The sequence below is a fragment of the Juglans microcarpa x Juglans regia genome, chromosome 8S (assembly GCF_004785595.1).
Source record: "Juglans microcarpa x Juglans regia isolate MS1-56 chromosome 8S, Jm3101_v1.0, whole genome shotgun sequence".
Lineage (NCBI taxonomy): Eukaryota > Viridiplantae > Streptophyta > Magnoliopsida > Fagales > Juglandaceae > Juglans > Juglans microcarpa x Juglans regia.
Window position 1 is genome coordinate 17,873,151 of NC_054609.1, and position 134,277 is coordinate 18,007,427.

General features: G+C 34.0%; 13 protein-coding genes and 1 pseudogene across 26 annotated transcripts; 8 read left to right on the plus strand and 6 right to left on the minus strand.

Annotated features, from left to right (window-relative positions):
- The first annotated feature begins 4,193 nt into the window (after positions 1–4,193).
- LOC121244025 (auxin-responsive protein SAUR20-like) lies at positions 4,194–5,032 on the plus strand. The gene has a single exon (XM_041142070.1). The coding sequence runs from the start codon at positions 4,255–4,257 to the stop codon at positions 4,723–4,725; it is 471 nt and encodes a 156-aa protein (XP_040998004.1). The 5' UTR covers positions 4,194–4,254; the 3' UTR covers positions 4,726–5,032.
- A 5,640-nt stretch (positions 5,033–10,672) lies between these two features.
- Positions 10,673–12,226, plus strand: LOC121244866. The gene is made up of 3 exons (XM_041143093.1): positions 10,673–10,925; positions 11,069–11,291; positions 11,564–12,226. Exons 1-3 carry the CDS (start codon positions 10,794–10,796, stop codon positions 11,920–11,922), a joined length of 714 nt encoding a protein of 237 aa, XP_040999027.1. The 5' UTR covers positions 10,673–10,793; the 3' UTR covers positions 11,923–12,226.
- A 4,420-nt stretch (positions 12,227–16,646) lies between these two features.
- On the minus strand, positions 16,647–18,700 carry LOC121244919. The gene is made up of 2 exons (XM_041143168.1): positions 18,373–18,700; positions 16,647–16,699 (listed from the first exon to the last, which is right to left on the minus strand). The coding sequence occupies exons 1-2, from the start codon at positions 18,538–18,540 to the stop codon at positions 16,652–16,654; spliced, it is 216 nt and encodes a 71-aa protein (XP_040999102.1). The 5' UTR covers positions 18,541–18,700; the 3' UTR covers positions 16,647–16,651.
- Positions 18,701–25,729: 7,029 nt separating this feature from the next.
- On the plus strand, positions 25,730–31,189 carry LOC121244958 (methyl-CpG-binding domain-containing protein 2-like). Of its 6 annotated transcripts, none has more exons than XM_041143213.1 (6): positions 25,730–25,891; positions 26,496–26,614; positions 27,971–28,593; positions 30,009–30,062; positions 30,221–30,375; positions 30,757–31,189. In XM_041143213.1, exons 3-6 carry the CDS (start codon positions 27,989–27,991, stop codon positions 30,939–30,941), a joined length of 999 nt encoding a protein of 332 aa, XP_040999147.1. In that variant the 5' UTR covers positions 25,730–25,891; positions 26,496–26,614; positions 27,971–27,988; the 3' UTR covers positions 30,942–31,189. The 6 variants fall into 6 exon arrangements, with proteins under 6 accessions (XP_040999147.1, XP_040999145.1, XP_040999148.1 ...); XM_041143211.1 differs by having other exon boundaries at positions 27,989–28,593; XM_041143214.1 differs by having other exon boundaries at positions 28,031–28,593.
- A 10,230-nt stretch (positions 31,190–41,419) lies between these two features.
- LOC121244371 (auxin response factor 19-like) lies at positions 41,420–51,422 on the plus strand. 4 transcript variants are annotated; one of them, XM_041142423.1, is made up of 14 exons: positions 41,420–41,989; positions 42,354–42,469; positions 43,440–43,538; positions 43,626–43,682; positions 43,883–44,038; positions 44,115–44,199; positions 44,472–44,562; positions 46,130–46,297; positions 46,463–46,585; positions 46,961–47,036; positions 47,132–47,270; positions 47,949–49,774; positions 49,876–50,066; positions 50,669–51,422. In XM_041142423.1, the coding sequence occupies exons 1-14, from the start codon at positions 41,929–41,931 to the stop codon at positions 50,802–50,804; spliced, it is 3,324 nt and encodes a 1,107-aa protein (XP_040998357.1). In that variant the 5' UTR covers positions 41,420–41,928; the 3' UTR covers positions 50,805–51,422. The 4 variants fall into 4 exon arrangements, with proteins under 4 accessions (XP_040998357.1, XP_040998358.1, XP_040998359.1 ...); XM_041142424.1 differs by having other exon boundaries at positions 46,133–46,297; XM_041142425.1 differs by lacking the exon at positions 41,420–41,989 and having other exon boundaries at positions 42,350–42,469; positions 43,420–43,538.
- Positions 51,423–52,066: 644 nt separating this feature from the next.
- LOC121244372 (cytochrome P450 CYP73A100-like) lies at positions 52,067–54,113 on the minus strand. The gene is made up of 2 exons (XM_041142427.1): positions 53,187–54,113; positions 52,067–53,089 (listed from the first exon to the last, which is right to left on the minus strand). Exons 1-2 carry the CDS (start codon positions 54,053–54,055, stop codon positions 52,354–52,356), a joined length of 1,605 nt encoding a protein of 534 aa, XP_040998361.1. The 5' UTR covers positions 54,056–54,113; the 3' UTR covers positions 52,067–52,353.
- A 1,871-nt stretch (positions 54,114–55,984) lies between these two features.
- LOC121245006 (50S ribosomal protein L16, chloroplastic-like) lies at positions 55,985–56,830 on the minus strand. The gene is made up of 2 exons (XM_041143274.1): positions 56,389–56,830; positions 55,985–56,270 (listed from the first exon to the last, which is right to left on the minus strand). The coding sequence occupies exons 1-2, from the start codon at positions 56,798–56,800 to the stop codon at positions 56,245–56,247; spliced, it is 438 nt and encodes a 145-aa protein (XP_040999208.1). The 5' UTR covers positions 56,801–56,830; the 3' UTR covers positions 55,985–56,244.
- Positions 56,831–58,717: 1,887 nt separating this feature from the next.
- LOC121244289 lies at positions 58,718–66,489 on the plus strand (annotated as a pseudogene).
- A 9,859-nt stretch (positions 66,490–76,348) lies between these two features.
- On the plus strand, positions 76,349–79,042 carry LOC121244576 (probable pectinesterase/pectinesterase inhibitor 46). Its single transcript, XM_041142709.1, has one exon. The coding sequence runs from the start codon at positions 76,397–76,399 to the stop codon at positions 78,134–78,136; it is 1,740 nt and encodes a 579-aa protein (XP_040998643.1). The 5' UTR covers positions 76,349–76,396; the 3' UTR covers positions 78,137–79,042.
- A 124-nt stretch (positions 79,043–79,166) lies between these two features.
- Positions 79,167–82,413, minus strand: LOC121244577 (FCS-Like Zinc finger 14-like). Its single transcript, XM_041142710.1, has 2 exons — positions 81,541–82,413; positions 79,167–79,571 (listed from the first exon to the last, which is right to left on the minus strand). Exons 1-2 carry the CDS (start codon positions 82,101–82,103, stop codon positions 79,412–79,414), a joined length of 723 nt encoding a protein of 240 aa, XP_040998644.1. The 5' UTR covers positions 82,104–82,413; the 3' UTR covers positions 79,167–79,411.
- A 9,042-nt stretch (positions 82,414–91,455) lies between these two features.
- LOC121244377 (pentatricopeptide repeat-containing protein At3g61360) lies at positions 91,456–97,011 on the plus strand. Of its 4 annotated transcripts, XM_041142430.1 has the most exons (4): positions 91,456–91,658; positions 92,042–92,163; positions 92,648–93,180; positions 95,174–97,011. In XM_041142430.1, exon 4 carries the CDS (start codon positions 95,265–95,267, stop codon positions 96,813–96,815), a length of 1,551 nt encoding a protein of 516 aa, XP_040998364.1. In that variant the 5' UTR covers positions 91,456–91,658; positions 92,042–92,163; positions 92,648–93,180; positions 95,174–95,264; the 3' UTR covers positions 96,816–97,011. The 4 variants fall into 4 exon arrangements, 3 of the variants coding, with proteins under 3 accessions (XP_040998364.1, XP_040998365.1, XP_040998366.1); XR_005936410.1 differs by lacking the exons at positions 92,648–93,180; positions 95,174–97,011 and adding an exon at positions 92,274–92,622; XM_041142431.1 differs by lacking the exon at positions 92,648–93,180.
- A 2,666-nt stretch (positions 97,012–99,677) lies between these two features.
- LOC121244378 (pentatricopeptide repeat-containing protein At3g42630-like) lies at positions 99,678–102,154 on the plus strand. The gene is given in 3 exon segments (XM_041142433.1): positions 99,678–99,833; positions 100,731–101,178; positions 101,181–102,154. Coding segments are annotated over 3 exon segments (1,287 nt in total). The 5' UTR covers positions 99,678–99,701; the 3' UTR covers positions 101,888–102,154.
- Positions 102,155–102,348: 194 nt separating this feature from the next.
- LOC121244513 (tRNA pseudouridine synthase A) lies at positions 102,349–109,548 on the minus strand. 3 transcript variants are annotated; one of them, XM_041142612.1, is made up of 9 exons: positions 109,268–109,548; positions 109,062–109,170; positions 108,679–108,860; positions 107,512–107,582; positions 105,799–105,890; positions 105,287–105,627; positions 104,444–104,507; positions 103,779–103,841; positions 102,349–103,018 (listed from the first exon to the last, which is right to left on the minus strand). In XM_041142612.1, the coding sequence occupies exons 1-9, from the start codon at positions 109,405–109,407 to the stop codon at positions 102,821–102,823; spliced, it is 1,260 nt and encodes a 419-aa protein (XP_040998546.1). In that variant the 5' UTR covers positions 109,408–109,548; the 3' UTR covers positions 102,349–102,820. The 3 variants fall into 3 exon arrangements, with proteins under 3 accessions (XP_040998546.1, XP_040998545.1, XP_040998547.1); XM_041142611.1 differs by lacking the exon at positions 107,512–107,582 and adding an exon at positions 108,066–108,211; XM_041142613.1 differs by lacking the exon at positions 107,512–107,582 and adding an exon at positions 108,066–108,211 and having other exon boundaries at positions 102,740–103,010.
- Positions 109,549–111,444: 1,896 nt separating this feature from the next.
- Positions 111,445–121,084, minus strand: LOC121244610 (protein APEM9). The gene is made up of 8 exons (XM_041142759.1): positions 120,795–121,084; positions 119,219–119,278; positions 118,871–119,044; positions 117,078–117,155; positions 115,441–115,726; positions 112,396–112,754; positions 111,739–111,909; positions 111,445–111,604 (listed from the first exon to the last, which is right to left on the minus strand). The coding sequence occupies exons 2-7, from the start codon at positions 119,272–119,274 to the stop codon at positions 111,780–111,782; spliced, it is 1,083 nt and encodes a 360-aa protein (XP_040998693.1). The 5' UTR covers positions 119,275–119,278; positions 120,795–121,084; the 3' UTR covers positions 111,445–111,604; positions 111,739–111,779.
- Between the last annotated feature and the right edge of the window lie 13,193 nt (positions 121,085–134,277).

Consider the following 134,277-nt stretch of genomic DNA (forward strand, 5'->3'; position numbering starts at 1 on the left):
AATTATCTAAAATTGAAAATATTTTTTAATGAAATGACACAATTACATTAGTTGATTTGAAGTGAGTAGCAAAATAGTTATAAAAGAGTCCTAATTTAATTTGTAAGATTTAAATTTAAAAAATTTATCTTTCAAATCATATTATGTTGCGTGGATAATGTGTGATATGAAAGCTTTCAAATAGAATTATTCTTATAAACTCATATAGGAATACATTATCCACAACAGTTATGTAAAAATATTTAATTTGTAAGAGATTTGATTATTAAACTTCTCTTACTAATCACATTAGGTCAAGTCAATAATAAAGAGATTGTATCATGCATACCAACTTGTAAATAAAATTTTTAACCCAAACACCACTCATAAATGACTTATTATTGTTAGTTGGGAAAAGAGGCCCCCTCTCTCTCTCTCTCTCTTACCTTATCAGTGCCAACAAAAGCAACAGACTTTAAAAATACAAAAAATTTTATTTGCAATCTTGAATAGATGATTGTGTGTACAGTCTCATTGATAAATAAAGATAAAATTAAAAAAAATTATTTAAAAAAAAATATTATTATAATTTTAAATTTTTTTTAAACATAATTATATAAATTTACATGACCAGTTTCTATTTCTGAATTGTATATAAACTAACTCTAAAGTTATTCCTTTTATTAATTGTGGTAGCTGCAACAGTCCCACCTGTAAACAGAGGCAAAATAAACACAGGTTTTGAAAGAAAGTTTAGACATTGAAGTCGGTCTGCCAAATGAAAAGCAACTCAAACAACGCCATATATAGTAAATATATAGCTTTTTTTTTAAGCCACTGAGATGAATTATTCATACCCCAAGCATAAATCATTAATAAGCCAAGAACAAAGAACAAAGGGAGATGGATGCTAGGAATGAACCCAAATGAAAAGCCGAAATAATCTCATCAAAATAGGAAAAAAAATCCGCTCAAGTTGGAACCTTGATCCTTTGAAATAGAATCCCATTGAAAATTTTCAATAGGGTCATGTTTGGCTCCAAGGCTTCGTTTGGTTCCTTAAGTATTCTCAACTCATCTCAACTCATTATTATAATTTTTTTAAATTTCAATACAAAATATAATAAACAATTCAACTTTTTCAAATTTTAAAATAATAATAATATTAAAAAATAATATTCGAATAATATTTTATCATCTCAACTCAACTCAACTCAACTCACTTTAACATCTAAATACACTCTTAGTTTGTAAGTGAGAAGTGTTACATATATATAAAAGGATTATATAAAAATAAATTCATAAAATTACGTAGCTTCATATAATTCTTTAAATTTATTTTATAATAAAAATAATTTTAAAATTTAATATATCGCTTTAAGAAATATTATTTTAAGAGTATACTTTTATGTAATTTTCAAGACCCAATGTAAACGTAATTATTGCATTCGTTATTGTTACAACTACACCATACAAACAGGAGGAAAAAGAGACGGGCGGTTAGTGTAGTACCAAAATCATTTAAACCCATCAATTGACTCTTTATTATTAAAGGAAATAATCAAGAAATATAATAAAAAAATATTTTTCACGAATGTCTATATTTATCTCTTTTTCACTTGAGTCAAAATTTTAGAGAGTAATTTTACATATAAACATAAAGTATATAAATATCACATAATCATTTTAAAAAGAGTGGAATATATTATTAAAATATTAATTTTTTTTATATAGGTCTTATATATATATATATATATTTTTAAATAATTACGTGACAATTACACAATTTATGATTATAAATATCTATTATCAATTTTAAATGACCTTAAGCAACACTGTTAGAGATGTAAAGTGGTAGATTTGAGTATCCGAATATATTCGAATCCACAGTCAGGTTTATCTTGTTATAAAAATCTGGGTATTCGGTTACCAGATTGTAGTCGGATATTCGATTTGTAAAAAAATTATTTTAAAGAAAAATAATATAATTTGTTTTAAAATATGAAATCCAATTATGAATACTACTCTATATCTATGTTATATAATCGTTACCTGCATGCACATAAGAATATGTACGAAATTCACCCATTCTTATGAATCCGATTTTTCAAATTTTGAACCGATCCAGAAAGAAAAAGAATTTTACTATATACAAGTAAGTTTACGTATCAATTTATATACCAATATTATTATTTTCATATTCTAAATTCAAATTAGTATTATTTTCAATAAAATCTATTTTCTGACTAATCATATCGAATGGATGTGCATATTAATGCGCAGAATCGTTTACAGTTAAATTTTTCATATAAAAATGACCAAATGCTATTTAAAAAATAAAAAAAAAATGGCCGAATGCATTGGCCCCGTAATTATACTCAAAACCCTCCAAAAGGTTTGGATATAAAAAATCTTTTAACTAATCTCATTTAATCATTATAATTTTTTTTAAATTTTTACATAAAATATAATAAATAATTTAATTTTTCAGGATAATGATACATACAGTCATGGAGTACGTAAACGCCACGTAATCGTTTTGAAAAAGAGTTTGATCCTTTATTTAGAAATTAATTTTTTTTATGTGGATCATGTATTACTCTTTTTTTCAAAGGGATAACATGACATTTGCGCACTTCACGATTAAAAATATCATTTCTTTTTTTTCAAATCTCAAAATAATAATAATAATAAAAAATAATATTTTAACAATATTTTATTCAATTTTCAACTTTTATTTCAATCTCATCTTATCTCAACTTACTATCCAAATCTCCCCTCAATTTCATGCTCACACTAAATCAGAAAATTTGTATTCCAATTTCCAAAGCTAGCTATTTAAAACATTTTTCAAATTTTATAAATCAAAACGACGTAGTTTAAATGTTAACGAGATAATGTTGATGAGAATACCATATTTCGGGTGGAAAGAACATAGTCCTAATTAATCACCGATTCACCGTGTCAATTATTCGTGCATGGCACACCAGACTATAATTATAGGATTCTGCTACGTACAAGCAAATTTGTGTATAAAATAAGGAAGAATGATAGTGTCATTTGTCACTTTTTGTGCAATTGCATATTAAAAAAACCCATAATTTCAGGGGATTAAAACCGAATATTTTGTGGATAAAGTATGATTTTTCAACGGAATAATTAACCTATGAGTTTTATTGTCATCGATTTGGTTAAAAATAAGATCTGACTTAGCAAAATATAAAGAGTAATGTTAGGTATAATCATAATGTAAGCAAGTTTCATGCACTAAGTAAAAAAAAAAAAATTGGGATTCATTATTAAAAAAATAAATTTTTCATGTCAATCTAAGATTTATCCTTTTTTTCAAAGAGTTCTTCTACTAAGTAGTAGGGGTGTAACCGGGTCGGTTTCGGAAGAAATTATAGAACTGAACCGGTATATACTGATTTTATAAATTTAAGAATTGATACGGACTGATTCATCACCAAAATTGAAATTTTTGATTTTTTCGATTTCTGTCCAGTTTTTCGGTTTATCATTTACACGTGTGATACTATATCTGTTTAATATTATAATTTTTTTAATACTAAACTTAATTGTGAGAATTTAATATTGATTATTAACAATTACTAATTCTTTAATATTCAATTATAGCAGTATAATATAAGTAGTGTCTAACTTATTAGTGAGATTAATAAACTTAAATAATAAAATTAAAATTTTATATTATATTAATTAAAAATATAGCATATAATATATATAATAATAATAATAATAATATAAAAATTATATATAATATAAAAAATTAAAAATATATATACCAATCTGTTTCGATTTAAATTAATTTTTAAAATATGAAAATGAATAACACACCGATTTCCGAACTAGAATGGAGAACACAACATCTATATATGATAAAGGGGTTGAAGGATTCGAACCTGATTATCCTATTTGAAAACCAAATCGTATGTAATCTGATCTAAAAATCCTTGACATTATTAACATGACACGAGTTTATTTGTAAAATTTAAATGAATAGAGTTTTCCTATTAATTAAATTCCGCCCCATCAAACATATGCATTGTATAAGACTTGTTAATAAAATTTTCAGATAGATTCGGTAAATATTTAAAAATAAATAAACCTATGTAATCAAATTAAAAGCCTCAGGGGTAGCTTAGTCTTTTTAGATTCTATAACTCCGAGTCCCACTGCCATACGTGCCCTCGTCCCCTCAGTTTTTAAAGGTCTCTCAGCTTCTGAACTCTCTCTCTCTCTCTCTCTGCGACTCTCATGGCGACCTCCACGAAACGGGCCGAGACGATCCGCCAAATCGTGCGGCTCAAACAAGTCATGCTCCGGTGGAAGTACGCGAATCTCCGGCGCCAAACAGTCTTGCCTACCTCCTCTGGCTCTGGTCGGCGCATCCCAGCCGGTTTTCTCGCGGTTTATGTAGGCCCGGAACGCAAGCGGTTTGTGATTCCCACCCGGTTCCTGAACCTACCCGTGTTCGTTGCTCTGCTCGATAAAGCCGAGGAAGAGTTCGGGTTCCAGAGAACCGGCGGTTTGGTTCTTCCCTGTGAAGTAGGGTTCTTCGGTGAAATGCTGAAGCTTTTGGAGAGAGATGAAGGCAGATTCGGGAGACTTGGTTTGGAGGAGTTGATGATGGTTACTGAAGTGAGTTCTGGATCTTGCAGGGAAGCAACGTCACGTGCTTACGGCCATTTGGTCACTCCTCTGATGCAGAAAGCTAGGGTCGCCTGAGTTCTCCCTTAGATTAGCTCAATCTTGAAGCCATGGAATTTTATCTGCGATTACTTCTATATTTAGTTATGGGGGTTTTTCGGTTCCAATCATCCTTGAAGCCGTCATTTTTTTTAGTTTTTAATGGTAATTTGATGGGATTCAATGAGATGAATGCATGTTTGAACTTTTCCTTTGGTATTTTTTTTTTTTTTTTTTTTTTTTTTTATGGATTTTCTTGGATCATCAAATCAATATTATGCTGATGCTGATAATTGTGATGTTGTTGAAGTTTTTGAGTTAATGAGAGTTTGGTGGCAGCCTGCAATATTGATTTTTGCTGAATCTCTGATTTTTTTTTTGGCAAAACAAACAAAAAGGAATTAAGGTTGATATTGTTATTTATCTTTAGTTTTTTATTTGTTAAAAATAAATATGAAAAATAATAATAATAAAATTAAAAGGTTGCACTTGCCGTATCTGGCTCCATGTTTTTCAATTTTCTAGCTGCTGTTGTGTTCTATGATCAGTTTCTTCTTGGGAGTTGCTGAGTGATCTTAATTTAATGTCATTTTTATTTGAGGAATACTACATATAGTCGTAGAATGTGTAAGTATCGTTCAGTCATTTTTTTATGAGTCAAATTCAATCAAGGCATCATTTTAAAAAAAAAAAATTCTGGATATTTTTCAACTACACCCATTATATATACTAAAAGTCCTGATAGGATAAGATAATCAAAATCTCTAATAGGTTTATTTAAAAAATAATAATTATAATAATCTACATGATTAATATATATTTGAAAAAAATAGGAAATCATAAAACTAGGTAGAGGCTACTTATTGAAATGTGGTGCACATATTTGGAAATAAAACTTGTAAATATAATTTTTCAAATCCAAATAGTTGAAAGTTACCATTATCTGAAAGTTTCTAAATTGAAAAGTTCTCCGCTGTAAATTTCTCTTATCTTTTTTTTTTTTTTTTTTTTTTTAATTTTTATTTAGTGTTCAGTTCCGATTTTGATGTTGGCATTTTAGATTTGCACTTGGCTATATTTTTGTAGGTGCTGATAAGGAAGAAGTTAGAAAATTATTCTTTTCTCAAACGATGTGCACATCTAGTAAAGTGCACACATAAATTTAAATTGTAGATGATGTAATCTGCACACAAACACACGTACAATAGAACCTTAAGATTTCGTTTTATTTATAAACTCATTTCAACTCATTATTATAATTTTTTTAAATTTTAATGTAAAATATAATAAATAATTTAATTTTTTTAAATTTTAAAATAATAATAATAATAATAAATAATATTCTAATAATATTTTATCATCTCAACTCAATTCAATTCAACTTAATTTAATATCCAAACATAACTTAAATTTCTAAGCAATTGTTTACACGTTTCATTATTGAATTAGAGTTATGTTAGATACAGTCATAGATTGTGCAAGCATCGTACACTCCTTTAGAAAAAGAATAGAATTCATTATTAAAAAATTAATTTTTTTATATGAGTCCTATTTTTACTAATTTTTTTTAAAAGAGTGCGCGGCACTTGCACATTCTATGACTACAAATATAATTTCTCTAAGAAAAAGTTAGTAAAAATAATACTCACATGAAAAAATTAATTTTTTAATAATGAATTCTATTTTTTTTCTAAAGGAGTGTACAGTATTTATACAATTCATAGCTGTATCTAACATTATTCTTTATTTATTAAATATAATGGCAAGGGTAGCGCATATATATATATATATATATATATATATTGATGATCATCACTTACACGAACGCATGCGTGCTTGATGATTCATGAGGTTTTGAAATTGAGTTAAATTAATTCACATCTGCTGAATCATGCAGCTGATCAAACAGTTCATGCCATGTATGTATATAGGAATTAATACGTAAGAGATTTATTATTTGTATTAACAAACAATACTTCTATATACCACCGGCTCGTAATCTCACCAAGTACGCATATATGATTCCTAACAACAATTATGCAGATAGCCCTAATTTTTAACACAAAAAACAAATAATAATTTTTACGTTTAATAATATTTGGCATGTTTAAATAAAACAAAATAAAAGAGTATTAATGTTAGATATATATCTTAAATAGACAAATCTCGCCTAAGCTCTTTATAAAAAAGTGAGTTCTATTAAAAATAATAGTTTTTTTAATACTTTTATAAAGTGAAATCTACTTTTTTACAAAAATTTATACTAGACTTATCTATTTGAGACTTATATAAATCATTTTTTAATTTAATAAAATATAAAGATATTATCTATTTGAGACTTATATAAATTATTTTTAATTTTATAAAATATAAAGATAATGAAATTTGAAGCCTTTAATTGAAAATAATAATTCATAGTGTTTATATCGGTTGTACGTACCTCTTTCAGCTTGAAAGAGCCATTGGCTTATTCGCCATGCTTTGTAGTTTTTGTTTTATTTTTTTTTATTTTGAGATTTAGGTCAGTTTGTTTGGTTACACACGTAAGATAAGAGTTAAATAAATATATTTAAAATATTATTTTTGTTTTAGAATTTGAAAAGTTAAATTATTTTTTTTTATTTTGTTTAAAAGTTTAAAAAAGTTGTAATGATTAGATGAGATTGTTTGTTTTCACAAAACCGGCCTTATATTTTTTTGCATGTTATTCTATTCTCAAGCTATTGATAAACCACATGCATCATCCACATCACTTGTAGTAAAATTTCATTTGTAAGATTCAGATTTTTAAATTTATTTTTCAGATCAAATTATATCATATAAACAATAATACTTTATTATGAATATTATTCATCATATCAACTTATAAACAGCAATTTTCTTTCTTCGTTAGACATGTCCTTTAGAATTTGGAGACCCTGCAAACGTGAACATGATGTGAAACTCATGATCTCCATCAAATGAATCAGATAAACATTAACTTTTTACAAAAGAATAGAAACCCTTAAAAATTATTTACACCCATTAAACCTAAGGCTTGAAAAAAATATACCATTACCAGGGACATACGACTTCAGCCCTTGTTGGAAATTACACAATGATACAATATACATGCATGCAAACTACATCGTGATCGTATTTTTAATTATTTGCTATGCTTTGTACGTAGCTTTTATAAGTGATTTGTTCATTATTTTTTTAGTACGAATCACATCCTTTTGTTTATTATTTGATGAGAAATGCAAAACATCCCAATTCGGGATTCAAAAGGTGTCTGGAATGAGTTTTTTTTTCTTAATAATTAAGAAAGTATTTTTTAATAATATTATGAATTTTTTTATTTTTTTAAAAATATTTATGATGATTAAAAAATATATGAAAAGAAAGAAAAGAAAAATAAAAAAATAAAATGTGTTGTTCGGGAAGTGTATTCGGAACCTTTTTTTGGGAAGTGTAGTGCTACTCTTATTTGATATGTTTCACAAAAGTCATATCGTAGAGTTCACAAAAGTCAAATCTTAGGTATTGTTTGTAAAGTGAGTTGAGATGAGATCAGATAAATTAAGATAATTTGTTAATAATAGTAAAATATTTAAGTTGAGATGAAATGAATTAGAAATGGTTTGAATTAAAATATTTTATGAAGCTTTGAAAAATGAGAGAGAAACAGTTGAATAAAAATATTATAAAATTAAAATATTATTATAATATAATTTTTTAAAATTATTTTTATTTTGAGATTTGAAAAAGTTGAATTATTTTTTATGTTTTATTTAAAAATTTGAGATAGTTGTAATAATTAGATAATGATTATATGAAAAAATTGAAGATTTGAAATTGATAAGTGTTTGTATTTATAGTGTTTAGATAAAAAAATTAGACGAAATAAGATGAGATAGAAACATCTCTCTATTCAAACCAGATTAATTGCTTTAATTTTTGGATGATGTTACATTGACAGAAGGGGGTAATGATGGATGGGGTGACCGATGTATGTATTTGGCTTTTTTTAATATTTGAATTAAAAAAAAAAAGCCAAATACATGCATGCACATTAGTCTCCCTATTGGATCACTACCTTCGGTCACCCAAGCATTTTGAAAAAAAAATTTCCATGCAACATAAAATCGTCATATATATGAGTGTGTGCAAAGTACCCACTCAAAATGAATTGGATCAAAGACGCAGAACTTTTGAAATTCGAAAAAAAAACAATCGTGTTTTCTTAATTCCATTTACTTGATTGAAGTTGGAAAGAAAGAACCTCAAAGTAATTGCTCCAAGTATTTTAATATAGAAAATAATATATATATATATATACACAACATTTTTTACAATAATTTATACAAGAGGAGTGATAAAATTACAAATAATTTATACAAAAATAATCTCACAAACTGATGTGATTTCTTGTGATCGGTTAGATCTACTTTACAATAAAAGTAACTTTACAATCTAACGAACCACATCAAGTTACACCAATTTATAAGATTACTTTTATATAATTCTTTTATGGCCAGAGTATTTTCTTATTTTAAAACATAGTCGTAACAAAAATTGTACATATATTATTATTCATTTAATATTGTTGATAAATATATAAAATTTGTTTCTTGTTGGTAGAACATGGGGATGGGTACCACACCATCACTTAATATGGGAGTTCAAATAAACTATTGAATCATTACTTGAGACAATACAAGGTGGAATTGAAAAGATCATGCACAAAGAGATCACTAGTGGACCTTTGTCAACCATTGGCTCTTGCTTCAATATTGAGGCATTGGAGCTAATTAAGAGGATGATATATAGCTAGAAATCTTGATTAACAAGGTTTTGAAAAAGATCAAACTTACTAGGCTATAAACAATATTCCAAGCAAAAGCATTACTATATGAATTAATAGATATTATAGAAAAATTATACTCATCACCTCCAAGTAAAAGTATGGTGTGTGGTGTGATGAGTAGTAAAATTTAATATTATAAATTTGATCATTTTTACTTTTACCTAATGCTAACAAATATGACTATGTAGTTCTCAAATATGTCGGGATCAGTTTATTATATATGTCAAACTTCAAATAAATTGTTGGTAATGATCCAAGGTTTTAGCTTTTTCATAAACTTATTTGTGTTTGTTATTGGAATTGAAATTTCTGATATCGATGGATACTATTTGATTTTATGGTTTGGTACTATTCGGTTCTCTATTTGTTTTGTTGTTTGTTCTTTCATATAAAGAAAAAAAAAAAAAAAAAAAAAAAAAAAAAAGAGAGATGTCACGGTTATAAAAATAAATTTATAGATTGTCTTGACTTTATGTAATATATTCTATCTATTTTATAATAAAAATAATTTTATAATTTGATGTAACAAATCAAAATATATCATTTTATCAATCTATTTTTATGAAATTCATTTATGATTAAAACACTCCTAAAAAAACTTAGGATAAATATAAGAATATATTGGAAATGAAAGTCATTACTCATTCATACAAGTTTCCTTTGTTTTTGTTTCTTTTGTTTTTACTCTTGCTCTTGTCATCTCTTTATAAAAATAAGTTTATAAATTAATATATTTTAATATGAATTTTACTACTCATCATTTTTATACACAGCACAACATATCATATTTATTTTTATTTTTCTAAATTTTTTTAAATTTTATTTTATTTTTTTGTTTTATTCTTTCTAAATTAATTGAGTTCTTTTATTTATTATTCATACACAACATATTTAATAAAAAAAAAATTATATATATTGTATGATACGAGAATAATAAATAAAATTTTTTATTAATACGTTAAACGAAATTTTTTTAATATAAATTATATTTAATGTATTATATAAAATTATATTATTAATAAATAATACTTTTATAAATGGATGCAACACAGTCTACGACTCTACATAAAATAAAAGACAAAAAAATAAAAAATAAAAAGTTTTAAGGCTTCTGGAAAGGTCTAGACTCTGGAGACAGACCTACCAAAAGAGAAATCCAGAACTCTCTTTCTCTCTCTCTCTCTCTCTCTCTCTATCTATTTTATTAGCTTTCTTGATTGTGCCTATTGGTTCCGTCAAAAGTATCAGAGGTAAGGAAATGGCTGCCTTCATGAGCATGAAAACAACGAAGACCAAGAAGATGAAAAGGAAGGACCTTGAGCTCGACTGCTTCCACGACGACTTCTCCGATCTCTCTCTTTCTTCCCCCGCTCGAAAGATTCGCCGCCTGGTACTTTTCCCCCTTTTTCCCTTCCCCTTATTGATGCATCTCTTGCTTCTTGTTGTGATTTTCCTCCTCTCTCTCTCTCTCTCTCCCTCTCTCTCTCTCTCTATGCGTTTATCTAATTACTGTAGTTCGATTTTCTGTCTTAGGATGCGGAGTTGCCGCCAATTATGGAGGAAGAGCCAGAGATTCCACGGGGAGTACGAGAAGGAGTTGGAGTTACTGACGCATTTGAATTGGAATCGGAATATCCGTTCAATGATGAGAAGGCCATTGTTCTCTTCAAGCCTTTAAATAGACCTCCTCTTCTACATTCTCCGGCTTCGAATCTCTCTTTCTCCGTTGATTCTCACATAATGTCTGGCTTTAAGAGTAAGCACCCATAGTCCATTCACCTTCCAAGTCCGCGTCTTTCGTTTGTTTGGCAATGATTGAATGATAAAATTGTCATAAACAATTCAAATGTTGCATCAGTATACTCTAATTCGGAATACTGCAGAAAATCTTATCCTAATATATCCTATGAGAGTTTTTTTATTTTTTTGAGTTACAAACTATTTGGAGGAGGAGTTGCGTGTTACAAACTGAATGAAGGAGGAGTTGCATGTTTTTGGTTTCTTAGAAATTTGTGTACTGTTTGGCAGATCAATTATTTGGGTCGAACCAGTATAGTCAAGTAAAATCAGCTGAAGAAGAGGAACCCATAAAAGACGAGAATAATAGTTGTTTGGCTGTTGTTCCTTGGGTTCCATCTCAGCGTTGTCCTGCTCCGGCCACCGAGGTTCCCCAGTTGATGGAGGAGGCTGAAGAAATGGTTGCAGCTATGGATATTGAAGAAGATAACAACAAAAGCAATGCGAGCATAGAGCAAAGCCACCCAAGTGTGCATAATATGTACGGTGGAATTGTGGGAAGCGATGGCTTATATCAGTGGCAGCAACAGCATTGCATGATACCACAGCTTTCCCAAAATACATACACTCCCATTTCATGGTTCCGGTAATAAAATATTTGTAGGGTGTCTAGTCTTCATTTTTGGTCTTTTATTTCTTTGGTTGTGATGGAGGGTAGAGCTGAATTAGAAAATATATACAGTATTTGGGATTGGGAGACTGAGTATTGAGAATGTTGCCCCTTTCCTGGTAAGCTAGCTTTTGCTTGGTGGGAAATTATCTTAAGATGTTGATTGGTTTCTTTCAACTGAAGTCAATTCGGATTTTGGAGAATTGAAAGAAAAGGCAAGTGTTGGTGTAGAAAAACTGTGCTGTAATATTCAACCAATGTATAAATTCATGTTCATTTCCTCATACTCAGTCTACACTATGCATTCTCTTTGAATTGATATGGACCTCTTTGATATGGATCTCTTTGACTCAATATAAGTAGTCTCTATGTTATCCTATAGAAACAAAGGACAATTGTCACTTTCTGAATAGGAACTCATTTTCTGGGTAAGTTCAGTAGAAATTAGCACTATTTCTTGAAAACAAGACAACCCTTTCAAAATGGGGTAATGCTAATGAATGTACTTTGATGCAACTACAAGCTTATAATAAAGTGTAGATGACGAGTGGAAGTCACTTCTAGCGGGAACGTTGCTTATCAAGTGTATATCACCTAGTTTCTTTAACATTATGTACGTACATTCTTAAAAGATTCAATGCTCAAAAGACATAAAGTTGAGACCAAATGATGGTGAAGATTCTGTGAGGATGATGACGGACGCGGCTAGGGAAGAAGATGAGATATTCTACGGGATTAGTTAGAATCAAACTTGGCATTAGTCGATTATATCTTCTCAAAAAATTTACATAATTTCTTACTATTCACACAATTTCTGCACATCATATTTTTTTAAATTTTTATTTATTTTTTTATTAAATATTTAATATATGAATAATAAATAGAAAAATGAAATTAATTTAAAAAGAATAAACTCAAAAAAAATTTAAAAAAAATATTGAAAAATTTTAAAATTTAAAAAAAATATAGTGTGTGAAGGATAGGAAGTTGTGTAGCATTGCTCGTACAAAAAAGTTCCAGACCTTAAATGCTTAAAATGTTGTTTTTATTGGCACCAGTTCGATATTGGATCAGTGTCCTGACTAATTTCGGAAGTGTTTCCTGTAAGTGAACTTGGTATAATTTAAGGTCCAAAAATTTTATAAATCTCATATATGAGGATGCAACTCCCACCCAAAAGGATTCTTCCTTTCCCATCACAAACTTGGGAGAGCATCTTCCCTGCAAAAACGAGACTAGTATCACAGACGGAGCTGGAAATGTCCCTCGTCGCTCGAACACTGAGCCAACCCGTAGAGTTTCTTCCTCTCATTCAGCTCTAAACTCCCGCTTGCAAACATCCTCTGCCTCTGCAGAGCTTTCATGGCCACTAGTCTCGACAACTTTGTCGTTCTTTCTCTGAACCATTCAGTCTCGCTTGCATTCATGTTATCGCTGCACAGCACCTTGCCATTGTACGTAGTCCAGCTGGCCTAGGAAATCATCGTTCATATACTTCGACAGGCAAAGCTCCGACCATATATGATTGCACCTTTGTTATGTGGGCATGCAAAGCTTGAGGGTTTCTATGCTTGCATTTCCGACAGTCTGAGCATGTCCACAAGTCCATGATATGCTTTGTTTTGGCTATGGCCCTTGGAACTGACCGAAAACTCCGAGAGGCGTTTCGTATTACAGATATCGTGTCAGCTCTTTTATGTTTGTTTCGTAAGGTGGCCTTTGGAGAACAACATCTTGGGACTTAAACAGACATGATAGAGAGGTCTGAAACCAGAAGCAGCTTTGAAACAAAGAACGACTCTGGCGATTATTAGCAGAAAAAGAGGAGGGGAATCTTTAGAAGAGGATTCTGAGACATGACTATTTGAACATTCGATCGAAAGTGTAATTTCTTGGTCAGTTTTCGTCGAGTACTGTTGCTTCTGCTGCTTGCAACATGGACTTCTATATAAAGATGTTTTAGCCCTAAAGAATTTTTATAAAAGTAAATTTACAAAACGACATAACTTGATGCATGCGATATATTAGATTATAAGGCTATTTTTATTGTAAAATAAATCTAATGCATTATATTAAAAAATGTCAGTTTGTAAGTTTGTTTCAGTTTGTAAATTCACATCTTTTTATAACTGTAGCACTTCTTATATGAAAAATATATTGTTGGATGAAGATTGTTTCATCAAATCACTAAAATTATTTTGCTGCAAAATATGTGAATTTTAATATGCAATGTGGATACTGTACAACCCAATTGAATTGACCCATTGTTGATGATCTTGTTTCAACATTAGTCAAACATATATATTGCCAGTACTAATCAAACAATGAAAAAAATAAGACACAAATACTGCAATTAACGTAAAGTAGTAGTTCTTCTACTTAATAGAAAACCAGCGACCATGAACATCGGACTGGTGTTCCCCGACAATGACTAGAACAACAAAACCTACACGCCGCACAGCGCAAGCACGATCATGTCCATGCGCCATTGGGTGGCTCTGTAGCGTCAACTGGTGGTCGACAGTGATGTCGAAAAGGCATTAATCCAACCATCGATATTGCATGAGATATATATCCCAACCAGAAGGATGGCAAAGGCTGCAAACCTAATCTTCCGTTTTGCAGTTGCGACAAAGTCATGATCGAAAGAGATCATGTTCCAATATGGCTTGGTTATTAGGATCAGCATGGCTGCCACGAGAAGGAGCACTGGTTTTGGCTGAGGATCTTGAGTAAGCCATTTTTGGATTAAACTGATCTTGTTGTAGTTGGCCATTGATCAGGACGTACGCTGTGATCTTGAAGAAAACAAGATTGATTGAATGATCTAAAACAATGTTAACTGGTTCGATGTGCATTATTGAAGATAGCTTACTATATGTTATTTATAATTTGTGTGTTTGTGTACACAGAAAATCATGATTCATTGTATAAATGGTAATATTCGGCATTAATTGGGCAATCTCTAACTATAAATCCCTTTACATGCATTAATTGCTATATATATATATATATATATATATATATATATATGGAAATCGTCATATATGAAAAGATTCGTAAGCCAAAATGTTATAGGTTTAAATATGGGAACGATGTCTTTGTTGATTGCTTACTCATTCAATTATATAGTACCGTCTCTCGTGTATTCTGTATTAGTTTTAGTCAAGGAAGAAGCGATATAACAAATAAGAGAAATAATATAGCCAGTGATTATATAAAAAAAATCTCACAAATTGATGTGATTTGTTATAGTTTGTCAGATTATAAAGTTACTTTTATTATAAAATAGATTTGACGGATCACATAAAGCTACGTCAGTTTGTGGAATTACTTTTATGTAATCTCTTTGTAATTGTAGCACTACTCAACAAATAAAATCGGTCTTTTATTTATTATAAATATTATAAGACTATATCTATCTCAATTACTCTAGGCTCTATAGTCAGTGTGAAGTTCTATTGCCTCAGTATTTTTTTAGTCTGGAGTTCCCGATCGAATTACCGTAGGAACCACTTTATGTGGTCATCTCTGGCTATACAGCCTGGATATAACTTGCAAGGGATCTTGGTCTGTTTTTGGTACAATACTGCAGCAGCTGCTATAAGACACTGGTCTCAGAATTTTACGACTGTTTTAAAATTTCGTGAATAGTAATAAAACGGTTTGAATTAAAATATTTTATTAAATTTTGGAATAGGGGATAGAAAAAGTTGAATGAAACTATTATAAAGTTCAAAATTTGTTTGAATATTATTTTTATTTTAAAATTCAAAAAAATTGAATTGATTTTTGGTGTTTTGTTTGAAAATTTGAAAAATTTGTATTATTTTTTGTGTTTGGATAATTAGGTAATGATTACACGAAAGAGTTGAAAATTTAAAATTGAAAAATATTGTCTTTGAGTAATGTTTGGAAAGAAAAATTTGAAAATTTCTCACCTCATCTCATTACCCAAACATGCTCTAAGGATGGCGATCTTATGCTTTTGTTGATTTATTTATGTAGGAAGGAGAATTATTTGGTCAATGGAGCAGAAAAATGTATTTCTAGTGAGGAGAAAAAGGAGAATCTGGAGAAGCATGGAGTCAAAGATATACAGATCAGCTGAAAATTTCATCCAAATAAGCTTTAGATTTCACATGCTTGAAGTTGTTAGTTGCATACTGATTCAGTATCACGTTGCATTTCCACTGCTCTGCAAATGCTTGAACCAGGCAATTGGCCTGCACAGTTATGACCTCAATTTCACATATGATAATATGATTCATCATGGGTCTTGCAAATCCCAGGTAACTAAAAGTAGATACTGCTGATGGTTATGAGACACAGATTTACTGTATAAAATTTTAAAATGATCTTGCTGTATAGAAAACCAAAAGCCACATATCACCATAAATTCACCTAGAATCTGAAATTTTAGAAATTAGACTCTCCTATCTCTCCATCACATAAATAAGCATGAGAGGCTCCAAGGGAAACATGATGAATATATCAGAAAAGACAGAGCTTGATCGATAAAGATTCAGTATTCTTGACAAGTGACAACAAAGGCGATACAAAGTCTAACAAGCACTGGCTGAAGAAAACATACTACAGATTTTCAAAGAAAATGCATACATTCTCTGTTATGAAAAGGATGATTGTGTGGTCCAATAGAGAACCTAGCTCTATTACTTCCACAATTATTATCAAGCATTTTTGAAGTCTCACAGAAACTTCCTGTACGGTCTGCCTGCATCCTCATCTTGCATATGCTGTAATCACAGTTCACACAAAAATAAAAAAGTGTTAGGATGCTCAATGAGTTTACTGGAAGTCTGGAATAACAGTTCCAAATATCCTTCATCCTATTAGAAGGGAGAAAAAGTGAGATATCGAAACAATACTGAAAAGTTGTATTTCAAATGGTTAGGAGAGAAGATTGAACAGGATGGCCTTTAATGCAATGAATTACAATTGAGTGATCAAACAAATATTAAATTCTGAAAGCGAAACTACCTTTGAATCAATTAAAATGTTCTACAAAGAAAGCTCGACCACATCACTTTAATAGTAGGGTACAAGTGTACAGGAAGCAATAGATTAAACACATTAGAGGGACGCGGTTTCATTCAACAAGGTTTTACTTGGAAAAAAGTGAACATAAGACCTCGGGCAAAAAGTAGGTCAAAACAAATGACATGAAATAATAACAGATAAAGAAAGTAATAACAGAGGCACACTGCTTATCGATTGGGAAAAAAAATTAAGTTCAGGAAACACAGCAAAGATAACTAGAAAGATAATCCAATGCCCTTAAAAGAGCAAACGAATGATTTTTCCCCATCACTACCAAGATTACAAAAATTTACAAAATAAAGCATCAGGTAGAAGGCATACCATATAACTCAAAATAACCACACCATATTCGAAGTGTATAGACTTTTCATGTCATTATTACAAAATGAAATAAAAATTAGATCTTGTACTCCACCTCTTCCCTTCTCTTCAATGCCTCCCACATTAAAGAGTAACTACCACTCCAGAAGGTGACTTTTTTTTTTTTCCTAGACTCCCCATTATCATGAAGTCAATGTGTAAGGTGGCTCTATTTTTTCTTCTAGATTTTACCTTTGTCATCAAGAATGAAACTGTCAATGGATGAATAAGGATGATTTTGATGCCATTCCAGATGTGTTCAAAAAAGTTGTAGTATATAGAATGTGTGACACGATAAACAAACTGACCCCACAAATAGGAATCTGTATCAATAGGGGAATTGGTGGGAAAAAAAAAACCCCTGCCATCGACAGTTGCCGGCCCAAGATTCTTAAATAACTACACCTACAAGAATCTAGAAACTAGAAGCTCAACTGCGGATCGTAAAGCTTTCCCTTTATTTGGAATCGACTCCCCGAGTAGCCTTATTGTAACACAAAGCCAGAGTAACATCGCTGAACAAAACTCAAATGCCCAAAATTTTAGTATTCCTCAGTCACAATTTTATCAGCACTATATACCCAACGACTGAGGATTGCAACACAGGCTGTCTAAACAAATTTGAACTCAAGTGCTAATTATAAGGCAATGCAAAAATCTCACTTTTAACAGAAATTGAAATCCAGAATCTTATAAATTATATCAGTAGAAAACACCCAAATGAATGTATTAGTTTCTAACCCCTAGATTTCAACAAATTACTACTTCAATGAAAATCAAATACCACGACATAAGCAACAAGGTCAACTCGTGCGATTTGAATCATCATCATCATCATCATCGATTTAAATGCAAGCAGATGATTAGATTCTCACACTCAGACTCAAGAAAATCACAACCGAAATCAAGGGAATAAGCGGCAGATCCACAGAAAGAAACGAAAATGAAAACGATCGCATGAAATGAATTCAGCTGGAAATATTTGAAGAAGGGGGCCGTAAGTAATTACGAATTCACGGACGATGCCCTTGTAGACGAGGATGGGGACGACGAGACCGAAGATGCCGACGAGGGCGAAGTTGCGGCGAGTCCAGCGGAAGTTGTGCTCGAGGTTCTCACGGGCACTGCCCCAGTCCTCTATAAACTTGTTCTTGTTCGCCTCCATTCCTCCCCCCATCTTCTTCTTCTTCTCCTCTCTCTCTTTTCCTTCTCTTTGGCTGCCCTCTCTCTCCACCGGCTTCTGCTCTCTCCACTCCCTAGTCCCTTACGCCCTCTATTCGCATGCATTAGCCATTACATTAGATTATACGTCGTCGTTTATTAAAAAGTTACTTTGTGAGAGAAAGATGTGTTAAATTTTGTGAAATTAATGTGAATAATTTCATCTCAACTGTATTTCGTGAGGGAATAATAAATTTCTAAATTTAAATTGTCTGGTAGCAAAGAATTAGGTTTTCTTTCCCCTTTTTAATAAGCAATTCATATTTATTAATTATAAAAATCCCACCATAATAAATGGAAATAATATAAAGGAATAAATAATAAATGAAACTTAATTAAATTTTTTTGTTTCTAGTTGAATACACTTTAAACTATAAGAGCATTCTTATTGGATTCGCCAAATGCCATTTAAGCTCTTAATTCAGCTAATGTTATCACAAATTGAACTACATTGGATTACCAAAGCCAAAGTCATCTAGCCCATGAGCTAAAGTAAAGCCAAAGCCAAAGACAAATATGACTTACTACTACAGCAAGATCATATAATTTTATATTAATTTTATATAATTGTATAGTTACAAAATCTTACTGCCATTGTATCTTCTTATATGATTTTAGAGAGTTGCAGAAAGTAGAAAGGGGTATCAATGTCGAGCACAAAAGAGAAAAGGAAAATAGAGAAATTTATTTATGTTTATTTCGCATATAAAAACAAATTATGAAGTATGTACAGATACAAGTATATATAGTTGAAAATGTATACATGACTTTATGCACAAGTAGCTTAGTTTGAAAGTATACTTTTTCTAATACTCTCCTCAAGATGTAGTGTACAAGTTGACTACACTCATTTTGTGTAAGAGAATGTGAAACTGAGCAGACCCAAGATGCTTGGTTAGAATGTCACTAAGTTGATTTGCACCTTGGACATGCAAAGTTTTAATAATGCCACCCTACAGCTTCTCACAAACTAAGTGACAATCTATTTCGATGTGCTTGGTTTGCTTATGAAAAACAGGATTTGCAACAATATAAAAAGTTGTTTGGTTATCACAAAACAAGAGAGCATGTTTGGAATGATAAACATGGAGATTAATGATCTTTGTGATGTGGAGTTTTTTTTTTTTTTGGTCTGGAAGCGGCTAGATCCTCTAAAGGCATTGTTTTGAATAAAATGAAGTATGCTCTTGACATTTAGAAGAATATGGTTTTTTTGGCTCCAAACCTTTGTCATTTCCTATGTAGCAAAATCTCAAACTCTCTAAAGATGATGGCCCTCCTTTACAATACCATTCTCTCTATGGAAGGCTTATTGGTGGCCTTATTTACTTGACCATAACCAGTTGCATACTCAGTCCAAGTTTTTAGTCAGTTCATGGATTAGCCACAACAATTCCATTTGGATGCCATCCATAGTCTTGTGTTGCCTCAAATATGCTTCGGGCAGACTTGCAGTTAGTGATTTCCATCTCAAGGCATTTACAGATTCAGATTGAGCTGCTTTCCTTGATTCCCATCAGTCAGTGACGGATTATTGTGTTTTCTTAGGCAATACACTCATTTCCTGTAAGTCTAAGAAACATTGACATGTGTCTAGTTACTCATTAGAAGTTGAGTATCGTGCTATGACTTTAGCCACTTGTGAGATCACTTGGCTTCTTTCCATAAATATGCCAAGGGATCGAGCTACATTGAGTAAATGTTGGTATTTTCTTTCAACTACTCCATTTTGGTGTGGAGTCTCGATACATGTCTTTTGGTGAATAGCTCCTTGGAAAGCATAGAAATTATGTATGTTGAACTCAATTCCATTATCAGATTGAATGGTTTTAATCTTGATATGAAATTGAGTCTCTATGAGAACAAAGAATAATTGAAATAATTGTCGAGTTTGGGCTTTGTTTTGCATGAGATAAACCCAAGTGCGCCGTGAAAAATCATCTATTATCTAAAAAATTATTTAGAGCCATTAAGAGAAGGAATAGAAAACGGACCCCAAATGTCAAAATGTATTATTATAAAAACAGATTGGGATACATGTTGACTCAAAGAAAAAGAAAACCTATGTTGTTTGGCTAGGGGACAAACTATACAAGGAAAAGTACTTGATACTTGAATATCAGGTACAATTTTATTGAGAACAATCATAGATAAGAAGTGTGGCCTAACTTATATAATGCCACAAATTAAAAGATGAACAATCATAAACAACATTTGAACTATTATAGGAAAGAGTTGTAGTAGTCTTTATGTTATCATGTGCTCCTATATCAGATAATACAAACCACCTCTCTACTCAACCATCCCAATCATCCTCTAAGAATGCAGGTTTTGGATAAGACAAAGATTGGCTAGGAATATTAAGCAACAAGATAAGTCTTTGGAATGTTTGCTTGTTGAAATAAGATTGAACGAAAAACTAGGAACATAGAGAAAATTATGCAAAATTAAGGAATTAGAAAATTGCACAGTACCTATATGAGTTAAATGTGCAAAGACCCCATTAGGTAGTTTAAACTATGTGGTTAACAATCGAAAAGATTGATTCAACGAGATATGGAAGATATTGAACTAAAATAGGAAATGGAACTGACCATATGATCAATAGCACCATTGTCTATAACCCACTCTTTATGGTTTAAGGAAGATTGGTGTGTGGAAGCGCTTAAGGTGGAGAAGAATGAACTTTACCTGACAGATATGCATATATATTGACATCTAAAATGGGTGTTGGCAATAAACCAGCTTGGTTGACTGTAGATTGCACCAACTCAGACCGAATCATTATAGGTTTTGTGTCTGTGGTAGATTGAAGCAAAGTAATCAACTGTTTACATTGCTCCTAAATAGCAAAAATCTATGAAGGCTCATCAACAATATTAACTTCATGTACAAAACCACATGATATATACTTTCCTTTAGTAGACTTCCAACCAAGCAGGTATCCATGTGTTTTGTAGCATTTATCAACAGTATGACCATTGTACCTGCAGTGACTCCAAATTACCTTCTCTTTTCTAGTGAACTGTTGTGGCCTAGGAGTCTTGGTTACTGAAGAGTTGGCATTATTCTTAGCTATCAACGCAGTGGATGTATCAACAATTTGTAAGTTTGATGTGACTCCTTTTTGTCTTTCCTCTTGTATTAGAAAAAGAACTTTGCTAATGGAAGAAAAATATTCCATTAACACAATTTGTCCTTCCATGTTGCAATGGTTGTATCTATGAACAAAATATAAGAAATTTCTTCAAAAATTGAATTGACAAGTCGAGAAGTTACCATATTGTTGCATCTTGTCCACACTGGAAATAGATGATGATTCTCTCTTGGTTTGCCAAGGCTTCCATTGATAAAAAGTTATTTTGTTCTTGGCACTTATTGCCATAGACATAGAAAGCTTCCATGTATGGAAGTTATCTGCAGTAAGCAATTGAGTCACTAAGATTGTTCTTGGATTTTCTCCACGATGGAAAAAGTATGGACTCGACGGATCTTCGCACACGTTTGTGATTGAAAGAGTATCCATCACTCTTAGGAGAAAAACTCAAAATTTTGGTAAATCACAGATAAAAAGGCTTGAATCTTTATAGAAATCTAAATTTCTATCTCAAAAATTCAGAAACGGAACAAACTTGGCTCTGATACTTTAAAAAATCTATACTACTATTGTATCTTCTTCTATGATTTTAAAGAGTTGCAGAAAATATAAAGGGGCAGAAATGCTGAGAGCAAAAGAGAAAAGGAAAATAGAGGAACTTAATTCTATATATTTCTCATATCAGAAAAAAATTATGAAGCCTGTACAAATACAAGTATATATAGTTGAAAATGTACACGAAACTTTATACATTCGTGGCTTAGTCTGAAAGTATACTTCTTCTAACATATAGATTGTTAGATTGTGAAAATGAAAATGAAAATGATTGTTGAAGGTTGTTGGAGATTATGAAAATATCGGATCTTCTGCTTCATCACAATGAAAGAAAGATATTATTATTTCTATCATAATATTTCTGTTTTGAGGGCAATCAGTTTATGAAAGTGCTCTGTTTCTTAGTTTTGGATATTGATATGTATAAATTGTTCTTCATATTGTTCTCATTTTTCCTTAAAGCATTTCATGTATATAATAATATTTCTTTGTTTATTAGATTGGCCAAGTCACTTTTAGCTAATCATTCAAAACTTAAAGTCTACATTGGATTGGCCATCACACTTTTTATAACAATAAAATATTATTATTTTTTATTTTTATATTTTTTTAATTAATTTTTTTTTCATAATCTCCAACAATTATATTCATTTTCATTTTCACAATCCAATAAACAAAGTTTCATCATACGATATCAATATCCAAAAACAATAAACAAATTTCTATCTAATAAACAATTTATACGATATCAATATCCAAATATAAAAGTTTCATCACTGCCCACAGTATAACATTCATATATAGTTGCTGCCTACATTCTCAAACACTCATATTTGTAATCCAAAATAACAAAAAAATCACAAAATAGCATAGGTTACAACCCCAAAACAAATACAACCACAATAGCTATGTTGTATATTCAAAACAACTATGTTGATACTTGGGTCTTATCTCAGAACAAGGACTAAGAATCCAGGCTCAGATGTTGATGGGGTTTATCAGTATAAAATACGTTATTACTAACATTTAGATAGATACTACATATTGATTCAATTCATACTGTCAAGTGAATGTCTGCATTTTTTACTAGTAGCAACACCATAAAATACATCTTTGACTAGTAGCAAATGCAAGTAATTGCAGTATTCAATCAGAGTGTTGAAACTCAAACCTAGCGGTCAACATAGCTAGCAATTTCAGTATTCAATCAGAGCTAATAATCTTGCTTTATTTATGATGAGGCCCCTGCCAGTTTAATGGAAATGATAGGTAGGGATGATGGTGCTAATTGTGAGGAAATTTATTTTTGTTTTTGTTTTTAGGGTGTACACTCAGAAAGCTGAAAACAATACACTCAAAAATACAAAGCCCTTTGAGGCATTTTTTCGAGCATCTGTTGTGCATTTCTTTTCTTCATTACCATGGGATATTGCTTTCTCGAAAACAACCTGCTTTCTTCATTACAAAGCCCTTTGAGGCATTTATCAAAAACAAATATTACAGCCACAAAACTAGAAAATAAAGCCAATCAACAAAATCAAAACTAGAAATTGAAAAAAAAAATGAAAACAAAATCAAACCCAAACAACATCAACAAAATCAAGGCTAGGGTTTTGGATTTTACGCTTGCCTTGTTAGAGAGAATAGTCGCAGGTGAGAAAGAGGCAAGCTTTTTAAGCCATGGTGTCGTGCTAGAAAAAAGGAAGTGAAAAGGGAAGAATAAAAGAAAGAGGGAAGAAGAAGAAGAGAAAAAAGGAAGAGACACGGGAGAGGGAAGAAGAGAAAAAAGAGAAAAAAAAATAAGAAGAAGAGAAAGAAGGAAGAGATGCGGGAGAGAGAAGAAGAAGAGAAAATAATAGAAAAAAATACTAGAAGAAGAGAAAGAAAGAAGAGATGTGGAAGAGAAAATGGAAGAAGAAGAGAAAGAAGAGTTGCAGGAAAGAAGAAGAAAAAGATTCGCGAGAGAGAGGATGAGCCGAAATATAATAAACAATGGGTTTAGACTTGCTACAGGACTTTTCATCTTTGGAAAGAAAAATGAGATTACTGTAGCTCATATTTGAGATGAAATGTCTTTAGCTAATTCAATGTGGGCCAGTTATTGTTAAAACAAAAAAGCTACTCGCACCCGGGATTTAGGAACCCAGCGTACACGTCCATCCATGTGTAAAAATAAAAAGGGGCGTTTCGTTTTTCGCTTGCTTACGCACGACGCTGGTTGGTTGATTTCATTTGAGAAACCAACCCAGGGCTTCGACTTGGTGGTGGCGGTGGGAATAGGAGAAGAAAGCCCAAAAAGAAACTCAAGGTGAAGGAAAAGTTGATGGATTTATGGCAGAAAATTATTTTCCCTGTCAGGCATGTTTGGATTGTTATTTCTGCTCGTGTTAAATCTCGCAAAAATGGCCAGTATGGTCTCTTCTCCTTTTTTACGATCTAATTTTATTTGCTTTTCATGTATATACTTATGTTGTATGTTAGCAATGACAGCAAAATCAATTAGTTATTTCCTTCCCTTTTCTGGTTGTAACCAAATTGTATCAAGAAAAATCATACCATCAATACCATGAAAATATTCCAAGTTTCTTCCCAATTCATCTGTTTTTCTCTTTATTAACTTGTTCTCAGAGTGTTATACAGTTCCTGAAGATTGATCTTTTTTTGCCACTGTTTCTGGTCTTGGAAAATAGAGCACCAATACACAAGCTTTTTGTCTTGATTTTTCTCCTTTTTCTGGGTGCTGAAAGTGTACGCTCCTCCTCTTTGTTAACATCCTTCCCCTTATTCTTCTTCTTTTTCTTCTTCTGATTTTGTTTAACAATAAGAAAAATAGAATTTATCATATGGCCATGAATTTTTTCTTCGATGAGAGTAACCTTTTGCTTTCTTTATAAGCTTATAATCAACGGTTTAAAAAGAAAACTCTCAAATGACGACATTCGCTCCATGTTGAAATCAATCTCACCTACACAAGTTGGACACGAGAAAGACAAGTAGGAGGAGACTTCTGGTGTTTGATTTTGGCATGGGATGCATTTGATTTCTTAAGCCTATTTTGGTGCTAGGTTTGATTTCCAACTGAGATCGATTTTGGCATTAGGGGATGGATTTGCAACCGCAAAAGATACCCAATGCCGGGTAATTGTAGCAAATCTCTTGTTAAAATTAGTTAAAAAAAAACTATTTAATGTATCCTACTTTTTTTAAAAAGAGTAAACATAATTTATACACTTAAATCGGTATCTAGTCTCGCTCCGTTTAGATGGTAAATGTATTTTATTTTATTTTATTTATTATTATTATAATTTTTTTAAATTTTTATACAAAATACAATAAATTATTTAATTTTTTTAATTCTCAAAATAGTAATAATATTTAAAATAATATTTTAATAATATTTTATTTAATTTTTAATTTTCATTTCATCTCAACTTACGTTACTTTTAAAATAGTAATAATAATAATAATAATAATCCATATTAGGCCTTCCCTGTCTCTTGTCTGTCTCTCTCTCACTGGCTCGCTCTCACGGAGGCAGAGGGGAAGATCGTGCTAAGAAGATTATTTTTTTCGCCAACTCGGTCGCAACAATCGTCGCATGATCTGCTCATTTCGTCGTCTTCTACGGCCCTGATTCTCTGATCCTGATCTCTCTGTAATACCTCTGTCTGTCAGGGCCTCTGTTTCCTCGTGCATTTGTTTTTTTGGTTCTGCGTTTGTTTTTTTGGAGTGGTAGATCGGGATTTATTCTTTCTGTTTGGTTTTATATACTTTGTCTCGTGGCCGTGCTTTATGTATGTTGATGATATCTTTGTTTTTTAAGGCATTTTGATCTGGAAGAGCGAGCTTTTGTTCTTCTGGGGATTTGGTAGGTTCTGTTTGCTTGTCTGAGATTCGTATTGCAAGTGAGGAAAATGCTGTTTGATGAGAAAGTTGATGGAGAGCTCGAGTCATTGCATGTTTTTGTTTCTCATGTGATATATATAGATGCTATTTCTGATTCTATTTTGATATATGTTTCTTCTTCTTTTTTCCTATGGCTCGAAGAAATTTTTTTGTTCTCTCTGTATTAAATATGGTATCTAGTTGTATGGTTAGTGGTTGGAAAATGAATAAAACATATTCAGATTCGGTGTTGTAGTGTGAAGTATCTCTATTCTAGGTTTGTTTTTCCTCGGAAGATCTTTTCGAAATATTATTTTCTATGTTGGTATTTTTATGATGCTTTAATTCATCTAATTATTGTCTTTTGTTTGCAGCACTTACTGTGGGATGATACTCGCTTTATCATGTAGTGTATTGCTCAAGGTAGTGAGAAGTCAGAATCTCTTGATTTATGAGAAGAGATAAACTTGATTGGTCTAATCTATTGCAACAGGTTAGTTTTGATTTTGGAGGTGAATCAGTAGTGGTGGCAATTCTTGCTACCCTGCAGCTTATGAGGTTGTAAGAATACAAACAAAGTAGCTTGTAAGACTACAAACAAAGTAGGTTGTAAGATTGTAAAGTTACTTTTATTGTAAAGTAGATCTAACGGACTACATGAAAGCACGTTAGTTTGTGGGATTACTTTTGTGTTTTTTTTTTTTTTTTTTTGTGTGGTTGTAGTAGTACTCTAATTAATTTGATGCCGGTAGAATGCAAACATAAATACAAGAGCATAAATACAAGAGTGCAGAAGTCCTAAATATTACATGATAAGAATGATAATGACTGAGAATGTTTACTCAGAAGGTTATCAAATTACTCAGCTTTTGACCAATATTTATTCTGATTCATCACTGACATTGGGTTTGGCGTTTCATCAGCTCTCCAACATTATTTGGACAGGCATAGGATCCTTTTTGTCCATATATCTCCAAATTCATCTTCTTAATGGGTTGCTTCCTTAAAAATTCTTTGATACATAATGGAAATGCTAGAGATATGTAGTAGGCAATGACATACTACACATTCACACGCACACATATGTATATAGTGCGTGTGTGTGTAGATCATGATAATTTGTCACTAAGTTGCTGACTTCTCCTGAGATCTATTATATGTGATATATGCATTACGTCCTGTCTCCCATCTAGTCATGTGGCATATGTAGATGTTATTTATTTTGTATAGTGTTGTTATGCCCTTATTGCATGGTTTTCATGTCCTAAGTCCTTGTTTCTGCTTCAGTATGATAGACGGCCTAAATCAGTTGATGGGAGAAAAAAAAAAAGCTTTAGTTTTGGCAAATCTCGGTTATGAAGTTGCAAATATTATGTTGTAGGATGGATATCTTTTATGTGATTCGATCACCTGGTTTCTACCATTGATTCATGCTGGTTTCTACCGTTGATTTATGCGCTAATAGAATTTGGTTTTTGAAGAGACTCATCACTGTCTTACACTGCTGAACTTTGTTTGAGGATGAATCCATTCACTTTTTTTATCTTTCAATTACTTAATTGCTTACTGAGTATATGTTCTTGTTCTGTTACAATCTGTAATTGTGTTTTGTTCATTTGGAATCTATCTGATTTTTTGATTTACTATGTTACAAGTTTGGGAACTCTGTTATTGAAAAAAGAAACGTGATTCATGTGTTGTTTTTTATGTTATGCCCGATGAGCACTGTAGAAACAGGTGCTTCTGTTTGGTAGCATCATATCTTGACAGCTGTAGAAATACTTTGATTTTTTATATGCTTTGCTCTATGGTGCTTCTATGACAGTTTTTTTTATCAATACTATGACAGGTTTTTGGGATTTTTTAGATGTGCTCATCCCCTGAAAAGTTTTCCCTTAATGTTGAAAAGGAAGAGAAAGATATTACTGGTTCAAGTTTCCTAGCTAACTATGAGAGCACCCTTCAGGAACTCGAAGACGTCTCTTCTTCATCCTCTTCTTCAGAGGATGAGTCTCTTGAGACAGAGGATGAAGATGAACAATCTAATGAGAATGCCTCAAAACAGTTGGTGCTCTATGACCCATTAACTAATGGTACAGGTGAAATCGAACCTGTTCCTGACCCCATTCAGTCCCAGACTCTATTCCGGAGATACTCAGCTCTGAATTCATCACCCAGAATTTTGCCATCTGTAGGGGCTTTCACTGTGCAGTGTGCTAGCTGTTTTAAATGGAGGCTCATCCCAACAAAGGAAAAGTATGAAGCAATACGTGAACATATTCTGGAGCAGCCTTTTTACTGTAAAACTGCTCGTGAGTGGCGGCCTGATATATCGTGTGATGATCCAACAGACATTTCTCAGGATGACAGTAGGCTCTGGGCAATTGATAAGCCTAATATTGCGCTGCCCCCTCCTGGGTGGCAAAGGCTGCTACGGATCAGAGGTGAAGGAAGCACCAAGTTTGCAGACATGTAGGTGTCAATTTGTATTTGACTACTTCTGTTATATAGAACCATTATATAGGTAATTTAATTTTTTCACCATTGCCAGCTATTATTTGCTCATCTAACCTTTCATTTGGAGTTATATTATTTTGACCAATCCAAAAAACTTCAATTTACCAAAATTGGAAGTTCACGGTATCTTTACAATAAGTTTCTTAAAACTAAGTTATAGCGATGCAACCCTTCAGACTGCCCAATTTTATTTGAATTACATGAACATGATTCAATTTTACCTTACTTTCCCCTTTTTTCCCAGGCTTTCCCTTCAGAATGTCTATAGACCTGATGGGTCAATATCAAGGCTTGAAGAAATTTGGATATTTTTTTATTAAGAGAAAAACCTTAATCGATTTTCTGCAATTGACTAAATATTTTGTTGATCCATGGAATAATCTTTGGGTTTTATGGAGATTCTCAATTTGGTATTTGTTATATATTGCCCCACTCTTGTCTTGTTTTATTTTTCATAGGCCACTCCTCGTCTTGTTTAGCCAACTTATAAGCAAATTTTCCCTGAACGATGCTTCTCACATTCAACTGTACTGTTCTAGGGTTAATAATTGTATAGCCTTTCTCTTTTTATTTTAGCCAAGGTTCATAAGACCAACCCTGTTCTAGAGTGGGGAAACCATTAAACTTTTGCTTCTGCATTAGAAGGATGACAATATTTTATGGAACACGAGATATCCAGTTGTTGTGGGATTGATTAGGCCGTGACATGTCAAGGGGTGCATTTCTTAACATGTTTGAAATGGCAGTTGGACAGACATGAGCGTGTTCTATTGTGGCAAAAGATTTCGGCTGCATTTTGGATGTTGAGATGAGTTGAGTTGAGTTGTGAATAATAGTATTTTGTGGGTCCCATTGAGATGGGTTTAACTTTTAAGGGTGAAATTTATGAAGTAGGTTGAGATGGATTTAACTTTTTTATGGGAAATTGAAAACTTAGTGGGTCTCATCAGTGATTGGTTTGAGATGAGTTGAGTTGGGTTCATCTTCAAAACACAGCCGCATCTTGTTTGATATGGTGTGTTTGGATTGAGAGGAATGGGTGTAGTTTTGTGAAGATTGTAATAAATGGTTGTGGATGTCAAAGATCTTCTTGCTAAACATCCTTTACTGTTGGATGTTGGCTCATAATTGTGTTTCTTTTTTCTATTTTTAATTTCCTGGACTTTCTTGATCTTTTTACTTTTTCATTCTAAGTGTATCTCTTGTATTCCTAGTTGTATCTCTTGTATACTTTTTGTGTACTTGGATAACGTCATTTTGTTCTTTATAAAATATACCTTCTAAAAGAATGGAGTTCTTAAGTTTTGAGGAAAACTTTTGGGCCATCAATCTTTGACTCCATTTTAACTTGCTATGTTCGGTATTTACAGATATTATCAGGCGCCATCAGGCAAGAAACTACGCTCAATGGTGGAGATCCAAAAGTATGTTAATGCCACCTACTCAACTATTTTCCTGTTGTGGCACTTTGTAAATCTACATGTAAATGTATAATGAAATAACCTGTGGATGGTTAAAGTCTCACAAGTACAATGTTTTTCCATATTTCCTTTACAGCCTTTTGGGGCTTTTGATTTTGCAGGTACTTGCTGGAACATCCGGAGTATATGAGCGATGATGTATCTCTCTCACAATTTTCATTTCAAATCCCAAAACCTTTGCAGGAAAATTATGTGAGAAAGCGTCCTCCTCAGCTGAAAGCTTCACATGTCACTAGACCTCTTGAACCTGGTGAAGGTATGCAGAAGAAGCTACAAATCTGAAAAAATAATCGAAAACCAACCCTTTAAATTAACTCTTCATTTAGCTCCATACAAAAAAGTCCTACCTGTTTTAAGTTCTTGCTTATTGCCATCCAATTTGGTGGGGGCAGTCTCTAGGATTTGGCAGATACAAATGATACATTAGAGAGCTGGATTTCCACTTGTTAAAGAGAAACTTTAGAGAGCCGGATTTTCAAAATGCAAGCAGAGGAAGAATTGGCTGTATGAGGTTTCTTAGAATGGAAAACCTTCGATCTTTGTCTGTTGCCTTGATGACATCTTTTGCTGCAAGGAGAAAACATAATAATGCCAGTCTAATAATAATTTCCCTTTCTGTGTTTTGTCTCTGCTGCAGCGAGTCCTCTGGCTTTGATGGGTCCGGACGACTGTCCAGACTCCCAGCTTATTCAACCGGGGCTGCCTCCTAACTTCGAGGACCCAGTTTTTGATCCTGTTGGTCGTCCTGCGAAGAAGCGATCTAGGGCCCCCAGAGAAGGAGATGTACATAGTAGTAATCAAAAGTATAATCAGTACGTGTAATCAGGGTTGAGTGCTTTTTCAATCTTGCAATACTACTTGACGATCCCGAGGGTTGGTCCAGATAGTTTTGTTTTCCCCCGCATCGGTGGATTCTATGTTTCCAGACAACAAAAGGAGGGATTTTTGAGTAAGATGAAGTAGAATAGGTCAGATAGGAGTTTAAGTGATGGTTTTGGAAGCTTGGTGTCTGGACTGTATGAACATGTATAAAAGTTTAGTTTACTGCATAATATTGGATCCAAGATCAACTGATTAGTGGTTTCACATTTCAAAGTACGTGCATTTGCATGCTGCTGGTGCATGAAAATTAAAAAAATTTGTCCTTTTTTTTTTTTTTTTTTGAAAAACAAAACATGAAACAAAATACTTCCATATAATTTTATTGGAAGAATCTTCGTCGTTTTAAATGATGTATGAGATGTGTGGTATTTCATTTTCTCCGTGGAGTCAAAGCCCAACTCTTCTCTTTTATATTCAAAGTTTTGCATTCTGATTGAGATTGCGGGGTTGGAATTTTATTTTATTTTTCGTTTAGAGTTGGGCTCTCATTCAATTTTTTTTGGGAAATGATTTGTATAATTTTATAGTATGCAAGAGCTCTTCGCATTCTCTTTCAAAATAGTGAGTAAATGTGGACAAAACCGCTTTGGAGCGGTCGGTTTGCTATTGACCCATAAACAGATCATAATTAAATTTTGACTCGTCACTTATTTCACATTAAGCCAATAGAGTGCATCACACTAGATTATTCATCTGTGTGACCCCAACCTCTTACGTTTCATGTTTTCAGGTATTTTGTCTTTTCCTGCCGCTATCTTCAAGCATCTCCGTTGTCCATCATCTCCGCCGTCGCCCATCTCTATCGCCGATCTCACCCATCTCCGTCAATCATTTCCATCTCCTCGCCATCTCCTCTCTAAAATCAACCCACAACCAAACCAAAATCAACCCATTCTTGCAATCCAAACAGTACATATTGCATTCACTCTTGTGGGAATTTGTGTGTAACTTGCATTGAACAAAAAAATTCTCACTAAGCAGAGGCTTCAGCCATGGCGGCCACCTGTTGTTGTTGTCATCAGGGCCTCCAGCACCCTATTCAAGAAAAACCAAGAATTAAACCCAGACTCAAATAGAAAATCATAGAAGAATCTCGAATAGAATCTGAAGTCCATCGGTGGCCACTTCAAGAAAAAAGAGAGCACATTGACTAGACCCAGAAGAAAAACCTAGAAACAAAATAAGAAAGCCAATCTTTCACCAACTTCAGTCTGTTGCTTCAGCCATCAAATATAATCAAAAGAAAATAATCAAAATTTTGAAGAGAAAAGAATATCAGTGAATTCGTGCTACCATAGACGAATTAGGGCATACCAGAGAGGGACCACGTCGGTGCTATCCCATCCTTTGAGTGTCAAGACTTCAACAAATACTCGGCGGCGGCGGCGGCGACGGCTTCAATCGAGTGAGGAGGGTTAGGTTTAGTCTCGAAGGAGGGTGGGTGGAAAGGGAGGTGGATTTTATGCGAGAGGATGGGAGATCGGGGAGAGTGGGGGAGAGGATTTCGATGGGTTCCATGGGTTTTGACATAGGGTCGGCGGTGGCGGCAGCAATTTTCATGCGAGAGGATGAGACGGGGGAGAGGGGGTGGGTTTTGCTGCAAGAGGATGAGACGGGGGGAAATGGGAGAGGATGGGTTCTGTGGGTACAAGTTTTCACGTGGTGTGCAAGCGCATCAAAATTAGAATGGAGAATACTTGTCAACAAGCTATTGGAGAGTTGTTATTTGAGATTATTAGACCAATCGGTCTAAAGTTATTCTCAAATGTAGAAGCTATGTGAAAAAAGAAAAAAAAATATTTGTTAATGTTGGGCTCTATTAATTTTTATAGAATGCACGAAGTTTTCGCAATTTCAAACTGTATCATATATGTAGTATGATTTTATATTTTTTTAAATGCAAAACGTATTTCATTAAGAAAAAATGGATAAGAAATACTTATTTATTCATTTTTAAGTATAGTTTGAATAGTGAGTTGAGATAAGATAAGTTAAAATGAAAGTTAAATAAAATATTGTTAGAATATTATTTTTTAATATTATTATTATTTTAAAATTTAAAAAAATTAAATTATTTATTATATTTTATGTAAAAATTTAAAAAAATTATAATAATAAAAAAAGTTAAAACACTTTTTATATGCAAATCCGACCTAAACCATTATTAAGAAGACTTCCATCCCTCTCAGGCACATGTGCGTCCTCTTCTTGGGCAAATCCTAATGATCTGGCTTTAATCCTTCGTGTAGGGTGGGCAGGGGGCATGGTGTTGACAATGGGTCCTACTATGTAGAACAAAGAAAGACAGTATGCTACCTTGTTATCTACCCACATCAGAACCCGAGAACCATAATACCTAGTTTTTACTAAAATAATGTAACTTCCTCTGAAATATTCTTCTTTAATCAACTTCATTTAAGGAAACATATTGGAACATTTTTTTTTCTTACTTTCATCACACTCCATCATCCCAACAAGTAGCTCAAATTAACAGGCATCATTACTTTGGTAATATTTGGCATACAATGTGTAAATTTTTTATTTTTTATTTTCTAAAAAAATAAAATTTGTCGTTAAAAAATAATTTTTTCTTATGAATCTAATGTTTGATTAAAATTCTCTTAACTCATCTCATCTTATCTTACTATCCAAACACTACAAACATACTTTTCAATTGCAAATTTTTAATTTTTTTTATCTAATCATTACAACTTTTCCAAATTTCCAAACAAAAAAATAATAATAATTCAACTTTTTCAAATATTAAAATAAAAATTCTATTAAAAAAATTCTATTTTAATAATATTTTAAATTTATAATATTTTTATTTAACTTTTTATTTCTAATTTCTCAAAACTCCATAAAACGTATTAACTCAAATTATTTCACTACTATTAACAAACCGTTTCACTACTATTTACAGATCATCTCATCTCAATTATTCTAAGACTAATTCACTACTATTAACAAATTATTTATTACTATTCATAAACTATTTTACTACTATTTACATATCGTTTAAAATATTTTTAATATCTAAATAGAGTCTTAAGTGCCGTTTGGATACTGAGTTGAGATGAAAATTAAAAATTAAACAAAATATTGTTATGATATTATTTTTTAATATTATTATTGTTTTGAAATTTAAAAAAAGTTAAATTGTTTATTATATTTTATAAGAAAATTTAATAAAATTATAATAATAAGATTAGATTAGATAAAATAGAACATTTCTTGTATCCAAACGAGATTTTAATCTTTAGATATACACTAGATAGTAGCCCATTAATAAGACATGATTGTCTTCTAGTTGGATTTGGGGCATGCCCTTAAATTTACATTACCAAGTTATATACTCGTTTTGTACTATTTTTCTTGCTCTCAAACCCTCGTGTACTCTACTCTTATGTGCTCCTTTATGTCTTCGACAATATTATAAGTAATAATAACGTATCATTTACTTTGAGATTTTAGTTCTTCCTCCAAAAAATCAAAATCTTTTTTGTTTTTTCCTTTCTAAATTCAAAATAAGTCTTTTTTTCATGTCCCAAATCTTAACGCTATTGTCAATGTCCTGCCAGCAATTCGCAATTCTATTGACGTGGGACAGGACATGACTCATGTCTTATGTTTGGAGAATTGAGTGACCAAAAAAACAAGAAATCATGATGAGAAGAGGAAAAAGTTTATATAGGTTATATTAAAGAACCTCTTGTGCATTATGGGCAATTGGGTTGGAGTCGGGCTATTCAAATTGACCGCTTTTCTTTTTTAGTTTTTTTTTTCATTTTAGTTTTCATATTTTTTTAATATATTTAAATATTTTTAAAAAATAAAGAAATATTCTATACACTTAAAATCACTTCCTTAATCACTACGTCAAAAAAAAAATTGAAAAGCAGTCAAATTGAGCGGTACAATTGGAAGGCAAAATAGTTATTTCCATTGGGTTGTGACGTTAACATATATGTGTGTGTATGTGTGTATATATATATATATATCAAATATTTTTATCGATTGTGTAAAATTTTTTTCTTTTCTTAAAATATTTTTTAATGTATTTCTAAAAAAATAAAATACAAAAAAATAAACAAACACAATATTATAAATATAAACAAAAAAATCCTAAAATTTTTTTTTTAAAAAATGAGAAAGAATCGGACCTAAGCATTTTCCTCTCTCTCTCTCTCTCTCTCTATATATATATATATATATATATCAATTCCGCTTTGGAGCAGTACCATTTGCTTTTGAGGGAAAACCAGCATCCAATAGGCAGTTGCCACATTAGTAATGTAGTAAAAAATTCTACGAGAATGCTCCATCAAATTTTTTCCCAAAACACCATAAACCTATTTTCATTCCAGCATTTCGTTACCCACCCACCAGATGCTACAACTTGCATTCTTCACCAGTTACTGCCACCGGCCACTTCAACGCAAGCAGCCCGACGCAACCACCCAATCCAACGCCAACCACTCCGATGCAGTAGCCACAACCACCACGCAGTCGTGCGTTCGATGCCACCCACCCACAACCACCACATAGTCTAACGCCACCCACAGCCTGTACGTTGATGCACTACAAACAACTCAGACGAGCCACCTACATGTAAAAACACAACCTCGCGAGACCATCATCTTCATGCATGGTTTTGCCTTGCACCATCTTGAACAAACCGTGAGGCTCTTCTGTGGCAACCACCAACCTCCTTGCACCATTACCGTTAAAGCCTCATCCACCAACCTCCAACAGTACGCCACCAAGAACCACCACACAAGCCTGACCGTGCGCAACCAAAGAAACCTTGCCCAGCCCTATTTTTGGTTTCTCAAAATAGTCCGATGGAAATATACCAAGCACCGATTTCCATGCCCACATACGCCGTCGTGCCCACGGCTTTGTGTCATTGCGAACAACGTTGGAGCACCATCAATACTCATTTCCAGTTTCTCAATGAGCCACCATCAACCCTGGCAGCAATACCGTCGCACGTTCTCTGCATGCCACCTTCTACAAACCACAAAAGAGTCCTTATTTTAGACAACCTGAAGTAGAGCAAAGGCTCCAAGTGCAGACCACCAACCGCAAGACTCCATCACCAACGCATCCCGTTAGCTTCATTGTTGCCAAATTCCATTTTCGGTTATGAAGTTGGTGGGTGAGAACCCACAAAAAAGGTCCATAGCCAGACAAAAACAAAACAGGCGATCGATGAAGTTCGAGTACTGGGAGTATAACAACCTGGACGAGAATTTTCTTTCAATTCTTTTATCTGATTATTTTTTATTATTTAAAGATAGATAGAGACGAGGGTGAGGGGAGGTGAGTGATCTGGCTTCGGTGAGAGAGAGACGAGGGTGGGAGAGAGATCTGGTTTGGATGCGGTGAGGACGCATGTTGGGTTTAATGAATGGGCTACGTGGCAGGTGTACATTGGTGGCTGATTTCAATCATTTAATGGATGTATCGATTAGAAGTTATTCTCTCTCTCTCTATATATATATATCCCTTATATCTTAAAAGCATCTATTTGATATAAACATGAATGAATAGTGATTTATGTTTGACAATTTTTTTCCATCAATGCCCCTAGTGGTTGGGTCTTATTACAGTTTTCTACTTACTTTTTTGTTTTACTTTCTGTGTGTGTACTTCTGTCAGCTACTATATTTATATTTTTACCTCTGCTTTTGTGTTTTACTTTCCGCTACTGCTCGGTTTTATTGAATACTACTACGCTTTTGCCCCTTATTGGTGTCTACTGCCTGATCGATTTCTCCCAAGTTCTATTCATTTCTTCTTCGCACAGTGCTGTGTTGATTGAATATTAGTCTGTATTTTTGGTATCTTTCGTTCGTTTCCATAAACATGCTTCTGAATCTTTGATAATCATGCTTAAACTCCAAATTCATTTCATACTGGAACATTTACCGTATATCCAAAACATTGCAACATTATATTCAAACAAAAAATAGATCATATAACTGGGTGCAGACGTAGATCAACTCCAAAAAAAGCGCCACAAAAACTTCAGTGTTCTCTCCATAAATGTTGTGAATATAGAGAACACACCACCTCTAGATGCATAACCTCTAAAACTTTTTAACCGCCATTTAAATAACGAAAAAAAAATTCTGTGATATTTAATCATTTAAAAAACAAATTGTAATATGAAATTGAAACATGATCCTTTATTTTTCAAACTTGCTTGGACCTATAATTTGTTTAAACTTATTGCTATTTTTATTAGTAGTTTCTAACTGGAATGAGTTATATTATTCTCGTAGACCTTATCATTAAATTTTCTTCCTCTATATTATATGTTTATATTTTAGAACAATTTATTTTATAGTAATACAGGGCAAACGTGCCTCGCACGTAGCCCCACTACTAAAAAGATAGCATGTGAATAGAGGATTTTGTTTGATGGAAAAATTTACTTTTTTTATCCTTGTTAAATAAAATTATCTTTTTGTCCATGAAATTTGTGTTTGATGAAAAATAACCTTTTTGTCCTCCAGGTTTGCATTTGGTGAGCAAAATTACCTCTTATCCTTGAGGTTCTAGTTTTTTTTTATGGATAAAGCTACCTTTTTGTCTTTTGAGGTTTGTGTTTGATGGGTTATTTTTTTGTCCATGAGGTTATAAAATAATTTCTGTTTGACATGCAAAATTGTCAAACTTTTCATTTAAGTGATGAGTGTCTCTTGTTTTTTTTATCTTGTTCTTACTATCTATTTTACCTTAATTAAATTGTATTGTCTCTTAAATAAAATTATATTTTTAACCTTGAGATTTCTTTTGGGCAAATTTTAGGTAATTTAATCATCCCCTTGTGGTATGACACGCTTAGGATTAGGTTCATGTGCGATTATTTTTATGAATTACACTATATGGCATGAGTTATTAATAACATCATCTGATAATTTCTCTGTCCATTAACATGTACAAAAATTTGGTCCAATCATAAGAGTTAGAGTACTAATGAATGTCAAACTAAAGTTCTATTATTGTTCATTTTTATTTTACATTTTCATTAATTTAGTTCAAAACATTCAACTTTCAATATGATTTTCATATAGACAAATAATGTAGACCTAGGCATCAGCCTTGCAATAAAAGAAAATTATTCATGAGTTTGGAAGATCAATTTTTGTTCATAAAACTTCATTTTCGTAAAACAAATTAACTATCTTTTCAATAGCCTAATCATGTGTGAAACAAATATATGTGCACAACTAACAAACATTAAACTTTACAATGGTTGTATATATGCATCTTGACTTAACTTGTTCAGAAACCATATTTTGATTCACATATCTATTATTGGTTTGTTACATTTGCTCCTACCGATTTAATAATTATTTTTTATAACTAACAAAACTCTAAAGCACTTTCACATTATTTAGTTCATTATCATATCAACAATTATTAATTTTCCTCTATGATTCTCAGTCTTAATGATTAGTTCTATTTGATATGCATTTTAAACATTATATTTTTCCATATATAAATGCAGCAATATTTTCACTTGGACATATGTGCATTGCGCAGTCTAATCGATATATTGCTCAAATTTAGTTTTTTCTTGAGATCACTGAGCAAGGCCAGTCCCACTAACACATTGTTCGAAAAATTTGAGCATTACAAGAAAATAAACCTTACTCGGATCACCAAGCAAGTCCAGTTTGACTGACACATTACTTGGTAATTTTGAGTATTGGATGAAAAAAACTTTGCTCAAGATAATTGAACAAGGCTATTCCAATCAACACATTACTGGTAAATTTGAGTATTGTAAGAAAAGAACCCTTACTCGAGATCAATCTAGTCTAACGAACATACTGCTTGGTAATATTGAGAAGCGAAAGAATTTAACCTTTACTAGGGATCACTGAGCAAGACAAGTCTGATTGACACATTGCTTGAAAATTCTAAACATCACAAGAAAATAACCCTTGATCGGGATCACTGAGCAAGATCAGTCCGACTAACAAACTGCTCAATTACGCCATCTTCAATCTGGCATACGTGTCTTGCAAGTAAAATCTTTACTAGTATATATAAAATATCTCACAAGTCTCAATTCTTGTTTAGACACTACTTAAATTCTTCGAATTCTAAATATTCTCAAAACTTTTTGTAATTTTAGTCTCAATTATCATTCAAATACAAAATATTTTTTAATTTTTAATTTTCAATATTTTTATCTAATAATTATCTAATTATTATTTAAACACAAAAATCAATATAATTTTTATAAACTTCAAAACAAAAGACAAAAATCAATATAACTTTTACAAATTTCAAAACAAAAAACAAAAATCAATTAACCTTTTACAAACATTAAAACAAAAATACTATTAAAGAATTATATTCAAACTTTTTAATTTTATCATATTTTTATTTAATTTTTTCTCTCTCATTTTTTAAAACACAACAAAACATATTTACCCAAATTATTTAACTACTATTCACAAATTTTTGAGATACTCCAAGTGTCTAAACATGACAACTTTAGACATATTATTTATGATGTGTACCAATAATATATTTGTACACACCAATAATATATTTGGTGTACCAATAAATCAGCTTATAAATATAATTTTTCTCTCTTAAATAGTCATAGTTGACATCATCTTTGTATAATTTTAAAGTATACAAGTTTTGCCATTTTTTTTATAAATATATAATCTATAATAAACTCCATTTTTTTTCAAAAAAAAAAAAAAAAAAAGAAAAAGAAAAAAAGGCCAAACTTACCATCTTTGTAACTTTATTCACCATTGCTTAAAACTAAATATAAGATCTTCTACTTGCTTATTTACTTATAATTATTTGGTTTAGATGGAGCTTTGGCTAATTTGTTTTCAAGACTAAAATTTAAAATTTTAAAAATTGTAAAAATTTCTCATCTTATTATTATAATTTTCATGAATTTTTACATAAAATAAAATAAATAATTTAATTTTTTTAAATTTTAAAATAAAAATAATATTAAAAAATATATTTTAATAATATTTTATTTAATTTTTTAACTTTAATCTTATCTCACTTCTGAAAACAAAAGAGGCCAAATATAATTATAATAATCACAACATTAATCTAAGCATGTGTAGCAGTGGTTGGGTTGGTGTAGTGTGTAATATTCAGGTCAAACTCCATTATTTTCTTAAGCCAAACTTTTATTTTAAGAAATTTTTTCTCAATATTTATTAAATTCAAGATTTAATCACATGTCATTCTAAAACTTTGTAATTGTAATTACTGTTTGAGTAATTTATATAAATTGTAATCCAATCAAATTAATATTAATATTTAACTAATATGTATATATGTGTATATATATACATGTATATGGATATTGACTATGTAAGTAAAATCTGTTTGAATCATTCTAATTTTTTTTTATCAAAATATTAAGATGGAACAATCCAATAATAATTTAATGTTTTAAGGAAATTTCATCTTTTTTTGGTATTAGTTTAAAAATCAGTGAAAAAACTTTGATTCTTTTGATTCTCATTGAAGTGCAATATATTTTTAGTAGAAAAACAGTTCAAAAAGAATTAGTACTAAACAAAGATTAATAAAATGCAGTGGAACTTCTTGAAAATAGATGTGAATACAAATTTTTGCTGAGGTTCGCTTGGATTGTGAAATGAGATGAGATGAGATGATTTTAGATGAAAATTGAATGAAATATTATTTTTTAATATTTTATTATTTTATAATTAAAAAAATTGAATTATTTATTATATTTTATATAAAAATTTAAAAAAATTATAATTATAAGATGACATGTGAAAAAATAAAATAAAACCATTTCTATATTGAAACTAATGCAAGACTCAACTACTTTATTAATTTAAAGAAAATAATACTTAGCACTTTATTTGATAATTATTATTTAAGAAAATAGAAAAAATTAGAAAAATGATTTACAAACAATATTTTATACAATACATTACACAATAATATTTTAAATAAAAATTTTTTTATAAAATATCTTATAAAAATAACATAGTTTTGTAACAATATCTTTATTTTATAATATTATTATATAATATATTATATAATGAGAAATGCTTTGGATTTCGAATTTGGAACTCAAAAAAAATTTCGAATAACTTTTTTATTTATTTAGTGATTAAGAAAATGTTTTTTAATAATATTATAATGTTTTTTTATTTTTTTTAAAATATTTATAATGATTAAAAAAATATATGAAAAAAAGAGAAAAAAATAAAAAAAAATGAAGAGTACTATTCGAGAGTTAAATTCGGGTCACTTTTTCTATAGCTCTAATAAAAGTTATTATATAATGTGTTTTGTGTATATAATTATTCAAAAAATTATTACAGAGATCCTTGGTGGAGGAGAGAAGCTACAGAAAGAGGAGAGAGGCAGACAAGTGTTCAGTATTCTGTAGTTGTTATGTCCTTCATCAGATGAAAGAGTGAGACACAGAAAGTATTTTTTTTGGTTGGAGAGAGAAAGCATTGGGAAGAAGTGAGGAAGAGAGATGAAAATGTCTGGGTGCTGTAGTGGAAGATAGGGGGCAAAGCGTATACACTTGGTCTGGTGTCTCTGGAGTCTGGACACTCAGTGAACAAAACCCAACTCTTTTTTTATTTTTTCCCTTCCTCGTTGCTTACCTTTTCGGCCGGCTAGCCAACCTTCTCAACTTTCAGGTGGCGTCGCCGGAATTTTTTCCTTCCCCTTTTTTCCTCAAAAAGTCACCTTCAGGTCTTTCACTGAGCTGATCTGAGCTTCTTAGCTGAGAAAGTCAAAATTATACTCTGCTTCTGAGCTTTGTTTTGGACTTTTTATTTTGATCGGAGCTTAACCGATAAGGTGAGCTACCAAGAGTTTGACTTCACCACGGAGTTTGACTTCTGTGAACTCGCCGGAGAAGACAATGAAGACGCCGGCGAATGCCGGAGCCGGCTTTGCCACGTCAGCGTCCAATCTTTGCGAAGGTAGAAGTTATCCGTCTCGGTTTATGTTGACATGTTCACTCATCTCTGTTTGTCTCTGTCCGATAGTGGGAGGGGATCGGACGAATCGGTGGATCATAAAATATGAATTTATTGCTTTTTGTCTTTATGCTCTTCTTCGGTTGTATTTGTGCCGGTTTTTTACGGATTTCCTATTTTCGATAGTCCCCGAGAAAATTGAGCTTGAGAAGATTCCGAATCTCTTTTACTGCTTCTGCTCTGTTTTGCAAGAATCCAAATTTTCCTACCCTGTTTTCTGAGGAAACAAACGGATTATTATTAGTATAGAAGAGCAATGATATGATGGAGTTTTCTCTGACGAATGGGAGGGTGAAACGTGGTGCAGGAGTAGAGAAGAAGAGCATAAACCATGAACTATGGCAAGCCTGCGCCGGGCCGCTGGTGAACCTGCCGCCGGCTGGGACACACGTGGTCTACTTCCCACAAGGCCACAGTGAACAGGTGTGTGCTCTGCTATTGTGTGCCATGTTGGTGCCTCTGCTTAATGTTCACTCTCTCTACTTTTTCTTGTCTATCTGTATTAGCCTCTATTCTCCAATTTTTTCCTTATTTGTTTTGGGTTTATTCTCGTCTTCCCTTTATACCCAAAATCCTAATTGTCCTTTTCTTGTTTTCTTCTCTTTTTCCCTTTTTAGGGGGTATGCGTACCATACTACCATATTTTTAGGAATCTTTTGGCCTTTACTTTTCTAGAAGTTACCCTCTCTTATGTCTACTGTTCTTCGTGTCTACATAAAGAAGTGGTTTGGTGAAAAATCTTTGAAGAAACTTTATGCGAAAGGGAAAAAAGAACAAAGTCTTTTGGGATTTCTCTGAAGGGTTTTGGTAGGTAAATATCATTTTACCTTTAGGGTGAGATGATAACGTTTTGTTTCGTAATTATGCAAGTCTTTGATTTTAAAATTTAAGCACCAAGATTATGTTACTTGTGGTGTAAGGGATGAGCATAGTGTTTATTGTCATTTTAGAGTAATGCTAAATACAGTTGTGAAGTGCGTAAGCACCGTACAGTCGATTTGAAAAAGAGTGAGATCTATTATTAAAAAATTAATTTTTTTTGAAAGTGATTATGCTGCGCTTGCACTTACGACTACAACTATCATTTCTCATCATTTTATTTCTCGTGTGAACCGTATAACAAGGTTCAATAAACTTTAAGGTTTGCATTTCAGGTTTACCTAATCTTATTTCATAAGTAAAATAGGTTGACTTACAGAAAAAAGATAAGTAAAAGAGGTTAACTAAACCTGAAGTATAAGTATTTCTTGGGCCTGAAAATTATTGTTGTAACTCCAAGTGTGCAGTTTCTTATATAATTGTACCTTGAAAAGATTCTGTATTTTATTGAAGGTATCTTCTCCTTTTGAAATGAGTTTGTGTCCTGACTTCAGGGTTACAATCTTGGTTTCAGGTTGCAGCTTCTATGAAGAAGGATGTGGATGCACAAATCCCAAACTACCCAAATCTTCCTTCAAAGCTACTATGCCTCCTTCATAATGTCACCCTGCATGTATGGCTGACATTAACTGGCTTTTAACTTCCAAACAGATTGATTTCATTACTAAGTTTGTCAATTCTTTCATGGTTGAATTATTAGGCGGATCCTGAAACAGATGAAGTATATGCTCAGATGACACTCCAACCGGTTCCTTCTGTAAGGACTCCACACCAAAATGAGTAGCATCTTTATCCATTAATAAAATTCTGTAGATGCGATTAAGTCAATGGTAGCTTTTGTTTTGTGGTTTGTTTTCTAAGTTACAAAATATAAGCAGACACTCCCCAATCTCTAGGAACTTCTGAAAGTGAACTTAGCATGTTCCGAATTAGAAACTCAATCTAAATCTTCTGCAGTTTGACCAAGATGCGTTATTGAGATCAGATCTTACATTCAAGACAAATAAACCCCAACCAGATTTTTTCTGTAAAACATTGACAGCAAGTGATACAAGCACCCATGGAGGTTTCTCTGTGCCACGCCTTGCAGCAGAGAAAATTTTCTCTCCTCTTGTAAGCGGTTTCCCTTTATTCTGAAGGTTTTGCTGTATTCATTTCAAATTTTCATCTCGTACTTGCTTCTGTATAGGATTTCTCCATGCAACCACCTGCTCAAGAACTTGTGGCCAGGGATTTGCATGATAATTTATGGACTTTCCGCCATATCTACCGTGGTATGTTCTCATCTGAAACTTAAACCCAAACTTCGGATTTGGATGCCTAAAACTCCCAAATTCAAATTTTTGCATGATTCTTGAAGTAACTTCCATGCTAATCCAAATAAAGCAAATTAAAATTTGAAGTTCACAAATTCAAACTTTGGGAAGTTCCACTCAAAAATTCCTCACACTAATGTAGCAGCACATTATCTTTATATATAATTATCACATTTTCTACCATTCCTTTCTAAACATCTGCACCCAATTCTTGCTTTGCTTTGTCCCAGGAAAACCAAAACGTCACTTGCTTACGACTGGGTGGAGCCTATTCATTAGTGGAAAGAGGCTTTTGGCTGGCGACTCAGTTTTATTCATCAGGTAATGTCACAAATTGAGACTATTTGAACTTTTTCATTGTATTTACTATGATCATAATGAGTTTGTTATAACCATATTGGCAGACTCCTTGATACTTCATATATCTGCGTGCTGTTTTGATTCATATAAATATTTTGGGAAACATATTGTTTTCTCCCTAAGCCATAAACTTTCAATTATTTCAATCTGTCTGGCTATGGAAGATTTAGAAGCATCTCAAATTTTACCTCTATTGTCCTTACTGTCACTAAGATAACAATAACAGCTGATTTTAGCAACTTTTTTGTACATATCCTTATAATTTACATGAGTTAAGTCATATCTTCTAGCAAATACAGGGTTTAGGGATCCTTAATATTGTATACTTGGCTCTACTTTTCCTATATATTAATTCATTTGTATCTATCTTTTTTTTATTTGGGTTAAATATGAAATTAGTTTTTGTGATTTGCTTTAAAGTCAAATTGATCATTGCAGTTTTTAATCGAACTTGTTACTCTGTGATTTGTGGAATGATCAAATTAGTTCCTTGGTCAAACCTCCATTTGTCAACCGTTAAAAAGGCCAGATTAGCACAATGACAATTCAAACACACATCTCCTGATAGACCACATGTGCGCCACATGTATAATGTATTTTTTTTAATCTTAACATAAAATAAAAAAATATTTAAAAAACCATAAAATAAAAAAAGCAAAAATAAAAACATAAAATTAGAAAAAGGAACTTTTTACAGAGAAACTGGATATGCAAGTTTTCTCCAAAAACTGAAACTGAGAAAGTCCACTGGAGAACTCACTTCTTTTGGTCGCTACTAATGACTGATAATCTCTTGCTATTTCTAAAAACTTATATTTGTTCATTTCTCATCCTGAGTGTTATCTTTTGTAGTTTCTAGAAAAGCATCCCTCTTTCAAGTATGATCGAAACCTCCTTCCTGCCGAAACATCCTGGCTTACCGAGCCGCCCTCCCTTCCCAATCTCTACTTTCAAACCCTGTGATCATTGCCTTATCCTTGTTCTCCACGAGTCAATATTTTGTTCTGCTGTTTGATACCCTGGTCAAGAAAACAAAAAACCCAAATGCTCCAATAGAAACCTTTGACAATGGGTTCAACCCCCCTCCCCCAAAAAAAAAAATCCCACAAGATTTGCCTAAATCCTGCCACACCCATCTTGCACTTTCTGAAACATTGCTTCTAAAAGGTTAAGAAATCTGCCCAGTATCTCTCATTCTTTTTAATTTTTTTAGGTTTTTTGTGGTTTTGAAGTTATATTTTTCTTGTATTAAGGTTTAATTTTTTTTTTCATGTAAGCATTAGAGGAGACAGATACATATAATGTATTTCTTATATGCATTTTCTTTTTTTATAGTGACCATAAGGGAGGGTTAGGTTAACATTTAGACATTTTGAAAATCTTTTAGACTAAATGGAAAAAAACTGATAGTTTGTATTAGTTTGAAATTTGACAATTATGTGCAGGGTCCAATATCTTATTTTGACCAAAAATTTTCAGAGCAAACAAATACCATTCAGTTAAATATATAATATTTAATGCTTATTAGCAGGGATGAAAAGCAGCAGCTTCTTTTGGGCATTAGGCGGGCTAACAAGCAACCCACCAATCTTTCATCATCAGTATTGTCAAGTGATAGTATGCATATAGGGATTCTAGCAGCTGCTGCCCATGCAGCTGCAAATAATAGCCCCTTCACTGTGTTTTATAATCCCAGGTCAATATCTTTCATTTTCCATATTCTAATATTCTCCTTGATAAGTGTTTCTTACATTTTCTTGATTATATTTTGAGTGCATCAACTTGGCTGTATGTCAAATGAATTAATTTCTCCATCCTTATGAATCAAACACAACTGAAGTATTCTTTCTACCATATGCAGGGCAAGTCCATCAGAGTTTGTTGTCCCTTTAGCCAAGTACTACAAGGCTGTATATAGCAACCAAATATCACTTGGCATGCGCTTTCGGATGATGTTTGAAACAGAAGAATCAGGAACAAGAAGGTAGTTGTTTTTCAATCTTTATTCGTGCTCTTAATGTTCACAATAGAATGGCATGAGCACTTGGGAAAATTGTCCCCATAGTTCTGACTGTGGAATTCCATCGGTCCTAGATGTAGGAAGATAATATCACCTGCTGTTTATTTTGAATTACAAAAGATATAAGTTTAGCACTTGAATCTTTAGGTTCCATATATCATATTTAGCTCTAGCCATGATTCTTGAATAGTTGATGTAGTTTCTTGAGAAATTAGAAGCCAAATGGCATCCTGGGATTTCATGAATGTCGTTTTAGAATATTTAATGCTTATAAAAAAAAATAATAATAATGAATTTGAAAGATTTCGTTCTGAGGGAAAAAATACATTTCTTCTGCAGGTATATGGGTACAATCATGGGTATTGCTGATCTTGACCCTCTTAGATGGAAGAACTCACAGTGGCGTAATTTGCAGGTGGAAATTCTGGAGATGTCTTTGCTGTTTTAATTGTCATAATTTCACTATCAATAATGTGGATTACCGTGTACTCGCTCCCAATTCCTTAACAGGTTGGTTGGGATGAGTCAACAGCTGGGGAAAGGCATAACCGGGTCTCAATCTGGGAAATTGAACCAGTAACTGCTCCATTTTTTTTCTGCCCCCCTCCATACTTCAGATCAAAGCGTCCAAGGCAGCCAGGAATGCCAGGTACAAAATTTGCTGCGGTGGCCTTAACCCTGGCAGAGTTTTTGTTGTTTAAATTTTATTTTCTATGATTTTGCCATCTCATTTTGTTCATAAATTGGTTCCATGGGTGAGTCTTAAGGGCTCTGCTGTGGCACGTGAAATGTTTCCCCATCATAAAAAAAAAAGGAATTTTGTTCATAAATTCAGGAAATGGTTCTTGCTTGAGTTGCACCTAGGTTGTTCACTTGTTTGTTGCTCAGGTTACTCCTCAGAATTTGCTAATATGCAATTAATTGCATCTAGTAATTGAAAGCACCAGCTGATTCAATTATAAAAAAAAAGAAAAGATGAATACCTATTTATCAAAAAAAAAAAAGAAAAAAAAAAAAAAGAAGAAGAAGAAGAAGATGAATACCTTGAATGATCTGGGTTTGGGGTTTCATGGGATTCTCTCTCTCTTGTTCTGTCTTGGTCAATGTTTTACCTTCAAAGGTATCTTTTGAGTGATTTTTGAATGTTTCACAGCCTTGCTGATAATGGAAATCACAAATAGTCTCCTTATTCTTTTTCTAACTTGGTTTTATTTCTTCTTTTAATTAATCAAGCAAAAAAAAAAAAAAAAAAAAAAAAAGAGAAGTAAAAGATACCTGCATCTCAATTTAGCGAGAGGACATTTGACTTACCTTGGAATTATTGCAGATGATGAATCTGAATTAGACAACTTATTAAGGAGGACAATGCCTTGGCTTGGTGATGATATCTGCATGAAGGATTCCCAGGCTCTCTCAGGACTAAGTTTAGTCCAGTGGATGAACATGCAACAAAACCCTTCCCTTGCTAACTCGATCCAGCCAAATTATGTTCATTCCATGTCTACACCTATTCTGCAAAGCTTTACTGGAGCAGATCTTTCCCATCAGTTAGGCTTGTCAGGACCACAAATAAATCTTCCAAACAACTTGCAGTTCAAATCTCAGAGGCTACCTCAACAGACACAGCAGCTTGATCAACTCCCAAAGCTACCTTCCACATTGAACCCATTAGGATCCATTATTCAACCACAGCAGCAGTTGGGTGATATAACTCACCAAATGAGGCCAAATATCATTAGTCAAACTCTTCCATCAAGCCAAGTTCAGGCCCAGATTCTGCAGCCTCAGTCCAATGCTCAAACTAGCAATAACCTTCAGCAGCAGCCATCTATTCAAAACCATCAATCTTGTAGAAATGTTTCCCAGAACCAGCAGCAGCAGCAGCACCAACAACAAAGTATGGGTCAGAACCAAAAGGAAAACCTTATTCAACCTCAGCTGCCTGATCATGTAAACCAACAGTTACAAATATCTGATAATCAGATTCAGATTCAACTTTTACAGAGGCTTCAACAGCAGCAACAACCTATTCTAGCACAGCAGTCAACTCTGCAACAGCCAGCTCAATTAATGCAACTTCAAGATCCACAGAGGCAGCTGTTTGATTTTTCCCAAAGCTTCTCTAGGTCTATGCCACCCAACCAAATGCTGGAGCTCCCTCAAGCACCCACAACTTCGTTCCCTCAGTCTAACACTATTCCACATCGGACGACAAAGAATAACAGCAACAGAAATATTCAGTTCTCTCTTCCACCCCAGCAGCCAAAACTTCAACAACAGCAATCTGGTGTTCTGCCTGAATTATCTGCGAATGGGGGACTCCCCCCATCATCAAATCAGTTATCTGCAGCTGCTAGCAGTACAGTAACTGGAGTTTCTGGAGCAGGGCAGACTGTATTAATTGATGATGTTCCATCTTGTTCTACTTCACCTTCCACGAACAAATGCTCAAATGTGGTTCAACCAGTGATGAATGGCAGGTTCCAGCAAAGCACAGCAATGGGGGAGAACGTGGCTGCTGCCACAGTCATTATTCCAAGTGCACTGGAAACCATGTCATCTGATGCTAACTTGGTTAAAGATTTCCAGCAGAAACCCATAGTTAAGCCTTCATTGCACATCTCTAAGAGTCACAGTCATGGATCTTTTGCTCCACAAACATTCCTAAATGGTGCTGTTGCCCAGACAGATTACTTGGATGCATCATCTTCGACAACTTCAGTTTGCCTTTCCCAAAATGATGTCCATTTACTGCAGAATAATTCGGTGTCTTTCAATCCACAATCATTTTTGCTCAGAGACACCAGCCAGGATGGGGAAGTTCAGGCAGATCTCAGGAGTAATGTTTCTTATGGGACCAACATTGATGGCCAAATAGAGATGCCTTTGAATCCTGATCCTTTCTTATCAAAGGGCATGGATGGGTTAGGGAAGGATTTCCACAACAGTCTCTCTTCGGCAGGCATGCTTACAAACTATGAAAACTCAAAAGATGATCAGCAGGAACTTTCATCCTCCATGGTTTCCCAGTCTTTTGGAGTTCCACATATGACATTTAACTCAATTGATTCAACAATAAATGATTGCAGCCTCTTGAACAGAGGTCCTTGGGCTCCACCACCACAGTTCCAACGAATGCGGACATATACCAAGGTCTTTTGCTTTAAAAAAGACCTTCCAGCAACTGGCATTAGTTCTATCTGTCATTTTACATACTTCTCTAGGATTTTGAATTGGTTAATGCTATTTTGAAGGTGTACAAACGTGGAGCTGTAGGGAGATCAATTGATATCACCAGTTATTCAGGTTATGGTGAGCTTAAACAGGGTCTGGCTCGAATGTTTGGCATAGAGGGACAGTTGGAAGATAGGCAGAGAATTGGCTGGAAATTTGTCTATGTAGATCATGAGAATGATGTTCTCTTGTTGGGAGATGACCCTTGGGAGTATGTCCTTCATTCCTTTTCTGCTTTTAGGATTACATTTTTCATGCACATGTATGTGTGCGGGCATGCACAGACACCTAGTTTTCCTGTTACAAAGAAAGCGGTGAGGTCTTCAGTTCAAAATTGGTTTTATCATGTCTTTTGGGCCAGATGTCTGGTGGATATCTTTCATTTTAGTGTTAGATTATAAGCCAATCAGCTTCTTGCCTCAATTTATTTTGTGTTACTTTTTACATGCTTATTCACGATGACCATAGATCCTTAATAAATTGCCGAGGTTATGCTGGTTTTTTCCGAGCTTTTTCTCTAGTGTTGTTTCCCTAGTTTCTGATTGATTTATGTCTGGTTCGGACGACTCTCCTTTCCTCTGAGGCTGAAAACAACTTTTTGTGAATTGTTTGTTTCTGCTGCCTGTGGAAATGATCTTGGCATATATTTGCTACTTGTTTTGTCCTTGCCATTGTTTTCAGACAGGAAATAATTTGTTGGTCTAGTTTTAAATAATTGAAAAGTGTTCGGGGTCATTGATCCAAGGAAACTGTAGGCCCCAAATTCAGTTAGTTTGTCTTACATTTTTTTTTTGACATTTTGGTGTATTTCAGGGAGTTTGTTAATTGTGTCCACTGCATCAAGATCCTGTCCCCTCAAGAAGTCCAGCAAATGAGCTTGGATGTGGATATCGGAAGTGGGGTCCTTCCGAATCAAGTCTGCAGCAGCTCTGATGGCGGAGTTGCTTAATGTAGTCCTCCCAAATGCTAACCATTCATCTTCCGGGTCAGGAACTTATACTCCACAGTTTCCCATGTGGCATGTAAATAATATATGCCACAACTGTGTTTTCTAGGTATATGCCCATTGAGAAATGATCCTTGAGTAGTTAAGAGTGGCATTTTCCTTGAATTTTGGCCGTTGCTTGAAGCAGTCTCGGAGTTGAGCAATAGATGGAAAAGGTGTCAAAGAAGAAGAGAGAAGCTTCTCACCATACTTGAATGGATGGCTATAATTGGTACAAGTTAGATCCCACGAAGTTTTATTTCCAGGCTAGTGAACAACCCAATTTGGAATGTGCCCAAGCTCTTCCATATGATGATGCTGTTATGGGATCAATACTCAACTGTTTTGCCTTCCAACTTAAAATGTTTGAATTTTGAACTTCTCCCACGTCGGTCGGTGCCCTATAGAAAGCTAAAAGGATGAAATTGCAAGGCCTAGTTTCAAATGTATAGATTGGTAGATTTCTTTGTAGACCTAACATTTCTTAAAATGGTAGCCTACAATGTGCACAAAAAAGTCTCACATGAAATCTGGTGAAGTAATTATTTTTATTGTTCTCGTTGTAGATTTACATTTTTCTTTCATCTTTTTGTTGCATTTTATTGACATCTGTAACAGATCTAGAAATTTTAAGTTTTAGCAATGGAAGAATCTCCAACACTTGAAACGAAAAGAACTTAAAATTGAAAAATATAAGGTCACTGAAACCCATAAATCATGAATCTGTCCCAAAACGGCAACGAGAACCTGAGGATTCAGAGGTCACTGAAGCCCAAAATCAGCAATTTGTTATGAATCGACAAAAAGAACCAGAAGAATCAGAGGTCACTAGAACCCCCAATCAAGCATCTCTCCAAACTCTAAGCAATTTGATGCGCACATGCGTGCATGAGGTTGCAGTTCCAAGGGGGGTACACTTCAATCAAGGATAAATCTATTCATGGAACCCTCTCAACCCTTTCACGCTTGACCCGTTTCAGCAGCTATCTGTGGCATGCTTAGAACGGATCGAATGAGTCGGTTCTGGTGTCAGCACACGACTTCAGCAGGTAAAAATGCAGTTGCTGAGGATGGGTGTTTGGGTAAAAATCCATTGCTGCTTGATTTCAATTCTCAAAGTTACTTTGCATTTCAAAGAAACATAGGTTTTTCATGTCAGACTTCAATAATGGTGTTTGGGTATATGGGTAGCATCTTTTCGTAGTCTCTCGTTAAGTTCTTGAAAATGAGTAGGAAGACTATTTGGTCTTTTATTTCATCAAATCAATGGTGTGTGCTTATTTCTCACAAATGGAGATGAATACACTCAAGAGTACAATGTATATGTGTGTGTGTGTGTGTGTGTGTGTGATTAACCCTTATCCTTTTCTTGTCTAGAGAATTGCCTTTGTTTGAACTGACCGAGAACTGAAATTAAACTTTAATAATAGAATGTAAACAATCAAAACACCAGTGGAAATAGAACTACCCCCCCATTTGATTCTTCATTCTCATCAACGACTGTTCGACCAAATCATGCCGTTGTGGGATGGAAGATGACAGTGGAATGGTTTGCAATGTGCAAGCTGAATTGCCCTCCTTTTTCACTTGTATCAATCTTTTCCATTCCGAGCGGAGCCCTCATCTCAAAATTACATGCTAATTTGGCAATGATAAGGCCTAGGATTGGTAGTGCTAGTATAATCCCCGGGCAACTCCTCCTTCCCATGCCAAATGGTAAGTATCGAAAATCGACCTTTCCACCAGCCACGGCATCTGTGGCACATTCTTCTTCCAAGAATCTCTCTGGCCGGAATTCCTCGGGGTTTTTCCACCATGCAGGGTTGTTTGCTAGCCACCAGGCATTGACCACTACCTTAGACTCTTTAGGAATGGTATAACCTCCTAGCTTTGCTTCTTCAAGATTCATATGGGGTACCAACAAAGGAATTGGGGTGTGCAACCTTAGTGTCTCTTTTACCGTGGCTTGAAGATAAGGTAGCTCATGCAGGTTAGATTCTGTGACTGCACGACCCTTAAGGACGGCTGAGATTTCATCACGGATCTTGCGTTGGACGGTCGGATTGTTTACCAACTCAGCTATGGCCCACTCCATAGACCACAATGTTGTCTCTATTGCTGCAACATTGATGTTCTCCACTATGTACAGAACATTTTCTTCACTGATTTCTCCTTTCATCTGAGCATCTATTATGTGATCAATGGCACAACTTATTTTATGCTTCTCTCCATTGGCAGCCATAATTTTCCTATCAACACACAAAAGCAATGAAAATTTTTAATATTGAAAATCAACAGCTTTTAGAATAAAACTTGAAATGAGGGAACAAAATGTTATGATTTTACCTTCTTTTCTCGACAAAATAGTTGTTAAAAAATGCCAGCCTTCTACTCTGCAAGTCTTTGCACCTGTTCAAGTACCCCCTTAAAAATGGTCTAAGCAAAGGAATGAAATCTCCATAATTATACTCAAAACTCTGAGCCAACCGACTCCTTTCAGAGTTAAATCGTGTTGCCTCAATGAACAAAGGGTCCTCTTGTGACTCAAACTTCGCATCAAACATCATCCGGTACATGACATTGTATAACATCAACTGCAAGCGTTTTCTGATAACTATTCCCTTTGTTCTGACTCCTTCGTTTTTCTTTAGGTCATCCACCACTAGGTCCATCTCTGCCTCCCACATATCACTATACTGGTGCACAACTTTGTTGGTGAAAAATGGAAGTGTCATGATGCGGCGCATCTTGCGCCAATGATCGCCATATATTGTGAACACCATATCTTGTCCGTTGCCGGTGAAGATGTCGAAGACAACATTGCGTGGCCGGGACCCGAATTCGACGCCCTGTGTGTGGAGGACTTGGTTGGCAAGCTCAGGATTGGACACCACGACTAAATTCTTGGCACCTAGTTTGAGTAGGAATATGTGGCCATAGGTTTGAGCCATGGTAGCCAGGAGACGGTGGTTTAGGTCATTGCCAACTTGGAGCCAGTTTCCGAAGATAGGGATAGAGAGAGGGCCTGGAGGAAGGGTGGTGGAGGCGTTGGAGATTGAGTTGTAGTAGAAAATGATTGGAACTAAAGGGAGGATGACTAACAGAATTGGAGACAAAGATATAGAGAGATGGGAAAATGTACACTTGGTTATTGAAATAAGTGTTACTGTGACAAGGGTCATGTAAAAGATGGATTTTGCAAGGAGATGAGCCATACTCTCTTTGTGAGAGAGAGAGAGAGAGAGAGAGAGAGAGTTTGATGTGGGAGTTGGAAGGAGAGGGAAATGGCTATATATAGATGAGAAGTAAAGAGGGGATAAATAGGCGGGTTGGTGACCAATGGTTTTAAGAGAATCCAGGGGCTTTGCTGAAACCAAGGTAGGAGGATGAGTATCGTGTTTATGACATGAGGTCAAATGTTTCAGTCGGTAGGTGTAATGCTTCCTAGTCATAAGCGTCTCTCTCTCTCTCTCTCTCTCTCTCTCTCTTCTCTCTCTCGACCAACCCACTCCCTCTCCCACCCACTAGGAATTTCTTTTATAATTTACTTTAACTGAATTTATTTAAGATAAGTGTTATGTTTATGAGACAATTACCAAAAGAAAGCTAGATTTTAGTCTACAATAAATAGTCAATTTGTAAAGTAGTTATTTATATTTGTGTAAAACAAGTTTTTTTCTTTATTTGATAAATGATTGGTCTATTGAGAATATCCAGGAAAAACATGCATATATCTTAAGGTTTAAACCTATTCGATCAATAATTCTTTTGATATATACAATATGCTTCTTTTAATATATCACAAAATTTGCGAATAAAAAATGAAGTTATTCTATTATAAAATCGGTATATATAGCACATTATTCATATCACTTCAATTGTATAATTTGATTTGTAAGATTCAAATTTTAAAATTTATCTTTCAAATCAAATTATATCTCGTAAACAATTTAGTAGGTGTGTTCTACACACCGACTTGAAAATATAATTTTTCTAAAAAATATTATCAGGAAATAAAATGAAATGAGCTCTATCATAGTTATGGTGTTTCCAAAAAAACTTATTCAGCAGTTAACAATTCTACAGTAGAGAAGTAAAAACTCAGTCGTCTATGGGAAGCAGCAGACCCAGTCAAGATGAGGGGTTGGTTTTTGTCATTTCAGAGAATTGGTCAGTAGAAACACCATGCACAAGAATACATGAATGTGGGGGCAATGAAATGTTGTCATCCGTTTGAATTTAAATGCCAAGAAATACGTTTGTAATCAGTCTGAATGTGGTTCCACTGCAACCAACAATATTTAGCACGAATACTTCTATATGAAAATCTTTACACTACACACCATCTACGTGACATAATTTGATTTAAAAGATAAATTTTAAAATTTAAATCTTACAGATCAAATTATATCACGTGAAGAATGTGTAATGTAAAGATTTGTTTGGTTTCTCGCCGGAAATTAGTGATTTCCTGCCGTTGAATAAGATAATAATTATGGCACAAAATACAATATCATCTAAAAAGATATAATCACCAACATCACGAAACTGTTTGAGTGGCTTTGTTGATTGCTTTTAAGTTGAATCTCTCTCTCCTCCCCCTCTCATCAGTTCTCTGTGTGAGTTGATGGAAGTTGGCATGCCTGCATCACTTGAGTGCATATCACGGTTTGGTTTTTCTTCCTCCCTTGTGACTTGCATTTTCTTATTAATGAGTGTTGTGTTTTTCTACTGTGTTAGTGTGTTTCATGCATTCTCTGTTTCATGACACTGTTTAATTGTGCAATCGATACAAGTTCACAAATCTTCAGAGTATACCCAATCCAATGTATGAGAAGAAGTTACAAAAACTGAAGAAAAATAAATTTCACCAGCACCATTAAACAGAAATTCACGGCTTCAACACTTTTTTTTTTTGTTCTTTTTCTATGCCAAAAGGCCCTCAGAAAGATTTTTTTTTTTTTTTAATGCCAGAAACCTCTCCAAGACTGCGCCTTTCGGACCCACCTTTGCAGAATAAATCTCCATCCCGTGCACCACATTCTCAAAAGTTTTCCTATACATAATTGGTTAAATCGCTGACTTTTCATCAGGAGTGACCCCAAAGGATTGTTTGCATCCATGAACCAACCAAGATAAAATCGAAATCAAACTAATTTAAGATTCTGTGATATTCATGCTAAAAAAATTTATTCCACCCATGCATTGCATAGCAAGATTACTTCCACAAAAAGTAGAATGCTCCATGAAACTAGAGATTGATTCAAATCCATAATATTCAAAACTATTCTCATCGTGAAGCTTTTGGGGACAAAAACTAAGCTGATTCTGCATAATCACTACCCAGCATTTAGAAGGATGATCTCTGCAATCGCCATTATCCTTCTTGATAAGGGAAAACTCATTAATTTTCTCCCTTTGATGGCGTACCTGCCAACAAATCAAATCATGTAACATGCAGTCTCGATCCCATTTTCACACGCAAAACAAGTGAAATAACGCGACAAGTTTCACAAACATAAATTTAGTATTTTCAAGGAAAACTCACTAGAGCCGGTGATGAATTTAGTTCGTACGGGCATTTTCGATGCAGCCACTGAAATTGCCTTTCTGGCTATATTTTCTGCTGCTCCGCCAATTTCATAAAGTATTCTCCCCGGTTTGACCACGGCTGCCCAATATTTGGTGGCTCCTTTCCCTCTACCCATGCGCGTTTCCGCGGGTCTTGCTGTTACCGGCTTGTCTGCAAACACTCGAGTCCATATTTGTCCGCTCCGCTGCAAATTTCGGGTAATTGCTCGCCGCCCTGCTTCTATTTGTCTGGATGAGATCAGCGCCGGTTCAAGCGCCTGAAGAGCAAATTTACCGAAGCTGATTCGATTGCCTCTACAAGATACTCCGTGAATCCTTCCTTTGCGCTGTTTCAGCCACCCAAGAACCATTTTGGAAGATCTATCCATATCTCTCGGCTGGCTTAATCGATGACTATGATCAAGCCCGGGATAAGAAAAGCCAATCACTGTATATCAAATCCGTCAAAAATAGTCAAGACTAAGAACCAACCATCTAACAAAAAATTTATTTTAGCTACAAAATACAGGGAAACTGTTAGGAGGCTTCCAAGTCGGGGGGATCAAAGGAGACGAAGGAAGGGAGCTTGAGGGTCTGATCTGATGGGGACGACGGAGTAGAGAGAACTGAGAAGTGAGAAAATGTAGAAGAAGAAAAGGCATCGAGGGATTAGGGATTTACTAGTAGCCAACGTCACCGTTTGGTGAAATGAAGGGAATGACGTCGCTTGCTTGGAGAGGAGGAAACGGCTGCGTTTTAACCCTTCCACTAAACGGCACAGTTTCAATTAAATAAGTAATGTAGTTCTTTCAGTATTAGCGATGCACTATTTACTCTTCAAATACTATTTTATTATTATTTTTTCTCTCTCATCCTTCTCTCTCTTACAACCTTTTCCTTTTCCCCTCCCTCAACCTTCTATCCTTCATTTTATTATTATAATATATTATATTTTTTTTATCATTTTATTATATTTTTATTATTAATATCAAATGTATGTAATGGATGCTAATTGCTATATATATATATAAATTAATTTTAAAAAAATAATAATAATAAAATAACAAAGATGCGAAAGTTTTTTTTCTAAAATATGTGATTTTATATTTGCATATAAAAAAACCAATACTAATGCTGCATGCATGCATTTGTCGAACTTAAGGAGAAATTTTGCAATTGAATACATAGTTGTACATAGTTTTCTTGGTTTTGGGTACGTTGTGGACGGGATTGCTGGGATATTAAATATAATTATAGGATAGGCAAACGTTACATATTCATTTTTAAAAGAGTAAGATTTATTATCAAATTAAATTAAATTTTCATGTGATCTCATATTTAATCACCGTTTTTTAAAAAAATATATTGCACTTATGCATTCGAAGACTAGGGTACGTTTGGAATCTCAATTTCTCTCAATTCATCATTATAATTTTTTCAAATTCTAACACAAAATATAATAAATAATTTATTTTTTTCAAATTTTAAAATAATAATAATATTAAAAATAATATTATAATAATATTATCTCAACTTAACTCAACTCAACTCAATTCAATTCAATATCTAAATGCAGTCTAAGACTACAAATATCAATTTCTCCCATGTATTGGCTAACTTTGGATCCTTCTTCTAGATGTCTACTTCTGTCTAATTAGGCGGGATTATGAATAAAATTTGTCTTCAATCATTGATCTTAATTACCTAATTGCCTAACAATATGTATTGGGTTCTTTTTTTTAAATTTGCCTTCAATTATTGATCTCTTCGAAGATGAAAATAGATGAGTTGAGATTAAAATTAAAAGTTGAATAAAATATTATTAAAATATATTATTTTAATATTATTTTTATTTTAAAATTTAAAAAAATTGAATTACAGTGAGATGGTATGCCTCCTAGTACCAGGCTGATACGTTAGCTCACTCGATCGCTGGCATGCGTGAAAGTGAGGGAGAATTAAGCGTAAAAGTTGAGGACTTTACACAGATTGCAGTACTTGAGCGTAAAAGTCAAGTGCACACATCAACTAGCAGGCATTTTTAGCGGAGCTTTCAACCTGCCAACTTCCTCGTTTTCGTCGGCAATCTCATCATCCGCTCTCTCTATCTTTCCCAACTAAACATTTTTCTACCCTCTCTGCCTGAAACGCTCGCTTTTGGGTGAAAATCCTCCGTTATTATCGCCTTTTGGAGGTAGTTTTCACGCTTAACTGTTGCATTATGATGCTAAGATTGATATCGATTTTTGCTTGGTTCTAATGGGTTTGTTTTGTTTTAGGCACTCATGTTTCACTTTGTTCTGGAAATGGATGCCACATTGCCTTTTTGCAAATCCATCACCTCACCTCCCGTAAGTTGCTCTCCGACTCATTTTTGTTTTTCTATTTTTGATGTAATTTATGGTTCAAAAGTGTTGCTTTGTGCTCAAAATTGGTGGATCTTGTACTGGGTCACTGGCGAATCCTTCTATCATCTAAAAAATTTTCCTTTCCTTTTGTGGGTTTTCTTAATCCAATGCAAGGGTTTATTCTTGGGGAGAAGTGGAGGAATCAGGAGCTCCCAATGTAGCTTTATGGTGGGGAATAGAGTGAACTTTCCCAGGCTAAGAGTTCAGGGTGCACGAGTTATTAGTTACAAATCTAAGAAGCGTGGAGGAGCTCTCTATGCTACATGTCGTGCTGACAAAATTCTGGTAGCAAATCGAGGAGAGATTGCCGTCCGAGTTATTAGAACTGCGCATGAGTTGGGTATACCTTGTGTGGCTGTTTACTCAACCATAGACAAAGACGCACTTCATGTGAAATTGGCTGATGAATCCGTTTGCATAGGCGAAGCACCGAACAACCAATCGTGAGTGCTTATAATTTTTTCTTTTGCATGTTCTTCTCGGTTAACCATTTGATGCCATCGTCAACATTTGATATCCCGGCAACTTCTCTTTTTGGATAATTAAGATATCTTTAATTTTTTTTTTTATCAGTGATAAGTAAGAAATCTTTATTAATGAGCGAAAAGTGTAACCCAAGTATACAGGGAGTATAAAAGAGAGAGACCTGTATCTCAACAACTTCCATATTTTTTTCCTTTTAATAAGAGGACCCTCATTTGGGCATGGAGTATCATATTTGAAGGATAAAGCATAAAGGTCCTGTTCTGTAGAATACTTGAAGACATTGTAAATATTTTACCTCACAATTTCTGGCTTCCAAACTTTTGTAGTCTGGAAGTAGGTTTTATCTCAGCATTGTCTTCAAAATCTCTTTTGGATGGGTGATGGTTTCAAAATCTCTCACAATTCCACTGTAATGAAGTTTGAAGTCGCTTCTTTTTAGATAGATGCATATTTTCTATCAATATCCAACTGAACATCTGTGTTTTCCTCCTTGTTTGCTCTTGATATGGTTGACAGTGGTGTAACGTACATGTTGATCTGTCTTGCAGGTACCTATTAATTCCAAATGTTTTATCTGCTGCTATCAGCCGTAAATGTACAATGCTGCATCCTGGCTATGGATTCCTTGCTGAGAATGCAGTATTTGTTGAAATGTGCAGAGAACATGGAATCAATTTTATTGGGCCTAATGTAAGTACGTCAAGCACATTTTTTTCCTCATAGAAAGGATGTGAAGTTCACACTGTAATGCCCAAGAAGCTTTCTTCCCTTGGGTTGGACAATGTTATTTATTGTGGATTTCTTGTCAAAAATCCATGCATACTTGGCTCTGGTCTTCTAAAACCAATACACGAGGGGGCATAGGGTAAAATTTGCAAAGTAAGCGCTTTCATGGATACGAGGGCATTTCAATAATACATTTAACTGACAAGAAATTTAACAGCGCATGCAATCCACCATTATACTGTATCAGGGTTTTATATTGTATCCAGACTCACACAATGTAATTCTTCTTTAGAGGGACCTTAAAGAAGAATTCTTTTAGCATATACGAACACTGAGCGTTTTACAAGATGAGGCAGAATGGGAAGTTGGGAACCAGCCCCAAGACTTAAGTTGTTTTGTTTATGATTTTTATCTGTTTAAACAAACGGTTAGAAAGTCGTGTCTACCCAGATATTAGCAGGAGTAGTACAAAGCTGAAGTCCTTTTTTGTTCAAAAAGTTTGGGCAAGAAATTTGAATTCCGGGTTACATTTTGCAGCCCGACAGTATCCGTGTCATGGGTGACAAGTCAACTGCTAGAGAGACAATGAAGAAAGCAGGAGTACCCACTGTACCAGGAAGCGACGGATTGTTGCAGGTATTACATGTGAATTGCGGTATTGTAATATTTGACAACTTGGTAAATAGTTGTGAGATCACTTTTACTATTCCTTGATAAAAAAAAAATTTAGACAATGATTGTCATTACAGAGCACAGAAGAAGCTATAAAGCTCTCCCACGAGATTGGATTCCCTGTTATGATCAAGGTAAATAATCCTGTATCAGCAAGTTGTTTTATGATGGTTATTATATACAATGTATTTTGTACCTGCTAGAATTGCAGTGGACATCCATTTCTACATTTATAGACTAACTCAAGAGTAGGAATTCAACCTGCTACTGACTAGAATACTTCTGATTTTCTTTTCCTGGGGCTTATAACGAGTAAACAAAATGGCAATTACCTAGTTCACTCAAATCATGTTATAGCATTATCTATAAACAATGGAGTGGTGGAAGATGATCCCGTTGTGCATCATGTGGTGTATTTGGTCGAAAAGGAATGCGTGATGTTTTTAAGATAAGGAGCACACAATAATGGAGCTGAAGAATCTTTTTTATCCACACTTTACTGCTTTGGTTTTCAGTCATTGTTTTAAATGGGAACAATGTTCATAACTTCTTGTCTTTAATTTATCACTCTTAGAATGTATTTAGGTGTTCTTTTGTATACTTCTTGTGTACACGGACTATGCCTATTCATTCACATAAATAATATTTATCTCTTACTTATCAAAAAAAAAAAAACAAACCAATGGAGTATAAAAGTAAATTAGAAAGAGTTATTTCCCGTGTACGCACCTATAATTTAGTAAAGTTACTCATGGTATGTGATTTTTAATATTTTCTGCGTAATAAAAGGAAAAAATAATTTTATAAAATGGTGCAATTTATTTTGACGTCTAACTGAAACTGTATTTCACTGGAGTGTACTTGTCCTCTATTTTTTACATTTGTTTTTTCAAAATCCTTTGTGTTCTTGGTTTGTCTTCTATTCAAGTGTAGAGGTTTGAGAAACACTTTAGTGGGCATGTAAAGAGTACTTTAGTAATTCAACTTTTGCCTTTTTGGTAATCTGGGGTCCCTCCCTCCCATGATTCCTACAACTCTGAAACTAAAAATAAAGTCGTGTCGTTTGGATTCGAAGATGAGTTGAGATGGGTTGTGAATATTAGTAAGATTTATGAGTTAAAGTTGATGAATAGTAATGAATAGTAGTGAGATGAGTTGAGATGAATTGAAATGAGTTGAGATGAGTTGTGAATAGTAGTGAGATTTGTTCTTGCTGAATATTTCTTGAACTGACAAGCGTTTTATACTCTCAAGGCAACAGCAGGGCAGGTGGTGGAGGCCGTGGCATGCGTATAGCTAAAGAACCTGATGAGTTTGTAAAGTTACTGCAGGTATTAGCAGCAATACATTTTCCATCTATGTTACTTCACTATGCATGCTATATATACTTTCTGACGCTTAACTTAAAGTTTAGTGTGAACAAAACCTACCATGGCGTTTTTTTTTTTTTTTTCCTGTTAGTTATTGTACTTATAGAACATCATATTCGGTTCCAATTGTTTACTTACAACAAAACTGCACAGTTCAATCTATTGGCTATAAAGAATTTGTTTGAATATTTTCTGTGAGATTCATATTAATCGTATCTGGTTTGGATTTGCAGCAAGCCAAGAGTGAGGCTGCAGCAGCTTAGGGAAATGATGGAGTTTATTTGGAGAAGTACATTCAAAATCCAAGGCACATTGAGTTCCAGGTAATGGCTGGGTGTTTTGATGTCTTTTAGCTATGATTGCTTAAAAATTACCGAGGAATTTATTTAGTCAAATTAGGGAACTCAAGAATTATACTTGGCATTTCTGGATCTTTACTTTGATGAATTATCCTGTTGATATATGGATTATTAAGAAAAACCTGAGTTCTCTAGATCTATCCACTAGTAATCTACATGATTAATGCATGTTTGGAAGCAAGAAAATTTTGAAAATATCCCAAAATCGTTTACTTCAATCCAAACATCAAACAATCTAAGAAAAAGAACAATTTCCATAACAAACAAAAACCAAAACAACTCAAAAAACTTTCCCACAAAAATCTTCTTCGGAAACATATTTTCAATGGCCCCACTACTTTTCAAACCCCAATAAAAACATGTCTCAAAACTTTCTCAATCCAAATATATTTATTATTGAGTCCCACAACTTCCACAAAACTCCCAAAAAAACCAATCTCTAAAGTTTTTCAAAACTTTTTGTAATTTTTCTTGAAAATCTTACATCTAAACATGCCCTAAGACTCCACACAAACTTTAGACTGTGCTACCTCAAAATCAGTTTAGCCGTAGGTTTCAGTTTGTCTAATGTTCAATACTTGTAGAATCTTAGTGGGGGAAAGTAGGGAAATCACATCAACAACCCGTTTAATGTGGTTTGGGGTACTGTTGGCTGGGAAAACGAAGGTGTTTTTTTTTTTTCAGTTTCTTTTCTTTTTAATTTTCCAATCTGACCTATGCATGTGTTTTTTGGTTCACCCCTTGTGTGTTAAATGGTTTTACAGGTTCTTGCTGATAAATATGGTAATGTTGTCCACTTTGGAGAGCGTGATTGCAGCATTCAGGTATCCTGAATGAACTTGTTCCTCCTAATTTTGACAGTTGATCAAACTGGTTTCTGAGTGGTTGTTCAATTAAGTGATGGAAATAGAGCTTGCTTCATTTTCCAAATTAGATCACCAAGTTAAAAAGTTCTCTAGGCAAAGCTTTTGATAGCCTCAAGTCTAGAAGACAGAGAACTTAATCCGAACTCTATCCACATTTTGAAAAACTTAACCCCCAACCTATTGTTCAACCCCCCGACACAAGGTTAATTTCACGTCCAATGGCCTACACAGGCTCTGTTTTTCTCCATTGTGCTCTGCTACACTCTGCACTGCTTTGTTCCAACTATGTAACCTGTCTCAGCTTCCAGAAGAATATAAGCCATGCCTCTAGCAGTCACTTTCAACTAATTTTGAAATGCAAGTAAAAAGATAAGTTACTAGCTCTCTTGATTGTTTTTTTTGTTCAGAGACGGAATCAAAAACTGCTGGAAGAAGCACCTTCTCCTGCATTGACCCCTGAGTTGCGTAAAGCTATGGATGACGCAGCAGTTGCTGCAGCAGCCTCTATAGGTTACATTGGTGTTGGAACAGTTGAGTTTCTATTGGATGAAAGAGGTTCCTTCTACTTCATGGAAATGAACACTCGGATCCAGGTGGATAATATAATTTCTTGAGAATGTGGTTTTCAATTATCTTTAAAACCATACTTGTTTTAGGAGACTAATCTCAGGTTATGCTAAATAACGTTTTTCCACCTTTTTGTGGGTTGGCTGTGGGGATTCAGGTTGAGCATCCTGTGACAGAGATGATTTCCTCTCTGGACTTGATTGAGGAACAAATTCGTGTAGCTATGGGAGAAAAACTTCAGTACAAGCAGGTATTAGAAAAGGGATACGTGAGTTCTTTTAAGCATATAATAAGTTTTCCAAAAAAGTGAAGTTTTAGCATAAAATTCAGTATGTTTGGGAATCAATCTACAGGAAGATATTGTGCTCAGAGGACATTCAATTGAATGCAGTATCAATGCAGAAGATGCCTTGGTTTCGACCTGGACCAGGTATGCTCAGATAGTGTGCCTTTGGTCTGTTTCTGGCATGCACGTGCATATAAACTGATGCACCCATATCCTTTCTGTCACTGTTCTTTCAAGTTTGTTAGATTTTCAAAATAGCAGATGAAACAAAATAGCATGGTGCTTAGGCTGTTTTAACTAATAACTGTTATCAATCTTTTCTAAGTACTAATTGTATTCATCTTTTGGACAACAGGGAGAATTACTGCATATTTGCCATCTGGAGGCCCATTTGTTAGAATGGATAGCCATGTTTATCCTGACTATGTGGTTCCGCCTAGCTATGACTCCCTTCTTGGCAAGGTCCGTCACAATATTCATTTAATAATTTCTCTTTGGTCATATCCAGTGGTGTATGGATGAGCAGTTCATGTCATCAAGTATTAATGTTCTTTTGTGCCGATTCGAATGACTGATCAGTGAAGTATAACAAATTCTTAGTGAGATTCTTATTTCTCTAGCCTGGGAACTGGCTTGTGAACAGAGAAGTTCCTAAGTTATTCAAGCAAGTTGTTAATTAGCAGTAAGTTTGTTTTTATTTATCATCATTGATAATTTGGACTATGACAGTTTGTTTCAGTTGGACTTGCTAGTGAACAATGAAAGTAAACAAGTAAAAACAGATTACCCATGGAATGAAATAATGCACAGTCTGGCTTCATGCATTTGAGTGAAATAGGTTTGGCTTTATTGCAAACATTAAGTTTAATTCTTTAGATCTCTTCCATAAGCTGAAAAAAATGGTGTCTTATGTGTGGGCATTTATTAAATATATACTTCTACATGAAGTCCATTGTCATGTAGAGATGTTTCCCGCCCATCTTAGATTGTGTAGGTGATTGATGGACGGCTTATTCTTATGTTAAACTTGATGGTGTAAAGCTATGGCTGCTCTTCTAAATAGAAAACTTACCCTACAAATTATTGTTCTAGTAAGTTTGGAAACTTTGGCACTATGCTGCAACTTATTGTATGGGCTCCAACAAGAGAAAAGGCAATTGAGCGCATGAAAAGGGCTCTTGATGACACTATTATTACAGGTAATTTTATAAGTTCTTGATTAAGATTATACCTCTTTTTTATACTTGTATAAAAAAGAGAGACCATACCTCTTTTAACCGAGTAAAAGACACATTGCACTTGCATAGTCCTCACATTTTCTTGTCATCCAAAAAAGTTGGCTTCACTTCTCTCTGTTGTCTTTTCATTGAGAACTTCATCCATTCTGATTGTTTTGTGCTTGAAGTTCTTTCTAATTTCTATACTATTCCTCTTTTGGATTCTTTAATCAACTATTTTTATGTTGATTACTTTCTTCCACAGGGGTTCCTACGACCATTGAATACCATAAACTTATCCTTGATATAGAGGTGGGCAAGCTCTGACGTATCTTTTCTTCTTATATTTTAACTAAGTTGTCTACATTTAGGTAGAACTTAAAAAATCTAATGTGCAAATCCACTTACATCACAGGATTTTAGAAACGGCAAAGTTGATACCGCTTTTATCCCAAAGCACGAGCAAGAATTAGCAGAGGTAAGAAGCTTATCATTGTGTGTGCGCGCCACTCAGATGTCAAAGCATTACCTTCCCCTCCATAAAATTAACTTCACTTCAGAGAAATTACAACTACTGTTGGATTGCTAAATTTCTTAGAATGTATTTGTTGAGGAATAATCTCACATTGCTTGTGGACAAGGTCTTGGACATATTTATAAAGAATGAACAATCCTTTCTTATTGAACCGGTTTTATGAGATGAGTTAGGCCCATGGATTTCTTCATGATATCAGAGCCAGGTTACAGGACGAATGAGGCCCACACTACTTATCTCGTGACAAGGATCAGGAAAAATACTGGCCTGCAAGTGAGGAAGGGTGTTGAGGAATAATCATACATTGCTTGTGGACTAGGTCTTGGGCATGCTTATAAGAAATGAGCAATTCTCTTTTGTTGAACCGATTTTATGAGATGAGTTAAGTTCATGAATTTCTTTAATGTTATCTCTTAAACGATTAAACCTACTAGAGATCATGAGCAATGTATATTATCAGCTCAAGTTTTTTATATTAAGTTTCTTGAAATAATTTATATAGGATGACATTGGCTACTGTTTGCCTACAGCCTCAAAAACTGGTGCCAGCAACCCTGGCAAAGAACTAGCTGGTGCAGCTGCTTAGATGGATCTTTCACTTCGATATTGCAACTGTGCTCATGAGTTCCTACCAAGCCTGTTTACTTTACACAATCTGCATGGTTACCATTTGTTGTGTTGGAAGGTGTACAGAGTGCTGTCGCAATGCCGCAGAAGGAGGTCTCCCTCCTGTATTGCAAAAACATCCTTAGATTATTATTATTATTATTATTTATTTATTTTTTGGATCTAAATCATTAAAGGTTTAACCTTCATTTATCATGAAAAAGAGATAAGGTACACGTTCTTACTTGTCAGATATTGCTGAAACCCATTAAACGTTTTGTTATGCAGTACAATTGAGATAATTCGTTGAAAATAAATATTATTATAATATTATTTTTATTTTAAAATTTAAAAAAATTAAATTTTTTATTATATTTTATGTGAGAGTTTAAAAAAATTATAATAATTAGATGAGATGAGATAAAATGAGATATTTGATTTTGTGTAACTAAATAAGCCAATTACTAAAACAAAGCTAAAAATTCTATTTGTAAATTGGTATGGTGATGTGGAGGACACACCAATCACATTGCTGAGATGTTAGGCTAAAAAAAATTTGAAAATTTAAATTTTTAAGCTTATCTTGCAAGCCGGCATCAAACCAGCTATTGCTATGCCGGCTTGCAAGAACTCAAACAAGGCTGACCAAATTGGGATCGTAAGTTCATAACAGATCTCCAGGCTTATGTGGTGATGATCAGGTTTGAACATCCTCTGCTCATCTATTGAGTCGGCATATAATAACTATTTTATAATTTTTGTTTTCCTTTTTATAAAGAGTATCCATTAATTTGTTTGTAGTATCTATGACAATCTTTTTAGATATATCATGGGATATTCTTGGCAAACATTAGGATCCATTTGGATTGAGAAGTGATCTCAACTCATTTCATCATTATAATTTTTTCAAATTTTCACATAAAATATAATAAACAATTCAACTTTTTTAAATTTCAAAATAATCATAATATTAAAAAATAATATTTTAACAATATTTTATTCAACTTTTAACTTTCATCTTAAATCATTATCCAAACGACACTTAAATCATATTTTAAACATGGCTACGTCTGCAGCGTTAAGATATACACACATACATACGTATGTATGTATGTAACATTATTTAAAAATAATAAATTTGTAGCACTCTATTTTTCACCATTCCATTTTTATAGATTTCATTGAAACAAATTAAGGGTAATTATTAATTCTGCCTGTTTTTAACGGAATTATGAGGTAATTGACATTCAAATATAAAATCATTAGTAAGAAGTTATATATGCTGAATCAAAGTTCAAACTGATATTTCCTCTCTTTATAGTAACAAAACGAGGGTGAGGTTGCATGTTCGGAGGAGTTCTCCTTTTGCAGAAATAAAAAAGAGACGTAGAAGTCGTAGAGCTAATCGCCATGAGTGATGCATACGTGCGGCAGAAAGATACAAAATACTGAACTTTAAAATGTTACTATGAAATTGTCAAAAACCTGTAGCTTGATTGGCATAATCCCTAACTTTTAAAATAGAGGTTTGGAGTTCGCGCGAAACCCCCCTCTCTCAAATGTATCAACAAAAAAAAATAAAAATAAAAATAAAAATAAATAAAGTTACCATAAAATTGTAAGCGGTTTGAAAAATTAATTAAAAAAAATTGGGAATACATGATAATGGATGGTAGTATGTGAAGGAGGAAACGTATTGAATGTTTTGTTAGGAATAATATCCAAGAAATATAATATACATTTACCAAATTCGATAAATTTTTATGAATTCTTTGAAAGAATGTTGAGAATAATATGGAAATAATATTTCCACCTCACAGAGATCAGAACATCTATTTTTTCATGTATTCATTTATTTATTTATTTTTTGTAAATGACCTATAAACAAGATATAAGAAGATTTTAGTTTTATTTTATATTTCTTAAGTTGCTGATGATATATATATATATATATATATATATATATATATACTAGGTGAAAGCAATGCACGTTTGCTTAATTTATATTTAAATTTTTTTTTTGTTAAGAACTAATTTTTTATTAATAAAGACGTAATGTTTTCGGTTAATTAAATAATGATGTAATGCTTATGTAATTTATAAATAATTACACGGTATGATAGATTATAAAAGAAGAGCATTAATAGAATCTATAACATGATCCTATAAATAAACATCGCCCATAATCTTATGAAAGATGTTTGAGATAATTTTAAATTAACAAATTACCTTACTTTGCATTGAAAAGGTTCAAAACAAATGATTCTAAAAATTTTCGGGTCTCAGATAGAAATACCATGTCGCAAGCTCAATCTTTAATTTTTTTGTTTTAGATCTCGACTTTCGGTGATTGTTTGAACCTATATAAGCCTTGTAAAAGTTCAAGGAAATTAACATCGAGAAAATAAACCTTGTTGGTAGTAATTGAGTTTTCTAGGCATTTTATTGTTGGGGAAATCAACACAGCGGAATGGATAAAAGCGGTAATAAAATAGTACACGCTACGCACTCAGTGACACCAAGAATTTAACGTGGTTCGGCAACTACCTACATCCACAGAAAAGAGATTCACTATTAAATAGTGGTACACAAGAAAATATTACAGAAGAGGAGGATCACACTCCACTCAACTCAACTCTCTTCTTTTCTCTCAGAGCTCTCCAGGCTCTCTTTCTTTTCTCTTCTCTTCCTTGGGTGTGAATTGAAGCTCTCGCATGGAGCTTCAATTTATAGGCGAGGATTGTGTATGAATGCATTTAATTTTGCATTCATTTGCTGGGCGTTGAGCGTTGGGAGATGAGTGCTGAGCAGTCAATAATGACTGCTTAGGGCATGGACTTCAACAATTCTCCCCATTCATGCCCATTTACCTAGATGTTATCCATCCCAGCTATGTTTCTACATAGCTCAAGCTTCTCACTTGTAACCATCTTCGTCAGCATGTCCGCTGGATTCTCTTTCGTATGGATCTTCACAAGCTTCAATAGCTGTTGTTCCATCATTTCGCGTATCTAATGATAGTGGATATCAATATGCTTGGTGCGGGAGTGGTACATTGAATTCTTGCTCAAATCTAGAGCACTTTGACTATCACAATGTACCGTGTAGTCTTCTTGACTAACCCTTAGTTCTTGGAGAAAACGCTTCATCCACAACATTTCTTTCCCAGCTTCTGTTGCGGCAATGTACTCTGCCTCAGTTGTAGATAAAGCAACACACTTCTGCAATTTGGACTGTCAAGAGACAGCTCCTTCTGCAAAAGTGAAGAGAAATCCCGAAGTAGATTTCCTGCTATCCAGATCTCTTGCCATATCTGAATCTGTATAGTCTTCCAAAACTGGTTTAGCTCTCCCAAAACACAAGCACATCTTCGATGTACCTTTTAAGTACCTAAGAATCCACTTGACTGCTTCCCAATGATCCTTTCCTGAATTTGAAAGGAATCTGCTCACCATGCCTACAGTATGAGCAATATCTGGTCTGGTACAAACCATTGCATACATCAGGCTTCCTACTGTCGAAGAGTAGGGGATTACTTCCATTTCTTCAATCTCTTTCTTTGAAGAAGGACATGAGCTCTTGCTCAACTTAAAGTGGTTAGCAAGTGGAGTATTGACTGGCTTAGCATCTCCCATGTTGAAACGTCTGATAACCCGTTCAACATATTTTTGTTGTGATAGCCATACCCTTTTGACTTTCCTATCACGAACAATCTTCATGCCCAAAAGTTGTTGTGCTGAGCCTAAGTCCTTCATGTCAAAGGACTTGGATAGTTCCTTCTTTAGTTTGTTAATCTTGGACCTATCCTCACCAACAATTAACATATCATCAACATAAAGAAGGAGTATGACAAACTTGTCATCCTGGAACATTCGAACATAGACACACTAATCTGTAACAAGTCTCTTGTAACCATGACTCATCATGAATGAGTCGAACTTCTTGTACCATTGCCTCGGCGCTTGCTTGAGGCCATAGAGACTCTTTTTTAGCTTGCAGACTAAGTGATCTTTCCCTGGAGCTTCAAACCCTTCTGGTTGCTTCATATAGATTTCCTCCTCCAAATCTCCATGGAGAAAGGCTGTCTTCACATCCATCTATTTGAGTTCCAAATTCAAGCTGGCTACCAATCCGAGTATGACTTGGATTGACATCATTTTCACCACTGGGGAAAATATCTCGTCAAAGTCGATTCCCTTCTTCTGTTGGAATCCTTTGACAACCAATCTGGCCTTGTGCTTTATCAGCTTTCCTTGGCCATCTTTCTTCAGCTTAAACACCCATTTGCTCTTTAGGGCTTTCTTTCCTTCAGGAAGTTTCACCAACTCATAGGCCTGATTTTTCTGCAAAGAACTCATCTCTTCTTGCATTGCCTGCACCCATAGGCTTCTATCAGCATGAGTTTGAACTTCCTGGAAGCTCTCCGGCTCCCCCTCATCAGTAAACAGAATATAGTCTGATTCCGGATATCTCATCGACAGAATCAGTAGGCGGCCTCTTGCCGATCTTCTTGGTTGAGCTTCATCAACCAAATGAGGTTCATCACCATCTAACCCTTGTGGTGGTACACCAGCTGCTGGTGGAGAGGGTTCTTGCTCCCCCTGCTCGACACCCTGAGCTTCTTCTTCTGCTTCTGGATCTCGATCCTGCATATCCTCATTATCTGTGGCGAACTGTAATAGTGCAGGATGTGTATAGGAACTAAGCTCTACTGACATCGAGGAAGCTTCAGTTCCTATATGCTGGTTTTCATGGAACATAACGTCTCTACTTCTGACAATTCTCTTTATCACTGGATCCCATAATTTGTATCCGAATTCTTCATCTCCATATCCAACAAAGATATATGGAGTTGACTTGACATCGAGCTTCTGTCTCAGCTCATTGGATACGTGTGCAAAGGCTTTGCACCCAAACACTTTCAGGTGAGAGTAAGAGACATCTTTTCCAGACCAAACCTTCTCAGGAACTTCAAATTTCAGTGGTGCGGAAGGTGATCTGTTGATCAGATAACAGGCAGCACGAACAACTTCACCCCAGAATGGCTTTGGTAACTTGGCCATACTAAGCATGCATCTTGTTCTTTCAATGATGGTCTGATTCATTCTTTCGGCTACACCATTGTGCTGAGGGGTATATGGGACCGTCTTCTCATGTCGAATACCGCGATCAACGCAATATGCAGCGAACCTTTTGGAAACATATTCTCCTCCATTGTCCGTTCGCAGGCACTTCAACTTCTTTCCCGTCTCTCTTTCCACTAGGGTGTGGAAATTCTTGAAGTGCTCGAAGACCTGATCCTTTGACTTCAAAACATATACCCAGACCTTTCATGAAACATCATCAATGAATGTCACAAAATATCTGTTACCTCCCAATGACTCTTCTTCCATGGGACCACATACATCAGAGTGTACCAGACTCAACAACTCTGATCTTCTCTTCGTAGAGGAATTGAACGAGACTCTACGTTGTTTGCCAATCAAACAGTACTCATAAGGGTTTAACGCTATTCTTTTGGCAACCTTGATGAGTTCCTTCTTTGCAAGCGTATCCAACCATTTCTCACTCATGTGTCCGAGTCTCTTGTGCCACAGATTCGGTGAAGCCTTGTCTTCTGCTGCGTTGAGGCTATCAAAACCAATCTTCACATGGGTTTTGTACAACGTAATGCAAATATGTCCTCGAGTGACAACCATGGCACCTTGTGACAGCTTCCAAGTGCAATTGCTGAAGTAGCTGTCATAGCCCTGTCGATCAAGGGCTGTTCCTGAAATCAGGTTGAGCCGAAGGTCAGGAATGTGTCGAACATCTTTCAACACCATGGTACAACCAACGTTGATTTTTATCTGCACTTCGTCAACTCCCACGATCTTCGAGGAACTGGCGTTCTCCATCCTTACCGTACCAAAGTCTCTTGCTTTGTACGTAGTGAAAAATTCACTATGGGAAGTGGCATGGTATGATGCTGTTGTGTCTACCACCTACTCAACATCATGGCTTCCAACGTGCAGACACGTCTCGTCACTGGTGGAGAGTATTGCCACATCTCCCGAAAGAGTGACAAAGGTTTCACCATCTTCTTTCTTTAGCTTACTGCTTTGACCTTACTCCCTTAAAAACTTACGGCATTTTTTCCTTATGTGGCCTTCTTTGCCACAATGGTAACATTTCATGTTACCTGTCTGCTGGTTCTTGCTACTGCTGGACCTTCCACGTGGTTGAGACTTCCCTCTGTTTCTGCCTCCACTTCTCCCTCTATCATCACCTGGAGGCCTTTCTCTACTCTCGGTGACAAGGACATGAGTTTGATTCATGCTTATCTCTTTTCGTCTGGCCTCCTCATTAAACAGGGCATCCTTAACCATCGTCATGGTAAGTTTGCCATTTGGAGTAGAGTTACTGAGGGAGACCACTAGCGTTTCCCAACTATCTGGTAACGAACTGAGAAGTAGCAAGACTTGTTCTTCATCGCCAAGATTCAGGTTGACGGATCCGAGCTGGTTAACTAGGTTTTGAAACTCGCTAGTGTGCTCGGCAACAGAGGTGTCGCTCTTGAACTTCAAGTTAACAATCCGTCTCATCAAGAGAGTCTTGTTTCAGCAGTTTTAGCTTGATACATATCCTCCAACTTTTTACAGAGGCTATATGCATCTGTCTCCTGGGCTATGTGGTGAAAAACACTATGGTCAATCCATTGTCTAATCTGACTGATAGTCTTCTTGTGCATCTTTTTCCATACTTAATACGTAACTTCATCTGGCTTCTTCCCTTCATCTTCTAGGGGTCAGACAGATCTTTACAGTTCAAGAGATTCTCCATCCGAGGCCTCCAAAGACTGTAGTTTGAGGCAGTCAGTTTTATCATGGCGCCTGATGCTGAATCCTCCATGGATTTAAACTGATTCTAAATATAAAATGCAAGTACAGGATCTTTGAAGTGGAATATCTCAAAACGGACAGCACCGTTGTGTCCTGAACGCTTGATTTTGTTGGAAACGAGTCTTGTTTCGTCAAAATCGGACTCAGATAGCACAAGGAATAAATAAAAGAACCAAAACAGGAACACTGTCGCGCGTGCAGCACGTGGCGCGACTAACAGCGCGTAGGCGCGTGTTCTTCACGTGCCAGAACCTCACTGGAGCGCGTGGAACGCATAGGCACGTGTATCTAACGCGCCTTCTAGATTCAAGTGCTCGTGGACTTCACGCGCAAGACTCTCTTAGGAGCGCGTGCGGCGCGTGCCGAGAGTGGGTATCACGCGCTCGTGCCTCTCCTGGGTGCGTGAGGCGCGTGTCGAGAGTAGGCTCACTCTCCGATATTCAAACGGCGCTTGGGGGAGCGTGCGGCGTCCGTCCGGCCTCTGGTTTTCACCGCTTTTCTTGTCTCGATGAGACGAACACAGTAGTATGCTCAAATTTGAAAACTGAGCTACACACTAAAAACAAGTTTTCTGTAAAAAAAAACTCTTCCCAACAATCGCTCTGATACCACTTGTTGGGGAAATAAACACAGCGGAAGGGATAAAAGCGGTAATAAAATAGTACACTCTACGCACTCAGTGACACCATGAATTTAACGTGGTTCGGCAACTACCTACATCCACAGAAAAGAGCTTCACTATTAAATAGTGGTACACAAGAAAATATTACAGAGGAGAAGGATCACACTCCACTCAACTCAACTCTCTTCTTTTCTCTCAGAGCTCTCCAGGCTCTCTCTCTTTTCTCTTCTCTTCCTTGGGTGTGAATTGAAGCTCTCGCATGGAGCTTCAATTTATAGGCGAGGATTGTGTATGAATGCATTTAATTTTGCATTCATTTGCTGGGCGTTGGGGCGTTGAGCGTTGGGAGATGAGTGCTGAGCAGTCAACAATGACTGCTCAGGGCATGGACTTCAACATTTACCTCCTCTCCAATATATTTTAAAAAAAAAAAAAACACCTCATCTTCTAATATCAATACGGTTGCAAAGACGCTCAGAAGGAAGGAAGAAAAAAAAATTAATGCAAAATATAACAAGATTTTGATAACATAATAACCAATCATGAACAAGCCTTTAATAAGACATAATCCAAAATCTTCCATGTATGACCATCTCTTCTGTGAAATAACAACAATAGTGAATGTTTTGGCTTTTGACTTGACAACAACCACCAAAAATACTTAACTGCTTCATTGGTGAAAGATATGCCCAACACCCAACAGATTATATGAGGTTACCAATGTTCTAGATAAATTAGTAATACTAAAATTTTCTAGCATCCTTAACTCAATCTTTATGGCAAGGTAAATCCCTGTATCATAATGTATCTGACCTCCAAAATACATACAAGATAATCGCACATATTTATATTCACAATCTTATAGACCAGTCAGTTTAGAATACAGATTCTCGCAAGATTGAAAAATAGAAACCCCAAAGAAAAAATTAAAAGAAATTAAAGAAATCCAAAGAGATAGTTTTAAATCTCTTTTTCAGTATTACTCTGATGAATGGCTTCTCCAATTTCTGACATATGTCAAGAAATGCAAGAAAATAGAAACATTTTTCCCAATAAAATAAAATTATAGAATTTGCAACAATGAGGTAGAATGATTTCACAGAACCAAACAAAGATTAAATTCTATCAGACCTACCTCATGAATAGTGGCCAAACGCTTGGTTTCTACTCGAAGCCCAAAATAAGCCCCACTTCCATTCCTTTAACCTTACCCAGGAGTAGCAACCATCAAATTCCCTTTTCTAGTATACATGAGAAATGAGTAAACAAACACACGAAAAATCATACAAGATTTAACAAACGTGAAGCCAGAGCCAGACAAGATATCGCCACTTTCTAGAATTTGTTCTATCAGAAAAAAATCTTGAAAACGAAATATAAAAAAAATCTTGTTTTGGAAAACAAATAAATTAAGAGTTGCCCACAAAATAAATTAAGAGGAGATGAGACATAAAATTATCATTTTTTATTTTTTATTTTTTATTTTTTTTCAAACATCACTCAAATATAAAATATTTTTTAATTTCAAATTTTTAATTTTTTTCATCTAACCATTACCTAATAATTATCCAAATATAAAATATAATATAAACTTTAAAATAAAATACAATGAAAAAAATAATTTTTATAAATTTCAAAACAAAAATATATTAAAAAATTATATTCAAACAATTTTATAATTTTTATAATATTTTTATTCAACTTTTTCACTCTTATTTTTCAAAATCATATAAAATATTTTAAGTGAAACCATTCTATCCACATAGTTATAAGAAAAGTATTAGTCCTAAATTTGGTTTATGTGTTAAATTATAACGAAAGGAGACTGCTATTGCACACGATTAAATCAACAAAATAAAATTATTTTAAAAAAAATCAACAAAATAAATCAAACAACCTTCGTGATGAAAGGCCCCACCTACATTTTATAATCCAACGAGGTTGGGCTAATTTATTGGTGGATTACTTGGTCAACGTTGTACTTGACCTGTATAATTAATTATTGCACTTCGCTATTATATCTATAGACGAACGGCGTTAATTTTAATAGAAAAATAATAAAAAACTGTTAAAACAAGATTTTCTGTTAGATAGCCACTTCATTTATATATATATATATATATATATATATATATATATATATATATTCCAATTTCCCACGTCAAGAGCACAGAAATCTCTCATGATGCCCGATGCTTCAATATGAGAAGCACTCCAATACTTTGAACCTTTCAGAATGCTGACCTACGAGAATGCATGTGGTGCCTTGCACGTTATACCACGTAGTACTTCCAACTACAAAATGTTTAGCTTTATATGCATATTTTGATCAGGAGGCTCTAACCAGCCATCATTAGCTAATGTAATAGCAGGAGAAGGTAAAAATGATGAGCATGTCTTCCTTCAGAGGCTATGGCAAGGTTGAGGCCGCAGCCAAGCAGGCAAGGCTTGAAGCTAGCTGGAAGACCCGAAAGAGAGTCACTGTCATAAGCATATCAACCATCATTCTGGTTTGTGTTATAGTTGCTGCTGTGCTTGGGACTTCTCAGAGTTCCGGTGGAAATTCCAAAAGGGTTGGTGCTAATTCTCAGTTTCACTCTACTGTAAAAGCCGTTTGTGACATTACTTTGTACCCGAGTACTTGCTTTGATAGCCTTGCTCCTCTAGCTAAGTCAAAAGACATGCAACTTGAGGAAGTCTTCAAGTTGGCAACCCAAGTGGCCAAGACTGAATTGCAAAGGGCCTCTCAATTCTTCTCGGAGCACAGCAGTTTCAAAGGTATAATTGCAGACATCATGACTGAGGTGGCTTTGGAAGATTGTCACCAACTTTTGAGCCTGGCATTGGATCATTTGAATAGCACCTTGTCCTCGTCCTCGGGTACTACTTCTTTCTCATTGCTTGAAGCAGCCGATGATCTCAAAACCTGGCTTTGTTCTGCCGGCACTTACCTAGAGACGTGCAAAGACGGGTTTGAGAATGCAAATCCAACATTAAAGACCAACATTGTGAATTGGCTGAAGAATTCTACTGAACTAACAAGCAACAGCCTTGCCATCATATCGTGGATTTCAAAAGTACAGAGCTCTTTGAAGCTTAGGCGGCTAATGAGTTTCTCAGAACACCATCAAGTTCCAGAGTGGCTGAGTCCTAGAGATAGGCAGCTACTTCAAAGTTCGGATCATTTGAAGAAGAAGGCCCAAATCGTTGTAGTCAAAGATGGCTCTGGCCAGTACAGAAATATAACTGCTGCTCTGAAAGATGTTCCTGATAAAAGTGGCAAGAGGTTCGTGATCTATGTGAAGGAAGGGATATATTATGAGAATGTAAGGGTCGATAAGACTAAGTGGAATTTTGTGATGATTGGTGATGGAATGAATGCGACAATTGTATCTGGTCGCCTCAATTTTGTGGATGGGACACCAACATATTCTAAAGCAACATTTGCTGTATTTGGCAAGGGATTCATTGCTAGAGACATGGGGTTCCAAAACACTGCAGGTGCAATCAAGCACCAGGCAGTGGCCTTGATGTCAAACTCAGATCAATCCGTCTTCTACAGGTGTTTCATCGATGCATTTCAAGACACGCTCTACGCCCATGCCAACCGGCAGTTCTACCGTGAATGCAACATCACCGGGACAGTTGATTTCATCTTTGGGAACTCAGCAGTGGTGTTGCAGAACTGCAACATACTGCCTAGAGTGCCCTTACCTGGCCAAAAGAACACCATCACAGCACAAGGCAAGTTTGACCCAAATCAGAACTCTGGAATCTCAATCCAAAATTGCACCATTTCGCCATATGGGGACTTGAGTTCAGTCCAAACATACCTTGGACGGCCTTGGAAGAACCACTCAACAACATTGTATGTAGGTAACCTTATGGGGAGCTTTATCGACCCCAGTGGATGGTTGCCATGGACAGGCACATCAGCTCCAGACACCATATTTTATAGTGAGTTTCAAAATTATGGCCCTGGATCTTTGACTAAAGATAGAGTTAAATGGCAGGGGGTGAAGAACATTACACGCAAACAAGCCAGCAAATTTACAGTAAGTTCATTCATCCAAGGGAACCGATGGATATCAGCTGCAGGTGTTCCCTACAAATCCGGCCTCTGACCATGGAGCATTTCATTCAAGTATAGCATCAATGGCGATGAATTTGTTTTCTATTGCAATTGTAATTTGTGTTAATGATATTTATTGATATGGATTGAATGAATTGCACGCAATTCATATAGAGTTTACATGGGATTTAATGCTATATTACTTCCCAAACCCAAACAGAGATCCAAGCCCCTTTTGGCAGCCCATCAAAGTAAAGAACACATTAACAGAATTGTAACTACCAACCAATGCATATCTGATTATCTTGCATGAAATCTTGACAACTCAACAGGCCGTCCTTTGTTGCATTGGAAGTCTTTTTCCTAGGACCAATGTTACCTGCTCCTCCTAATGCTGGACAAGGATTAAAAAATAACATATGCCTATCTGTAAAGACGAATTCAGTGAAGTTCTCATACAACGGACACTGGATTCGATATAATTAACATTTACTAGCCTAACATACTATAGCACAAGTCAGTGTTCCTTCAAAAAGTAAAAATAAAAAATAAATGAGAGAAGAAGGAAATAAAAAGATGGTAAAACTCGATAAAAGTTGGGACTCAGCCCAAAGGATTGTGTTCTGGTTTGTAGTACCAACACAACCATTGATTCCTAATATCCTGTTCGAAGGAGACTGGTCGTTTTGGATACTTCAGCGTTCAGTAACTCGAGCATGGCTGTAAGTAAAATGCTATGGAAATTGATATTCTTTACCATACATAGCCGTTTGCATGTTGCGGACATGTCAGAAAGGAAAAGATGCATTTGGTTGCTCAGTTTTAGGCTACATCATGAATTAAATAAGGTTGAGTTACGTGTTATTTCCGACTTGGTTTTGTCATCAAGAAGCAGACGATAGAGCCAGACCACACTGATGATATAACCATTCTGTCAAAATCGACGCTGGCTTTCAAAGTCATGGACCACCTTGGCTTTTGAAAGGAAAAGTCAAAGATGCCTCACAAAGTCGGCGATTAAACTATTCTCTCTCTCTCTCTCTCTCTCTCACACACACACACACACAAACACAGAGTAACAATTTCATATAATAGAACAATTATTATAAATGTTTTAAGAATGCAAATCTATATATGTTTCTCTCTTTTGGGTTCTAACGAATTTTCCATTCGATTTTCTTGTAATCTGGGATATAGATATCACATGCTCAAACCCTCTCAAATTTGATCAACCGCTTAATGTGGCGGTGAAACCAGTTTTATTAGACACCCTTTCACGTCCTTTTAGTTCCATCTTATTCACTTTATGTAAGTTTCATAAATATGTTTATGCCGCAGCAACGCCAGCAAAAAACGCCAGTGGACTGGAGCAGGGAGACGCAGAGTAATCAAGTGGCTTCAGTGCTCCAGATGCACACTTATCTTTGTAATCAACCCTTTTAATGTGTTTGTCACGGCACTCGGAACTGCAAAATGCTTTTTCCCCCCTGCAAAGGTCCATAAATGTTATCTGTGAGAACTTCATGTATGGTGAATTGAGAAGGTGCTGAAGTATTATCCCAAAAAAAAATTTACAGTTCCAATCAGAAATCAAAGCCCCCAAGAGAATCAAGACCACATAAAGAAGCAAACAAGGGTAAATGTCTCCAATAAATAGAGGGGCAAAGGAGAAAAGGACTGCCAACTTGTGAACCATATAAGAACCAAGTGGTGCTTTTGCAATTACTCATCTGAAGTCCCCACCTAATTAAATCTAGGGACAAAAGATGGTCAAGCCACAATCATGCTGTAACTAGTCTCTTAGAAATACCAAAGATTTGAAACTACGTAAACTCATGCCGCAGGTACAATAAAAGAGAATCCGCTTGATAACCCAGCAAAAAGATTTGAAAAATATGAATCCCAATCCAGTAACAAGTGTTGGATGTTAAAAAGAAACATGCAAAACATTAACCATCACTTGGTTGCCAAGAATATCCTTAATGGTTTTTCTTCCACCATGGGGGTGGTGAATGGTTATAATAATACTCAATTCCAGTATTCACTTGTGAGAATATTGTCTCTTGTGTAGTTGACTGTGATAGATCATGCAACTTGATAGTGTGAATTAAGGAAACAGCAGTCATCCTAAACATCTGAATTTCATCTTCAAATGCTATAATAATTCACACCTGGTGAAAGAAGAATTTATAATCTCAACAAACAGTGAGATTTCTATTGTTCAAGCAAATGACAAGAGAAACCAGCTCCTTCTAACCTTGACTGCATTGTTTGTGATAAAACATGTGTAGTCTGGAAGCCATTTGGACAAACCCTAACTTAATTATTTCTGCCAAGGATTCACTTGGTCCTGCTTCTCAAAGACATTAACCCTTGACATAAGCTTGTCACAGTATCATCAAATATCACCACATCTCACTCGTATCAAGACTTTTTATTTATTAACATTTTTTATAGCAGCATCACAGCCTTGGGGACTGCAGAAGCTACATCAACCCAAAACCCATAAATTCCATGTTCATTTTGATTTCCCAGATGAAGAGAATGACATTTAGAACAAATCATTCTACTGATCTAGTGACATGTGTTCAATAATGCATAAGAAATAATACGAATCAATAACAGAACTCTGTCTATCTGCAGGGGACTGCCATGCATTTGGACCTAAACTCCAAAACAAGGTTCATGGACTAAATTGCTGACTCTCTGGTTTGCTAATATATTTACTTGTAGAAAGAATCCATTTGGAGAAGTTTCAGAGTGACTAGGCTGTATGAGGGGTCAAACCTTTCTAACTATATGGAAGCAATATACGTTCAATTAAATACATCATGAGTCAAACAGCTCAAGGACGAATTATCACAGGCAGAAAGGTTTCTGTTTCTAATATGCACCTTTGATCAGCCTAACAACGATCTCAAAAAATCACAAAACCTGGAACAGCCTGTACTCAAAGACAGGACTTCAAAGGTAAACCAAAACTTATTCCAATTTAGATCCTCCATTTCATTTCAAAAGCTAAACTAAAACGCATATACCAAGTACCGGTCGACAGATTCACTTGCCAATCATCACTAGAGTAATATCTAACCGTATCTATTTCATTCAAGAACGACTGTGAAACCAAAAGAACAAGTAAATCCACAAAGACCGCCATTTTCTTTGAACCTTCTAAACTTCAAACGCGTAAAACCCTTCCGAACATTAATTTCCACATAATACAATATTAACAGAAAACGAAACAAGAACCATGTTCCAAAATTACTCATGCTCAATCCACTGAGTCAAATAATTAAAATAGTTCAAGGAACTAACTTTTCAACCAAATCACACTCCAACTCGAGACCCACGACATAATCCAGAATTCACACGTCATAGATCATTAGCGATTCCAGCGAAACCAGAAGTATAAAAAGAAACAACATAAAAGACAATGAACTCTACGTTTTTCTTTACCTGTACATGAAGATGTCCAGCCCATGAAGCTGCTTTTTGCAAAGATAGCAAGTACTAAGAAAATCAGCAGTCCAAAACCCCCTACTTACTTCACCAACATTCACAGCGGAAGCAGAAAACACTCTTTCGCCACTACCACTCATCCCACATGCATCACCGCACCAATCACCGACAACCCCATCAAGCTTATCATCAAAATACACGCGTTTCTCAACCACGTTGCTCCCCAAATGCGAAATCACGCATGTATAGCTCTCGGACATCTCATCTACGTCCTCATCTCTCTCCTCATCATTCAGTGGACCTCTAAAGTTAGCAGCTGCCTTCGCAGACGAGACGATTGGGATCGGTGTCGATCTCGGCGACAGCACGGCTAAATTCTCAGGAGTTTTGTAACTCAAATCGGTCATGGCAGCCACTATGCCAAGCCCAACCACGCCACCCTGGAAGTTTCTAGGAGATTTGGACGGATTCGGAGACTTATCGACAGAAAATGATTCTGACAGGGTGGTGAAAAGGGAAAGACTGATGGTGGGTCTCTTTTTTCTTGGGAAATTCTCCATGTTCCGGGAAAATTAGCAACTGGGTATCACCAAGAACCCAACTCTTTGCTCAGGAAAACCCGAGTTAAAAGAAACTTCTGCTAAAGAAAAGAAAAAGTGATAGAGTTCTGACTCTTCTCGCGTCTAGGAAACATTGAGGTGTAGAACAGATATCATCAGAAAGAGAGAAACTTGAGCTCAATTAGAGGAGCGATGCAGAGGTAAGTACAGTACAGATTATCCTTTTTTCCTAAATTGAGAGAGAGAGAGAGAGAGAGAGAGCACCATTCAGCCCCCCTCTGGTCTCCAACTCTGGTGGTTTCTGAGAATATAAATAGACAGTTTCCTCTTTCCTGTCATAAAATTGGTTTATAGAAGAGGAGTGGTGCTAGTAAGCCGCCAGCTTTGACAGGTGGGCGCACGGTACAAATTTATTTTTTTTCATATTTTTTTATATTTTTAAAAAATAAAAAAATTTATTAATATATTAAAGATCACTTTCTTATTTATTAAATACAAAAAATATTTTAAAAAAATTTAAATATACAAACAGTGGCAAACTCGATACTAACATTTATTAAAAGAGGATGCTTTATTTTTTATTTAATTTTTAATAAATTATAGATAAAATTTCATAAAAATAAATTGATATAATTTTTTTATAATATATTAAATATTTTTATTAATATAATTTTATATAATATATTAAATATTTTATAATAAAAATACTTTTATAATTTATAATATAAAGAAATTTCTTTTGCAGATATACGGTGTATCCCTTTTGATTGTCATTTTAATTAAGTGAGTAATACCGCTCAATCTTACCGTCAGTTACTTTTGTAACTTTTATTTTATTTATATTTTTTAATATTTTTAAATATTTTAAAAAAATAAAAAATATATCAATATATTTAAAATCAATTCCTTAATTACTAAATAAAATAATAATAAAAAACTATCAAGCGGTACACTTGAGCGATACCATTGGCAACAAAATAGTTTTTCTCTTTAATTTTTTTTTTTTTTTTTTTTTTGTTCAAGTAAACTACTATTTTTTTAGATGAAAATAGAAACCCAGTTCATCAAAAGTTGTCTAAAAATCAAGAAACTTAATTATACAGAGGTTGATCCTTTCCACTATAAAATAACAACAAAGAAAGAGGAATTTGGATTAGAGGGATGTTGTCGTAGGCTTGTGTCGCCGCTGCCCATTGTGTCAAGTTGTGCGCGCATCGATTCATTGAACGATGTATTTTTCTAGCTTTCCATTCTTTGAAAGAATTGTGATGATGCTTCATGTCACCCACGGTTAGAATCATGGTCCAATCTTGTACAACAGCAGAGTTGGATATTGCCTCGATGGTGGTGCTTGAATCCCCTTCCAATAAAATTTTTTACAGACCCAATCTTTTTACTTCAATAACTGCCATCAAGGCTGCCTTGGCTTCTCCTAAATTTGGACTCACACTGCATATAAAATCAGTAATTGCATAGATGGCTTCTCCTAAATCATTCCAACATATGGCTGCTGTTATAGAACCTTGGGCACGAACTGCAACATCGAATCTAATGAGAAAATGGCCTGCTAGATGATGCATTAGTTCCATTTTGAGTGATTGATCTTTAATATTTACCCAAGCAGCTAAGTGTTGATTGAAAATTGAGGAAACATACTCTATGAAGGGAAAATGTGTTGAAGAGGAGAGAACCTGAGTATGGATTTTCTTATTTCTGAGCAACAAGATACTATCCATAGCTATAACAGCAAAAAGTTAGAAGGAGTGACATTCTTCCTTGGGGATTTTAAGGACGGCTGAAGAATTGATGATGTTTTTTACCCAAATAAGAATGGGATGTCTTGAGAAAGAAGAAATGTCAATTGGCCATTTAGAATGTCTCCACAGAATTCTAGAGTAAATACAATTGAGGAAGAAATGAGAGATATCTTCTGGTTCTGTATTGCATAACAGACAGAAAATTTGATCTTCATTGAGATGCATGACATTGTTGATCTTTGCTTTGGTAGGAAGGATATCATGGCTTATGTTTCTTAAAAATAATTTCAATTTATCCTGCACTTTCAATTTTTATAAAGTCTTCCAATTGAGGGGTTGATTATTGGGATTGGATTTGAGGATTATTGTCCTTGACAAGTGCAGCATATGCTGATTTGATTGAAAAATTTTTAGAGGAATGGTGAGTCCAATTGATCTTATCTTGAACATTCTAAAAATTGTGATTGGCCAGAGGAATTTTATAGATTTATCTTGAGGAATGATCCGAAAAAAGAATATTGAAGAGAAGAACATTCCAACATCTTGGTTCCTCTAGAACAGAAACAGGCATATTTCTCTTTAATTAATGCAACTTGTAAGATCTTTTGCATAACAATTACATAACGCGTGGCAGACAGACATATATTAATTAAAAAAAAAACCTTAAAATTAAAATGTCAGATTACATCAGTAGTGTTATATGACTGTTGCATCATCACCACTTTGATTACCCTTTGCTCATTTCTTTTTTATTCTCTTCTTATAATTGGCCTCAAAGATTAGTTTTTGGTGTTTCTTTCAAGCTCTTGATTCTTTTCTTTCTCCAATTATTTTACATTATTTCTTTGTGAGCATCTCAAAATCATATGAGCTAAAACAACCAGTGTTCTTATATGAAAAATCTTATTTATTTTTATAATTTTTACTCATGTAATAATATGTGCTGTCATGTCAACTATTAATATACTGAAGATTATGAAATTTGAAAATTAAAATTTAAATTAAAAAATTGATAAAATTGTTCTTTTACTCGATACATTTAATATTGTGTGTAAAAAAATAAAGCCAAACTTGCTTGGTTGTAAGTTATGGAGTTATGGAATGAGATCTTATTCAATGTCTAAAGATAGAAGGAAGACAAGATCGATAAATATCCATGATGATAGATCGATCTTTTAATCAAGCTAAGAGGAAATGCTGCGAGGATGATGTGATGAGCTGGATTTCACCCTCAATGATAATATCTTCGACAAGAAAAATGCTGCATCCACCGAGGATGCAACACGAGAAAAGTTACCGATTGATATTTTATTTTTTTACCTAATTATTAAGAAAATGTTTTTAAATAAGTTTGTGAATTTTTTTAAAAAATATTTGAAAAAATACAAATTAAAAAAAAAAAATACATTTTACACTTAATCGGCAGAAATCCTCTAGTACCACTCTCAATGGCCCGCCCTAGCAGGACCCCTTCGACAATTATATCATGTAGCCACGTCACCTTTATAACATAAGTTTGTACCAAAAAACTTGTATCGAGAAGTTTGGGATTGTATGATTTACAATCTTTCTATATTAAAGAGGTGATGTGATCTCTCTCAAAATGAGATTTTTATTTAGAGAAGAAAATGGAAATATATGAACTTTATTTTATTTTATTTTTATTGGCATTGGGTGCTTGATGAGAACATCTCGACTAATCTAAAAAATGCACAAATTGCAAACTAAGATTTAGATAAAATTTATACATTTTTATAATACGGAAAGCAAAAGAATATGTAGAGTTTTATATGATCATAAGATTTATTATAAGAAAAATACTTATTTGTAGCCAGTTATTTCTTGTAAAAATAACTATTTTTTGTTAAAATAAATTTATTTTTATCGCAAATGATCATTATCATCACAAATAATTCTTCATAAATACTTTTTTTCTTGTAGTGATTCAAACACAAAATGCTCTCAAGATGCTAATATTTTTTATTAAATAAAAAGATTCAAACATTAGTGCTCCTTTTAGATAAGGTGCTATGAGATTTTGTTATAACATACAAATCTTCGTCCCCCCTTTCTTTTTTTTTTTTTTAACTAATTGGAACGATTACCCAACACTACAAATTAATATATCGGGATATGGCCCATTTAGAACATAATTTAATTTGGTTAAATAAATAGGTAAAGATAAAAGAGCACTACTAAATGCAAATGCATATCATAAAATATGATATTAAATTCCAATTTAATCCTTATAAGTAAATTACATCAAAATCAATCATATATTTTAAAAATTGTCACAATTTTCTTGACCGAAATTGACAAACTCAAATAAGAGAGATATAGACATATAAAATAGGTTCTCATGCAGCATTTTGAGCTACTTGTGTGATTTTTTTTTATAAAAATTAAATATTCAATAAATATCGTAGGTCTAGTTTATTCCACTCAAAGTTATCTTCAAATTCGATAAAGAACTTGAAGGAGCTCTTAATTAAATTAGTAAGTATCTATATAAAGTTGCCTTTTATTATAGAAAATTTTCATATCACCATTAGAATATAAAACTAAGTCCTAAAAGAAAGATTCTATCCACCGTCCTCTTGTGTTTGGTTGTTGAACCAAACTCAAATCATCTTGTACCAATCGTTGATGGAATCCATTACTTTTTCAACTTCTCATAAAAAAGTTAAACTCATCTCAGTCTATTTCATACATTTTAACATAAAAAGTTAAATTCATATCAACTTAAAAAATTTAAACTCATCTCAATGGGACTCACAAAATACTACTATTTACAACTCAACTCAACTTAACTTAACATTCAAACGTAAATTAATCTCCATTCCCTCACCATCCTCTTATGTGGCATCCAATAATTAGATAATAAATTATAAATAATAAATTACTTTTCAATCATATAATATCACATTAGAGAATGATGTAATATTTCTCTAAAACGTACTTCCGATATGTGAAACACAGATTTTTTTTTTTTTTTTTTAATATTGATGGTGTTAGTTTAGGGAGGCAATGTCACCAAATGCATTCCTCCAACCAAGAAATAAGAATTCAAGTTGAATTTGAACTCCATTCGGGTCAAAGAAGAAATTTGAACTCCACCAATATTTCTTTTATTGGAGTAATTTGCCAAACATTCCCATTAAATTTTCCAAACTTTATTGACCCACATGTAACATGTCCACGACATTTTAAAAGAATTTTTTCCACCAACACTATAAATCCTTCTCATATTAACTTTAGATTAAAAAAACATGAAACCTTTACTCATTGGACAAAAAAAAAAAAATCTTAAAATAAAAACATTATTAAAATTTTTTGTAGGTTTTTCTTTGAATCATTCTTGCAAATTATCACTCAATTTATAACTACCATTCATATTTTATATATATATTTATATATTTTAATAATTTAGGGGTAATTAGAAAAATTAATAATGTAAAATTAAACACAATTGGTGTGGTGATTTATTATTTTTCTTTTAGTTTTCTATACACATCTAGAGTTGTTTTCTTTTCCATACTTTATGAATGATTGAACCACATGAAATAAATTTTGCTTGTAATTGGTTGGTGTGACTTTACCTGAATTTTAAAAAAATAATAATGTATTACTTTTTTCCCATCTCTTTAATTTTATCGAGTTTACACCCTCATGAATCATGATAACCTTATCTCACTGCACATGCTAGCATTATCACTTTCTAACGAGAGTAATGCTACATATAATTATGAAATATGTAACTGTCATAAAATTACTTTGAAAAAAAGTGAGATCTATTTTTAAAAAATTAATTTTTGTTACGTAGGTCCCGTATTTATTCTTTTTTTCAAAATGATTGCGCGGCGCTTGTGCACTCATCATTACAAGTATCATTTCTCTTCTAACAACATGATGCATTTATAGAATGATCTTTTTTTTAAAAAAATATTGTATTCCAATTCATGTTCTTTTTGGTTTTAGGATGTATACAAATAAAAGATAGAGTTCATAAATGAAAGAATTTATTTAAGCATTTTCTTTAATTAAATGTCCACGTACTTTATAGCTAGTAAATAAAATTCTCATTGAGAAAATATCTAATTTTATTGATGGAATAATATTTTAAGCAAGTCATCAAGAATTCTGATTTTCTATTCTTTTAATTTTCAAATCGTTTAAAATCAAAAGTAATATTAAATACAATTTTAAGATATGTAAATTTTGTACACGCATTTTGAAAAAGCAAGATCAATTATGAAAATGCTGTTTTTTTATGTAGATCGTCACAATTTTTTCTTACCTTTTTCTAAATGAATGTGAGACTTGCATAATCTAAAACTGTATAAATCATTTTTCTGGAACCAATACAACTATAAATTCTAGATGGAAGAAGTTATCCTCTTATTTGATTTTTTTTTTTATTTAACTTAGTAGATGCCATCATCTACGTTTCTTACTTGTGTGGATGATACCCTTCATTTTATGTTTAAATGTCAAAGTGAATGCATTGCAATATATATCTATATATATATATATATATATATATATATATATATAGATCTATAGCACTAATTACACCATAAAAAATGGTCTCAATATACTAATATTTATTTCATGAAGACAAGTAGAACACCTACAAATTATAAAGTAATACATATAGCCCACTAATGACTACAATAAAAAAAAATAAAAATGCAAATTACTATCTAATATGTAAATTTGATTGAGATTTGCCTTTTCAATTTCCATGCTGCATGCCTCTTGTAATGCAACATTGATTATTATATATAGGTATTTTCTTATGCACATTAGAAGAGATAAGAATACTAGTGTTGAAGAAAAGACACCCTTCTTACTCATATATATATATATATATATATATATATATATATATATATATATATTAAGGTGGTTAATTGGAATTTGTGCTTGGCAAGAATTTTAATATTTTTATGCTAATTGAACTTTATATTGTTATTATTATTATTAATCTCTCAATTTGATATTGTCATTAGGGTAGTGGAGGCTATAACATTAATTAATTTAATTTTAGATGATGGTTGCCATTAATCTTATAAAAAAAACTAATCTAGCTACCTAATAAATTAATTTTATAGAATAAGGTAGCTACACTACAATTACCTCTCCCTTTTTCATGTGTCCAAACTACTTTCACTAGGTAGTACCTCTTTCTTTTGATATACAAAAAGTATCAATTAAAGATCATGTGTTGGTATTTTTGGTGTAAACAGGCCACTTGATTTTTATGAGGTCCTTAAACTTTTACAAAGAGTATTTGATCAATCATTTCTTTTTCAGATAACAAATGCCAAGAAAACCAATCAACTTAGCTTTGAGCGACCACTACTAAAATGAGATTTCCCTTTTCCCAAGCTTTGCTTGGGGTATTGGGCTACATTAAATAATTCATTCACTGTCCTCCATGGGACCTCTGTTTGAAAATCAGTGGATGTAAAAAAAGATATAATATTTACAGTTATAAAATGTGTAAGTGTCGTGTACTCCTTTTAAAAAAAAATAAGTAAATATGTAACTCGCATGAAAAAATTAATTTTTTAATAATAAATTCCACACTTTTTCTAAAAAAGTGCACAACATTTATACAATCTATGACTGTATCTAGTAATATTACTCATACAGAAAATGTATTATTCTTCAAAGTTCTAAGATTTTTTTTTTTATCGATGGTTAGGTTTGTAATAATCGATATCGTACTGCATACGCTATATCATGAGTATCAGTCGCGAAGGGAGGTGATATAGAAATTACATCGAAATATCTTCTTATGATATATGGAATTGACAACAACAACTCAATGTGTATTGTATAGGATGGGTCTCCATGGATGTCGGGTCAAAATTTAAAATTCTATAAGCTTAAAATTCAACTAAATTAATATCTAACAGTTTTAAAACTTTTATATCAACCATTAGACCCTTTAACATGGCACCAAATTTTATTAATAGTGACAGGTTGGTGCTGCTAGCTTTCTCTTCTTTGGTAGCATTAGTCCAAAGAGAATTTTATGAAGACCTGATAAAGAAAGCCAAAGAATCAAAGCTGGTAGAGTGGGATATTTTGGGTTAGTGCTACACTCAGCCTCAAAATGGCTATTAATATTTTAAAAGAATAGCTAACACAAGAAGGCTGGTTTCCACTAACTAAGCCGAAAGGCACCACTCTTTAGTTTGCTCTCTTTCAAAGAACATGCATCCTGTCCATCAATATATAGGAGACCAGATCTCATTTACCTTTTTCTAACCATTAATGGATTCTCTTGGACAATGGGAAAGAGTTTGATACTCCATGATCATCATATATAGATGAATTCCAAGAGAAAAAGAAAAGTAAAAAAAATATGATTCTAGGCCTAGAATATCATATTATGATGGTGGTCTATGCCCAGGGAACATGTTGGTTAGCCTTTTTTCTTTTTACAAATGAGATGAGGTGAGTTGAGATTAAAGTTAAAAAGTTGAATAAAATATTATTTTTATTTTAGAATTTGAAAAAGTTGAATTGTTTATTTTATTTTGTGTGTGAATTTAAAAAATTTGTAATGATTAGATGAGATCAATTAAGATAAACTATAAAAACAAACGAGGTTAGTAGATGTTCATGGCACTTTCATCACATGTCTTTCTTCCCTTGTCATGGCTTTTATGGAGAGACCCCATCAACCAGCTTGGCTAGTTTCACAAACTCCCAATTAAATGATTTGAATTTTGAGCTCTTTTCACATGGATACCAATGTCATGGTGAAAATGATCCTTTGTCATGCCTTTTTATGCTTTCGAGGGAAGGAACCCATCATTTATTAATGAGCAATTCAATAAGAGACGCTTATTGGCATTCTAGACTTCCTTCTCCTTTCAAGGTGTATCCGAAAGAAAATACGTATTATTAAGATAGATACCAATATCAATTATAATTTATTTTCTTTATTTATTTATATTTTTTATTGGAAAGACCATGCTATTAATAGGTTATATAAAAGGGGACTGAATGTGAACAAGTTTTTCTTCTCCCAAGAGAAAAATAGAAGAAAAACTGGATAAAGAAAATGGTCTTTAATGGGCTTTTTTAAATTATAATTTGGGTCTGTAACAAAGGCCCATCGGGCCTTACAACATGTAAATGTCTTATTGGGTTGAATAAGGCCTTGCTTTCACTTCAAGATAAACTCTACTATGCTGTCTAAGGCTTGATAACTAAAATCATCTCAATTCATCTCAATTCATCATTATAATTTTTTTAAATTTCAACACAAAATATAATAAACAATTCAACTTTTTCAAATTTCAAAATAATAATAATATTAAAAAATAATATTTTAACAATATTTTATCATCTAAATTCAACTCAACTCAACTCAGTTCAACATCCAAACACAACCTAAATCTTACCGTTCGGTTTGATTGTTCAGTATTTTTTTTTTTTTAAATAAAGTGATTTAAAATGTATTGATATATTTTTTATTTTTAAATATATTAAAAAAATGTGAATAGATTAAATAAAAAAGATTAATTTTTTACAACAAACGGTAACACCTGACGGCAGAGCAGCACCGCTCCTCTCCAAACCCCTCCACGCCGTCCCTACTCTCTTCACTTTGCTACTCCCTCTCTAATGGCAATTTCGAAATGCAAATTCAGTCTCTTCTAGCTGCTGCTGCGGCTAGATTCCCTCCTTCGTGCCTTAGGCATACTTTGAAGACGAGCAGTTCCGCCGTTTTGTGCCATCGGAGAGATTAAAAGAATCGAGCTTTTAGCTCTCAAAGGTATGCATGTTTAGCGTGGAAAATGGTACCATTTTGATTTCGCTTTGTTGGGTACTGAAAATCCTGGGATTTCTATATTCTGGTAAACTGTGGAAAATATGCAGGGATATATAGGAGGTGGTCTTTCTTTGTCTTTGTTTTTTTATTTATTTTTGGGAATTTAGTTCGTTTATATGTATGGGTAATCGTATGGATGTCTATGAGATTGATTTATGATCCCTACTTAAATATCATTTTCTTAAATAACTTGGAAACAAAGGGAATAAACGGTAATTCCACTTCCGGTTAGACTTCACCCGGTCGGGACTTCCCTGCGAAATCAAATGCCTAAGTTCTAACATCTCTCATTTTTTGCTCTCTGTCATTCTCTCTCCATTCTCCAGTGTCTCTACACTCCGACGATCGACGCCGACGCCACTTCCAAAACACCGTTGTAGCTCGAGTCTCGTGGCTCTTCCGTCTTTCTTCTACAGTCTTTGTCGAGGAACCAGACAAATTTCTACAGGTCTTTTCCTCAATCCCCCAATGATTGTATTCTTTTTATGAATTATCGGATTATCTTTTCTTAGCATTTCGTTGTGCATTTTATGTATGTATGTATGTATGTTATCGTAGGGGAGAAGCTCTACTGCAAGTATTTTTGTTCAAATGGAGTCATGACTCATTACTGTAGCATACCCTCCAAGAAATCATGTATTACAGAAGCATACCCCCCGATTGTTTGTGGAATCGTCTTAGCCAATTTTTTTTTTTTTTTTCTTAGATCTAGACATGTATCAAACCCACCCTGTTTGTGGAACCGTCTAACAAATTTTTTTTTTTTTTTTTTTTTTTGTTCTACACATTCATTACAGATTTGGTTTGGATTTGGTTTGGTTTGGTTTGTATTATTTGGAATCGTCTGAGGAGATTTTATTTTGTAAATTTAGACGTGGATTTCAGATTATGGATGGATTTGGTTTGATTTCATATATGTTCGATTGAGAGAGAAAAAGAACAAAAGCATACCCACGGGGCCACGAGGTTGCCGAGATTCAGAAAGAGGAAGAGTAAAACAGAGTGGTAAAATAGGAAAACGAAAAAACACTGTTGCTTTTTACATTCACGCTTTTAATATAGAATAGAAACCTCAACCCCAGTTCCTTTTCCCTCGAAATTCTGTTTCCCAAGGACCCAAACTGAGCTTCCTTCTTTTCTCCTCTTCACCATTTTCGTTCCATCCATTGTCCAGAAACCCCAAGAAGGATTTCACAAAATCCTCCCAGTATTTTGGTCATTGTCCCAGGTGCGTGTGTGCTTTTCTTCCTGATTTTCTTTGCTTCATTTCTGTTTTCGGCATTTGAGATTATTTTGGGAAATACATGTCGCACGGTTGCTAACCAGAGACACACTGAGCCTTTTCTGGCATTTGGGAGGGGGTCTTGTAGTTAGAGTGAGATACAGAGAGCTTCAACTTTGTGGCTGGGCATGAAGTAATCTTCTTCTTGGATCTACAGAAGGGTGTTCCTCTTTTCCAGCTAAAGTACTTCAACTCGTTTTATGCTGTACTGTTTTTTGGGTGTCCTTTTTCTTTTTATTTTGTTTTGCTTGCTATATACTTCCATAAGATCTATGCGCTTGTATTTTCATCCATTTTTATTTTCTTATCCTGGGTATTGGAAAATAAAAGCGATTTAAATTTATCATAAGGAAGAGAAAAAAAGAAAAGAAGGCATGTACTTTGTTTTTGTTTTTTTGCTTGTTGCTTATGGTGTTCTCTTTGATTCATTAGGCTCAGATATGTCAGATTTGGTTGTAAATACTCGTGATTTATTCAGTGTGAGTTCACATTTACATTATGATCTGTTTCTTTGAATTATTTGAATCTTTTCTAGAAAGGGGGGGTGCAAATTTCAGGCAATTATTTTAATGTATTTTTGTTGCTGACTTGAGGTAGTAAATCCTGGTACCAACTTGATGATGCAAAAGAAGAGATCTCTGAGTTATTTTCGAGCAATTTTTGAGTTTGCCCCACATTCTGTTGTGATAGCAAACATGGTTTCTAAAACGGTGGAACTAGGAGAAGATCTATATAGCTTTTTATAGAGAGGAAGCGCAGGGCAGAAGCCTTTGGTTTTTGTTTGAGGTCGTTATTATTTTGAGAATATCTAAATTCATAGAATTTCGTTGTGACAGTCATTTATTTGTTTGAAGCCTCTTGGGCACATGATTAATGAATATACGTATACTCTGTATTCATAGATAATTATTACTCAGTTCAAGCAATTCTAATTGACTATTTTCATTTGTATTACTTCTGCTTGGTCCTTGTAAAGTTGGAGTGAGAGTGGAGTGAAGTGGTCTTTGTGAAGATGAAGTGCTATTGAGGAAGTTAATTTATTGATAAATTAATGCAAAACTAATGCAAATTCAATAAGTGTTCTTGATAAATTAATTGAATCATTTACTGTGAAGTTAGGATTATGGTAGTCATCTTTGTGCACTGTTTGTAAAGTACTAAAAAGGGGATGTATTGGAGTACCATATCGGCCCATGCATAAATCAAGACCTCCAACAAATGCCATGATCTTTCTTTTATGCTGACCTGCATCAGCATCTACAATTACTGTTTTCTGATGATGGGTATAGATTGTTTCAACTTCCTGACAATCAAAGATGAAAACAAATGAAGTTTAAAGCAAGTACTAAAATAGAAAACCACATTATTAATACATACACACGTACATATATATATATACAAACACGTACAGATATATATGTGTAGGTTTGTATGCACCTACATCCATATATAGAAGGTTTTAAAATGCTTTAGTTTTATATTAGTTTGTCCTGCAAATATATGCACATGTTTGATCTGCTGGTGTGGAGCTAGCCTCAGAACAAACCAAATTCTGATGCCATTATAAACATAATTAAGCCCCAATAATTACATGGGTTGGGCTAATTAGATTAGATTAGATAGCATGGGGGGATTTAAGGCAACTTTAGCTGGTTGGTTGTACTGATCATTAGAATATGACAGTGACATTATGTTTGAAATAAGTTCCAAAGCAAAACCTTCTTCATATCCACCATGACCTTTGTGATGGGCTGAAATGTGTTGAACATTAGTGATGACTTGTGTTTTTTTCAATGGTGTTTTTTTGAGGTGAAAATGTAATAGACAGGTGTTTTTTTCAATGTTGTTGTATTAAATATTTAGAATTTATTTGCTGCACTCCAGGACCCATCCACGTCTTTATCCAAGTCTCATATTGTATAACATTAATATTTCCATGTAGCTCTTAATTTAGAAAAAAAAATTAATTGAACAAAAAAATTTAAAAAAAAAATTATTAAATTTATAATATTTTATTATTATTTTGAGTAATAGATGGATAATCCAATGTGGGAATAAGTTTTGGGTGGAATAGCCAAATGCAAAATCATGTCATATTATGCAAATTTTACATTTGCATTTGCATAATCCAATGCTAATGCTCTTATATCTTACTCCTGTTTGTTTGGATAACCAGAGTATTGAGTTCATTGAAGCATTGCCACTACAAATAGAACTGCAAGTGCTGGTGGAGTTGCTGTTGCAAATTTACTCTCTAGAAAGAGAGAATGCTCCTTTGGATGAGACAAAAGGGATCTAACCAAATTGCTCACTTACCTCATAAGCTCACCTCTTTGCTGAGTGTTGCTTTCATATCATCCAATTGCTCAAATATATCCACAGAAGATAAAATTGGAATCAACAGCATAGTCAGAATAATTAACGACCATCCATTTCCTGATCAACCACTTCATCCCACCCTTCGCCAATACATTCCTCTCAATGTCCTTTCCAACACCTTTATGGAGAATGTTCTGGGTCGTCTCTTTGCAGCCCACTCCAATGGTCTTAAAGCACTTGAATTCTTCAAATTTTGCCTCCACGATTCACAGTTCTGTCCAAGTGCAGATGCTTTTGAAAAAACGCTCCACATCCTTGCACGGATGCGATACTTTGATAAAGCTTGGGAACTGATGGAAGAAATCAGACGGAGACATCCTTCCTTGCTTACCCTCAAGTCAATGAGTATCATGTTGTCAAAAATTGCAAAGTTCCAATCTTTTGAAGATACCCTGGATGCATTTCTGAGAATGGAGAATGATATATTTGTTGGCAGGAAGTTTGATACTGATGAGTTCAATGTACTACTTAAAGCATTTTGCACACAGAGGCAGATGAAGGAGGCACGGTCAGTGTTCCTAAAGATGCATTCTCGATTTCCACCCAATACCAAGACCATGAATATCTTACTCTTGGGGTTCAAGGAAGTGGGTGATGTTACTGCAGTAGAATTACTCTACCATGAAATGGTTCTGAGAGGCTTTAAGCCAAATAGTATAACTTACAATATTAGAATCGATGCTTACTGTAAGAAAGGTTGCTTTGGTGATGCTTTGAGACTCCTTGAAGAAATGGAACAGGTGAATTGCTTCCCTACTTTAGAAACAATTACTACTCTGATTCATGGAGCTGGGATTGTTCGAAATACAATCAAAGCACAGCAATTATTTCAAGAAATTACGTTGAGGAACTTGCACCCTGATACTGGGGCTTACAATGCTTTGATGAGTTCCCTTGTTAGATCGAAAGATGTGAATTCTGCTGTAGCTTTGATGAATGAGATGGAAGAGAAGAATTTTGAGCATGATAGTATGACCTATCATATCATTTTCTTAGGATTGATGAGGTCAAATGGCATCGAGGGCGTTTGTGAGCTATACCACAAGATGGTTGAGAGAAATTTTGTGCCCCAAATACGAACAGTGGTTATGTTACTGAAGATTTTCTGTGAGAATAGCCGGCTTGATTTGGGTCTGAATCTGTGGAATTACCTTATAAAAAATGGCTATTGTCCTCATGGCCATGCATTGGATCTTTTGGTGACAGGACTGTGTTCCCGCGGGAGGGTGCAAGAAGCATTTGACTGCTCCAAACAAGTGTTGGAGAGAGGGAGGCATATAAGCGAGGCAGTGTCTCGGATGTTGGAAAAATCTCTGCTGGAGACGGGTGAGATGGACAAGTTGAGTACACTCCACCAGTTGATGAAAAAATTACAAGATGTTTTGCCCCCATCAAAAGGGCATGCTGTTTTTATTGCTGCCTCAACAGATTTGAAGTAATAAGGTTTATTTTAGAGCATATACTTGTCATGATCCATAAAAAAGTTATTGCATATATGCCTCAAACTGGTAGGTGAGCATTGTCTTGCAACATCTTTGGAGAAATCATCAGATCACATGAGTTTCCACCTCGGACTTGTATATGAATCTCCCTCAAAATTTTACAATAGAAGAAAACTTCATTACTTGCCCATCATGAAAACTTGAATAAGGCAATGGGTCATCTTGGCTTTGTTAGAGAAGTCATTTTTATTTTATTTTTTACTTTTTTTATTTTTTGCCTCTTCCCACTTAGCAAATAAATATTATATGGAGAAATAATTTACATATTTTAAATTATTTTCTATATAAGTTATTGATATAAAAAATCAGTCGGCCTGAATAAAGAATTACTCTATTATATATCAGACAAGTCAACAACCCTTTGATACCCATTGAAGGGATAGGGTCTAAAAGATTCTGAGCAAAAGCCCTTTTAAGAGCATCCTCGTTGGATTTGCATCCAATGCAAGATTTGCATTGAGGAAAATGCAAATCGAGGCTAATATTTTCTCTCCTTCGATAGTCCTCTACGGCATGCATTTTCCCTTTCTTCCTCCCGCAATATTTCCCCTCCATTTCTTCTCCCTCCGTTCCTTTCTTCCTGTCATTTCTCCATACCACCTTCCCATCCCAGCACCGTCGTAGCACCACCTTCCCTTTCATTCCTTCATTCCATCTCTCTCTCTCTTGATCTATTTTGTTTGTAGTGTTTAGGATTACAAAATGTGGGAAGAGATGTCGAACTTCAATGGAGAGTGCCTTCGCGAGCGCCTCTGGATCACTGACCATAAAAAATAGAGAGAGTTGTGGGGGAGAGAGGGGAAAAGTCTTTTCCCCCCGTTCGTTCTTTCCTTCTCTCTACTTTTATATCCTTTGGCTGGGTTTGTGTAGTTTAAAAGAGGAGAAGGAAAAACTCTAGTCTTAAACCGGTTTGGGTTTTCAGCTCTTAGCTCTTCTGCCATTTCTGTGTTATAAATGTACTCTCTCTCTCAACTTTCTTTTGTTTTGTGGGTTTTTTGGTAACTTTCTGTTTGGTTGATATGGAAACTGTGAAGAAAATGGCGTAATCTGAATTTTGGGTCTTTGGGTTTTGGTGGGCGTAGTGGGTTTTGAGTTTCATGAGAAAATGTTTAGCTGTCTCTGTTTGGATTGTCAGTTTCTTGACAAGGCTGGAAAGCATACTATTTAAAAATGGTGTCTTTACATATTGCAGGCAGTGATTGTTGAACAAATGAATTTTCCTATTTATTTGCAGTGATCACTTTAATATGGCATAGATTTCCATATGTATCGGCTGTAATCTTGAAGTTAACATGATATGCATTATGGGATGACTCTGCTCTTAAAACATAAGCTGATAGAATGAATTTGTACCAGTACTGTTAATGAAACTTCATATTGGATCTTGTGGACTTGTGTATATAACGATTGCAAGCATTGTTTGCTAGCTAATGCGGTTCATTAACAATTTCCCAGATGCAATGTCCTGTAGTACCTAAGAATGAAACTTGAGGAACGCCCACACACCTGCCTGCCCTTCTCGCTGCAACCAATATCGGGCATAAACATGCCAAGCAAGCTAGATTTACTATGCAATTTCTACTTCCATTCATATGACCTTATCTCTTATGGGCTGCTTCTTTTTCTTTTTCCCTCGGTTCATATAATTACTGCAAAATTAACTGAACAAAAATTAAGATTACATACCAATAGCACATTCTAATCTGCCATCCTCCAGTTAAATGCCTTGAATTTGGAAGGTGATTGTATAAAATTAATATTGTATAACATTAATATTTCCATATAGCTCTTAATTTAGAAAAAAGATTAATAGAACAAAAAAATTGAAAAAAAAAATTATTATTATTAAATTTATAATATTTTATTATTATTTTAACTAATAGATAGATAATCCAATGTGGGAATAAGTTTTGAGTGGAATAACCAAATGCAAAATCATGTCATCTTATATAAATTTTACATTGACATTTGCATAATTCAATCCTAATACTTAATAAGATTGCGAGCCATTTTATTTGCATTGCTAGAGATTTTATAGAAGCACTTATGGAAATGATGAATAGTGGTTACTTTTTCAATGAAAAAGTATTAGCACGAAAAAATCTATTTCTTGATGTGAAATGATTTGTACACTCAGAGATTCACAAGTTCTTAAATATAAAATTCATATGAAAAAACTCAATTTTTAATGGTGGTCTTACTATTTTTTAAATAGAGTGTTAAGTTTATACTTTAAGACTATATCTAATATTACTTTTTTCTTAAAAAAGAACGGCCTCTTTATTATTGTGAAGAAAAAAAAAACTATTTTTCACGTGATATTGTACTCATACATATTTTTCAGAGATTATCCTAATAAATTTAACGAGTAATATTATTCTTCATTTTGAATTTTGTCGTCTTTAATCATATTAGTTGATGTAACGCACTTTAAGCGGATTAAATCAGTCAAGTAATTGAATAAAAATCACTTAAATATAATATATCAACTTATATAAGTAAGGATTTTAAGATATTAAAAAAAAATACTCTAATCACAAAAAAATTACACAAAATAACATAGTTTAATATAGTTAGTTAAATTATAAAATTATTTTTATTATAAAATAAATTTAATAAATCACTTAAAGATACGTCAATTTATTAGATTATTTTTATATAATTTCTTTGAACTGCAGCACTCCTCTTTTAAAAAACAATATTTTTTTGACTTTATATTTAGTCAGACAACAATAAATTCGATTATATATGGGACATTTTGTGTTAACCCATTGTATGTCCAGCCTTATTGGGCTCTCTTCACACTGCTTCTCTCTTGCGCTAATGGAAATTCAGTCTCTTCTCGCTGCTACGCCTACACTTCCTCCTCCGCGCCTTAGGCGTACTTTAAAGACGGTTCGTCCAAATGTTCTCTGCCGTTGGAGAGACTCAGATAATCGAGCTTTAGCTCGCAAGGTATGCATGTTCAGCGTAGTAAATGGCAGGATTCTCTTTTATGTGAAAAGTTTGAACAGCTCTGATCTATAATGCTTTATTGGGTCTTGGTAATTCTGGGATTATTATAGTCTTGTAAACTGTAGAAGATATATGGGGGTTTAAGATGTGTTTTTTTTCCTCATAAATTCAGTGTACCATGCTGTGAATTTAGTATGATGAAATGTATGGCCAACCGTATCTGCTGGCTTTTATTTTGACTTTCTACATTAGCGGGAAAACGTATAATATTCCGCTATTTGTTTTGCATCATTTTGTTAGTCTATTTGATGTTGTCAGAAACAAAAAACAATATTGAACATTGATCACTTGAAACTAAATATTGGTTTGTGGAATGATTCAAGGGCTTCTCTTTAAGAGGAGTCATGTGAATATGCTTTGTAGTGTTTTTCCATGTAACTGTAATTTTTTTATTTCCACCGTGTCCAATATTTATTTTGGTGGGCAATCAATGTTTTCCTCGAGAGGGAATATATTTTTCCAAAGTTTATTCATTGCAGGCAGTTGTGAAAACTCTTAAAATGGTTTGATGTGCTTCGTTATGAGAAAATGATCTAGCTGTGTAAGCACTAGTGCCATATGAAATATCATGTATCAACTCAACAAATCTCGTCTTAACTTCTCATAAGCAGCCTCTATTAAACAGCGGGTCCCCTGAGTATTTGACATTGTGTTACAACTGTTTTGTGAGTGCACATTTTTCATAATTATTAGCTTAGCTGATTGTTTTTTCTTTTCCCTTTTCTTGATGGGTTTAGATAGCGTTTTGACTATTATTGTTTGTGAAATATTGAAAAACTATTTGAAGATCGGGCTTTTTTGGGTTCCTTTTTGACAATTGGGTGTGCTTTTGAACAGATAATCCGGCAGTGTAAGCAAGACCGAGGTTTTGATCAAAAGGATAGTGATGCAGCTTGTGCTGCATTAGTTCAAGACTTGAGTCAAAAAAGAATGCCTCATCTAGCTCAAGAGCTTTTACTTGAGATGAAATCTGAAGGTTTTCTGCCTGGCACCTCTACATTGTCAGCTCTGATGCTATGCTATGCACGTAATGGCCTTCTTCAGCAAGCACAGGCAATTTGGGAGGAAATAATAAATAGTTCTTTTGTGCCAAGTATTCAAATAGTTTCAGAGCTATTTGATGCATATGGGAAGATGGAACAGTTTGATGATGTAGCCAAAATTGTGGATCAGGTAAGTTCAAGAGATTTTAATTTGTTACCTGAAGTTTACTCTCTGGCTATTTCCTGCTTCGGAAAAGGAGGACAGCTTGAATTGATGGAAAATACTTTGAAGAAAATGGTTTCTAGGGTTATATTATAGATTCTTCCACTGGTAACGCCTTTATTAGATATTATAGTATCTTTGGTTCTCTGAGAGAGATGGAGAATGCCTACGGTCGCCTTAAAAGGTCTAGACTTTTATTAGAAAAAGAAGGAATCAGGGCAATATCGTTTGCATATATTAAGGAAAGGAAGTTCTACAAATTAGGTGAGTTCCTGAGAGATGTGGGTCTTGCTCGGACTAATGTCGGAAATCTCTTATGGAACCTTCTGCTGCTATCCTATGCTGCCAATTTTAAAATGAAAACCTTGCAGAGAGAATTTGTGAGAATGGTTGAAGCTGGATTTCATCCTGATCTCAACACATTTAATATCCGGTGTCTCGCTTTTTCAAGAATGTCTTTGTTATGGGATCTCCATCTTAGCCTTGAACACATGAGACATGAACAAATCAGCCCTGATCTTGTGACTTATGGTTGTTTTGTTGATGCATATATTGATAAAGGACTAGGGAGAAATTTAAACTTTGCTTTGAACAAAATGAACTTGGATGATTCTCCACTACTATTAACAGATCCATTTGTGTTTGAGGTTTTGGGTAAAGGGGACTTTCAGTCCAGCTCAGAGGCATTTTTGGAGTTTAAAAGTCCGAGGGAATGGAATTACAGGAAACTGATTGCAGTATATCTCAAAAAACAATGCCGGCGGGATCAAATCTTTTGGAATTATTGACAAGTGCTGGTCTGATTGTTCATAGAATCTTAACAAGCTATTGTACAGAAAAGATGCTTCATTTCAGTTCTTTGATACATAGGACTTTGAGATCAGTGGAAAACCTGCAGCTGCCTACAAGATCGGCTATTTCCACTCAGTATATATTGTCTTCCTAGGCATACTTCACGTTTATGTCCTAAGAAGTTTTGATAATTTGATATAATAAAATTATGAAAACAAAATTCGTGAAAAGGTTTTTTGAGCTTTCAATTCATTTTCAACTCATTCTTTAAGGTGGAAAAGGTATCTTCAGAGATGACTCAAGTACTACCATCTCTTTTCATTTTGTTGCTGTTCTTTTTGGAAATTTCCTTGTAATGCTGGTAAATCATCTTTTAGGATGAAATTCTCTATTTCCAAAAGTTTCAGAACTCTCTGTTTTCCTTTCTCATAAAGCAAAACCAAGCAGCTGAAAAATATAATAATAAAGATACTCTTTAAGAAGTACTGCATGATACATTTCGCTTGATGTTCATTGATGAAGTAGGAATAATAGTAAACTCGATAAGACTGGTTGAGTTTCTTTCTATGCTTATAATAAAAAATTTTGCTCCATGCCATGCCTTTGCTGTGGCAAAAAGTTTTAGTAGATCTGCAGTACTCCAAGAGAATCCAGACTAGACAGATCTGCAATGCAAAACAGCACAGCCAACAGCCAGATACTAGGCAGATCTGCAATAAGGTACACCAAGAAGGATTCCAACTAGCAGCAACAAAAATCAACAGCCAGATAATGCAGTAGAGGACTAAAACACAACTATGCAGATCTACAATACAGAAACCCAGTGTCACGGTACACCAGAGAGGAAATTCCCCTTAAAACCAAATACGCATATGTGTGTATGGTATCAACTAATCCAGATCGAAAGCTAGATGCATGTGGCAATGACACTAAACTCGGTCCTTTGGAATGAGACAGTATTGCGAATCAAACTCTGCATATCCTACATCAACAAGACATAGGCCATCAGGGGGTGCTGGGGGAGCAGTGGCACGTCTGCAAGTAGCATCCATTAGCTTTATTAATGCATCCTCATCTGCACCTGCAGCTGCTTCCCTTACCGATGTTGCCACAAGCACTCTAACCATCTGACAGTTACAGTTAGCCTCCGACCAAGTCAGTCACAATGAGATGCAATAAACCCCAAGACTTCCAGCATTCAGCAAGATAACCAAAAAAATGGCAGGCCAATGGTGATATGAATATGAAGAAAAATCTATTTTTTTTTTAAAAAAAAAGGGGAAAGAAAAAGGGAAAAAAATTGAAGTAAATGACCTGATTTGAAACCAGTAAGCATGGAAAATTCACTGAGCTTCAAGCAGCAAGCATGGCCACCACAAGGAATTGGCACATTTTCACTAAAGGTATTTGTTATTTGTGCTAGAGTTTCTTCCAATTAGTAAACTGACCTCAACTAAAAAATTGGGTAATTTTGAAACAGGCCCAAAAGTGTAACAATAATCTCCAAGCATTTTAGCAATTAACCTGTATTTTCCCAAAAGTGTAACAATAATCTTTAATTTGAACCAGTTCACAAACTAGAAACTTTAGCCGTATTTTCACAAAAAGAGTGTGTACAAAAAAACTCTAGTTTTTATGAACCTTTGATTGAATTATTTCTCAAACCAGAAAAATTACCCATTACTGTAACTTATCTGCGTAAAGCAACGTTGATATGTCTGACATGTTTATTCCAGGTTATCGTTGGAAGTTTTAACAGATCCTTAAGAGTATGATGGAAAAGGAAATCAATGACAGGAAATTATGATACCCTCTCAGTAATAAATCTTTCCCAGTGCATGCACTTTGCCACATATTTCTTAGCATGATATAACTTAAAACAATTACCTTGCGTAAGAAGCGGTTAGCGACCAGCTCCACACACATAACCTTTCTTCCTTCCCCATGATCCTACAAAAATACAACAGTACAAGCAACACGAATATCTAAATTTGGCGTAGTGGTAAAAATGTCACGAACAAGTCCAAACGCAACAAAATTATGGAGTATCCAAGTCCTATCATTTACTGGCAGTATCAGATTTCCATAAAACTAACGATGACGTTTGAAGCGCAGAAGACAAACTTGACGTAAAACTGAAATGACAAAAATAAAAGCTAAGAGAAAAAATAACAACAAAAAGTAGAAAATCTGAAGACAGAAGTAAAAATAAACATCTAAGCTTGCATAAAAACATTAGATACGGAGTAGGCAAGCAAAAATTTATTTCAAGTTCAGTTCAAGCAGTGATTTGGAATGCTTCTATACTGCATCATACTGGAATAATAACTGTGTACTTAAAGCTCGTCAACGCAGCTGCCACACTCTTTTGTATTTTTATTTTTTCATTCTTTCTCTAACAACATTAAAATGACAAGAAAATGGTAATAAGATTCAATGGAAAATTTGTACTTGGATTGTGCCTTTTGCGTTTTTTTATGAAAGTTGTATTTCTGTCAAAACAATTTTCAAGGGAAAACAAAATTACAAAAGGCAAAGCAGAAAAAACTCACAGAGCATGGCAGGCGGGCTTCTGCTGCTCGAGCATGGTAGACAAAACACTGTGTTGGAGGACCACTGAAATAGAAGGTAAAATGATGGAAACTAGGATGAAAGCATGCTAGCAATTCTATAGAATCTGTTCAATCATTCCAAGTGCAGAGCTTTTTTTTTTTTTTTTTTAATAAGTTAGTCCTGAGAAACTCAGATCAGGTCAGGTGCATTAACAAAAAAGAGGGACTTCTAAAGCTTATACAATAACATTATCCAAAGAGGATTTAAACAATAGGTCAACAAATCTAGGTTGGCAAGGACAGCATCAGGTTACGGATGCAATCCTATACATGCTCTTTCATTACAACAGAGAATCAAATCTTATGAACCTACACCATTTCAAAACGAAGATGCATATACAATCGTGTGATATGATTCAAAGTCCCACCCAAGTAAACAGTAAATCTAGTAAGACACTATATCCAGTTCACATTATAGTAAAAAAAGAACCAAACCATTTTTTCCTTTGTTTTTTTAGCTTACCTGTATCCTCTAGACTTCTAAACACGCTACAATTGGCATGCTATTCCTGCTAATAGGTCAAGGTAGCCCAAAACATGGATAAAAACTGGTTAAGAGGGCATGTGGGCCATGTGGCAGGATAAGAAAAGATATGATCATAATTCTAGGATGTTATTTTTCTCCAGTATCGGTATCTGATTAAGTCTCAGTGTGGCGGTCAGAAATCTGGCAGGATATTCTTAATAGATGATCCAACACCACTGTTGACCTTAAACATGTAAATAGGCCCAGCTTTCACAGAAACAAAAGAACCAAGAACAACCTGAGTTTTTAATGCTTACACATTTCTTGAAGCTTTGGTATCACGTGCAAACATCTTGTAGGACAATAGCTTTCCTTCTAGCTGCTGCAGAAGTTGGTTAACCCTGATTATGCTGAATGTTCGTCGTTTCTTCCCATTTTCATGATCATCCTTGTAATCATTAATTAAGTCTTCAACAGTGCCCACATTGCATTCATCGCATCCAATTCTCTGCTCATCCGTATTTTCATTACATCTAAGATTCTCAGCATCCTGCCCACTCTCACTACCTTGCTCCCCACCCTCCCAATCATTAAATGGAAGGATATAAAAATAATGCCTCCATTTGGCAGAGAAATTTGGATGGAAGCTGCGTGAGACCTACAGCAAGAAGCACCCAATATAAGTGCAACTAGTATTGAATGAGAAAGATGTGCAATGCTAACAAAGATCAAATGTCAAGCACAACAAATACTGAAGAAATCAAATCACAAATACAAATTTCATTTCCAATATTAGCTTGGTTTTTGTCAAATCAGAACAAAACTTTACCTCAGAAACAGATCCGACAATAAGATTTCTCGGCACTGCACCGTTGATGGCCTCTTCTATATCTCGAGGTTTTATATCCTTTCTCCAAGAAGCTAGGCATGACAAGTATAACGTCAGCAACAATCAGAGTGAAATGAGAAAAGCTGAAAAAAATATAAATAACTATTAATCTCCCAAGTACCGGAACCAACTGCTCTACTTGTGGAGAAAAAGCTACATAAAGTTCTTCCAATCCAAAAAGACCAATTCCCTACTCATGAACAATCAACCAAATAGCAATTGCTTCAAAAATGTAGAACACAAAAGAAAGAATATTTTTATCAAACATTGCCCAAAGATTGACATGATTTAATCAACAGCATTCCTACCCAAGAAGACTGTTTCAACGAGAATTTGTTTTTTTATAAGTAATATAAAGTTTTATTGAATCAAGTAAGGCATAGCCTAAGTACACAGGAAGTATACAAAACAGAACACGTAATTACAAGTTAGGAGTTAAAGATAGATACAAGCAATGAAAATTTGTAGGACAGAGATTACAGTCACTTTTCGTTTTTTATTATTTCGTAATCCCCAATAAAGGTCAAACATTATCTCCAAGAGGTGTAATTCTTGGATTGATATACTAGGCCTGAGCCATACCTTGATACCCCAAAAATAGAGGAAAATTTTTTAATGTGCTTATCAAGAAATAACATCTACATTAAAGTGGGTTGCTAGTGTATTTTCCATTTGAAGGGCTTCAGAAAAACCATGCTCCCCTCAGAAAAACTGGATGAATTGGAGAGTGGATTAATAACATCTACATTAACATCTTCTCCAAATTCTACCCTTTCCATTTTCTTTTCAGAAACACTGAATTCCCAAACGTTTAAATACCTTTACCATCATTCATAAAACCTAAACCCCAACTCTTCCTAAACTTTACCATCATTTTTTTATAAGATAAAATTTTATTAAAACAAGTAAAGAGGCATTGCCCAAGTACACAGGTAGTATGCAAATGGGAACACCTATTACAAGTTAGGAACTAGAAAATGATACAAGAAAGTCATGAAGACTAGATCCATTGAGTACAATGACAGAAGCACAAAGAAACAAGGCATGAAAAAAGAAACCTCTAAGCTCATCAAAAGAGCGCTCCCTATCAGCAAAGCTCCGATCATTCCTTTCAAGCCAAATGCACTGCATGAGGCATCAAGGAACCATTCTCCATATAGCCGCAGAATGTAGGTAAGGCCTATCTAACATGCAAGAAGATCCACCACCCTCCTAGGCAGCATCCATGAGTCCGGTCCCGCTAACAATCTCATCCCATAGCCCCATGCCACCTCACTATGAAGAAATAAATCCGAAAAAAAAAAGTCCCTAAGCCATCTTAGGATTGCTTAGTATCTCCTCAAAAAACCCAACCAACGAGATGCACATCTCAAGCACCATCAAGACGCAACCATGATGCTATTCAAGCTGAACCTTCATTATTCCTACTCTAATTACACTCATAAAGTTTTGAGTTCATGTCTAACATGCATTTCCATCACAGGGAACCTGCTAGTGCAAGCACAACTCAGTAGAAACACAAACACTACTGGAGTTGAACCAAACAAAAATGGAATAGAAAGCAGCTCTACATGAAGGCTAACCATCCAACCATATCCAATAATGAGAACAAAAAGCTAAGCAAGAAAGGAGAAGCTTGAGCTTTTCTATCACCTGAGCCCTCAACAACACGGCCTGCAGTCCACTGACAGGAGTGAGGCATACACTGCACCAGCCACCCAAATCCGGCATAAACAGCAGTAACCAACACCATGACCACAACAAAATGAACACAACAGTGGAAAAGCTGTCCACAGCATCAAGGTCAACAACATGCACCACCAGGGGCCTGCGAGCTTTAGATTCTACTAAGGGCTTCCAAGGCATGCTGCCTTGAAGCCCCATTCCCTTTGTTCCTCCCTCTGATTCTCCCTCTTATATTATCAATAGTTTTCGAGCGAGAAATCAGTACGAGAAAATCATAAAAAAGGTTATTAAGACTAAATTTATGTTTTAGGGGTGACATTGTAGGAACTCCATTCTTAGCTTCACCTTCACATTATAATCGTTTAATAATTCAAATTAATTTGAAATTGGAGTGTGAGAATCAAATGGCCAACACAGTAACCTTTATATAACTAATGTATCAATAACAACTTGAGTGCTAAAAATTAAGGCATCTGAATAAGAAGAATGCCACGTTCAGGGAAGATGAGGTAAAAACATACAAAAAGCACAAACTTGTTGAAGAGCTGTGACTCCCTTATCTGTGCGCCCAGCAACAACAACACTGCCTTCTACGGGTAAACCTTTGTCTTTCAGCAATTGAACTTTCCTCTCATCAACAAATTTAGCGAGAGATCTTTCAATTACACTGTCAAAAGTAAAGAACTGTACTAAAGAGTATGATAAAAATGATGAGAGTCAGCAAAGCAGATTCCAGATTCCAATTCATTTTGTAAATTTTTATGAAGAAAGATTCGATGCAATGCACATTGAAGCACCCAAAATCAAAGAATTAGGCAGCATTTTTACATAATAATGAATGAAAATTTTGTCAACACTTTGAGAGGCAGAAAACCACCACTTTAGAGGAGAGTTCCTAATACAAAAGGAATAGTAAAAGGGGTGATTCCATTTGTTCCTATAACCCAAAAAACAATGTAAGACTACAAGCATTGCAATGACCAACAAAAATCACAAAAAAACCAGTTTAAACATCATGTTATATAATAAGGAATACCCTCTTCTCAAAAGCCAAAAATAAACAGCACGTGGAGTATTTCTGCACTGTGCTAATAATTTGACCAAATTGCGCAGGTTAAAAGGAAAACAACTTACCCCTGGACAGTGTTCAAGCCAGGCTGCTTTTGCCAACCATCAAAAGAACCCCCGTGATATGAAAGAACAATTTTGAATGTTAATCTTGCCCATCTCCCAGTCCTATCTTCAGCGGAAACACTCTCCAATTCAATTTTATCAGAAACCTCTAGAATTTCAGCATCATTATGAACACGATGTGTCTGTGGAGAAAGTTCTGTAGAATAAATATATAAACTAACTAATTCTATTAGATAATCATTACTCAATTACCAGCATAATTCTCTCCCAATCAATCGAAAGGGAATATTTACCAGCTTTGAATTCGAAAATGCATAATCCCACAATGAAAATCAAAACAAATTTTGACTATTGCAACAAATCGGAATCTAATAGCAACCCACCTCAATCCCAAACAATGCGGACAATATTGATGCGCGCCCGTTGACTGAATTTGAATAAAAATCGACGACTTCTTGCCAAGGCCTTGTGTGCATGAATTCGTAGCTTTCCCTAGGCAAAAAATAAAGAAATAACCCAAACTTCAAGCGATTTCTCAGCTGAGAAACATCTAAAGATCCATAAAATGATGAAATGACAGGGGAAGTACCTGGCAGTCCACCTTTCATATCTGCAAGGATCGGTATGGTTATAATGTACATAACCCTTGTTCCGAGCTTTATTTTCCATCGCAAATCTTTGAATACCTTCTCTGGGAGAAACCAAACTTGCTCTGCAGGACGCTATCATACCCTTTATTGTACTTACAGTCGGTACAACATGGACGGTACCGGACGGCAAGTGAAGGGAGTTTGCTGCGTGTCGGGAGTTTACGAAGAAAGAGTTTGATGCTCGTCGGGAGTACGCGAAGGGGTTCGAACTCGAAGGAGACGGGTGCCGCCCAGAGTAGCCCGCTCAACATGACCGACGGTTGCTTTTTGTAATTTTGTTTTTTATTTTTCTATTCCTATTTTTTAATATTTTTAAAAAATAAAAAAAAAATACATCAATATACTTAAAATTACTTTCTTAATTATTAAGTAAAAAAAATTAAAAAACAGTCATGTAAAATGGACAAGCTAGCTTTATTCTTCGTATAATTTACAATTTAAATAAAATAATTTAATATTTTTAATGAAGTCAAGCACTTACCTCAATTATAATATTATAGATTTTTAAATAAATAAAAATAATATCATTAATCTTCTGATCATAACATGTAATATAGTTATAAAGATATTTTATAAAAATAAATTTACAAGCTGACGTGATTTTATAATATAAATAAAATTTATTTTAAAATAAAAATAATTTTATAATATGAATTTAATCTTTTTATAACTAAAACATCTCTTACGAAAAAAAAAATATATAATTGATTCCATCGTCCAATCTTATAAAGCAATAAAGAATCTCCCACCCTTAAAAGTCATGCAATATACAAATTTGGCGCGAAAGAGACCACTTAATTTGAGTCTTATAAAATTGCACTATTGGAAGAGAGGGAAGTGAAACTCGGACTTGTTTGGATAGTAAGTTGAGATGAGATGAGATGAGTTGAATAAAATATTATTAAAATATTATTTTTTAATATTATTATTATTTTAGAATTTGAAAAAGTTAAATTGTTTATTATATTGTGTAGAAATTTGAAAAAATTGTAATGATGAGATAAGGTAAGATGAGATAAAATAAGACGAGTTGAAAAAGTTTATTACATTTCATGAAAGGTTTATTGAAGAAACTGTAGAATGACATTCCTAACCTCACACTGCAAAAATGAATGTAGATGCAAATTTGTAACTACCCATTTAGAATGAAAATGTGGGATTTAATAGATTCATAAAAGACAAAATATCAATATATTTTGGAAGTAATGGAGTTGAAAGCTTCCATATCAACGGTATATTTGATGTGTCAATAGAAGAGTATTACGTACCAAGTTTGTAAATAGTGGCATTACTCTTTTAACAATCCACACAAACACCATTATATCATTAGAGCGCATCTCCTCACAATCCTCCCATCAAATATCTTAATCCTAACCCTTAATGGTGGATTAGAGTACAAATTCTATGTCAACTAATTATTGTTTGTTAATATTTTTGTCAAGGATTTTCTTTGTTGTATCCACCGGATTGAGTCAAAAGGCGCAAGGAAGAAGGTAAGAAAGCGAATCCGGCGGCATAGCAAAGGTGGTTAAAAGAATAGAAAATGCTAGTTTGCCGCCTGACTTTGACCATTTACTTTGACCGCTTGTTGTATTTAATTTTTTTTTTTACTTAATGATTAAGGAATTGACTTTTAGTGTATTAATGTATTTTTTTATTTTTTAAAAATATTTAAATATGTTAAAAAAATATAAAAAGAAAAAGAAGAGAAAAATAGAAATATAAATTTGTGTGCGTTAGTGGTCATTGCTTGGCTGTAGCCTAGCATGACTCTAAAAGAAAAAATGTCCGCAACAGAGTGTCGTGACCCCAACAAACCATCTATAACTTTGATATAATAAAAAGAATGGTTACATACACTAAGAAATTATACAAAATTAAACCCACAAACTGACGTAGATTCGTGTGATCCATTAGATTTACTTTACAATACAAGTAACTTTACATCAATTTGTATTTATTTTTGTGTAATTCTATTATGGCTAAAATATCTCCCTATAATAAACCATGCACCTAACTTTGAAAAATAAATTTGATGAAACTTGTAATGCGCACAGAAAAATAAAATAAATAAAACTATGGTAATGACACTTGCGAAAAGAAAAAGCAAAGTCCCTTGACACTGCAGACGTTGCAGGATATATATTACTGAACTTCTCACTTCGTTTATTCATTACAACCATGAAAATTTATGCAGAACAAGGAGATTTTATGGTGAATTGTACTCCCCAATTCATCTAATTTATTGCCACAAAACCTTGCACAAAGAATTGCACCTGTTCGTTAAACAGAACTTTGTATCAGTTCATGGATATGATTTCATGGCATCTTGACCAGAAAAACGAAACACAAGAACCGAGTATGAAAATATCATCGGCTCGGTTGTTCCATAAAAGATGTGTGTTTATACCTGTATGAGAGACCTAAAATGGGAAATTACGGTAAATCTCATCACTGCCCTCCACGTGTTGCAGCGGCGAGAGGTTGAACAGATGCTAGAGGATTCACTTGGTACGAAAACGCAAGCTGCCACAAATCTATCACGGCCCTCTTCAAGAACAGTACATGTCTTCCAGCAAACCTGAAACAAAAACATTTTAGTAAATCACCTGAACTCTTCACAGTTAAATTAGATTAGCTTTCAGCCTCTTCAATTCTATTGAGGGTTTTCTCAGCTATACAGTGTATTTTGAGCAGTTTAAACAGAGCAATAATCAGTTATATTTATTATTATTATTATTATTTATTTATTTATTTATTTGTGTGTGAAGACAACATCTTGGATTGGGAGATTATCCAACTGCTGTGTCACAACTTTCAGCATAAGAACATTGATAATTGTAACAGAAACCTATTAAACAGGCTTTACTAAATATGAAAAACAGGCTAAACAATTAGTTTAGAAAAAGGGAATCTTAAACAGTTTTACTTTCATTTTGGGAGAGACACAGCTGCAAGCCAAAACCCAAGTATGATTTTAAACTAAAAGTAGAAAAGGAATATATTTTATAATCTGTGACTTTGGAATCCTACATACATGTAGACCAGAAAGAAGAGAATATAGTACCTCTTCAAAATAGCCTTTTTCTTTCGGACAACATGGCACATGAGCAAGATCAAACAGCCCAGGAAAATTTTCCCATTCGATACAACCAATCGAGCATTACCAAACTTCAAAGTGATGGTACGAAACCACCAGAAACATGGTTCTATCCGTTCAGAGAATTTTAAAACTGCTTGTTTGGCAACACTCCCTTGATTAGGTTGGTATTTGGCATTCAATGCTTTTTGAGAACCCTCAGGTACATTCAGTTCTTTCAGTGATGAGAAACGAGCATCATGATTATCTCCCGCCAAAATTGAGGGTCCTTGTGACAAGTTGGTGGCTTTAATAGAATGAAGGGAATGTAATTTCCTCAGAAGTACCTATAATAAAGGACATGGGAAAATATAAGAACTAATATTTTTTTTAATCAATTGATAAAACAATCTGATGTTTTCAGCCATTTGGAAAAACATGGAAATGAAATAATATTATTTGAATTTCCATGAAGAATGTATATCAACTCACTCATGAAACACAGAGTCATCACCAAGACTAGGAAATATTATCCCAATTACAAACTGGCCTTGCTTGAAAATACAGTATGAAATAGCTAAAAACATATTTTATCTACTATAAATGTAATAATAACTTAATAAGGATAGTATGAAATCCCTAATCCGTGAATTTACTATTATCAATATGTAAGGAAAAAAAAAAAAAAAACTTTTCAAATGACACCAAAAGACAAATAAAGGCAATTCGTAGAAGGTTATCAAAATTTAGGCTTCAAGATAAATCGACGAAGGGTTTTCTCAGTTAACTATAAAATCAAACTGAGAAATGTAGCTTTTGATAAATGGTAAAAATAAATAGTAACAAGGAACATGTTCTGTTATATGTTTGTATTTCTACAACTGAAGGGGGAAACATGAGTAAAATTTAGTGACATGATTCTTTTTTATACAACTACATTTAAAGTTCAATAAAGGCATATCCAGAAGGTATACAAGACCCCTGCAAAGAAATACTTTCCATGAAATGATAGGAAGAAATAATGATTAACGATTTTCGCAAAAGAAGGGAAATTGATAAAGTAATTTGTGAGAATAAAGATGAAATGGTAATATTTGCCTCTTCTTATCGGCTTGAGCTTTTGAGACAAGTAGTGATTTAACATGGTACAAAACAAAAGTCTTAAGTTCGAATCCTAAATCAACACTCCCCCCCACAACCCCCCCCCCCCCCCCCCCCCAAAAAAAAAAAAAAAATCAATTAAGGGGATGTTTGGATACCATTTTCATCCCATCCCATCTAATCTTATCTCATCTTATTTCCTTCCCAAACATCATTCAAACACGAACACTTTCAAACTAATCATTACAACTTTTTTAAACTAATCATTACAATTTTTTCAAATGTTTAAAAAATAAATAAAAAACAATCAACTTTTTCAAATCTCAAAACAAAAATTATATTTTAACAATATTTTAACTTTATAATATTTCTTATTTAATTTTTTCTCTCTCATTTCCCAAAACCCAAAAAATATTTAACTCAAACTATCTCACTACTATTCACAAACCATCTTACTATTATTCACAAAATTCTCATCTAATATCATTTTCCAAGCATCCTCTAAGTATTCGCATGTTGGACTCTATTTATTAAAGGAGAGTCTGACTCGCACATGAGATGAGTGTTAAAATACTAATTAAACAACTAAATGCACCCATTCCCATCAGCTTGACCCCTTGAGACAAGTACATAAATACTTGATAAGGATGACAATAGCAAAGATGATGGGGGATAAGACGGAGTTGCAATAGTGGGGGTATGGGCACCAACAGAACGAGACATCAGATAGATATAACAATGCAAAAAATAAATAAATAAACATCAATTAAGTGCAGACCATTTTTAAGGTATGCTTCTGATTCCCTACTTATTTTCATGTTCGTGTGTGTGTGTGTCCGTTAAAAAGTCAAAATGAACATAAAATTTACTGAAGCGTACCGAAAAGCAACCGCAAATATTTACATAAGGGAAAATGTTGAAGGTAACACAAAAAAAAATGACTGCTCTGAAGTTGAAATGCACATTTACATACCCAAAATTTGCTGAAGTTTACATATAAGAACCGCACATATTTACATAAGGGAAAAAGTTGATGGTAAAACTAGAAAATGACTGGTAAGCTCATACATGTATGTGCCCGCATGTCCAAAAAAATGTCAAAGTTTGAAATGAACGTTAACATGCACAAATACTGAATTTTTCAGATAACCAACTCCACATGTTTACATGATGGAAGGTTTTTTTTTTTTTTTTTTATATGTCAAGGAACCTCTCCAAGGCAGGGCCTTTCGGACCCACCCATGCAGAGTAAACCCCGGTCCCACGCACCGCACTGTGGAAGTTTCCCTACATGGAACTAGTTAAAACACTAGCTTTTTACCAAGGGGTGTGGCCCCAAAGGATTGTTTGCATCCATGAGGTGTTGAACCTTGGACCTTGAAGGGAATGATACCCCAAAACCAAGGCCAAGGCCTTCACCACTTGGGCCAACCCGTAGGGGTTTGATGGAAGTTTTTGAATGTGAAACTTTAAAATGACCGGAAGAAATACCATCAGTTAACCCCCAAAAGAAGATGAGAACAATGAAACAAATGAAGTGCAACATTTTAGCCCTTAAATCGCTACCTACCCTTTTTACTCTTAAGGTTGACTATGTCAAATAGCAATTGCACATCCCACATGAACAGTTCAACATTAACATATAATGTTTGGTGAAGGCTTTCTACTGAAGAGCAGGTCCTCATAGTTGATGAGCCAAATCTTATGCGAGAAAAGAGTCAACAACAAATCATGAACCATAGGAATAGTATCAGTCAATCTAAAAAATGGTAATTCTCATTAATACTTGAATTCTATAGCTTAGTCCAACAATGATATCAAATGTCATGAAAACAGTCCATGAACACAGGATGTCATGGCAAATCCAAAAACCAACACAGTTCATTCCAGTAAAGGGTGACTCCAACTTAGATCTATGATAATATAAAATACCTGTCGTTTTTCCTCAGGTAGTGCAGCTTTCTCAACCAATGAGATGGCAAATTCGAAATCATTTAAAACTGTTGCAAGAAGGGTCACGGCATAGACCTCGACAACTTCAAAATATTCATCAACTCCTAGAATAAAACGCCTGTCATGTCTTGGGATACAATCTACATTTGCTTCTGCATCAACAAGAACATAGTATCTTTCATCTATAGATCTCCACTTGCTAAGGAAATCCTCAAGAAATTCCCGAACACCAAAAGAAGAACCTTCTGATATCTGAAAGCAAACCCTGAAAGGACAAAAAAAATGACAAAAGGTTTGACAACCACTCTTTTGAAGTATAGACATTACTTCCTTCCAAGAATATGTTTTGCCAAAACTATGATACATGCCCAACATAAAAAAACTGATTTACCCACGTCCTATGCACAACAGAATGGTGTACAATATGTCTATAAATCCCAGACACTAGAAAACGCATTTATAAAAAACAGAAACCCGAGAACATATTAGCCAGTCGATCCATCCCAATGCTACAGGTATACCTCACTAAGAAGCAACAGAGACCTTACTTTGCCTGACATGCAAAGAATGAAAAGAATTACATAAATCCACAGGTAAGCCATGTTCCATGACCTAAGTTTTAGAGATTGAATTAAACTTACATGTAAACCATAGCACATGCTATAAATCAAACCCCATGAATAGTAGTTAACAGAAGAGCATAATGCTTCAATACAAGTTTTTGGAATTTGACTACTTTGTCTTCTTAGGCATATGCATGAAGAAAAAATTCAGAGAAAATGTTGTGAGAATTAATGTTCTCTGCTTTTGCTAAGCAGTTATTTCATTGAAAAACACAAAAGGTGCAATCCAGGTACACGGGATGTATACAAGAAAAAAGGATATCTAGAAGTAGATAGGTACTTTTCTCAGAATTAACAGAATCATTAATTCTAAATATGAGAACTAGTGATTCTCTTACTCCAATGGACTTTTCTCAGATTTCTATGCCTTTGGTATGTAACTTTAAAAGCCAAAAGGACAACTCTTCCAGAATTTATTAATCCTTATTCTCTTTTGTAAGCCTTCATTGCACTTATGTACATCTACAGGCCTTCAGCCCCAAACCCAATTTTCTTTCAGGAATATACTTCGTTTATTTCCTTAAGATAAGTTTTAAATGAAAAACATAAAATATTTTTTTGATAAGTAAAAACCACCACAAATATCAATTACAGTGAAATTAGAAGTGATAAATGTTTACTTTAAAATCTGATATTTAAAGAACTTCTTCTAAAAAGGGAAAAACAAAAGAAAGAAAGAAGTTCCTTGAACAACTGTGGTACTAGACAGCTGAATAATCCTAAAACCTCCTTAGACATTTTTACAAATAACTTTATTTTCAGTAGATAATTACAAACAAAAATACTCTTGAGAATAGCCATTTATGGACATTCTAACCACGTTATGGCTGCTTTGACAAAATTAATGTTTAAGCCCAAGCTTATTTTTAATAAATTTAAGGTCAAACAACCACTCACACATAAAGATAAAACAGTTGTATCTGTGTGTCAAATTTATATCGCACGGAGAATTTAGAATATAGGAAAAGTAACATGTACAAGAGATAAATGTACCCAGTAAGCAGAACTTGAACAGGGATAGCAGTGACAAGAACATAAAGTAGTTTAAGCTGATTCAGAATTTCTGATGACCTGCATGAACCCAAAGAAACTATGAATAATATTTTAAGAAATACATAATATGTAGCATTTGTGCAAAACCAAATACTTCATTAAGGGGTAGTTTATGAATTTCATTAGTTTTGTATGTTTTATTTTTAATTTTCATTGGTCCCTTTTTATGGCTTTAAAGAAGTGTTAGAAACAGTATTAGGGGCTCAGAATTAAGGAGTAACAATGCCCATACCTCCTATCCAAAAAAAAAAAAAAAAAACAATGCCTATACCTAGTTCTATTCGGATTAGCCCAAAAGGGTCCAAGAAAAATTAGAATCCTAGTAGAATAAGAATTTCTAATCAGATAAAAAAGTGTTAGGTCTACACACATATCTTACACAAGGAAGTTTACACGCTAACAAGGCTTAATGTAATACGTTAGATCTACTTTAAAATAAAAAGAGTTTTACAAACTGATGGATCTCATATTAAACCATGTCAGTGCATAAACTTCCTCGTGTAAGATTTCTGTGTAGACTAAGCATTTCTCCCGAAGAAAACTCTAAAATTCTCGGGTAAATATGCCCAAAACCTTATTATTTCAACCCAGCCACAATTCCCCTTCCTGCTGCATCTTTTCAAACCCCAAAACTCAGAGAATTTCATAAAATCATAGCCCTTTTCCTCCCTTAACATAAGCCTCGTCCACTGGCCTCCCTTTTGGTGATTTAGGCAAGTATTTTCAACTTTTTCAAGTCTTCTCCTTCAAGATCCAAGTTTAGATGTCAAATAACCTTCTAATCAATTTCAATATCTTTCTTGAATGGTTTTTGTCATGAAAACCGGTGCAAGATCCAATCATTCACACCAAATTCACAAGACCTCAATACTCATTTAGTCTTGATGTTATTCTTAGTGTTTCAATTAAAAACCTGTTAGGTAAAAACCTTGATTCACACCTACAGTATGATTTTAGCAAGTTATTGTAGAGTTGATGATTTTAAATAGAAAAAGGGTGAAAAAAAACGTTTTAACAGTGCTGTTTGGCCTTCTAAAGATCTGCCAACAATATCACTGCAAGGCCTATATCATTTAAAAACTCATTTAAAAACAAATCCCATCATCCCCAGTTTTTTTCCTGAATATGGGCCTCTAAAGCTTCTGTTTTTTTCTCATGGCAAGGCCTAGATATCATTTAATAGAAAAAAGACCGATTGAACCACCTAATAAACCCCAAAAACATTGGGCAAAAAGCCATCAACTGTACAAACCCCTTCAAATAAGATGGCTCTGGCTGGTTTGGCAAGTGAGAGTATCTCAAGTACTCTCATTACTATTATTTACTTTATTATTATTTTCACCTACTTTTCTACTATTCATTACTTTTCACCTACTTTTACTACTATTTAATATTTTATTATTACTTTTTCACTACTATTCACAAACATTCTCAACACTTCTCAGGTATTCTCAACAACTATAAACTACTCCAACGGACCTTCATGCTCTTTTTTTTTTCTGTTTCCGAAAAACAATGAAAGTTTTTTTATCAAGTAAACTCTAGGAGTACAAAGGATGCTGCCATGTGTACTCATCCAATCGCACAGTATCATCAATAACATGGATTTAACTGAATTCTAGCTAACACCTTCGATGGTACGACAAATGAATTGAAGTTTAATTAAATCAAATTCCCTATTTTTGGGTTTACAATCACATACTTAATCTACGAATAGAGGGAATTAAAATTACCTTCCAAGTTCCTTCAAGGACTGCACCAACACCATACCAGTCGACTCTAACATGTCGTAGAATTCAACATCTTCTCCAGCTTCAATGCCTTCGTTATCGTTATCGTTGCAAAGACGCTTTAGTATCGATGAAGCTAAGGATGCCGCCTCCTCATACATTGAGCACACTAGGTAGCTGTAACCGCAACAAGATCAACAATATCACAAAACTTATGGCAATGTGTGCTTCCATTCTTTGAAAAAAACGTTTCAAAAAACAAAAATGAAAATTCTTCGAACTTCTTTCGTTCTCGAGCAGGATATGTCTAATTTTAAGAAGCAATAACAAAAGGAAATTACACCAAATTACCTCTCGGATCGCTCGATTTCTTCCCAAATTGCTGTACTTGATGTAGTCTCGGCCATCTTTCTCTGGTTGAGATGGAGGTAGTGAAGGTGAAAATGTCAACAGAAAATGGAGTGCATGAAGAAGTGCAAGAAAAATTATAGGAACTTCAAACTGAAAACAGAGTGCAAGAAAATATTTTGGGCCAAAAGCCAACTATGTTTAATTGGTATCTTAATAAATAACCCTCTTCTTGTTTGTTTAATCATCCTCTCATCATATGCTAGACTGATTATTATATATGTGTGTGTCCCTCTTTTCTTCAATGGAACCATTAATTGTTAGCAGATAAAATGAACCCAAAGTATATTTTATCTTTGCAAACTCGGATTCAACTGCATCTCATTCATAATTTTGTGCAATAGAATAAAGAAATCTAAACACTAATTGCAAAAGGCTAGAAGTATTATGATATTTTAGTGTATATTTGTTAGAATTGAGATAATTATAAACTAAACTGAAAGGCCAGTTACCTTGATGGTCTATGACTTTTCTGTCAGTACTTACAAACAAATTAGGAGTATTTCTTAAAAAGGAACAGGCCAAGCATGTCTTAAAACAACTTAATACCCACACAAGTATTACTTGCTCACACAATCAAGAGTTAGGCTACGTTTGGGTAGTGAGAATACCTGAGAAGTGTTGAGAATGTTTGTGAATAGTAGTGAAAAAGTAGTGAAAAAGTAATAATAGAATAATGAATAGTAGGTAAAAAGTAATGAATAGTAAAAAAGTAGGTGAAAAGTAATAATAAAGTAAAGAATAGTAGTGAGAGTACTTGAGGTACTCTTGGTACCCAAACGTAGCCTTAAACATGACTACTGCTATTACTAGACCTGGGTCTTGATATACTTTCCACACCCATCAAAAATTGAATTTTTTAAGGACATTTTCTCTTTTAATTAAAAGTACTAGGGGGCTATTTAGTAACTGCACTAAAAGTTAGCGTCAATCTACTTAATTTGCCTTTGAAATTTCAACCTCAATCCTTGTTCTCTCTCTTTCAGCAAATAAAAATGATAAGAATCTTGCTTGCCAGAGCAGTAGAAGAAAGGGGGTGGGTTGCAATAAATTATGGAGAATAGGAAAAGAAGACATTGTCAACCCCCCATCTTGGAGTTACAAATTGCAGGAAAAGGATCTTCATGATTCTGAACCCAGATCAGAAACTTCGTTGCTCTCCTCCGCATTAGCTCTCACATACTCAACATAACCCAGTTGTTTAGTTCATGCAAGATCCCAAGAACTCAAGCACAAGGTATGCAAAGAAAACAGCACCACTCCCACAAGGGAAGGCAGTTTGGGGGGATGGACTATGGAGACAAGAATCCGTTGGCAACAATAGATATTCCCCACTCTTCGGATGACCAATATTAAATTATTAATCAACAAATTTGACGCCTCACTGCCAACCAATACGCATTCACGAAAGACTCAGTGAAGCCCATCCCCCTCATTCCGAAAACCAACGGGGCGAGAGAGGAATAAAGAGATATAGTAAAACAGGGGAGAGATCAAGAGATTTAAGAGGGAGATTTACCTGAACAATAATGGGCAGAATCGGCAGTATCCTTAGGTTGAACGTGGCGGCACCTGGCGGCAGTGGCTGGACCTCAGAGGACGGCGACAAGAGCGGTGAGAGACTCGGAATACAAAGCCCTAACTTGTAAGAGAGGAAAAATCAGGGGATTTTATTCCCTGATGGAGAGGATTTGCATGATCAGGGGGCTTATACATACAGATGAGAAGCAGATGCTCGAGGCCGGGGGTGGTTTTTGAGCTACAGACTGCAGTATCAATCGTTGATCTGTAAGCTCAAGCCACTGTGCCGCTCGGTTTTGACCGAGCAACATTACCGCTTGACGTGGCATGAAACAAAGATCAAGTCTCCGTCACTTTATTTAACCTTTTTCACCGCTCAACACAATCCATTAGTATTCTCACGATAGTCTATACCTTCGCAATTGATTATTTCACCATTTAACTCGCAAACCGTTAATCAAACAAAGATCAAGCCTGTCATTTTAACGAAAACATAAGTATATTGAACAGAATATTCCTAAAAACCTTGTTTGTTTCCTGAGAAAACGGAGGTAAAATGGGCCAAAAAAATGAAGAAGAGTTCAAAAAGACTTCAACTTTCCACTGTCGAGAACGGGAAATTAAAATTTATTACAATAAAACCGAGCCAAACGAAACATAGGAGTACCATGTATACGGAAATAGTGCACGAAAACATACCGACTTTGAGCTATATTTTTAATCAGGGTGGTGTTACATTGCCGCTTGCGTTTGCCCGCTGCAAGTGATCGTTTGACATGTCATGCCACATGACATGCTACGTCACATAATATTATTTTAAAAAAAAAGGTTGAGTGAAATCTTTTGAGATATATTTTGAACACATTCAAAAATCAGACCCATCGCCTCCCATCGCCTTCCTCTCGTCGTCTCATTGCTGAACACCATTAGACCGTCACGAGTGCCTTCCGTCGTCGAAAATCTAGAGTGAGATTTAATGTGTAAAACAAGGCATAAAGTATCTAGGTTTACCCGTCCCACCAAAAAGTAGGTTTCTCTCCGATCTCTAAAAAGAAGGCATAACCAAAATTTTCGAAAACTAATGTAACTCATGGCAGGGTATATGCTACCATGTGATTAATCACAAGTTTCAGTCACGTGAAAATTCACAAGTTTTCATCGTAAGTTAATCAAAGCTTTAAGAATAGCCCAGGTAAGCCCAAAATTCAAGTAAAATTCAGTTTGTATGACTAAAATCAATTCACTAAAAGCAAGAAATATTATGTCGATGAGGTGAGTCCAAGTAAGCTCAAAACCAATTCGCACACAAGGTAAGCTCAACTCCCCTAACAAGTATCACAGATGAAGAACTTTCTTTTTTTTTCAAAAACACCTATAATTTTTACCTTAATGGTAGGTGCGTTGAATGGGGGGTGTTAAGGATCAAAATGTGTGTGTGTGATATGAAATGTAAAAAGTAGAATAGATTTTGATTTTTCAAAGAAATCAGCACCTCTAGAAGGATAAAACCTTGTATTGATGAATGATGCCCCACTACAGATTCTTCTGACAATTTAACAAAAAGGTAAAAACAGAAAGTAAAGTAAACGACAGATAAGCCCTTCATGGGCTGGATAGAATAACATAAGCGGACTAAACACAACTAAACAAATAATTGAAATAAAAGAGCAAGCCCATAGCAAGCCAGCCCACGATCCACAACTCCAGTCTAGCCCACGATCAATTACTTAGCCCATAACTCCCCTTCTTCTTGCTTCGTCTCTTCTTCCTACACGACTCTGAACCATCACAAGCTCTTAACAACATCTTCCCCTTAGTAGACCTTGCCCATAAGGTTGAGAAAATGCCGGCGAAGCTACTCCACAGTGACCCACGACGAGTCCTCTTCTGGTGAGCCATTCCATTTGATTAAGAATTCAATTAAAGCACGATTTTTGTGCTTTACCATTCGACGATCTAACACCCTTTCTGGTTCTATGCCCAGGGATCCATGCGGATCAAAGATGGCAGCTCTAGTGAGGGATGAACACTCGAACCGACGTGTTTCTTAAGAAGTGAAACATGAAATACATGATGAATCAAGGAGTCAAGGGCAACTCCAATCTGTAAGCAACTCCCCTAATTTTTTCCAAAACCTTGAAGGGTCCGAAAAAATAGGGGGAAATCTTGGAGCTTTGTCCTGTGGCTACACTTTGATGTTTGTGCTTCTGCAATTTGAGGTAAACCAGATCCCCAATCTTGAACTCTCTTTTAATATGGTGCTTGTCGTACTGTTTCTTCATAGACTCTTGGGTTGCTTGTAAATTCTTATTGAGTATTGTTATGTTTTGTTCCCTGGACTTTAGTTGAGAATCCACCTCCTCATTTTGAGTAGTTCCTGAGACATACTACACTAGAGTAAGGGGAACCCCATACAAAGCCTCAAAGGGGTAACTTTAGTGGAGGAATGGAGGTTGGTGTTGTACCATCATTCCCCCCACGGTAACCAAGTGGACCACTCATTTGGCCTGTGGTGCATGAAGCAATGCAGCGGTTCACTACCTCAGTCTGACCATCAGATTGTGGATGGTAGGTTGAGGAATAGGATAGTTTAGCACCTTGCAGCCTGAACATCTCCTTCTAGAAAGAGCTAGTGAAGATCACTTATCGGTCTAAGATTATAGTAGAAGGCATCCCATGCAACTTAAATATCTGTGAGAAGAACAGATTGGCCACTGTAGAGGCTGTGTATAGGTGTGACAAGGGAAGGAAGTGAGCATACTTTGTAAATCTGTCTACTACCACTAGGATTAGTAAGAACCCTTTTGAAATGAGCAGTGCCTCAATGAAATCCATTGAGATGTCAGTCCAACTTTTGGTAGAATTTGCAGTGGTTGGAGAAGACCAGCAGGGTGCAAGTTCTCGAATTTGCACCTTTGGCAAGTTGCACACTCCCTTATGTAGGTTTTAAGATCTTTTTTCATTCCATGCTAGAAAAAATCAGCCTTGACTTTATGTAAGGATTTTTTATACCCTGCATGTCCTTAATAGGGGTTGTCATGTCTATAATGCAACACTTGGGCCTTAAAAAAAATTTTTGACTTCGACTGAAAAACTAAAAAAAAAATAACCTGACTCTGACTTTGTTTTGTCAGAGTCGGAGTGGAGTTAGTGCGAATCCAGTCAAATTTTTGAACTTTTTATCAGTCATAGTTAAAGGCAACCCACCCCCTAAATGATGGTGGGAATGGAGGTTGGAGGTGATTTTAAAAATAATTAAAAATAAAAAATTTTAAGGTTTTAGGCTTACTTTTTTGTGTTTTAGTTAAGATTTTCTAGAAGACTATAATCTCATGTTGAAGTGTAATCTAAAAATGTAAAATCATTAGATGACATGTTATAATTAAAGGGTGTTTTACACCAAATTTTGATTGCAACTAATCTCTTTTTATATAAGTGTGTTAATAAACATATTAATAAATAAATTATTTTTTATATTTTTAGATATTAAAAAACCATTTAAAAGAGTTTATTACTGATAAATTGATCTGTAATACTGTTAATGTATACAAAAAAACTAAAAATATTAATACTTTTATTTATTTTGATTAATGTGGCATACTTTTTTCTTTGAATTTATGATTTTTTCTTTTATTGTTAGTGGGACAACACTAGTGCCAGTTTCCTCCATTTAAAATTTGAAGAAGAAAAAAACAATGATATTTACAAAATGTTGCGAAAGATAAGTACTCGCACCCTGAGGCAAGCATCATGAGAACAATAGTGCTCCATCCAAGTGAGCACCATGGGAGGAGCGTGAAGCTCGCCCTTTTGGCGAGCACCATAAAAGAGCATGAAGTTTTGCTTAGAGGCAAGCAAAAATGCACACACCCTAGGAGATGAGCAAACATGCTTACCATCGAGGTGAGCATGTGGTGGCAAAGTACTCCTCCTAGGCGAGCACCATGGATAGGCACGTAAAGAGTGCTCGCACTCAGGCTAGCACCATGGAGACCAAAGTTAGTCGCCCTTGAGGTGAGCGTTGTCGAGAGCAAAATGCTCACACCCCAAGTGAGCACTATCGAAAGTGAAAGTGCTCGACATCAACATGAGCACCACATAAACAAAAGTGCTCGTCACCTCGAGAAGCACCATAGGAAGCAAAATGCTCCTCAAAAGTGTCACATCATGTAGGGCCAATGAAAGATGGCAAAGTACTATCTCGAAAAATGGCCGATCTTGATGCATGAAAACATCGTGGTCTATCTGTGGGTAGATTTGGACTCATAGGGGTGTTGTGGGTTTATCCATGTGTCGACATCGACACACGACATTGTGTTGTTGTGGGCTCTGTGCCAAAGACCCACTACACTTCCATTGTCTTGTGTCTACGCACCAGAGACACACGGTACTTTTGTTGATTTGGTTTTGATTGTGCTAACCCAACCTTGGGTCACTGGTTCTCATACCAACTACACCACCATGGACTTGGTCTTGATGGTTCTCATGTCGACAACACCATCGTGGGTTTGCATCTATTCCATGATTGATTGAGAAATGAGTTAGAGATTTCTGGTTGTTGATTGGTTGGGTTGAATTGGATAATATATGTTTGTCTAATTTGATTTGGTGTAGGGATAATTTAATCTATTTGGATATATAACGGAGGTATTTATTTTAGCCTAACCCAAAAATTGTAGCAGGGGCACTCTAGTCATATTAGTATATATATGAGAATATTTCAATCTAACACGGATCAATAGAAGAGCATTTCGATCCAAGTGATTACATGAATTCCTATACCCTAGCCCTTAAACTGCTCATTTATTATAAATATATGTTTTCCCTTTTATTTATTTGCGTTATATTTTGGTTTTGAATATTTTTTTACTTTTTTTACTCCTTTTAATTCATTATTTCTATTTTAGTTTGACTATTTAGTATATTTTTATTCTTTAAAGTTTTCTTAGACAAGTGGTGTCAACATTGTTTACAATTTGCAGACTCTCTCGAGTCTATAGACAGGGGACTCTATGAAGTTAAAGAAAAATCATTTTGGGTAGAGTACAATTAATGAAATATTTATACGTCATAATTTGATTTGAAAAAAATAAATTTTAAAATTTAAAATTTATTAATTAAAACTTATCATTTAAATCAATATTAGCTCGAAAATAGAATAATTGATAGTTAAAAAGACCTCTCTCTCTCTCTCTCTCTCTCTCTCTCTCTCACAATCCAATATACCCCAAGTACATTCGAAACTCGTGACAGGTTTTACCTTGAAACTTCAATTGTATTTCGAAAGGTTCGTTGATATTTTCACAAGTAACTTTATTTTTAGTGGATAATTATATACCAAAAATACTTCTAAGAATAACCATTTATGGACATTCTAACCACGTTATGGTTATTTTGACAAAATTAATACTTGAGCTCAAGCTTATTTATAACAAATTTTAGGTCAAACAACCACTCACTCATAAAGATAAAACATTCCTATTTGTGTATCAAATTCATATCACATGGAGAATTTAGATTCTTAGAATATAGGAAAAGTAATATGTACAAGAGATAAATGTACCCAATAAGCATAACTTCTTTTTTTTTAATAAGAGAAGTAACTTCCATTGATAAATAAAGGAGATTATAGAAATTTGTCAAGCCAAAAGGCTTGAGAAAAAAAGTCTGGAATACAATTCCACCACACTCTAATATCATCCACATATTTCGCATAACGAGCTAATTTATGAGCTGCCCTATTACCTTCTCTATGAACATTAATTAAAATTACATTCAATAAAACATGACGAAAATATAAAGTAGTTTAAGTTGATTCAGGATTTCTTATGGCTTACATGAACCCAAAGAAATTACGAATAATATTTTAATAAATACATAACATGTAACATTTTTGCAACACCAAATACTTCATTAAGGGGTAGTTTATGAATTTTTTTAGTTTTGTATGTTTTATTTTTAATTTTCATTAGTACATTTGTATGGCTTTAAGCCTTTCAAAAAGTGTTAGAAATATTATTTGGGGCAAATTAAGGAGTAACAATGCCTAGACCTAGTTCTATTAAGATTAGCCTAAAAGGGTCTAAGAAAAATTAGAAATCCTAGTATAATAGAATTTTTTAATTAGATTAATAAGTGTTAGGTCTACATACAAATTTTATACAAAGAAGTTTACACGTTAATATGGCTTAATGTAATATTTTATATCTACATTATAATAAAAAGAGTTTTACAATCTAATAAATCATATTAAACTACGTTAATGTGTAAACTTTCTCGTATAAAATTTTGTGTCGACCAAATATTTCTCATGAAGAAACTCTAAAATTATCTTGCAAATGTGGCCATAACCCTACTATTTCAACCCAGTCATAATTCACCTTCCTACTAACCCCTTCAAACCCAAAAAGTCAAAGAATTTCTTAAAATTATAACAATTTTCCTCCCTTAACATAAACCTCGTCTGCTGCCTTCTCTCTGGGTGATTTAGGCAAGCATTCTCAACTCTTTCAAATCTTTTTCTTCAAAATCCAAGTCTAGATGTCAAATAAGCTTCTAATGATTTTCAATATATTTCTTGAATGATTTTTGTCATGAAAATCAGTGCAAGATCCGGTCATTCTTAGGGTTTCGATTAAAAACCTATTACATAAAAGTCTTGATTCACACCAATAACGCAATTTTAGCAAATTATTGCAAAGTTGATGATTTTAAATAAAATAAAATAAAAAAGATGAAAAAAAAAGTTTTGAACAATGTTGTTGGGCCTTCTAAAGATCTACCAACAATATCAGTAGAAGGCCTATATCATTTAAAAACAAATCCCCTCATCCCTAGTTTTTTGCATGAATATCGGTTTGTAAAGCTTATGTTTTTTCTCATTGCAACAATGGAACTAACTAATAAACCTCAAAAGCATTTCCAAAAGTGTTGGACAACCGCTAAGAAAGCCATTAACTGTACAATCCCCTTCAAAGAATATGGCTCTTAAACTCAACAACTATAAACTACTCCAATGGACCTTCATGCTCTTTTTGTTTTCTTCTTTTTATATTTTTTCAAAAGATAATAAATTTTTTTTATCAAATAAATTCTAGAAGTACAAAGAATGCTGCCACATGTACTCATCCAATCGCATAGTATCATCGATAATATGGATTTATCCGAATTCTAGGTCAATAGCCTCGATGGTATGACAAATGAATTCAAGTTTAAAATGAATCAAATTCCTTTTTTTTTTTTTTGGTTTACAATCACATATTAATCTAAGAATAGAGAGAATTAAAATTACCTTTCAAGTTCACTCAAGATCTGCACCAACACCATACCAATCGACTCCAACATACCATAGAATTCAACATCTTCTCTAGCTTCAATGCCTTTGTTATCGTCGCGAATACGCTTTAATATCAATTAAACTAAGGATGTCATCTCCTCATACATTGAGCACACGAGGTAGTTGCAAGTGCAACAAGATCAATAATATTATGAAACTTATGGCATTGTGTGCTTCCATTCTTTGATAAAAACGTTTCAAAAAATAAAAGTACTGAAATTTTTCAAGCTTTTCGGAGGAGAGTTTATCAAAAATAAAAACGAAAATTCTTTGAGCTTTTTTCATTCTAGAGCAAGATATGTCTAGTTCAGAAGCAATAAAAACATTAAAATTACACCAAATTACCTCTCAAATCACTCAATTTCTTCCCAAATTGCTATATTTGATGTAGTCTCAGTCATATCTATCTCTGTCAATACTTAATAGTCAATCATGGAGAACCGATAGGAATGTCAATCTTGACTTTGATTCTCCTCCTTCCATGATATAACCGGGTGAATCGATATGATAGCCTAGGTTTTTATATTGAACTGGTTCGTAAGACCCGAGTATAGAAAGTGAGCCTATTGTATGATAAAATGTACAAAGAGATACTAGGTTACAAACTAAAAATAAATAAATAAAGTTAGAAATTACACTAAAAAAAATGCATCCATTACAAAAGATTTCACAAAAATAAATTTACAAATTAACGTAGATTCATGTGATACGTTATATATACTTTACAATAATAGTAACTTTATATTCTGATATATCACATTAGTTTATAAACTTACTTTTATGAAATTTATTTGTGACTAAGTATTTTTCTAAAAAAATATAAAGTGATTGTGCATCACAAAACATTTCGATATCAGTACATTTCGGTGTACCATTTTGAGATAATTATTCTATGCATAGATTATATATATATCTATATATAAACAAATATATATATATATATATATTTAGAAAAACTATATTCCAAAATAACAAGATTATAGTTTTAAAAACATACATAGGTACTACCTATATACGTACATACCTATGTACATATATACATACATAAAGATATATATACGTATATACATTTATACCTACATACATGCATACATACATACCTATATACATATATAAATACATACATATATTCATACATAAGTACATGCATACATACATGCATACTTACATATATACATACATACCTACATCTATACATACAAACATATCTGTAAAGTATGTACATAAATCGTATGTATGTATACATATATATATGCATACATACATCCATACATACACATGTATACATACATACTAGCATACATACGTATATATGTAGTTCTAAAAATAAGAAACATACATATGTAGTTTCAAAAACAAGAATATATACATACATATATACATGCCTAAAAAACTTAATAATATTTTTTAATACAAGTCTTAGAAATATACATATTTGAAAAACTTAATAATATATACATACGCAAATACATACATACATACATACCTACATGTATACATACATATGATACATAGATTCATGTAATACATTAAATCTGTTTTACAATGATAGTAACTTTATAATCTGATATACCATTCTGAGATAATTGTTTTATGCAAAAATTGCATATATATAAACAATTATATATACATAAAAATTATATTCCAAAATAACAAGAATATAATTTTAAAAAACATACACAAATGTATAAATACATACATATTTATACACATACTTACGTACATAGGTACATACATACATACATACATACGTAAATACATATATATGTACATACATCTATACATGCTTATATACATATGTACGTACGTACGTATATACAAGCATGTATATTTACATACATACATACATACCTACATCCATACATACATACGTATGTACATACATATCTAAAAAGTATATACATAAATACATACAAGTATATGTACGTATGTACGTACGTACGTACATACATATATATATGAATAAATATATATGTACGTACATACATACGTACGTACGTACGAAATCATTCCTAACTACTATTTGTAATTTTTCTCATCTCATATTCAAACAAAAATAAAATCATTACAACTTTAACCTGCTTTACAAAAGGGCATTGAGAAGCTGGAAAGTCAAATACTTTTTGTCTGAAATATTTTCTTTTGGTGGCATGAGCGGAAGAAATGGAGAAATTGTGAAGCAAAATAAAATAATGAAAAATAACATGCATAGAATTACATTTCTAGCTTGATACACTACTTCAGAAAAAATTAATGAGATCTCTTGATAGTTTAAAAGAACAATATCCTCTCCAAAATGGCAACACGAAAGAGCAATAGACATTAATTCTTTTTATAGGTAGAACAACAAAAATTAAATTATTTACGAAAACCAGCTTTAAATTAAACTATTAATATTACGCGAACAAAGTGTACCAACGAAAAGGGTGGCAAATATAATCTTAATTTGTTAAAATTATTAGACTGTTTATGCAAGTGAACCGTTTTTGGGCCATAGATGCAGCACCAATTTGCTTGTACATAAATAATTGAAGGAAAACTGTAAACGATTTTTTGGTAAATTCAAACAGAACTAGGGGACAAACACGCATGAAATCAACCAAATGAAAACGGGAAAGAAAAGGAAAATCCATAAAAAAAAAATAAAAACATAAATAAGATTATTCTGGGAGCAAGGAACAAACCTGTAACACAAGGCTCGAGCTACAACAGAGTGAACTGTGGAGTGTGGAGATGGCAACTGTGGCATCGACATTGTAGTGTGAAGAGTCGAGATCACTGAGAGCAAAAATTGATTTTGAGAACAAGAAATCCAATTTCGAATGAAGGGGGAGAAGTAGAACCCGATAAATTATAGTTTTGTCTTTCACTTTTCAACATATCTACGAAAATGCCATGCATGAAGATGAAGTGATCTCAGAATGAAGACCACTATGTATTTAGGGGTTGATGTTGTGAATCTAGTATATTTTACGCATGTTGCGAATCTAGTGTATTTAGGGATTGATGTTGTGACTCTGGTGTATTTTAGGTTGCTCTATAAATAGTTGATTTGGTGTAATTTCTCATTTCTCTTTTGTTGCACAAACAAAGACAGACCATAATATTTTTAGATTGAATCATCTAAGAGCAAGATTACTAACACACAACTCATTCAGGGTAATAGTATGCACTAAAACTGTTTTCAATTGGGTCTCAACTATTTTTTTATGTAAAAAACAGGAGAAAACTTGTTTTTGTATTGTATTGTTTTGCTTAGTTCTTTTTTGTAATGGAACAGTTGATGAGTCAAACCATGTCTAAACCTTGCTAGTTTCTTAACATTATGGAATCATGAAGTTTCTCCAAGTGCAAGTTCAAGAAGATCTTTTACACTGTATTTCAAATTGTATGTTCTCACAAGTTAATTTGCTCATGGCTATCAAGTATTTGTCAAAATGTACAGAAAAATAGTTAATATATATATATATATATATATATATTAAAAGACATAAGATCTAACGTAAATGCATATAGAGGGGGGGAGATGGTGTAAAAATAGTGTACACATATAGAGGGGTTGAGAATTATTAGAAGAAATAGCTAGAGAGCACCCCTGGCATTAGCATGTAGTAGTACTCCCAACCACTATAAATATTTAGAATTTAAGTGGGTGTATATATCATATCTAATTCATTGACTTGAAATATTCAGTGAAATATTCATTAATTTTAAACACGGTTGTTGAAGGATTATTTTATTTTTGTTTGCAACAATATGGAATGTAATGGTATTAGAGCTATAAATGAGTCAGTCCATTTGATAGTCTGCTCGATACTTGCTTGGTTAAACTTGAATCGAACTCGACTCGTGGAAAAAAAAAAAAAAAAAGAAGCTCACCCACGACAGTAGATACCTGCTCGATTAGCAAATGATATATACCCGACTAAACTCGACTCGGCTAAAACTCGTTAAGGTATGCTCATTTATGCTTAGCTCATTTATATATTGATAAATGTGTACACACACACACATATCAGTTAATAATATTAGCATAACACCTTTTATAGTTAGATATATAATATATAATCTAATTGTTTTTGCCTATATATATTTTTTATAAGTATTGCTTATGTTTTTATATCGAATATACATCATAGATATTTTATAATTTATATAATAGCTAATCGGTAAGATTTAATAATTTCATATACTAGTATATAGGAACCATATATGAAATGTTGATTTATATATATATATGTATTTATTGGTAATTTATGTAGGCATATAGTATATATTTATTATGTATAAATATTAACTAGTTACATATTAATTATTTATAAATTTTTACATTTTTCTAATTCAATAAAGGGTCTACTTGTTAATTGTAAAATTTCCATTAAATTTAGATTTTTTTTATTTATCTAATTTCTTAATTATTAAATTATATTCAAAAATTGAAAAATAAACAACTCTCGCTTAGCTTGACTTGAGCTTGTTTTTAGATCAGGCTTGAGTTCAAATGAAAATTTAGCTCACCGAATCAAGCTCGAAAAAATATTTAATAAAAATCTTAAGCAAGTTTTTTAAGTCAAGCCGAGCTTGGCAATTCAAAGATCGGTTCGACTTTGCTCAATTATAGCTTTAAGTGGTCTAGAGACTATATATAATTCATGGTCTATGAGGATAAAAGATGAAGTAATCTCGGAACAAAGATCACTATGTTATTATGACATTCCCTTCAAACTTAGGATGTTGGCACCACAAAAAGTTTTGGTCAGTGATTTTTGAATTGTTCATATTATAAGATTAAAAAACAGTATGAATTTCTTGAATGTGTTGATCTTGAAATAAAACAACTAGATTGTTATAAGAAAACCTTGAAATTAGCACAACGAATAAATAAAAGGATAAATTTTAAACGTGCAATGATTAAACACGCAAAATTCCAATCAATGAAAAAGAAGTACAAATGAGCCTTAATTGTGTTATGGGTTGTATTTATTGCATTATTAGTTAGTCTAAAATCTTATCAAGTCAATGATAATGTAACTTGTTTAGTGTTACATTCAAATGTATTTGGCTTATCAAGAAATGTTGTATTTAATTTTTGAATGTGGGTTGTATTTATGTATGTTACTACACGGTTTGAGTTGAGTTAAGAATATTTAATTTCCAAATCAGGACAAGTTCTAACATGACCTATGTGATGAATAATTGCTTCTAACATGCCCCTCTATCTTACAAATGCTGCATTGCCACTTTTTTTATCAGAATATTTTTCATTGGTTTCTTTTGTTATAACGATTTGGATCTTCTTTTAGACGAAATTTTTGGAAGATTTTGCAAGAAAAAGCTTGAGAGTACTTGGCTTTTTATTGTAGGTTCCTCAATGATTCCGTCATCAACAGTCATCAAGAGAAGCTCTTGTTGGATATTCTCTATGCCCCTAGAAACATGCTGATATTTTTGGATAGATTGTGACCACATCTCGGCAACTTCATAAAACCACCTCATCAAATGATCTTTCATGACTAATGCAGTTGAGATTGTCTCCATTGTCCCTTTATCGCCACATAATCCCACGTATTATGCGACTTTTTATACTGATCATCCACCTCTCTAAAACATACAATTATAGTGTTTGTTCATTAAAGATTTTTTTACTAAAATATGTAGGTTGTGCCAGCATAAAAATCAAATAAATTCAAACTTACAACATGTACAATAAACATTGTATTTGTCCCTCCCAAGTGTTACTTCATATGCCCGACTTTCTTTCCCATCAAGTGTCACCAAATATATTTTTCTTCTATCTTCCTTACAAGGTTTAGAAGCCTTGTACCGTTGGCTATTAAAAATCTATTCTTAGAAGACCAAAAATGATTTTCCTATGTAGATTTTTGTTGCTTTCTTTTCGATTTTGTAAAATGTTTATTCTTCAATATAATGGTTGGGAGTACTATTGCATGCTAAGGAAAATGGTGCTATCTAGCTTCTTTTTTTTTCCCCAATAATTCTCAATCTCTCAATATGTGTATACTAGTTTTGGATCCTCTTTCCCACAAGAGAAAAAGAAAAGGAACCCCTCGGTCATGTATGCACTTCATATCTTATTATATGTCTTTTACCATGTATAAATTAACCAATTTTCTATACATTTTGG

Bases quoted from the DNA above. Each gene is read 5' to 3' on its own strand.
- LOC121244577 (XM_041142710.1), bottom strand. From the start codon at position 82,103: ATGGAGAATTTCCCAAGAAAAAAGAGACCCACCATCAGTCTTTCCCTT. The intron at 79,572-81,540 runs GTAAAGAAAAAC...GGACCTTTGCAG, and splicing joins CTGGACATCTTCATGTACAG to GGGGGAAAAAGCATTTTGCA.
- LOC121245006 (XM_041143274.1), bottom strand. From the start codon at position 56,800: ATGGATAGATCTTCCAAAATGGTTCTTGGGTGGCTGAAACAGCGCAAA. The intron at 56,271-56,388 runs GTGAGTTTTCCT...ATTTGTTGGCAG, and splicing joins TAAATTCATCACCGGCTCTA to GTACGCCATCAAAGGGAGAA.
- LOC121244576 (XM_041142709.1), top strand. From the start codon at position 76,397: ATGATGAGCATGTCTTCCTTCAGAGGCTATGGCAAGGTTGAGGCCGCA.
- LOC121244866 (XM_041143093.1), top strand. From the start codon at position 10,794: ATGGCTGCCTTCATGAGCATGAAAACAACGAAGACCAAGAAGATGAAA. The intron at 10,926-11,068 runs GTACTTTTCCCC...TTTCTGTCTTAG, and splicing joins CTCGAAAGATTCGCCGCCTG to GATGCGGAGTTGCCGCCAAT. The intron at 11,292-11,563 runs GTAAGCACCCAT...ACTGTTTGGCAG, and splicing joins CATAATGTCTGGCTTTAAGA to ATCAATTATTTGGGTCGAAC.
- LOC121244610 (XM_041142759.1), bottom strand. From the start codon at position 119,274: ATGGCCGAGACTACATCAAGTACAGCAATTTGGGAAGAAATCGAGCGA. The intron at 119,045-119,218 runs GTAATTTGGTGT...TTGCGGTTACAG, and splicing joins GAAATCGAGCGATCCGAGAG to CTACCTAGTGTGCTCAATGT. The intron at 117,156-118,870 runs GTAATTTTAATT...GGGTTCATGCAG, and splicing joins TCCTTGAAGGAACTTGGAAG to GTCATCAGAAATTCTGAATC.
- LOC121244919 (XM_041143168.1), bottom strand. From the start codon at position 18,540: ATGGGGGGAGGAATGGAGGCGAACAAGAACAAGTTTATAGAGGACTGG. The intron at 16,700-18,372 runs GTAATTACTTAC...CTGTGATTACAG, and splicing joins AGGGCATCGTCCGTGAATTC to CATATGCAAGATGAGGATGC.
- LOC121244025 (XM_041142070.1), top strand. From the start codon at position 4,255: ATGGCGACCTCCACGAAACGGGCCGAGACGATCCGCCAAATCGTGCGG.
- LOC121244377 (XM_041142430.1), top strand. From the start codon at position 95,265: ATGCTCCTTTGGATGAGACAAAAGGGATCTAACCAAATTGCTCACTTA.
- LOC121244958 (XM_041143211.1), top strand. From the start codon at position 26,573: ATGAGAAGAGATAAACTTGATTGGTCTAATCTATTGCAACAG. The intron at 28,594-30,008 runs GTAGGTGTCAAT...CGGTATTTACAG, and splicing joins AGCACCAAGTTTGCAGACAT to ATATTATCAGGCGCCATCAG. The intron at 30,063-30,220 runs GTATGTTAATGC...TTGATTTTGCAG, and splicing joins TCAATGGTGGAGATCCAAAA to GTACTTGCTGGAACATCCGG.
- LOC121244372 (XM_041142427.1), bottom strand. From the start codon at position 54,055: ATGGCTCATCTCCTTGCAAAATCCATCTTTTACATGACCCTTGTCACA. The intron at 53,090-53,186 runs GTAAAATCATAA...GTGTGTTGATAG, and splicing joins TATTTTGTCGAGAAAAGAAG to GAAAATTATGGCTGCCAATG.
- LOC121244513 (XM_041142611.1), bottom strand. From the start codon at position 109,407: ATGATAGCGTCCTGCAGAGCAAGTTTGGTTTCTCCCAGAGAAGGTATT. The intron at 103,842-104,443 runs GTGAGTTTTTTC...GTATTTTTGTAG, and splicing joins AAGCCCGCCTGCCATGCTCT to GATCATGGGGAAGGAAGAAA. The intron at 103,019-103,778 runs GTAATTGTTTTA...TGTAACTGTCAG, and splicing joins CTAACCGCTTCTTACGCAAG to ATGGTTAGAGTGCTTGTGGC.
- LOC121244371 (XM_041142423.1), top strand. From the start codon at position 41,929: ATGAAGACGCCGGCGAATGCCGGAGCCGGCTTTGCCACGTCAGCGTCC. The intron at 49,775-49,875 runs GTCTTTTGCTTT...GCTATTTTGAAG, and splicing joins GAATGCGGACATATACCAAG to GTGTACAAACGTGGAGCTGT. The intron at 50,067-50,668 runs GTATGTCCTTCA...GGTGTATTTCAG, and splicing joins TTGGGAGATGACCCTTGGGA to GGAGTTTGTTAATTGTGTCC.